Consider the following 124,525-nt stretch of genomic DNA (forward strand, 5'->3'; position numbering starts at 1 on the left):
CAATTTTTCTAACAAGAATACATAGCTAGATAACATTTTTAGGAAAAATAAATACAAGGAAAAATGTCTGGGTACAGTTTATCAGGCTCCTCATATGCAAGTTACTCCTCACAAAACTGGGTGGGGAAATCTGGTATTTATATAGGCTCTTTATTTTAAAACATTTTATTGTAGTTCAGATATACAGTTGATCCTTGGACAGCGCAGGGTTAGGGGCACTCACCCTCCACACAGTTGAAAGTTCGTGTACAGCTTTACAGTTGGCCCTCCCTATCTGTGTTTCTACATCCTGAGATTCAACCAACTGCAAATCTCACAGTACAGAACATATTTATTGCAAAAAAGTCATGTATAAGTGGACCCATGCAGTTCAAACTTGTGTTGTTCAAGAGTCAACTGTATACAAAATTAAGGAGAATAGTACAAATCACCTTACTTCAGTGGGTATCAACACACTGTCAATCTTATTCATGTACACTCCTATCTACTCCCCTCCCAAACTGGATAATTTTAACGTGAATTCCAGATTTCACCTATAGATGTATAGGAGATCAGAACATGTCACCCCAAAATATGCCACTCTGGCATAAGGATTATTTTGAGCTGAAGACTCAAATGAGCTCTCAGCCATCCTCCTATGTTCCTGAAAACAACATAAATTCTCCTTTTTGGAGGTGCCTTCCCCCACTTCTCATATGAGGAAGAAAATAACAACCTTATGATGGCGCTGAAAAAGAGTCTACGTAAGCAAATCTTACCAACTAGCCTTTATCTACCACTAGTTTCCTCATATATTTGCCTTCCTACAATTTGCCACCTCTTGAAGCTCAAAGTCCCTTTCCTTTGTCTTGTCACTTCTCTTTAAATGTAACCTCTTTTGGAGAATGGTATAAATGCTTACAAGCCTAGCTGTTTCTTTAGGGGTTTTCTCTTTTTATGAAGTCCCTTCATGCCACATAATACTTTTAGCATCAAATAAATGTGTATGACTTTTCTCCTGTTAATCTGTTGTCAGTTAATTTTGCAAAGCCTGCTGGAGAACCTATGAGAATAGAGGAACATTTTCCTCCACAACAGAAACCTGTTTGATGTTCTAAGATAGTCTCTCCCTTTCTCTTTCTTTTTCTCTTTCTCTCTCTCTCTCTCTTCTTCTTCTGCTTCTTCTCTCCATCTCTCTGTCTCTTCATTTTCTTGTCGATGTTGAACCCAAGTTGTTTGTATTTGCACAGAATTCCCCGTGTTCTGGATTTGGCCAGTTCCATCTCCATGTTTGTTCCCCTAACATGTTCTTCAATTCTCTGAATTTCCTGTAAACTGGTAGTTAGAGGTAGGGGCTTGATCAGATTCAAGTCTGATTTTATTCCTCAAAATAGTTTATTGGTCGTACTATACATTCTCTATTGCATTACATCAAGAGGCATATAATAATTAATGTTCTCTCTTTTTGTGATGTTAAGACTGATCTTTGGTTTCTGTTGATACTGGTCTAATCCATTCATTATAAGTTTCCCACCAACTTTCCACCTAATGGTTTTAGCAGCTATTGACAATCATTTCCTAGATCCATTACTTCATTAAGGGATGTGTGGTAATATCGTGATTTTATAAGTTCTTCTATATTTATAATCTAGAATTCTTCTATAAGGAAGATTTTCCCACATAATTTCCCTGAGGGGGGTGATAACTTTTTATTAGCTGTATAAAATATAAACTTATTATAATTAGGCATATTTCCAATATTTTAAAGAAGATGCAATTAAGAGAGTAGATGAATAAGAAGAGAGAAGCATTAGAGAAGTGATTAACAAAATCTGGAGATTAGTTACTAGATCTATTAGTTTGCCCAACACAATACTAAAGCTTTGACTTTTCCCCCTTTAGTCTTTTCTATTTATTTATTTATTTCCATTCATTTTAATAGACTTTCATTTTTAGAGCAGTTTTACATTCGCAGCAAAATTGAGCAGAAGGTACAAGAGTTCCCATATACCCCAAACTCCCCACACAGGTATAGCCTCTCCCGTTATTAACATCCTCTGATGAACCTGCATTGACACATCTTTATCTTCCAAAGTCCAGAGTTTACATTAGGGCTTGCTCTTGTTGCTTTGACATTTTATTTATTAAAATACGTTGCTTGAATTTTTAAAAGCTTGTTTTCGTCTAAAATCTTGGAAAAGCAGAAAAACACATATAAGAAAATAAAAATCACCTGCACCCTCACTCAGGAAAAGACCACAGAAATATTTTGATATACAGATTTCCAGGTCTTTCTGTTCTTCCTCCCTTCTCCCTTCTTTCCTTATTTCGACCTCTCTTTCTCCCGTTCTTTCTTTCTTTCTCCTTCCTTCCTTCCTTCCGTCTTTCTTTTTTCTTTCTTCCTTCCTTCCTTCTTTCTGTCTTTTGTAACACTTTTTCACCTATTTTCATTTTCCTATGTTGTTTTCTGACAGGAGTATTTTTAGTGGCTATATAGCATTTCATCACATAGATACAATGCAGTTTAGTTAAGCATACTCAGTACTGGTTTATGGGTTGTTTCTGCTTTTTTGGCTGTTATAACTATTGCTGTGACTTTTTAAAAACTGTACCTATGCAATCATTTAAGTTTGTGCATGCTTTTCTCTGTAGCATAAAGTCGTAAGAGTAGAATTTTGGGGTCAAATGTGTATAAATGTACATATTTCAAATTGAACTGATTTATACTTCCACCAGAGCACTCATACATGATAAGATTATGTTTTTAGGGCTTCCCTGGGGGCGCAGTGGTTGAGAGTCCGCCTGCCGTTGCAGGGGACGCGGGTTCGTGCCCCGGTCCGGGAGGATCCCACATGCCGTGGAGAGGCTGGGCCCGTGAGCCATGGCCGCTGAGCCTGCGCGTCCGGAGCCTGTGCTCCTCAACGGGAGAGGCCACAACAGTGAGAGGCCCACGTACCGCAAAAAAAAAGAAAAAGATTATGGTTTTATAAAAAGAAATAGGAAAAAGCAACTACCAGTCATGCAGCTGACGGCTTCTAGAGGAGCTAAATCGATATTGCTTTCCATTTCCAAGGAATGGATGGTCACCAGTGTAAGGGATAAACTGGAGTCATTCATTGTACAATTTAGAGAAAAAGGTATACTTGAAGCTCTAAGAAGTTCTGAAATCAAGTATTCCAATAGAAAGCGAGAGTCCGTACTGCAGTTTTTATTACCAAATCTCATCTGGAGTGATTCAATTCAAATATTTATGAGCAATGAATAATGAATCGAGTGTAATAAATAGTTATTTCTCTTAATGATTGATACTTACGTGAAAGAAGGCAAATATTCTCAGGGGATGAAGTGTGACTGGACCTCATGATTTCAACATGAATTTTTGTTTCCTATGCAGCAAATTACGGTTTTACAAGAACTTTTCCTTTTTTTTACTTTGAAGTAGGAATGGTGTTGGGGAGGGAGTCTGAAATACTGGAAAAGTTTTTAGAAAGATTTCCAAAGGTATAAGATTACTCAAGATGTAGAAACATTCAACACAGCGCTCTTCAGCACCTACCAGGTTCAAGGTCCTGTGCCGGCAATTGGGTGCAGCAAGACGATTAAGCTGAGCTTGTGACCCTCATACTCCAATGAGGAGACAATTAATCATGATACAAAATAAAAGACATTGGAGTTCTGGAAAGGAGAAAAAACTCTTCTTGGGAGGCAGGTACGAGGGGGGCAGGGCTGCTCAAGGAAGACCTCAGAACTTTCTAAGGCAACCAGTCATTCAAGTCTTAACATGTAACACATTACTATGATTATAACATTAAAAATACGACAGAGACGTTGTTCCCATGAGATTACTTTTCAGGGTGGAGAGTGGTTAGGAATACACGTAATCATAAAGCTATGAACTGATGTTGTCTTTTTAAAAATCAAAATAATGTAGAAGACTTTTCAGGATTGGTAATAATTTTTCGTCATAATTCTAAAGGCTCTTCTCCATTGTCTTTAAGCTTCCTGTGTGGCTGTTGAGAAGTCTGATTTTGTTTTTCTTTAGAAGTTTATAGGATGTCTCATCACCCGCATGTTCTAAGTAGACTCCCTCTCCCTTCTCTTTTGTTGTTTGATCCCAAGCATGGGCACTCACACTTCCTTCTGTCCCCAATGATGAGTGCCAAGACTTGGCTGGCGCATTTAACAAGACTTTACTAAATATTTCAAAGATTTCAGAAGGGAATTGCAGCACATCATTGCTATTGTTGTGTACAAGGCTAAATTTTTTGTAGTTATCATTCTTAACCCATAGTAACTCTTTAGTCTACAGCTTTTCACCACAATAGTCATAATGTCATTTTTTCTGACAACTCATTCTTCCAGTATACTGTTTTTTTCACTCAAAAACCTCCTAAAGAAATATTCTGTAAGCAGCAATACCTTGACATTACGATTTCAGACAAAGACCCACTCACCAATATTCTTGACACAACAGTTTCTAGCTAAAGAATATCATGTGGAACAAATCTGAATTGTGTGCTATGTTTGATTTTTGTATTGCAGATGATTTCATGTGCATTAGGGAGAGAGACTCTTCGGTCTGTTTTGAAGGGCTTTTCTGTTTAGCCTTAATTTTGTCCTAAAGGGTTTTTTTGTGTGTCATAACTTTATTTTTAAGAGCATCTCAAGTGCAAAGTAGTATAAGCCTCCAAATGGTTCATATACCAACCATTGAACAAAGAGGTGTGTGGTAAACAGAATGAAAAGGTAGAAAAAATAAAATGCTTAAAATGTTTTTAAGGGGAGCTCACCATATTGTGTGTAAGAATTTTCGTAAATGGTGAGAAGATGAAGAAAAATTCTGAATCAGTCGTACATGCTGGAAAGTTGACCAAGGAGCTGCTTCTAGCATCAGTCTCAAGAAAGAAGAGATAATTGTCAAGTGCATCTGACTCTGGTCTTGAATATCTGAACGTCCATTTGTATCCTCTTCACTACCTTCCCAGAAGGACTCCCCTGCTTCTTCCTCCACCATCTACCACCAGGTCTTTAATTCATCCTTTGGCAAGTACAATAAACTTTCATTACATTTCACTTTATATACAAATCATGTTTATATATTTTCAAATTGTTTATTGCTTATATACAATTATTTGTATTACTTATTACATTTTTCTGCCAAAATTATATGGGTTCTTGGGTTGAGATTTAAGGCATCATAATTTTTCCCATTAAAATTTCATTTCCCATTTTAATTTCATTAAAATTAATGAAATAAAGTTTTTGAAAATGAATTTTTAATTAACACCAGTGTTTGGAGGAATGAATTAAAGATGTTAAACAAAAAGGCTAATTGTAGATGGTGTTCCTCAAACTCCATAGGTCCAAGTCCCAGTTGGGGTCTTGAACTGGGAGTCCCTGAACCTGGCCTGCAGGGCCAGCCTACCGCTCCTTAAGGGAGTACCCTTGAGCTAGAATAACCAAATATTTACTGTCCAAACTAGATACTTTCAACAGTGAAAGGGGAGCTATTAATAATAACCTCAGGAAAATTGGTGTCCAGTGAGACTGCCCCAGGCAGATGAGGGATGTCTAGGATGTCACTGTACTGTGAGTCTGTCTCATTTACCTGGAGTCAGTGATGTGCTAGTATAGGTCTAACTGGCTTGGGGGTTGGGGGAATCGGGAGTGTATCCATTTATATGTTTATTGATTTCCATAGTGTAAATAGTCTGACCATGGCCGATTTTAAGCTACTAACAATTTAACCACCAGCTCACAAGATTCCTGAAAATTATAGTAATTGGTTCTTGCTAGCCAGTACAAGCCAGTTCTAACACGCTAGTGCCTACAGGCCAGACATCAAGTGCTTTGAAGCTCGGAGTAGACTTCAGTTTCCCTTCATCCATATCCTATATTCTTGTTTTCTCTCCCAGGATAGACTTCTTCCTAACAGACTATAGATTCCATGACCTTCAGAAGAATCCCCATCCTCAGCCATAGATGTGGTCTTGCTTTTTTATTTCTCCAAACATAGTTTATTTATTTATTTAATCTATTCAAGAAATATTCAAGTGTGTTTTCTATGTGCTAGGTATTGTAGTACATAAGAATACAGTAAAAGTTCTTGCAAAACCATAATTTGCTGCATAGGAAACAAAAATTCATGTTGAAATCATGAGGTCCAGTCACACTTCATCCCCTGAGAATATTTGCCTTCTTTCACGTAAGTATCAATCATTAAGAGAAATAACTATTTATTACACTCGATTCATTATTCATTGCTCATAAATATTTGAATTGAATCACTCCAGATGAGATTTGGTAATAAAAACTGCAGTACGGACTCTCGCTTTCTATTGGAATACTTGATTTCAGAACTTCTTAGAGCTTCAAGTATACCTTTTTCTCTAAATTGTACAATGAATGACTCCAGTTTATCCCTTACACTGGTGACCATCCATTCCTTGGAAATGGAAAGCAATATCGATTTAGCTCCTCTAGAAGCCGTCAGCTGCATGACTGGTAGTTGCTTTTTCCTATTTCTTTTTATAAAACCATAATCTTTTTCTTTTTTTTTGCGGTACGTGGGCCTCTCACTGTTGTGGCCTCTCCCGTTGAGGAGCACAGGCTCCGGACGCGCAGGCTCAGCGGCCATGGCTCACGGGCCCAGCCTCTCCACGGCATGTGGGATCCTCCCGGACCGGGGCACGAACCCGCGTCCCCTGCAACGGCAGGCGGACTCTCAACCACTGCGCCCCCAGGGAAGCCCTAAAAACATAATCTTATCATGTATGAGTGCTCTGGTGGAAGTATAAATCAGTTCAATTTGAAATATGTACATTTATACACATTTGACCCCAAAATTCTACTCTTACGACTTTATGCTACAGAGAAAAGCATGCACAAACTTAAATGATTGCATAGGTACAGTTTTTAAAAAGTCACAGCAATAGTTATAACAGCCAAAAAAGCAGAAACAACCCATAAACCAGTACTGAGTATGCTTAACTAAACTGCATTGTATCTATGTGATGAAATGCTATATAGCCACTAAAAATACTCCTGTCAGAAAACAACATAGGAAAATGAAAATAGGTGAAAAAGTGTTACAAAAGACAGAAAGAAGGAAGGAAGGAAGAAAGAAAAAAGAAAGACGGAAGGAAGGAAGGAAGGAGAAAGAAAGAAAGAACGGGAGAAAGAGAGGTCGAAATAAGGAAAGAAGGGAGAAGGGAGGAAGAACAGAAAGACCTGGAAATCTGTATATCAAAATATTTCTGTGGTCTTTTCCTGAGTGAGGGTGCAGGTGATTTTTATTTTCTTATATGTGTTTTTCTGCTTTTCCAAGATTTTAGACGAAAACAAGCTTTTAAAAATTCAAGCAACGTATTTTAATAAATAAAATGTCAAAGCAACAAGAGCAAGCCCTAATGTAAACTCTGGACTTTGGAAGATAAAGATGTGTCAATGCAGGTTCATCAGAGGATGTTAATAACGGGAGAGGCTATACCTGTGTGGGGAGTTTGGGGTATATGGGAACTCTTGTACCTTCTGCTCAATTTTGCTGCGAATGTAAAACTGCTCTAAAAATGAAAGTCTATTAAAATGAATGGAAATAAATAAATAAATAGAAAAGACTAAAGGGGGAAAAGTCAAAGCTTTAGTATTGTGTTGGGCAAACTAATAGATCTAGTAACTAATCTCCAGATTTTGTTAATCACTTCTCTAATGCTTCTCTCTTCTTATTCATCTACTCCCTAAATTGCATCTTTTTTAAAATATTAGTAGTGTTATCAAAGTCCAGAATATTCAGTCTTGAATAAAACCATGTCCTATCAACAGTCTAGTCTATGTCAAATAGCACCAAGATCAGTGTAGTTCCTTGGACAGTTTTCCCTGGCACATGAAGGGATGACCAGGCCTGCATATTGTTTCAGCAGTCTCTAGGGTTTCTGTGATTTCCTGTGGGCAAATAACAGCATAAATGAGATAACTACAGATATGGCCCAAGAATACGCAGAAGTGATTGCATGGGACAACTGGAATCTAGGAAACAAACATTTCTCTAAATGAGAATCTAAAGGAAACATAATACACAATTCTGCCCAGCCTTAAGACAAATGTTATAACATTATGAGGAGCATATTAGCTCCTAGACCACAGCTCCATTCCAAAAAGGTCTTTACTTTGCATTTGCACAAATAAAGCAAAATTAGAATGGTTTTCCTGGAACTCAGGGATGATCGACCTTAATGTAAATCAAGTCTCTCCCTCTAGGAGGCAGATGATTGTTTACATATTTTAAGTGACAATTGTTTTCAGTTTTCAGTGTCTACTCCGGCTGTTCCCTGTATTAATATAACTCACCTTCCTACATATCAAAACCAATTACTTTTCTCTTTCCTTAATGCCATCCCAAGGCTCTGGTCTATGTATTTGGCACTAGACTACAAAGAGAAGTCAACACAAATGCTGCCCCTGGGAAGCCCACACTTCTTTTGGGGAGAGAGAAACAACTATATATATAATTAACTATAATAAAAATAAGGTTGAGAAAAATAGAGGTACAAGCTAAAGACAGAATTAATGGTCATGACACAAACTAAGAACATAAGAGTTATAAATTAATTTTCTGCTAGCCATTAGCATCTACATGCCATCTGCTATGACTGCTTTCGAAAATCCACATATACACTTTGAATTTTCCATCAGGCCTATGTATTTCCTGTTCGAAACTAGATAATTTCATTTTTAAAATCACAATTAGATTTTTTATAGAACTTGATAAGCTGATTATAAAATGTATGTGGATAATGATGTGATACCTTTTAAAAACTGCTTCCTGATTGTTTAAAGTTTCTGTGATAGGTCTTGACTAGAATATACACGACTGTGCAAAAAAAAAATGTCTTTGTATTCTTATTCAAATTGCTTCTGAGAAGCAAAATTCCTTAAATAGATTATGGAAGATAATAAAGGTACTTCTTTTTCTTGTAAAAAATATGTATACGGAATAGTAAACATAGAATAGTCTAAACAAGGGGGGGATGGGAGTGAGGGCAAAACAGGTGAAGGGAATTAAGAGATATAACCCTCCAGTTATAAAATAAATAAGTCACAGGGATATAATATACAGCATAAGGAATATGATCAATAATATTGTAATAACTTAGTATGGGGATAGACGGTTGCTAGACTTATTGTGGTGATCATCTCACAATGTATGCAAATATCAAATCACTATGTAGTACACCTGAAACTAACATAATATTGTATATCAACTATATTTCCAAATTAAAAAAATGTTTAAATAAATAAAAACTATGATCATATATGAGAAAAAAAGAAACTATGAATACATCTACTCAATAAGTTATAGTCACATAAAAGAAAAAAAGCATAAACAATTTAAGAAGAGAAATAAAAGGGAGAGTGGGTATACCCTCTTAGATAGCAATATATATTATAAAGATACAGAAATTAAAATAGTACTCAGGGGCTTCCCTGGTGGCACAGTGGTTAAGAATCCGTCTGCCAATGCAGGGGACATGGGTTTGAGCCCTGGTCCGGGAAGATCCCACATGCCGCGGAGCAACTAAGCCCGTGTGCCACAACTACTGAGCCCGTGTTCTAGAGCCTGTGAGCCACAACTACTGAGCCCATGTGCCACAACTACTGAAGCCCGCACGCCTGGAGCCCATGCGCCACAGCAAGAGAAGCCACTGCAATGAGAAGCCCCTGCTCGCCGCAACCAGAGAAAGCCCACGCACAGCAACGAAGACCCAAGGCAGCCAAAAATAAAATAAATAAATTAATTAATTAATTATTTTTAAAAAATAGTATTCAGGAACAATCAACAAAATGGTATCTGAAGCACACCCATGCATATGTGGAAATCTGATATAAGCTACAGGTGGCATATCAAATGAGGAGGAAATGGATGAATCATTTAATGAACATGGTTAGTACCACCGGTAATCCACATGGAAACGAGAATGAATTTGGCTTTCCCTCCTCTCCTCCCCCCAACTAATAAAATGTTCATGTCACAGAGTTGTTACTATATTATGTGGTTGTTAAAAAGAATGAAGTACATTCGTATGTAAAACTATGAAAAGATCTACAGGCTGTAAAGTAAAAAGAGCAAGTTACAGAAAAAACATCTCTACAGCACAGTCCTATATACGTGTGCTCGGGTGCAGGGGAGGACAAACCTGAAGCCCCCAGTACACATCTGTATATGAATACACATTTGTAGAAAAAGGGTGTAGATGTATATACAACAAATTGCTACCTCTGTTACCATGAGGAGTCAAGTTAGTGCTGGCTTGGTTGTACATGGGAGCCATTACCCTTTATTCCAGACTTCCATAATTGCTTAATTTAAAAATATATAATACTATGAAACAGTCACTTGGAAAAGCTTGTAAAAATTATAAATTACTAAAGAAGTATGTAATTATTTAGTAAATTAATCTGTTCAGAGAGCTTTTATGAAAAGTCTTTTAGCTGCTAGTATCGGGCTGTCACGTGGTTCGCAAAATGTGGTCTGAGAACTCTGAAAGCTCTCTGATGCCCTTTCAAGGGAGCCATGAGGTCAAAACAATTTTTTAAATACACTGATATGTTACTTGCCTTTTTTGCTCTCATTCTCTCATGAGTTTACGGTGAATTTTCCAGAGGAAGAGGAGGGTCATGAGGTTAGTGAGACAGAAGAGGTTAGGTGTAATGGCAAGATTTTTTCACTATGTAGCTTTATTTTATTTTTATTTTTTAACTATATGAATATGTACCTCTTAAAATTATACCTTAGAAGGTAATATAGGTAAATACTTGCATAATCTTGAGATGGAAGGCATTTCTGAACATGTCACAAAATCCAAAGCCATAAAGAAAAGAAATGATAAATTTGACCATAAAGTCAACAATTCTGTCTAGAAGGAAAAAAAATCCACAAGATTAAAATACAAATGACGCATGGGAAAAAAATTTGCAACATATGGAGTGTGATAAACAGTGATTCTTTCAAAACAATAGAAAAAATTATGAGCACGCCATAGAAAAAATAGGCCAAGGCCATGATCAGGCAATCACAAATGAAAAAGATATAAATGCTCCCTAAATATATGAAGATATGTTCTGTCTCAGCACTAATCAAAGAAATGAAGATAAAATTAATAATAACTTACCTTTTTTAGACATTCAGATTGCAAAGATTAACTAGAATAATGGCAAAGACGCAGGGAAATTGGTATTCACATATAACATCAGTAGGAATGTAATAGAAATTATTTCTGAAGGGCAGTGTGGCGATCCATTTAAAGATATTAATTGTGCAACCCTTGATCTAAGAATTCCACTTCAAAAATTTAATCTAAGTCCACAGAGATAAATGAAATGCAGCAAAAAAATCATAAGTCAGATTACTAATTTCTGCCACATCCAACCTTCCTTTATCCTTTTACTAATAGAATCTCCACTTGCCTAAGTTTTAGGATACATGACTACTCCACTGAAGAGGACATTTCCCAGCTGACCTTGAAGTTTCCTGTGGCCCTGTAACAACATAATGGAAGTAAATGGTCGGTTTCTGTGTTACCTGATGAAAATTGCCGGTTCTTCTTTTTTTCCCAAGTGAAAACATGATGCTTGTGGGTCAGATCTAGCCGTGCAGACAAGGACAACATTTTAAGGGATGGCAGAATAACAAGCTAGAAGGAATCTGCTGTCTTGAATGAGCACAGAGCAGTGGTACATGTTATACGAAAGAGAAATAAACTTGCTATTGTTTGAGCCACAGAAATTTTCACAGCATAACTTAGCTAATATGAGTTTAAATGTCTGTCAGTATAGTTTTTTCCCATAAATTTTGTTATAATGGAGTCATAGGCAGTCATTAAAAGTGGCTTTATAAATCTATAGATGTCTACATGTATTGTTGGGTTTCTTAGTCTGCTTGAGTTGCTATAACAGAATACCATAGACTGGATGGCTTATACAACAAAAATTTATTTCTCACAGTTCAGGAGGCTGGAAAGTCCAAGATCAAGGTTCTGGCCAATTAAGTTTCCAGTGAGAGCTCTCTTCCTTGCTTGCAGACGGCCACCTTGCTAGGTCTTCACATGGCCTTTCCTTGGTGTACATGCTCCAGGAAAGAGCGAAGGAGAAAGCAGGGTGGCATGCACTGCACTCTGCTCTCTCTTCTTATAAGCCTGCCAATTATATCAGATTAGGGCTCTACCCTTATAATCTTATTTAACCTTAATTTACTCCTGAAGACCCTATGTCCAAATACAGTCACATCTGGGTATAAGTCATCAACATGTGAATTTGAAGGGAGACACAAATCAGTCCATAGCATTGCATTTAAAAAAATTACTAAAATCATGTATATTGTGATTTCGATTATGTAAAATTACATATGTGTGGGTGTGTACGTAGAGAGTATGTTTACCTAGATAGAGTCTGAAAAGATGCTCCCCAGTAGCAATGAAGTCTGTAGGTGGCAATGACAGGCATCTTTGGGCTGCATGAAGAACAAACTGTAGAACAGAAAAGCAGGCATAACTAAAAGTAGTGGTTAATTATATCACCACCATAAAAGCAAACAAAAGCTATGTAACAAATTAAGATTTGTTTCAAATAAATAGAGTTAAAGGTTTTTTCAAAATAACCCAAAAGAATGACACTTTTCAGAAGTAGAAATCTGTACAATGCATTATACTATCAAGTGAAATATTTCTTGAAAAGTAGAAATTTCCTGTGCTACTGCTGTGCTTTATGTTGAGTTGTGCCAGGATAAATGTTTTAGAAATTTTTTCTTAAGAATAAACCAGGGCTTCCCTGGTGGCGCAGTGGTTGAGAGTCCGCAGAGGACACGGGTTCGTGCCCTGGTCTGGGAAGATCCCACATGCCACGGAGCGGCTGGGCCCGTGAGCCATGGCCACTGAGCCTGCGCGTCCGGAGCCTGTGCTCCGCAACGGGAGAGGCCACAACAGTGAGAGGCCCGCGTACCGCAAAAAAAAAAAAAAAAGTTTGACAAAAAAAGAATAAACCATGTCATCTTCAGAGTCCTTTCCATCTCCTGCTTTGGTCCAATCACTCATCTTTCACAATTTGCCCCTTCTTCACAGAGGGTCACAGATCTCCTCATTCTCCTTATAGCTCCTAATTACTACACTTTTCCTTTCTTCTCTTCTTATGTCACCTGCAGCAGTTGTTGCTTTTTCCCTTTATTCTGTTTGTTTTCCTTCATTTGTTCCTTTATTATCTTCCTTGTTCTCACCTTCTTTTCTTTTTCTTTTTCTTGGTCCTCTTATTGATCTACTCTTGATCTATTGAGTTTTTCATTGCTTTTTTCTTCTTTTCCCCCTCTGCAATCCTTAACCTCATAATAAAACCCAATACAGAAAAACAGACACATAGATCAATAGAACAGAAATAAAACCATGCACTTATGGTCAATTAATCTACGACAAAGGAGGCAGAAATATACCATGGAGAAAAGACAGTCTCTTCAATAAGTGGTGCTGAGAAAACTGGACACCTACATGTAAAACATGAAATTAGAACATTCTCTAACTCCATATACAAAATAAACTCAAAATGGATTAAAGACCTAAATGTAAGACCAGATACTATAAAACTATAAAACTCCTAGAGGAAAACATAGGCAGAACACTCTTTGACATAAATTTCAGCAATATATTTTGGATCCATCTCCTAGAGTAATGGAAATAAAAGCAAAAATAAACAGATGGGACCTAACTAAACTTAAAAGCTTTTGCACAGCAAAGGAAGCCATAAACAAAATGAAAAGACAACCTATGGAGTGGAAGAAAATATTTGCAAACGATGCGACTGACAAGGGATTAATTTCCAAAATATGCAAACAGCTCATACAGCTCAACATCCAAAAAAAAACCCAGTCACAAAATGGGCAGAAGACCTAAATAGACATTTCTCCAAAGAAGACATAGAGATGGCCAACAGGCACATGAAAAGATACTCAACATTGCTAATTATCAGAGAAATGCAAATCAAAACCACCATGAGGAATCACCTCACACTGGTCAGAATGGCCATCATCAAAGAGTCTACAAATAATAAATGCTGCAGAGGGTGTGGAGAAAAGGGAACCCTCTTACACTGTTGGTGGGAATGTAAATTGGTGCAGCCACTATGGAGAACAGTATGGAGGTTCCTTAGAAAACTAAATATTTATTTATTTATTTATTATCCTATGATCCAGCAACCCCACCCCTGGGCATATATGATGTCATTTATATGTGGAATCTAAAAAAAATTATACAGATGAACTTATTTACAAAACAGAAATAGCCTCCCAGACATAGAAAACAAACTTATGGTTACCAAAGGGGAAAGGGGGATGGGGGGCAGGGATAAATTAGGTGTTTGGGATTAACAGATACTTACTACTATATATAAAATAGATAACCAACAACAGCCTACTGTATAGCACAGGGAACTATACTCAATATCTTGTAATAACATAATGGAAAAGAATCTGAAAAAGAATATATATACACATATGTCTGTGTATGTATATATATATATATATCTGAATTACTTTGCTGTACAGCTGAGACTAACACAACATTGTAAGTCAACTATATTTCAATTTTTTTTAAAAAAGTGCCTTCACAGAGCAGGCAGACTATTAAAATGTGGAGCTTCTGTCTTCCCCCGATAGTCCCAGAACAGTGTACTCAGGTATTGTTTCCAGTTCTTTTTTTAAAAAAAAATATTTATGTATTTATTTATTTGGCTGCACCAGGTCTTAGTGGCAGCACACAGGATCATCAATGCAGCATGCAAACTCTTAATTGCAGCATGTGGGATCTAGTTCCCTGACCAGGGATCAAACCCGGGCCCCCTGCATTGGGAGCACAGAGTCTTAGCTGGACCCCCAGGGAAGTCCCTGTTTCCAGTTCTTAAGCTGATTCACTCCAACTATTCAGAATGGTAGTAAGTTGACTAGAGCCTCATGAGTGAATATTCAGTTTACAGCTCTGTGTTACACATGTCCTTCAAACAAGGGGATGAATATACCCCTTCTCCTATTACTCTCTAGCCTGTACCCAACTTCTTTTCTTCTGCAGGTAACATTCTGAAAACATGATTTATCTGGAAGAAAAATACCATTGGGGAGGGGAGGTGTTCAGGAAAATGGAAAATCACCTGCAAATATCTGTCCTGGACTTAACTTACTCTTTTCAGATGGCTCACAAGAGCAAAACATTTGAGGAAAGGGACCATAATCAAGGCAAATAGTTGGAAAGGAGCAGAGGATGAGAGGACTAAAGCAGGACTAAAGCAAGCTCTAGATTTTTGGCCTCCATGAAATATGTGAGATATTAAAGGAATACAGAAGAGAAGAAATGGTTCTTAGCCTCGAGGAATTGTAATCTAGTAGGAGAAATAACATGCCTTTTGTGTTGGGTGTCCACAAGACCACCCTCCGTTTCAGTGATTTGCTGGAAGGACTCACAAGATTCAGAAAGTTTCTATACTCCCAGTTACAGTTTATTACAGCAAAAGGATACAGCTTAGAATCAGCAAAGGGGAAAGGTGCATCGGCAAAGTCCAGGAGAAACCAGGAACCAGATTCCAAATGTCCTCTCCCAGTGGCATCCCACAAATAGCCTTAATTCTCCAATCAACTACATAATAACACGTGCAAAATGTTGCTAACCAGGGAAATTCACTCAAGCCCTGATATCCAGGATTTTAATTGGGGGTAAGTTGTGAAGCCACACAGCACCTGTGTGATTGATCTTAACTACTTAGTCTCCAGCCCCTCAGAGGTCAAACTGACACAGCATGGCCCAGGGCCTCACGTATGCAAAAACCATTGTTAGCCTTGTTAGTATCAGATCAAACTGACAAGAGTGTGGCTCAAAACTTCAAGCTTACAAACACACTCTTATTAGGTAAGATAACAGTTCAGAGATCATCTCCCAGGAGTTATTCAAGGGTCAGTTCTTTCTGTGGAATATGTAGATGATTGTGTAACCCACCCTCACTGAGTTAACCCTTTACTGCATCACCAAGTAGTATGCAGACTATAAACTATTTTAATTAAAAAAATATTTATTTATTTTATTTTGGCCTCGCCTTGTGGCATCTTAGTTCTCCAACCAGGGATCGAACCCAGCCCTCAGCAGTGAGAGTGCAGAGTCCTAACCACTGGACTGCCAGGGAATTCCCTATAAACATTTTTAAAAAAATAACGGAATTTAACATTTTTCTGATAGCAGAAAACTTAATCTAGTCATATTCTCAGTTACTTTAGGTTTTGTTTCTATTTTGTTTTTGGTCATCATTTCAGATTTTAAGTCAGTCAATACAATATTCATTCTCCCTTCTATCTAGGGCCAATTTGAAGATCCGAGGCCGTAATAGGGCCATGGCATATGTGGGAGAGACACTGGGTCCTCGGGCATCCTTGGTTTACGGTGGCATACATAGAATGTGCCTTGCCTCCATTGGTTCTTGACTGCTGACATCTCTCCGGAAGCCACTGAGGTAATGCAGGACAGTCTTTGGTCCCTGCACACTGCATCCTCCTTGTCCTAGCAATGAAGCCTCAAGTCATCCAAGCCTTTGGACTACTACTGAAGGGACAAAAATCTTTACTTTGTTCCTTTAAAGCTATAGGAGATTGAGCGAAGGGGTAATCTCAAACTCTTCTTGTCCAGACCTGTGTCACAACCTCTGAGAGTTCTACTCAAAAATAATTTTGTTAAACTTCCTTGGAAGTTCAAGAATTTCCATCCATTGCTACCTTTTAAGGGGTGGGTGTGAGAAATCCTCACCAGCATCTAATGCTCTTGCTCTCCTTGCAGACTCCCTTCTCTTCCAGCACAGGCAACCTGTATCTCCTCTCTCAGAAATGGTGATAGAAGTAGTGCTGGTGAAGTTTAGAAAATGACAAGCCATCCAATTAGGCTGAAGATTAGAATGGGTATGGGAAAGCAGTGAGGATCAGGCAGGAAGATCGAATGAGGCTATCAGGCAGGGATGAAATTGTGGAGAGCCTTGGATGCAGTGGGGAGCCATAGAAATTATAGAAAAAGAGAGGGCAATAGAGCTATAATTAAGGAAGAATAAGAGTGTGGATCTCTGTGAAATATTTTTGCAATACATTTGGGAGGACAATATATAGATAAGATAATTGGGATTAAAAAAACCTAGGGCTTCCCTGGTGGCGCTAGTGGTAGGGGGTCCGCCTGCCGATGCAGGGGACACGGGTTCATGCCCCGGTCCGGGAAGATCCCACATGCCGCGGAGCGGCTAGGCCCGTGAGCCATGGCCGCTGAGCCTGCGCGTCCGGAGCCTGTGCTCCGCAACGGGAGAGGCCACATCAGTGAGAGGCCCGCGTACCAAAAAAAAAAAAAACCTAAAACAATAAATTAATTTTCTGGACTTAAAAAAACCCAGAAGCCGTATATATTTGAACAAAGTAAAACATGATTGTTTTAATTACATGAGACTAGGAAGTCTAAGAATATGGAAAATAGTTTTCTCTAAAACTAATTATCCATGATGATTTGAGAAACTGAACTAGAGGGTTGTATTAAATTGCATGGAATTCTCTCCAAACAAGCCTCCCCAATTTACCTCTTATTCTTTTCTTCTCCACTGCCATCATCTGAAGGAATACAAGGCACTTGTCTTTCAGTCTGCTTCAATCCTGTATACCACCTCTACAATGAATTATTAGCATATTAAGAGCATTACTTTTAATACAGAATTTGCTTTCCTACTATATGAAGATTTTCAAGGTACGGCTACAAAAACAGGGTACAGAGGGAAGGGCATTTCAAAACAAAGGGAAAAGCACGTGTAAAGCAGGGAAGAGTTAAAATTGCTGGAGCATAAAGTAGTGGGAGCTTCAGCTTGAGAGGTGTATGGGGATGAAATTTGGAGGGATAACGGGTGGGATAAGAAAATTGTTGCTCTAAAGCTGTTCCTGGACCATCCACATCACAATCAGGAGATGCTGCTAAAATTGAATATGGGGAGGGGTCCAAGGATCAGCGTCTAAGTAAATTTGCCAGGTGATTCTTATGCAAACTAAGGTTTAAGAAACTACTACTATACAAAATAAATAGCCCTTGAATGTCATTAAGAAGGAAAACTTCACTCTGGAGGCCTATGGAAATTGGATTTAAGGATCTGTTTGGGGAAAAGGCTGCTAGGAGAGGAATAATTTGGGAAAGGTAAGGTCTCGAGGGAGAGCTAGGATGCCTGGAGTTGGCCCTTTGGCCATTTTTTTTTTTTTTTTTTTTTTTTTCGGTACGTGGGCCTCTCACTGTTGTGGCCTCTCCCGTTGCGGAGCACAGGCTCCGGACGCGCAGGCCCAGCGGCCATGGCTCAGGGGCCCAGCCGCTCCGCGGCATGTGGGATCTTCCCAGACCGGGGCACGAACCCGTGTCCCCTACATCGGCAGGCGGACTCTCAACCACTGCGCCACCAGGGAAACCCCCTTTGGCCATTTTTAGAGTGAAAATATGTGTAACTTCTGATATAAGTGTGGGGTGGGGTTGGGGGGATGAAAAAGAATATTTTAGAATTATTTGGCTATCAGTATTGACATTTGTTTCTATTTCTTGTAATGATGCCATGTTTATGCAATAAAACACTTTCAAACAATCTTTATATATTAACTCCTTGGAAAATAAACCATTTTTATTCACTTAAAAAGCAAATCACTGACTTTAAAAATTAATTTCACCTTTTTCACTGGGGAAACCCTTTAAAAATTCCCGACTTGCAAGAGAACCTCCCCTCTTACTCTTCATGCTCGCAACTCATCATAGAGATGAGTAAATTCAGGTGGCAAAATCCATGCCTCCTCCACAACATCTTTTCTACACAACATTTTCCCGTTTTTCAAAATTCTTTCCTTTGCTTTTCACTCTCTCCACTTCGTCATCCTTCTACCCTCCCACCATATTTATTCCTCCTACAGGACCCCTGTCTGCAGTAGTAAAATGAGTTTTTCGTAGCAGTTACTTAATTTACAATGTCCGGCAGACACAGTGAAGCCCCGCCCCGTAGGAGGAGCTAACACAGGCGGACCGAATTAGGTGGTCGATCGTTAACAAATGAACCCTTAATCTTTTTAGAGGAGCTAAACACACACAAAGGCCCAATCAGAGGCCGCGGTTCCAGGAGCTCGGTGGGCGGGGCGGGGCAAGCTACCTCCCACCTCCCAGCCTCTCGCAACGGCCGTCCGAGCCTCGCGGGCTTCCGCAAGCCCCGCCCCCCGACCAGGCGCGGCGGCTATTGGGCGGCGCACTCCTTGCAGTCGCCTCGGTTGCTGGGAGAGGGAGGGAGGGGGCGGGGCCTGAGGTGGGTCCTGGGGCCCGAGAGAAAGGCCGGGAGGCGAGGGCGGGCTGGGCGGATTTGACGAGAGCCGCGGCGGTTGGCGAAGCGGACGGGGCGCAGCCTCTCCGGTGCGAAGAGCAGTCCCCACTGACAGATCCCCTTCTTCCGGCCGCGCCACCCGGGAGGCGGATCCCCGGGGCCTGAGGAGGCTTCCTTGGCCCTGGACTCCCTCCCTCTCCTACGAGTCACCCGGGCGGCCTGGGAGAAGGAGGAGAAGGAAGTCGTCGGGGGCGGCGGCGGGCAGAGAACCCGCTCGTCTTTTCCCGGCGGCGGCGGCGGCGGGGGCAGGACAATGGAGGTGGCTGTAGAGAAGGCGGCGACGGCGGCCGCGGCGGCTTCGGCGGCGGCCGCCGGGGGGCCCTCGGCTCCGCCGAGCGGGGAGAACGAGGCCGAGAGTCGGCAGGGCCCCGACTCGGAGCGCGGAGGCGAGGCGGCCCGGCTCAACCTGTTGGACACTTGCGCCGTGTGCCACCAGAACATCCAGAGCCGGGCGCCCAAGCTGCTGCCCTGCCTGCACTCCTTCTGCCAGCGCTGCCTGCCCGCGCCCCAGCGCTACCTCATGCTGCCCGCCCCCATGCTGGGCTCGGCCGAGACCCCGCCGCCCGTCCCCGCCCCCGGCTCGCCGGTCAGCGGCTCCTCGCCGTTCGCTACCCAAGGTGAGAGGCGGGTGCGGGCGCGGTAGGGGGTGGAGAGCCCGGGCAGGCCGGCGCCCTGGAGCGGCGCAGCGACCCGCTGTCATGTCGCCGCCGCCCGGGGTGCGCGGCGGGGGAGGGGCGAGGAGGGTCTGTGCTGCCGGCGGTGACATGGAGGGCCCGCGCGTTGTGCGGCGTACCGCGCGCCCCGCGAGCAACTTCCACCGGCGCTGTAGACTTGGCCGCGCTGCTGCTGCTGCTCCCCAGCATTCTCCCCCCGGGTGCATGGCCCATGCGACCCGCACTTATGAAAACCTCTGTTGGAGTCTGCTGTAGTATCTCGGGTCCTTTGACGACTGCATCTAGTTAACCGCTGCCCTCTGCCTCCCCAAAGCTTTGTCCAGGTCCATGTGATCCTAATCATCTCGTATGTACCCATGTTATTTGAGCTGGAGAGGGGGAGGGAGGGATAAAGATGAAGTGATGGTGACTTTCTTTGATGATTGATTACAGATCGGATGCCGTCTATGTTTTGTCTTGCATGTTTTGGGTTATTTACCTTAATGAGCCCCCAGTTCTCTCCTCTCCGATGGGGACAAAGGAACTAAGAGACGGTGTTTTGTTGTCCTTCTCTTTCGGAGATTTTATTTTGAGACAGTAAATGGTAAAGAGAAACAGAACAAAGTGATTTGGGGTGCCGCATTTTCTTGTATTTTGTGGACAGCAGCTGGAAATGTTGAAGTTACTGTTCTCTTTGTGGTGTTTGTTACTGTATAATGAGACTTTTGACAGGTAGTTCCCATTGCTAACGTTAACAGGTTTGAAACACTTAAAGTAAGCACAGTAAATTGTTTCTAGTAGAATAATTGAGGTTTTAAATGTTTATATTGCAAATATTTGAGCACCTCCGTTTAAAAAATACAAAGTGGAAATAATTCGTTTTTAATATATACTGCCTTTTTTAAAGGGACTAGTTGATTTAATTAGAGATAAAATGCAGATTAAACAGTTGAGCTAGGTCAAAGAACATATGAAATTGATGCTTTTAAATAGGTTGTAGTGTTAGATTCTTGATTTAATTATATGTTAGGAACAGTGTCTAGTTGAGAGAGACAGTTTTCCGTGGGTTTCTCTGTTTCTGCAGGTCTTACCAGGGGAGGTACTGACTGCCCTTTGTTTCTGTTTTTAAAGGATGTTTGTATAAGGAAGAGCCTTGGAAGGTAGAGATAGTGTCTTCCACCAGAGCAAAGAATAGCCATGCATGTGGTGCTGTATAATAAAGATAGATGTCACCTTCTGGAGTGAAAGGCAGGCATGCTTATTGCCCATCATAAAAGAAGAGGGTTCCCTAGGCTTAGGTTTCCTCTTCTGCAACACAACCCATTGCCTGTGCAAGCATCAGCTGCCCCTCTTCACCTTGCCAGGTGGGAACCGGGCCTCTGGAAACCAGTGCAAAAATGTTGACACTTTGGCTTATATTATTACTGGAAGTAACAAACTGCCCTTTGTATCTGACCCACAAGTCTCCTGTCTTCAACCAGCATCCGTGGAAGCTACTTTGTTACCTTACAAGTAGGGTAAAATCTCGAATCCTTCACGCTGATTTGCTCTGCCATGGCCCACCTGTTGGAAAGTTAGTACAGGTGAAACTTAAATTTTAGTTCTTAATTTTTAGACACATTTAAGGGTTTCTTTTATTTATATTTTAAATGATCAAATGGGCCAGTAGCTAATTAGGAACTAAATTCTGCATAATTCTAGAATTAAGATGTATTGTGTGCCAGGCCATGACATTTAGATCTGAATGAATGAGAACGTGGGTAATAAAAGCTCTGATCCTCAACTCTGAGGCAAGTTTGCAATTATATAGAGTTCTCAAAATGTTCCAGTCTCCAAATATTTTTTACCTTTGTGTTTGTATTGTAAGCAAGAGTTCAGGAAAGCATTTAAATTGGAAGATAATGTTTTTGTTTTTATACTAAGAAAGAAGAAGCCTTTGTTAAATGATACTTTCACATACACCTCTAAAAAATAGTTAGGGCTATCTTCAATAGATTAAAAATACTATCCTGAGTCTTAATAACTTGAATATTTTCTCCCTGCCTCTCTCCTTGCAAACTTATTTTAATACTAGCTGTAACAAAAGTTTAGGCAATATATTTCAGAACTACACTTGACCCTTGAACAACACAGTTTGAACTGCAAGGGTGCACTTATACACAGATTTTTTTCAATAGCAAATACTAGAGTAGTACAAGATTTGCGGTGGGTTGAATCCAAGGATGCGGAACTGGTGATAGGGAGGGCCGACTGTAAGTTATATTCGAAATTTCAGCGGCGGAAGGGTCAGCACTCCTAACCCCAAACTTGTTCAAGAATCAACTGTAAATAAATAGGGTTCATTTGATTATCTCTGTTCTTCATTCTCCTAATGAACTTGTGGGTACAGGCATCATAGGTCAAACTACCTTCAGGAGCTAAGCAAGTAATTGAGATGGAGAACTATGAGCCTGGGGTAAAATAATAGGGAATGGTGGGGAGTGAAAGGAAAGGGGAGCAAACTGTACTTAGCTGCAGCACATTGTCCTGTGACAGTGCAGGGCCAGGGTTGGAGGATATTTTATTTATTTATTTTTTAACGAGAAGTCTGGAGTCTGGATTTTATGTCATGTTTTTCTAGTATTAGATATTGGCAAGTAATTAAAAATGCACACGCACACGCGCGCACACACACAATGTAGACCCGTTCTGTAGGCCAAACAAAACAAGTTTTGTTGAAGCCACATGTGTTGCAATTATACTCTTAGATTTAGATAGGGGTTTTCAAATTTTAACTCTACTAGAATCACCTGGTATGCTTGTTGAGCATCTAGATTTCTAGGCCTCTCACCCCAGAGAGCCCAGTATGTCATAGTTTTAGAGTTCTAGAGTATAATCATAAACCCTAGTTTTTTGGGGGGTTTTTTGAGTTTTTTTTAGCTCAAGCTGTATTATATTCCACAGTACAGTTGATCAAAGAGGATTCTTTAGAAAATTAAAAATTCAAGGTGTAGTGTTCTCCACAGTATCAGACCTAGTTTCCCTTTCTATTAAGTACTTTTTGCTGCTCCCTTTGTTATATCCTAAATGAACTTTATAGAAAGCAAGTCTTTTCTAACACGTATTTTTTACAAAAATCAACATAATGGTTTGACTGTTTTAAAGAAGAAACAAAGCTAATTTATAGCAACAAACATATAATTTGTAAATGCTTAGACACAATTACACTAGCCACCAAGCCTCCATTGAGAACGTTGGTTCAAACTTTTGTAAGGCTACCAGTTGGAAGGAATGAGGGTGAGTGACCACAAGCTAAAGTTGGTTTACTACCTCAGTCCCGACTTTCATTTTCTTAGTATGCAGTAATGTCCAGGAAAGAGGGAAGAGCTTAGAAAACATTTTCTTTAGGTACATATTGGTACATGAAGTCAGGAGACAAACTGATCTTGGAGAAATGTTACAACATTGTGCAATATTTTGTAGTGTGGATGTACCGTTCAGCCAAAGAGTAGCAAGCTCTAAGAGCTATTTTTAAAGAATACTGAGAGCACACTTTTGAAAGGGGTCAAGGGAGAGTAAAATGTGAGTCCATCAGTCCTCTTTATTAACTGGCAGTCTGTAAGATACAGCTATCAATTCTGGGAGCTGATTTCTTTTGGTTCTTGGAGAAAGGTATTAATCACGTTTCAAGTACAATATATAATGACAAAGGATTTAAGATTTAAGATCTGTATACAATATTCACCTGTTGATGGAAGTTACTGTTGATTTCAGTTTGGGGTTGTTATGAATAAAACAGTTATAAATACTTGTAGACAAGTCGTTATGTCAATATGTTTTCATTTCCTTGGGTAAATACTTAGAATTGGAATTCCTTGTTTGTGTCATAAGTGTATGTTTACCCTGGTGTACCATTTTGCATTCCCTCCAGCAGTGTATGAGAGTTCAAGTTAACGTCCTCACTAATTTGGGTGGTGTTAGTCTTTAATTTTAGCCGTTCTAACATGTTTGAAGAGGTATCTCATGATTTTAATTTTCATTTCCCCAATGAATAATAATGGGCATCTTTTCCTGTGCTTATTGGCTATTCTTACTTATTTTTGGTAAAATTTCAGTTTAAGGCTTTTGTAGATTTTTAAAACTAGATGATTTGGCCTGTTACTGAAAAGTAAAAATTCTTTATATATGTCCAGTTTCCTGGCGCTTGTCTACATACACATATTGCAGGTATTTTCTTCCACTCCTTTTGCTTGCTTGTTCATCTTCTTTTTCTTTTTTGTTTTTTTGCTGCACCATGCGGCATGTGGGATCTTAGTTCCCCGACCAGGGATCATACCTGCACCCCCTGCATTGGAAGTGTGGAGTCTTAACCACTGGGCCATCAGGGAAGTCCCTCATTTTCTTTTTCTTTTTTATTTTAACTTTCTATTTTATTTTGGAGTATAGCCAATTAACAGTGTGATAGTTTCAGGTGCACAGCAAAGGGACTCAGCCATACATATGCACGTATCCATTCTCCCCCAAACTCCCCTCCCATCCAGGCCAAATAACATTGATAAGAATTCCCTGTGCTGTACAGTAGGTCCTTGTTGGTTATCCATTTTAAATATAGCAGTGTGTACATGTCCATCCTAAACTCCCTGACTATACCTTCTTATTGATGGTGTCTTTTGAAAAGCTGAAGTTTTAAATTTTATCTAGTTTATAATTTCTTTTTCTTTTATGGTTAGTGATTTTCGTGTTCTGACAATTCTGTGCCTACTCCAAGTTTACTTAGATTTTTCTCCTGTCTTTTCTTTCAGTACTTTTATAGCTTTAGCTTTTATATTTAGATCTGTAATATATTTTGGGTAATTTTTGTGCTAGTTAAAGGTTGAGTTTTATTTTTTTAACCGTATGTTAAAGCACCATTTTTTGAAAAGAATACTTTCCCCGTTATATTACTTTTGGCATTTTTGTAAAAAGTCAGTTGAACATATATGTATGGTTCTGTTTCTCTACTCTCTATTCTATTGATCTATTCGTTCAGTACTAATAATGTTTTTTTTATTTTTAATTTAGCTTTTTAAGCAGATTTTGAAATTGGACAATTTTGTTCTTTTTCAAAATTGTTTTGGCCCTTTAAAGTCATTGCATTTCTTTACAAGTTTTTAGAATCGAATTATCAATTTCTACACAAAAGTCTGCTATGATTTTGATTGGAATTGCATTGAATCTAGATAACAATTTGGGGAGAATGATCTTAATGATATTGACTGTTCCTATCCATGAACATGTTTTATTTCCCATTTATTTAGATCTTTAATTTCAGTACTCTTATAGTGGTCTTGGGCAATTTTTGTGAAGTTTATTCTAAAATATTTTATGATAATGTTCTTTAACAATATTGAAATTGGTGTTTTAAAATTTTTCATTTCCAATTACTTGTTGCTAATATATTGAAATACAATTGGCTTTTGTATATTGATTGTATGCTACTCTCTTGCTAAATTCAGTTATTAAATCTAGTAGTTTTTTGTAGATTCCTTAGGAATTTCTACATAGACTATCATGTTACTTGCAGGTAGTTGTTTCTTTTCATCCTTTATAATTTATGACATTTTCTTCCCTTATTGCACTAGCTAGGACTTCTGGTAGCATATTGAATAGAAGTTTAATTTCAATATTAAATGAGAGATGACATCCTTTTTCTTATTCCTGATCTTAGGGGTAAAACATTCAGTCATTCACCACTAGTATGTTAGCTTGTTTGTTTTTTATAAATGTCCATTATCAAAATTAAGAGGTTCCCTTCTATTCCAAGTGTACTGAAGGTTTTTTTTTAATCATGAATGAATGATAAATTTTGGTCAAATGCATTTTCTGTATCTATTAAAATGATCTATGGTTTTTCTCTTTTTTTTTCTTTTGCTGTGGTGAATTACATTGATTTTCAGATGTTAAACCAGTCTTGAATTCTTGGTGTATACCCCACTTGGTCATGATGTATTATCCTTTCTGTGTACTTCTGGATTTGAATTGCTAACACTTTAAGGGGTTTTGGGGTTTTTTTTTTTTTTCCTTCATGGGGAACATTGGTGGTATGGTTTTCTTGTGGGTTTTTTTTTTGTTTTGTTTTGTTTTGTTTTGTGGTACGCAGGCCTCTCACTGTTGTGGCCTCTCCCGTTGCGGAGCACAGGTTCCAGATGCGCAGGCTCAGCGGCCATGGCTCACGGGCCTAGCCGCTCCGCGGCATGTGGGATCTTCCTGGACCGGGGCACGAACCCGTATCCCCTGCATCGGCAGGCGGACTCTCAACCACTGCGCCACCAGGGAAGCCCTTTCCTTGTGTTTTTATCTGATTTTGGTATCAAGGTAATACCTCAAAGTGTGGTGTGAGGTGTTCCCTCCATCTCTATTTTCTGAAAGAGTTTTTGTAAAATTGCTATGAATGCTTCCTTAAATACTTGACAATTCACCAGTGAATCCACCTGGACTTGGAGTTTTCTTTACGGGGAACGTTTTGATTAGGAATTCAGTGTCTTTAATAGAGATAGGGCTCTCAGATTTTTTGTTTCTTCTCAAATCCATTTTGGTAAATTGTTTGAAGAAAATTATATGATTCAGCTAGTTTGTACATTTACTGGCATGAGTTTGTTCACAATATTCCCTTATCCTTTTAGTGTTTTCAGGAGTTGAATGATATCCCCTTTTGTTTCTATATGTAATTCATATTTATTCTTGGTTACTATTACTAAGGGTTTATCAACTAACTTTTGGCTTTGTTAATTTTATTTATTGTCTCTGCTTTAAAGGTACAGTTTTTTCTCTAAGCATGTGTTAGCCACCTCAGACAAATTTTGTGTTGTGTTTTTATTAACATTCCATTAAAAATTTTTTAAATTTCTCTTGTAATTTCTTCTATGACCAATGGGTTGCTTAGAAGTGTGTTAATTTATAGGCATATGGGGGATTTTCTAGATAGCTTATTTCATTGTAGTAAAAAAAATGCTCTGTAGGGTTTAAATCTTTTGAAGTTTATTGAGACATTTTATATTCTAGCATATCATCTATTTTGGTGAATGTGCACTTAAAGACTTTAAATTCTACAGTTGTTGGGAGTAGTGTTCTGTAAATGTCAATTAGGTCAAGTTGGTTGATAGGGTTGTAAAAAAAATTATATTTTTATTCTTTTTGTTGTTGCTAGGTTTGGTTTTTTGTTTGTTTTAAAGCTGTACATATTTTAAATTTATTTATTTATTTTAGGCAGCATTGGGTCTTTGTTGCTGCGTGCAGGCTTTCTCTAGTTGCAGCCAGCAGGGGCCACTCTTCATTGTGGTGCGTGGCTTCTCATTGCAGTGGCTTGTTGCAGAGCACGGGCTCTAGGCGCATGGGCTTCAGTAGCTGCGGCACACAGGCTCAGTAGTTGTGGTTCACGGGCTCTAGAGCGCAGGCTCAGTAGTTGTGGCGCATGGGCTTAATTGCTCTGCGGCATGTGGGATTTTCCCGGACCAGCACTTGAACCCATGTCCTCTGCATTGGCAGGCAGATTCTTAACCACTGCACCACCAGGGAAGTCCCTTTGTTGTTGTTTTTGTTTTTGTCTGCTTGTTCTATCAGTTATAGAAAGAAGAATGTTTAAGTCTTCAATCATGATTGTTGATTTCTCTCTTTATTCCTTTAATCCAGTTAGTTTCTGCTATAAGTATTTTGAAGCTTTGTCTTACTGATGAATTGCCTGCCCTTTTTAACAGTACGAAATGTTCTTCTCTATCATTCATACTACTGTTTCATGACCTATGCATTGTCTTATATTAATTAGCTATCAGTTTTCTTATCTTTGTGTTTAAATTGTTTATTTTTCCATCCTTTTATTTTTAACCTTTATATTTAAAGTGTATCTCTTGTAGATAGTGTATGGTTGTGTCTTGCTTTTTTATCCAAGTTGTAAAATTTTGCTTTTAATTGTTTAATTCATTTACATTTTAAGTAATTTATTAGTATGGTCCAATTTAAGATTACCATCTTTTTATTTATTTTCTTTTTGTTCCTGCTGGGCCTCTAGTATCTTTGCTCCTCTCTCAATCCCTTAGCAGCTGCTCTCTGGTAGACTTCTGGTAAGTCTCACTCTGCACATGAGTGGTAGCCTTCAGCCAAGAATTTGGAGAAACCCTACATAGACTACTGGCACCCTTCCTCTGTGCAGTTCCCTTCTCTCCAGTGCTTATCTGTTTCACAGCCCCAAATTTCCCCTGGCTCCTAAGCTGTGTTCTCCTGAGCCTCTAGTTCCCTGTACCATGGTCAGGATATAGTTCCCAGGCAGACAATCAAGATATTATAGGGGCTCACTTCCTGAGTTTATTCTTCCCAGTTACATATAGTTATTCATGTCAGGCAAGCTTGTCTTGGTACTAGTTACTCTGTCCTGGTGAAAAGTTGATGTCCGAAGACCATTTTTTAATCACATTGCACTTTTTTCATATACTCAAATGTGGGTAATCAGCAAACTTTGGTTCTTAGATTCTTAGATTTGTCCCTTTAATTTTTCTTAGAGACCGCACCAATTTAAACTATCACCTAGATGCACACATCTCTCGTGTCTTCCTGTTACCTTGACCCCTTTCTCAAATTTTATGTGCATTTTCAAGTATGCACTAGACCAGTAGTCTCTAAAATGGGATGTGTGCTGCATTATGAAATAAAATTCTAGTGAGGTGAGGGAAAACATTAGAACTTATTTGCATAAATTAAGCTGGAAAGTACTTGATGTGTAGATTGTTGTGGTCACATGAATAAGCATGTTAACTGGCTACATTGCACATATTGTACACAAAGTATCCTGAGGGAGGAGTCAGGGCTGCTGCAAGTCCAAAAGTTACCTTTGTGTGAGTTAGAAATAAGTGTGGCATATGTAGCCCCAGGGAATACATGGTTTAGCAGATGGAACAAGAATAATCCTCATTTGCCCTCTAAAATTAGGCAGTCCCTTGTGCTGTATCTGAATGGGTCTCCCCTCACCTACCCACCAAGTTTAATTGTGCTTAGAGCCCTGGAAGATTGGGACCTAGAACTAGGAATAAATCTTCTCATAAAAGAAAAAAACAAAAACAATACTATACACAGCTGCCCTGGAGGTGATGGGATTTCTCTACTGCAGACCCCGTTGTGTTTTTTTTTTCTCCCACAAATTGTAACACAATTTGGATAAGTAAGTTTATGGATTTTCACATCTATTTTTAACTAAAATGACAGTCAAAAAACTGAAGATCATGGTAGGCCATTACCAGGACCCTAGTGAAGTTAGGGTCTAATCTCCATTCCTAGAGAAGTTCCATATGGATGCCACTCAAAAAAGCCCCTCGGTTTCAACAGTCTGGAAAGTCCCTAAATTATAAGATGTAGGGCACATGTGCAATAGCCATAAAAAATGATCCCCCCCACATATCTATGGTCAATTAATATTCCACAAAAGAGTCAAGAATATACAGTGGAGAAAAAGTCTCTTCAATAATTGGTGCTGGGAAAACTGTACAGCTACATGTAAAAAAAATGAAATTAGAACATTCTCTAATGTCATATACAAAAATAAACTCAAAATGGATTAAAGACCTAAACATAAGACTGGATACTATAAAACTCCTAGAGGAAAACATAGGCAGAACACTCTGACATAAATCGTAGCAGTATTTTTTGGATCTATCTGCTAGAGTAATGGAAAAAAAGCAAAAATAAACAAATGGGATCTAATTAAACTTAAAAGCTTTTGCACAGCAAACGAAACCATAAACAAAATGAAAAGACGACCTACAGAATGGGAGAAAATATTTGCAAATGATGTGACCAACAAGGGATTAATTTCCAGAATACACGAACAGCTCATACAGCTCAATATCAAAAAAACAAACAACCTGATCAAAAAATAGGCAGAAGACCTAAATAGACATTTCTCCAAAGAAGACATACAGATGGCCAACAGGCACACGAAAAGATGCTCAACATCACTAATTGTCAGAGGAATGCAAATCAAAACCACCATGAGGAATCACCTCACACTGGTCAGAATGGCCATCATCAAAGAGTCTACAAATAATAAATGCTGCAGAGGGTGTGGAGAAAAGGGAATGCTCTTACACTGTTGGTGGGAATGTAAATTGGTACAGCCACTATAGAGAACAGTATGGAGGTTCTTTAGAAAACTAAAAAGAGTTTTACCATATGATCCAGCAATCCCACTCCTGGGCATATATCTGGAAAAGACGAAAACTCTTAATTTGAAAAGATACATGCACCCCAATGTTCATAGCAGCACTATTTACAATAGCCAAGACATGGAAGCAACCTAAGTGTCCATTGACAGATGACTGGATGAAGAAGATGTGGTACGTATATACAACCATGAAAAAGAATGAAATAATGCCATTTGCAGCAACATGGATGGACCTAGAGATTATCATACTAAGTAAGTCAGAGAAAGACAAATACCATATATCACTGATATGTGGAATCTAAAAAATGATACAAATGAACTTATTTACAAAACAGAAATAGACTCACAGACATAGAAAACAAACTTATGGTTACCAAAGGGGGAAAAGGTGGGGGGATAAATTAAGAGTTTGGGATTAACACATACACACTACTGTATGTAAACTAGATAAACAACAGTGTCCTACTGTATAGCACAAGGAACTATACTCAGTATCGTGTAATAACCTATAATGGAAAAGAATCTGAAAAAGAATATATATATATTTTATATACATGTATAAAACACTGAATCACTTTGGTGTATACCTGAAACTAACACAACATTGTAAATCAACTATACTTCATTCATTTAAAAAAATTATAAATTCTTTAAAAAAAAAGTGATCCCAATTCTAATTAAAAGTGTAGAGATAGGGCTTCCCTGGTGGCGCAGTGGTTGAGAGTCCGCCTGCCGATGCAGGGGACACGGGTTCGTGCCCCGGTCCGGGAAGATCCCACATGCCGCGGAGCGGCTGGGCCCGTGAGCCATGGCCGCTGAGCCTGCGCGTCCAGAGCCTGTGCTCCGCAACGGGAGAGGCCACAACAGTGAGAGGCCCGCGTACAGCAAAAAAAAAAAAAAAAAAGTGTAGAGATAGTTCCATTTAAGTCTGTAATCAAGGTTGGGTACTGTTGGCTTGGTTCTTACCCAGTTTAGGAAAATACAGAAAACTGAGCCCAGAGAAATCAGGGCTGCTCATATTTAATGACTTTTTCAGTGTTTTGTAGGGGGATAGATACTTGCATTCTTGATACCTGAATATGCAGTCAATGGTGGGTTAGCAGGCAAGGAGATCCATGTTCTGTAGAAAGCTTGTAACCGTTGCTGCCTCATTTTGTGTTTAATTTTATCAGGTGTATGGAGTTGATGGAGTTGTGATTTTTCCCACCAGGCTTAAATTACTTGAATCTTTGAAGTCTCATAATTCAGCTGTGATAAAGATAATGCTAATTTTGCAAGCATAGCAGCATAAAATGGCAGAACTGATCCTTTATAGGCTCTTCATCAGTCTTGTTGTGAAGTTGACAGCAATGATTAACTAGGTCTAACAAGAATTGGGCCTAAAAGTTTCAAAATTAATAAGAAGACTCTTTGAAATTGATTGACATCCTCTATGTTAATGAACTGTGCCATAAGTGTATATGACATCTTGGACCATTAGCCAGTAACGGTATGAAGCTTTCATGATTAGCAATACATTTAAAAGCATTTATTTCATTCTTTAAAAATATATTTATGTGATTTACTAGGTACAAGATACACTAGTACTTTAGCATATGTACATAATAAATATATATGTAGGGTGCATGTTCAAATATTTGTGTTTAAAACAACACGTGAACATATAAATATCAGCTGAATTGCCTCAGTGTTTTTGCATGTTTATCTAGTCTTTAAAAACATTTTTCAAATTCTCTTCTTTGAAGTTGCAAAACAACCCTATTCCTCAAAGAAATACCAGAAGATCTTTGATTATGGATAAATAGTCTCCCTGGGATCTCTTGACTATATATATCAGCATCAAGCATAACCAGGAAGAGAGCCTAAAGCACATGAGATTCTTAGTGTCTGTCTGTCTCTGTACTGGTATATGTTGATTTACGTTTCTTCCTGTCCTCATCAATCTTTTAGACTTGCTCTTCAAGTTCTCCCACTTCTCTGACCCTTCCTTTTTGGTCTCCTTGTTGTCTTCCCTCTGTTTCCTTCCCTTCTACTCTTGGAAAGTAGAGTGTAGAGATCACCTAGGACAAACCTTTAGGAATTTTTTTTTTTTTTGGCTGCGTTGGGTCTTCGTTGCTGTGTGCAGGCATTCTCTAGTTGCGGCTAGTGGGGGCTACTCTTCGTTGCTGTGCACGGGCTTCTCATTGCAGTGGCTTCTCTTGTTGAGGAGCACGGGCTCTAGGCACGCGGGCTCAGTAGTTGTGGCTTGCAGGCCACAACTATTTTGGTAGAGAAATAGAAGGGAAAACCATATTGGGGTGGGTGGGAGGTAAAGAGATATAGATGGAAAAGTTTACCAACTCTGTTAAAAAACAAAACAAAACAAAAAAGTTTACTTCTGAAGGGAGGGAGGAAAGGGATAAGGCAGTACCTGGGGAGAAAAAAATAGGAGTTGAGGAATATTTCTTGTTTATTTTTTTGTGAATAGGAAAGGCTTAAGCATGTTTATATATATATATATTTGGTACGCGGGCCCCTTACCGCTGCGGCCCCTCCCGCCGCGGAGCACAGGCTCCGGACACGCAGGCCCAGCGGCCACGGCCCACGGGCCCAGCCGCTCCGCGGCACGCAAGATCCTGCCGGACCGGGGCACAAACCCGTGTCCCCCGCATCGGCAGGCGGACTCCCAACCACTGCGCCACCAGGGAAGCCCTATTTATACAATTTTTAAAGGTCACTCTCCATTTACAGTTATTACAAAATATTGGCTATATTCCCTGTATTGTACAATACATCCTTTTAATACTATCTTACACCCAGTAGTTTGTACCTCCCACTTCCCTATCCCTATATTGTCCCCCACCCCAAGTGGTAACCACTAGTTTGTTCTCTGTATCTGTGAGTCTGCTTCTTTTTTGTTTTTTCACTAGTTTGTTGTATTTTTTTAGATTCCACATATAGGTGTTATCATACAGTATTTGTCTTTCTTTGTCTGACTTATTTCACTTAGAATAATGCCTTCCAAGTCCATCCATGATGCTGCCAGTGGCAAAATTTTGTCCTTTTTTATGGCTGACTAGTATTCCAGTGTGTGTGTGTGTGTGTGTGTGTGTGTGTGTGTGTGTGCGCGTGCACACACACACACATCTTCTTTATCCACTCATCTGTTGAAGGGCACTTAGGTTGTTTCTGTATCCTGGCGATTATAAATAATGCTGCTATAAACATTGGGGTGCATATATCTTTTTGAATTAGTGTTTTTGTTTTTTTCAGATATATACCCAGGAGTGGAATTGCTGGATCATATAGTAGATCTATTTTGGGATCCAGTCAAGTGAGCTATTGAATATACAGAAGAAGAGATTTGTGAGTTTGTGAGCTTCTGAGAAGACAGGGTAGGATTGATCCAAGGCATGGTGGAGAGATTAGTGACTGGATAGGAGAAGAAATGTTTTCTTTATTGTGAACAGGACAGAAGGCAAGAAAAGGCATAAATATAGAAGGTTTCTCTGTGTGTCCTCAAAGTGGGTGGCATTTCCCAGTAAAACGTAGTATGATTATAGATCATGTTTGCTGCTAGAGATCAGAATTTATAGTGATACCTGTATGCCTTCTCTGAAGCAGCAGAGTGTTTCAGGGTAGTGCTACTCAACGTGTGGTCCACAAACTGTTAACATGAGTCTGAAATGAAGCAAAGAGTTTGCCACAGGAAAGTCTGGGGGAGCTAGGACAGCCTGGTACCTGAGGTTCTTGGAAATATTCAGTGAAAAGAACAGAGCGCCATGCTGAGAAGAAACTGCTGCAAATAAACACAAGTTGACTAGGATAGGAATTTAGGGGTTAAGAAGAGAGAAGGTTCAGATACATGTGGGAAGGGGGACCAGAGGAGGCAGATTTCAGAAAATATTAGAGAAGTGGTTACACTAAGGTACCATAGGTTTGAATACTTTGTGGTAAAAATGTAAGAGGAAACCTTAGAACTCTGAATCTAGGAAACAACCTCTACATAGGAAACTTCTCTTATAAATACAGGAAAGTCCCTTGTTATGAATTATGGAATCTACTGTGGTTTTACACCATTCAAAGATATTACATAAGAAAAAAGGACAATAGCCCTCAATAATAGATCTAAAGAAATTGAGATAGCATTGTACCTAGGTCTTAAAGTAGGGATATAATGAAACCTATTTCTACAAATAAAACAGTATGTTATGTAAAAACAACATAAACCATAATTACAAAAGTTTAGAAATGAGTTGGCTGTGCTATAGGATGTCATGAAAAGAAAAACTGACAGTTAAGGAATAAAATTAGAAGTGTTTCAGAAATGAAAATAAACCAGAAAGTTCTTGAATGAATAGACACTCTAGAAACTACCATAAAAGAAGTAAAGGATGGGGGCTTCCTTGGTGGCGCAGTGGTTAAGAACTGCCAAAGCAGGGGACATGGGTTCAAGTCCTGGTCCGGGAAGATCCCACATGCCGTGGAGCAACTAAGCCTGTGCGCCACAACTACTGAGCCTGCGCTCTAGAGCTCGTGTGCCACGACTACTGAGCCTGCGTGCCGCAACTACTGAAGCCTGTGTGCCTAGAGCCCGTGCTCCGCAACAAGAGAAGCCACCGCAATGAGAAGCCCAGCACCGCAACAAAAAGTAGCCCCCGCTCACCTCAACCAGAGAAAGCCCGCACACAGCAACAAACACCCAACACAGCCAGAAATAAAAAGTAAAAGTAAATAAATTTTTTTTAAGAAGAAGGATGGAGGGCTTCCCTGGTGGCGCAGTGGTTGAGAGTCTGCCTGCCGATGCAGGGGACACGGGGTCGTGCCCCGGTCTGGGAAGATCCCACATGCCACGGAGTGGCTGGGCCCGTGAGCCATGGCCGCTGAGCCTGTGCATACGGAGCCTCTGCTCCGCAATGGCAGAGGACACAACAGTGAGAGGCCCGCGTACCGCAAAAAAAAAAAAAAGTAAAGGATGGAAAAAGACAGATGAAAACAAATCAAACAAGTAGAGAAGGAGATCAAAGAAATTCATAGAGAAAGTGACAAGATCTTATATTCACATACCCATAAATAAATGGATGTTTATAATATGAAGAGTACTAAAACAACAGAACAGAAAAAAATTACAATCTGAGAAAATGTTGAAAGGATGATCAACATCTGTATTAAAAGGTCTTACCATGTGCCTAGGAAAATTGAAACAGAACAGGCACCACTGAAACGTGTTCTAGGGCTTTAAAGAAAAAGAAAACACTTTGGACAGCTATACAAAAAGACTACATCACTTATAATGGAAAGAATGTCAGATTATCATTAGACTCCAACATCAGCATTAGAGTCCAGAAGACCGTGGAGTAAAGATTTTAAGATTTTCACAGAAAGAAAATGTGAGTTGAGACTGTATCCAACCAACTGATTTTCAAGCATAAAGACCACGTTTAAGAACTTAGCTAGTATTGTTCTTATGTACCCTTACTAAGGATACCAGATTTTGCTATATTTTCTTTAAATTTCTCGTGTTAGTATACTTAGTTGTTTTTTTCTGACCCATATGAGTAAATTGTAAATATCATGACCCTTCAGCCCTGAACATGTCAATGTGTCTCTGAAGAATAGAGATTCTCTTCTTAAAAGTGTTTTTAAGCTTTATTGAGATAAGATTAAACATACAGTAAGCCTCACGTATTTAAAATATACAAGTTGATGAGTTTTGACATATGCAAAGATAATCGTGTATGTAAGCACAGTATAGTTACCAAATTTAGGAAATTTGACAATGATACAACACTGTTATCTAATACGTAATACATATTCAGATTTTGCCAATAGTCCCAATATTGCCTTTCAACAACAACAACAAAAAACCCAGTTGTGGGGTTTTTTGGTTTGTTTTTGTTTTTGGATGGAGGGGATGTTGTGAGGATCCAAGATACAGATTGCCAGCACGTTCCATAGAATACATTTGTGGACGAGTTCCAAAGACTGGATCTCCAACAAATCCCTCTGGTGCAGCACCAAAGTGCAAGCCTCCGCTGTGCCTTCTCCACCAAAGTCTAATATCAGCCCTGGAGGGAAAATACTTCCTTGGGCATTCTGTCTCAGCCTTAGAGGCAGTGGCTATTATGCCATATTGTATCACATCATGTCTGATATTATACCTGTATTCTTTAGAGTTCTCTCTGCGTCTTACTGACCAGTTTTGTTAACCCAGTTCCTTCATGTGGTTAACAAATATTTATATTAAACTTCTTTTTTAAAACTTAATGTATGGTTTCTCTCTCCTTATTGTAACCAGACTGAAGCAGCATTTTGCGCATAAATGATGTGTCCTTTTCAGTGCTTTACATTAGGAAACCATGATCTCATTCTGTCCCATTATTATTGGTGTTGGCTTTGATCACTTGTTTAAGGAGGTGAATGCCAGATTTCTCCACCCTAAAGATGTCTTTTCTCCCCTCTGTAATTAATACGTAACATCCTGTGAGGTACTTTGGGGTCTGTGTGAATATTCTGTTCCCAAAAACTTTTTTGATGGGTATCCACTGCTGATTCATGCTTTCATCAGTTATTACTCTGATGTTGCAAAATGGTGATTTTTATATCATTCCATGCTTATCGGTTGATAATTTACTGTTTCAGTGACATTTTCCTTTTCCATTTATTTATCATTATGGGCTTATGAAATTTTTTATTTAATATGTAATAATCCATTTCTTTAATTTTTTGTTTTGGTAATCAAATTGTTCCCATTTGGGTAGTACAAATCCTTCAAGTTGACATCTTGTCCTTTGACACACCCCTGTTGATTTTTGAACACTTCTTACTTTCTGGCAAAACAAAGAGTTTCTAGATTCATCTCATGTTGTTTGTATACCAGCCTTAGTTGTTTCTTCAAGTATCCCCAATTCCTTATTTTGATAAAGTCCAATTTATCTTACTTTAATTTTCCTTTTGTGCTGTATCTAAGAAATCTTTACCTAACACAAATGTTTTCTCCCTGAAGTTTCATAATTTTAAGTTTTACTTTTAGATCAATGATCTATTTTCAGTTAATTTTTATATGTGGTATAAAGCATGGATCCAAGTTCATTTTACATGTGGATATTTTAATTTTTCCACCACTGCTGCTGAGAAAGCTATTCTTTTTGTACCGCACTGCCTTTGTCAAGTGTCAGTTTAATTGTCCATGTATGTCTGGATTTCTGGCCTCTCTGTTCTGTTCCATTGATCTATTTGTCTTTATGCCAATACCATGCTGTTGAGTCTGTATATTAATGTCTTATGCCAAGAAAACGACAGGGAAGATGTTCTGCAGGGAATTCTTATGTCTAACTGTAGAACTGAATTTAATAAGTGGGAGAAAGGGTGAGAAAGTAGTATGTACTTGTTATATGCTCTGACAATGTAGATATATTACAGTTATTCAAGAACTTAAGGAATATAGTTCACATAAATCTTTCCTGAGAAAGCTATTAGAGAATAAATTTCAGACAACCAAGAAATGATTTAATAGACTCATTGATTGCCTTATAGAAATTCACCAGGGCATCAAAGAATATTATTACTTTAAATAGATGCTGGGGGTTGCAGTGCAGAGATGGTATGAGAGGAAGAAAAGAGCTAATTCCTATATTGTTTATACTAGGGAATCAATAGTCAGTATTTAAGAGAGAACTAAGGTTATATAAAGGTATTCACATAAAAAGGGACCATTAGGACAAAAACCAAAACCTTTCTAGATACCAAAAGAAATATGGAAGGGGAAAAAAAAGAACAAAGGAAATAAACACAGTGAGATCATTTATATATTCTCTCTGACAGAATTGAGACCATATCAGGCATATCATTAAATGAGCTTAACTGGCTTCTTAAGAGAAAAAAAGTATTTTCAGGTTAATTAACATAGCGAAAGCCACCTCTGTGCTCTATACAAAAGATGTAACCACAAAACTGAAAGACTCAGAAAAGTTAAGAATAAGAGGTTAGGCAAAGATATGCCAGACAAATCAAATAAAAGGAAAACAGAGGTCACTATTTTGATGTTGCACAAGGTAGAACTCAGGCTAGAAATCATTAAAGAGGTAACATTTTAAGGTTACAAACTGCAAGTCTGAATGAAGATGTATTATTGGATACATGGATATTAATGACAACTTTGATTTTTTTAAAACAGTTTCAGGAGAGTCAATAAGAATTAGTAAAAGAAGACTTAAAATCTCAGTTGAAGATAGGTCAAGTGGACAGAAATTTTATAAGGCTATTTAAGACCTAAATAACACAACCAAAAGGAGGATCTCGTGGCTGTATATTGCATATGGGAGAATACAACATCTTTGAAAAAGCATGTGGAGCATTGATGAAAAAATGATTTTTTGTTGACATATAAAGAAAACTCTCCAAAATTTTCCCCCCAAATAGATATAGCATTTTTGGACTAGAAATCAGTACAAAAAATTGAAAAAAAGGCCCTTCCACCTGGAAACTAACAAACATACTGCCAAACAACTCTTGGCTTAAAGTGAAAATTCAAGTAGAATTTTTCGGTTACTTGACATGACACATCAGAATCTGTACATTATAGCAGGGGTCAGTAAACTTTTTTTTTTCTCTTTTTACAGAAGGATGGATAGTAAACACTTTAAAGTTTGCAGATCATATGATCTCTTGCAGCTTTCAAACTCTTCCGTTGTAGTGTGAAAGCGGTCGGTCGTAGACAATGTATAAACAAGTTTATCTGGCTGTTCCAACAAAACTTTATAAAAACAGGTGGCAGACTGGATATGCCACATGAACATCTGTGTTATAGCCAAAGCTTTTATCATAAGAAAATTCTTAGCATCAAATGTTTACATCAATGAAAATGAAAATAAGTGAATACTCAAAAAGGTAGAAAGAACAAAAGAAAAGAATGCAGAAGGAAAGATTTAATAATGATAAAGAGTAGGTTTTAGATAACAGAAAAGGAGTAGAAGTAATACATTAAACATGACAATATGCTTATAATAGTAGAAGTACAAATTAAAACTGTACTGAAACACCATGTTTTCACTTAATAGAATGCCAAAAAAACCCCTCAAAATTTGGCATTATACTTTTTGGGTGAAACTGTGGAGAAAGTAAGACACTCAGCGGTATTGCTGGTGGGAATGAAAAATGGTAAAACTCCTAAAGAATGGAATTTGTCAACATCCAGCAAAATGGGAAATGCATTTCCTCACTGACCCAGCAATATTCACTTTTAGGAATACATCACAACGGTAGAATTGCAAAAGTATAAAATTATGTATGTGCAGGGTTGTAGCAGCCATGCTTGCAAAAATGAAAAATTGGAGTGACTAGCAGTAGGTAACTGGTGGAATACACTCTGATGTATTACTGTGCAGACGTAAAAGAGGAGGGGGGAAGATCTCCATAGGCTGCTATGGAGTGAATTCCAGGATGTATGGTTGAGTGAAAAATGGCAAGATGGGGCTTCCCTGGTGGCGCAGTGGTTGAGAGTCCGCCTGCCGATGCAGGGGACATGGGTTCGTGCCCCGGTCCGGGAAGATCCCACATGCCGCGGAGCGGCTGGGCCCGTGAGCCATGGCCGCTGAGCCTGCACATCCGGAGCCTGTGCTCCGCAACGGGAGAGGCCACAACAGTGAGAGGCCCGCGTAACGCAAAAAAACAAAAAACAAACAAACAAACAAAAAAATGGCAAGATGCAGAAGACTGTAATGCTGACTTTGAGGAAGCGGAGTTAAGTTGTGTCAGTGTGCGTTTCTTACCCCTGTCCACTAAAATGGCCTAAAAGCAATATCTCAGTAACAATGAGAAATAAGAGGAAGGGAGAAAGAGAAAATATTGCACTGGTCAGAAAGTTCGTTTGGGTTTTTCCATAATGAACTTTTTGGCCAACCCAATACATGCTTATATTTTTTTAAAAAATAATAAAAATCTGAAAAATGACTACCAGTGGAGGCAAGAGGGAATGGAGAAGGGATAGGCATGAAAGCAGACCCATTTATGTAACTTGCATTGCAGTATTGATTTTTGGAACAGTGTAAGAGTGTCATATAATAAAAACTAAAGTATTAGCCCCCTCCGCCCCAAAAAACCATCCTGAAGCAAATGAACACATGAATATAATCAACCGGGTACTTTTACTAACATAATAAAGGATTTTTCTTCAACTGATTTTAAATTACAACATTAACTGTGCATCTCTAGTATGCGATTTCCCTAAGCAGAAAAATAAATTTTATATTTCATTTTGTGGCTTGTTTTTAGTTATTATCCTGGTATAGTTACTTGGAAACTTTCTATTTCATTGGTATTAAAGCAAACAGATAATTATGTTAATGTCATCAGACAAAGGAATTTGCAGGATAATGGTGAAGGAAAGTCCAGGATAGCAGCTTGCAGCAGGCTTGAGGAAGACTGGAGCTGGAGTAAGGACTTCTCAGAGAAGGACACATCTTGAGTAAACGAAAGTAAAGTTCAAAGACCACTTGATACACTTGAACATATTGAAAGGGATTTGTTGGAAAGTGTGGGGTGATTTAGTGATGAATACCTAAAAACTAAGCGAATTGTAAAATGTAGGAACTGTTAATTACTATGAACAAAATTGTTTGAGAAAGGAAATATAAATGTAATATGTTCTGTGGCTCAGTTGTGAATATTAGTAAAGGCTCATAATGGTTTGATTTAATGGAAAACTAATAGAAATAAATGTTAGGATGATAAAGAGGGAGTTTTGGATGGGGGCTTATCCATCATCTTCCATTGTACAGTTGGACAGGGGACTCCTGTTTTTTATAATAACTCTTATACAGTAATTTAAAAAGTACTTGGTGTCATGTATTAGTAGAATTAAAGAAAAAACTGGAAAGCATGATGATAAGTCAGGGCAAATTAAATTATTTTAAAAGTAGAAAAAATTCTCTTAAAATCATACCTGTGGCAGTAGTTAGTAAAAGTCAACTTGTTTAAATAATATTTAATTTGATTGTGGAAGTGTTCATTATTTATATGTTCTTTTCCTATATATTCAGTGTGTTTAAAAGTACTAAGCTAAAAGTTAAAACTTCTTCCTTGACTTTTTAAAGCTACCCTCCCAGACAGATTCTGTCAACTTTCCTTTTTACATCTGTCAAAAATCTTGTTCCCTTCTTTTTATCCTCTTAGTTCAGGCCTTCTCTGTTTCTTAGGGTCATTTCAGCTACTTCCTAACTGTTCTTGCTGCCTTCTCAGTTTTGTTGAATAGGTTCCACCCCTGCCCAAATTAGGACTTTTAAACTTTTTAAAGTTGTGAAGAAAACACATGTGCAGTTAACAGTTTAAGTGAACACTCATGTAACTACCACCCAGATCAAGAAATGAACATTGCCAGTACCCCAGAAGTTCCTTGTGTGTCCCTTTTTCATCACCCCTTCCCGTCCCGTAGATGGAGTCGATTTGCCCGTTTATGTTAATCACTTCCTTCATTTACTTTATGGGAAATATAATTTAGCCTGTTGAGGACTTTGTGTAAAAAGAACAATATTGTTATATTTCATTTCATTTCTTGCTATTTTCATTAAGCATTGAAGGGGTCATACATGTTATTGCATATAGCTATAGCTCATTCATTTTTAATGTTGTGTAATAATACATTATACAAATATACCACAACTTTTCTGTTGTTGCTGGGCATTTGAAATGTTGCCCATTTTGGACTTTTTAAAGCAATGCAGCTATTAACATTCTTGTTAATGTATCCTGCTGTTCATATATAGGAGTCCTGAGTTTTGTTTTGTTTTGTTTTACTGAAAAGCAGAATTCTGGGTCATGGGGTGTGCAAATAGTCAATTTAACTTTTAGCAACTTTCAAATACCCACCAGCAGCTAACCTGTGTTCCTGTTGGCTGAGATGTGGATGCTCACCAGCGTTTGGTGTTATCCTTCTTTTTATTTTTTGGCAATCTGATGGATGTTTCTTGTTAACTTCTCTGGGTCTGATACACATATTGACCATTTGGATTTCAGCTATCGTGAAGTGCTTGTTCAAGTCTCTGTCCCATCTTTATATTGAGTTGTTTATTTTAATTTTAATAGGAGTTCTTTAACATTCTAGATACCTTCTCCCATTCTGTTTGTCTTTTTTGTAGGGTCTTTTAACCAAGACCTTGATTGATTGATTGATTGATTGACTGGACCCTCAGCAGTGAAAGCATGGAGTCTTAACCACTGGACCGCCAGGGAATTCCCAACCAAACTTAATGAATCCTCCTTTGTGGTTGTTGTTTTAAGAATCTTTCCATATCCCAAAGTAACGAAATTATTTTCCTGTTTTCTTTTAAAAGTTCTATAGTTTTGCCCTTCACATTTAGGTTTCTGGTTCATCTGCAGTTGATTTGTACATATGACAAGTGGGTGGAGTCTAGTTTCATTTTTTTACCAACTGCCCCAGCACCATTGCTGAAAATACCATCCTTTCCCTAATGCACTGCCATCCCTATCAGTTATTAGGTATTTATATATGCATGAGTCTGTTTCTCAGTACTTGTTTCTCAGCCAATTCTGATCTTTTTGTCTACTTGTCACTCCCCCAAGCATTGCCACACTTTCTGAATCACTGTCTTTACAATAGGTTTTTAAAAACCTGTGTGTTTTTTGTTTGTTTTTTTGGCTGCGTTGGGTCTTCGTGCTGTGTGCAGGCTTTCTCTAGTTGCGGAGAGCGGGGGCTACTCTTCATTGTGGTGTGCAGGCTTCTCATTGCAGTGACTTCTCTTGATGCGGAGCACGGGCCCTAAGTGCGCAGGCTTCAGAAGTTGTGGCTCGCGGGCTCTAGAGCGCAGGCTCAGTAGTTGTGGCTCGCGGGCTTAGTTGCTCCGTGGCATGTGGGATCTTCCCGGACCAGAGCTCGAACCCATGTTCCCTGCATTGGCAGGCAGATTCTTAACCACTGCGCCACCAGGGAAGCCCCTTTACAATAGGTTTTGATAGCAGGTAAAACAGATCCTTGTGTAAACCTCCCCTCCCACCGTTTGTTGTTATTCTTCAGAAACATCTTTTGAATATTTTTAGCTGTTTGAATTATCATATGAATTTTACAATCCAGTTTCAAGTTCCACAAAAAACTTGATAGGATATTGATTGTGGAAAATTGTTTCAGTTTGGGGAGAATTTATATGTTTGTAATGTTGAGTTTTCTAATCCACAGCTGTGCTATATCTCTTATATATTTTTTAGTGGCTCATTAACCACTTATAATTGTTCCTGTAGGGATTTTGCACACATATTCTTAGGATTTTTCCTAGGTATTTGATAGTTTTTGATGCTGTTGTAAATGGTGTCCTATTTTAACTTCATTTTTACCTTTTTGTTCCTGGTAAATATAAATACAAATGTGTTTTAAATGTGGATTTCTTTTCAGTAACTTTGTTGAATCTTACTAAATCTAGTAATTTCTCTATAACTTTGTGTGGCTTTTCTACGTATATAGTCATATCATCTGTGAATAACAGCACTTTTTATTTCATCATTTCCAATCCTTAAACCTTTTCTTTTTCTTGCTTAACTGTGCTGTCTAAAATCTCCAGTACACTGTTGGATTAAAGTGGTATCAGTGGTACCATTGTCTTATTCCTGATCTCACAGAGAAAACTTTTAAATATAAGGTTTGCTATAGAGATTTTATAGATATCTTTTATAAGATTATAGGTGTTATTTTAACTTATTAAACATATAATATATGGTTTTAATAGCCTATTCTTTATTCCATTGGTGAGGGAAGGACTCCCATCATAAGAATGGCCCTAACCCTAGACGAATGAGATGGACAGTAGTGTATTAGTCACATATACTCACAGCCCTAGGGAGGAGGCCACTGCATGCCATGCAAGGCCACACAGGGACAGAGTGAACAACCAGGTACTGTGGGAGGCAGGCTTTGTATGCACTATTATGAAAGTAGGGTGCCCCCTGGTTCCCACAGGAGGATGTGGTTGGCTTGTTTGAATAATTCTGTAAGCTGGCCAGGAACTGAAACCCACTATTTAAGGGTAAGCAGAAACTGTCTGGTCCCTTTGATAAAGGAGTAATTGTTTGTTAGGGGATCTTATCTGTGGTAGTAGAATGGGGAGGGATACTTGCAGTTAGGCTATCCCAATTCTTCCAGAATTGAGACAGCACAATATATAGGCCTTACACCACGTCATTTATTCCTAATATCCACAAAAGGTTTTTGTTTTTTGTTTTTTTCCTTAATTGTGAATAAATTTTTTTTAATCAAACACTTCATCTAGTGAGGATAATTTTTTTCTTTAATCTATTATGTGGTGAATTCTAAGATTTAATTTTCTAATAATAGAATAATTGCATTCCCAGGCAGAAGGCTACTTAGTGATGTTATATTATCCTTTTTTGCATTGCAGAACTTGGTTAGCTAATATGTTATGATTTTTGCTTCTACGTTTATGAGAGAGGTGGCCTATGATTTTCCTTTTTTATATTACTTGTATGAAGTTTTCTTTAGAGTTACGTGCACTTCTCTAGGTGTCAATTCCTCCACTGAAACAATTTTAAAAAATACTGGAAAAAATTACCAGAATGAACTATTTCAGACTCTAGACCTTGATCAAACACTTGAAAGAACCAGGGGAGTGCTTGATGAAGGGAGAGGCTGCTGCTCTTTGATAAGAGGGCTCCAAAAATTGGGGGTTGTTTGTTTTGGTCAGTCTCACAGATCCTTTAGGGCTAGAGGGCTGGACTCTGTCATTTGCTGAGATATAGAGATGGTAACTCTCTCCCCTTTTGGATCCAGACATTTAAGGACATCTTTGTCAGGTTACTGGCTGGCTACCAGATAGTATGGAACAGAAACTTCAATGACCACACTCACTAGGAATTCATACACACTTTGCAAAATAGTTTGGAAAAGTCACAAATGGACTGCTCTGGCAATCAATGAGCAAAACTCAGCAATCCCTGAGGAGTGGAAAAATTAGAGTTCTAGAGTTACCATAATAAACAAGATCTTTTTGAGTTTATCTTGCTCGGAGTTTGTTGAGTCTCTTAGACATGTATATTCATGTCTTTCATCAAATTTAGGAAGTTTTTAGTCATTATTTCTTCAAATATTTTTTTCCTTGCCCTTTTCTCTCTCTCTTCTTCTGGGACTGCCATGATTTGTATGTTGGTATGTTTGACGGTATCTCACAGGTCCCTCAAGTTCTGTTCATTTTTCTTTGAAACTACTTTTGCAAAGCCTTCCTTCTTATGTGTGTTACTGACCTGTTATCTCAGCCTACGACCTCTTAGAGGTTTCTTTAAATGTGTAGATTTATTTATTTATTTATTTATCTTTGGCTGCGTTGGGTCTTCATTGCTGCATGCGGGCTTTCTCTAGTTGTGGCAAGTGAGGGCTACTCTTTGTTGCGGTGCGCTGGCTTCTCATTGCGGTGGCTTCTCTTGTTGCAGAACACAGGCTCTAGGTGCGTGGGCTTCAGTAGTTGTGGCACGTGGGCTCAGTAGTTGTGGCTCATGGGCCCTAGAGTGCAGGCTCAGTAGTTGTGGTGCATGGGCTTAGTTGTTCCACGGCATGTGGGATCTTCCCGGACCAGGGCTCAAACCCGTGTCCCCTGCATTGGCAGGCAGATTCTTAACCACTGCGCCACCAGGGAAGCCCCAAATGTGTAGATTTAAAAGTGTGTATACCTCTTTAAATGTTCTGATATGTGCTGCCAGGGAAACAACTGCAGCCCAGGGGAGCTGAATAAAGCCAAGCATCTCAGCTGACCCTCAGGGAACCCCCATGCTAACTAAATCACATAATCCCCTAATTTTTGAGTTCAAGGTCCTGTGCACCTGGCACTAGCCAGCCACTTCAGGGATGTGGGCTGCTGTCCCCACTTTGCAGCAGAATTAAGGAATTGGGCATGGTAGCTGGTTCAAGCAAGCAGCCCTCTTACCAAAGTACAGCAGCCCCTTCCTTCATTAAGCTCTTCCCTGATTGCTGTAAATGTCTGAACCAGTTTCAAAGTTCTGGAATAGTTGATTCTGATAGTTTTTTCCAGCTTAATGGCTGTTTTGGTAGAGAGACCAACCCCCAAGCTGCCATTTTTTTAACGACATCCTTTGCTGCCATTTTTGCTACTTTAAAGTAAATCACAGATTTGGCATCTCATCCTTAAATAGTTTAACTTGCATCTCCAAAAAATAAGGAAAGTAACCTTGATACTCCCAATATCATTATTAGCATGGATGGACAACTAAAATAGCTATTATTTCCTAGTGTTCTAGTACAAGTCCATCTTCACATTTACCCCCCAAAAATGTCCTTTAAGCTGTTTTGTTCAAACCAGAATCCAGTCAAGGATTAGCTATACAGCATGATATTTGGATATCATGTTTCTTAAGTCTTTCTTAATCTAGAATAGTTCCCTCTTCTATCTTCATTTCTATAATTTGTACTTGGTGGAGAGAACCAGTCAGTTAGATTATAAAATATTCTGCATTCTGGATTTGTGTGGTGTTCCCTCATAGGCTTTTTAAGTCATTCCTCTCCACTAGTAGTGTAGTTGATTAAATTCATGTTAAACCTTGTTAGGTAAGCATACTCCATAGAAGATGCTATATACTTTGTATATTTTTGCAAAAAGAACTTTTATGGACAGAAAAATAAAGTTAACTTAGAAGGATAAACCACAAACATGGTTTAATAAAAATGCTTACCTATAGGAAGTGGGGTAGATGGAATGAAATGGATAAGAGGGATAGGGATGGGAGTGAAATCTGGTATACTTTCTAATATAGTTTTTGACTTTTGAACCATGTAAATATTTTACATATTCAAAAATAATTATATTCCAAAATAAAAAATAAACTTTTAAAACTGAAAATATTATTCCTTTATCTAAAGACACTAAACACTTGGAATAGAAGTTGTGAGAGTGGATACCCTTGCCTTCTTCCAAATCACACCAGAAAGCATTTCATCATTTAAATATGTTAGGTGTAGGATTTTCATACATGGTCTTTATCAGGTTGAGGAAGTTTCATTCTATTTCTAGGTTGCTGAGAGGTTTTTTTCTAAATCTTCCATGAGTGTTGAAATTTTCAAAGATGATCATATGGCTTTTCTCCTTTATTTTGTTAATATAGTGAATTACTTCAATTGATTTGAATGCTCAACCAACCCTTCACTTCTGTAATAAACCCTACTTAACTGATGTATTATCAATTTTATGTATTCTGAATTTGATTTTCTGATATTTCATTAATGAGATATTGGTCTGTACTTTTCTTTCCTTGATTTTAATATCAGGGTAATACTGGCCTTATAAAACAAGATGGGAGGTGTCCCTCCTCTATTTTCTAAAAGAATTGTTTAGAGTTAGTATTATCTTTAAATGTTTGATGGGATCCAGTGGTCCCTTTTAGGTCTAGACTTTTCTTTATGGGACAGGTTTTAAGTACGAATTCAATTGCTTTAATTGATATATTCAAGTTTTCTGTTTCTTCTTGAGAAGATTCTGATAATTGTTTCTTTTAAAGTATCAACACATTTAGTCAAGTTGACAATATTCCCATACTTTTTTAAGCTCCATGGAATCTGTAGAAATGGCCTCTTTTACTTTTGGTTTTGGTTGTGTTTTTTCTTTTTCCTTGATCAGTTTAGCTAGAGGTTTATTAATTTTTCCCCCACCCCCAAGAACTGGCTTTGGTTTCATTGATTTTTTTTTTCTTTATTGCCATTTTCTTTCTTCTTCATTGTATTCTGCTCCTTATAATTTCCTTCCTTCTACTTTTTTTGGTGGATTGATTTGCTCTTCTGGCTTCTGGAGGAGAATGCTTAGACCATTGGTTTTTAGACCTTTCTTCATTAACACACAGGTTGGTTGGAAGTAAGTTGTTCAGTTTCCAAATATTCGGGGGTTTTCCAGTTCTCTCTGTTACTGATTTCTAAGTTTATCTCATTGTACTCATGGAACATATTTTGTGTGTTTTTAGTTCTTTTAACCCATACTTGGATTATTGCCCAGCGTATGTTATATCTTGGTGAGTATTCCATTCACACTTTAAGAATATGTATTCTGCTAACATTAGGTGTTCTTTAAACGTCAATTGGATCAAGTTATTTGATTCTTTTGTTCAAGTCTTTTATGTCTTTACTGATTTTCTGTCTATCGCTCTATTGATTACTGAGAGGAGACTTGAAATCTCCAACTATCATGTGGATCTGTCTGTTTCTCTTTAGAGCTGTATCTGTTTTTACATGATGTGTTCTGACATGTTAATTAGGTACTTGAGCATTTAGGATTATATGTCTTGGTGAGGAATCAAGCTGTTTATCATTATACACTGTCCTCACTTTATATCTGGTAATAGTTCTAGTTCCGTAGTCTGCTCTGTCTGATACTATTATAAAGTCCTCAGGGTTTCATATGCTTATTATTTGAATGTGTATCTATTTCCATCCTTTCATTTTTTTAAACCTGTGTGTGTATTTAAATTGGGTTTCTTGTAGGTAGCATCTAATTGGGTCTTTTGTTATATTCACACCCATATGCTTAAGTAGCAAGCCATCAATGGTATTGACAGGACCATGGACAGAGCACTATTTTGCATTATATAGATCCTCTCCTTTTTCTCCCATGGATGTTGAAATATAGTTGCTTGACTGGTGGTGCTCCATCTCATGGTCCTATCCTTCAACTCACTTATGTCTGTGATCCACAGTGTGTAATAAGAGGCTTTGAAGCCACATACGTCTCTTTTATAGAGATGGGCAAAGAGTTGCCAGCCATTCCTAGTACTTAATTTCAAAGCATAAGCCCTGCATTGAGCTTAGGTTTAGACACTAAAACTTCACAAAGGAGATAGCAAATCATATTTACATCTCAAAGCCCCAAAACTGTAAATATTTAATTCGTAGAATAAAAAGAATAAAACCAGATCCTAGTGAGTTTAAGTCCAGCTACTTTTATAAATGTGTAATTTATGATCTATTATTAATCTCTTATATCAGTCATGTTTTTATGACCTTATAATTAAACATCTTTCATGATTTCTTTTGGCAAGCACAGAAACTTACATATAACTTCAACAGTCCTTTTCCTTTAAAATACAGATAAATATAATACTGAATTGTTAGCTCTTTCAGCTTGATTAATAAATAGTTGATTTCCTTGTTTAGCTTGTTACCAGCACATATTCTGGCAACAGCAAAGAGAAGAAATTTGTAGCATTTGTACTAGTCTGTTTGCTTTGCTATTTCTCTTGAATTAAAGTTGACTCCCTGCTTGCCTTTCTGATTTCAAATTTTCCCTTTTCAAAAATGGGAACTTTATTATGTTTCTGCAGTATCCCCACCCTTTCCAGGATAGTGTGTCAAAGAATCACTTTCTTCATATAGGCATTCAGGTATTTACTGTATAATATGCAGTGCCTTATTTTTTCTTCTACTGACAAGGTACATCTTGAGCTTGGGAATGAAGTATGGGTAAAGATGCAAATTTGAGATTTACCAACGTTTGGCCTCATTGTTCCTTGTTAGGCTGAGGTACCTCTATGACTCAGAGTTCATTTGTGTAAGTCTTAGTAGATGATTTGAGGGAATGAGATAGGTGAGGTTGTGCTGGTCCTTTCAGAAGGAGTCACCTGTTACCTGATTTTAATTGGGGGCATAGAGTATGATGTACAGGTTTACCAGGTACCAGCCCAACATCGTTAGGCCCTTTTTATACATTTATTAATATAATCCTTATAACAGTTCTGCCTCAAATTTGTTCTGTTGAGCATGGAATACTTAGCACTATAACCGGAGCACAATAAGTTCTCAATATGGTAACCATTATCATGATTATCACGTACTGTTACTTTACAGAAGAGGAAATAGAGGCTCAGAAAGATTGTTTAGGGGATATAGAACAGTCAATAAAGAGGAATAATATAGGTCTATATAGCTTTAAAGTCCATGCTATATTCTTTTTATTTAAATAGTTTCCATGTAGAATGTACATAAGATGTGTATGCAGAATTCAAATTCCAGAGTTGCCAGTTAGTAGTTGAATGACCACAGGCAAGTCATGGTGCTCAGTTTCCTGATCTGTAAAATGGGGATAATACTTAATGCACTAGAGCTGAGTAGCTGCTTACTAGACCTCAGGCTCTCTTTTAACCCTAGACTGGGCATGAGGTTTCATTTGCTTGCAACCTGTTTATCTCCATGTGCTCTTAGGCCTTCGAAATGGTTTGGTTCAGGAAAGATAGATGGGCTTGAAATTAGTATTGGAGGGGAGCTGCTTATTCTTTCCTCCATCCTAGGCATAGCCTAGCCACTATCCAGAATTTTGTGTTAATCATTCCCTTGTTTTTCTTTATAGTTTATCAGCTATATATGCTTTCTTATATATTATTTTTGAACTTTGATAGAGTATAATACATATTCTTCTGGGACTTTCTTCACTTAACATTTTTGAGGATTCAGCCATCTGTAATTTACATGCATTGATTTTATTGCTGTATAGTGTTCTATTATTTGAATATACCACAGTACTTTTGTTCTGTTGATGGACATTTGGATTGTTTCTAGTTGTAGACTTTTCTGAAAAATGGTGCTATGAACATTGTTGAGCATGTTTCCTGATGCTGAAGAGTTTCTCCATGGTGAAACTGTGGATCACAAGGTGTGTGCATCACTAAGGGAGTTCATTCACTCATTCACCAAATATTTATTGAGTACTGCTATGTGCCAGGTACATGTTTAGGTGCTTTGGAATATCTGTGAACTAACCAGACAATTTACATTTTACTTGGGATAGTCAGACAATAAACAATAAATATAAATAAATGGAACTGAAGGATAACTGCCAGAGAGAAAAGAATTAGAGCAGGATTAGGGGAATCTGTGGTGCAGGAAGGTGGATGGGGGTGCAGGCATCATCAAAGGTAACATTTGAAAACAGACTTAAAGGAGGCTATGCACCATTTAAAATTTTTTCAACCCACTAAATAACAGAAAAAAACAACCATGGCCATTAAGTACACAGTGATGAATGATTGAAGAAAATATCTACACACTTCCCACAGAATTATTTTTCTTTAGTTAATCAGATTTTAATCACTCTAATTTCTAGAAGGATATATTCCAGATGCTGATCTCCACCAGTCTGTATAGAGGAACTTTAAATGTGCTCAGACTGGAACAGAAATTACATTTTCCCACTAACTTTTTCTGGTAACAAAGTATTGTTGAGCTAGCATTTATTTGGGTTTAAATTCATTTAGGTCAAACTCACCACCATACATAAATGGGATTCTTTCTTTTTTTTTAAATGTCTTTATTAGAGTATAATTGCTTTACAATGTTGTGTTAGTTTCTGCTGTACAACAAAGTGAATCAGCTATATGTATACATATATCCCCATATCCCCTCCCTCTTGAGCCTCCCTCCCACCCTCCCTATCCCACCCCTCTAGGCTTCACAAAGCATCCAGCTGATCTCCCTGTGCTATGCAGCAGCTTCCCACTAGCCATCCATTTTACAACAAATGGGATCCTTAATTTGTGGACTAATATCCTATCTGTCAAAATGATGCAATCTGTGAACCCATGGCTTTCTAAGACATTTTTGTAAAGTGTGGTAGTACACTGCACTCTGGGGTCAGTCAGATCACAGCTGTGATTTGAACAATCACAGCTCCACTACTGTGTGACGTTGGTCAAGTTAATCAGATTTTCTGATCTCCATTTCCTCATTTGTATGAGGATAAAGCAGGACATATAAGGAGAGCACTAAATAAATGTTCTTTTTAGTTTTTTTTTAACTTTTTATTTTGAAATAATAATAGATTCATGGGAAGTTACAGAGAGATCCTTTGTACCCAGTTTTTTCCATTGATTACTTCTTATATAATTACAGTGCAATATCAAAACCAGGAAATTAACATTGTTACAATAGTGAGTATAGTGTTTTTGTGTGTGTGCGGGTTTTTTTGGTTTTTTTTTTGCGGTACACGGGCCTCTCACTGTTGTGGCCTCTTCCGTTGCGGAGCACAGGCTCCAGACGTGCAGACTCAGCGGCCATGGCTCACGGGCCCAGCCGCTCCGTGGCATGTGGGATCTTCCCGGACCGGGCCACGAACCTGTGTCCCCTGCATCGGCAGGCGGACTCTCAGCCACTGCGCCACCAGGGAAGCCCAGTGAGTATAGTTGTAATGCAACTTTATCACATGTGTAGATTCATATAACGTCACAATCAAGATGCAGAACTATTCCATCACCAAAGCTCTTCCTCTTGTTACCCCTTTATAGTCAAACCTACCCTCTCTCCCCACACCCCATTGTCCCTAATTTCAGGGAAAGTAGTAGTCTGTTTCCCATCTCTATAATCTTGTCATTTTGAGAGTGTTATGTAAGTGGATCATTCATAAGACCTTTGGAAATTGGCTTTTTAAAAAACGCTAATGCCCTTAAGATCCATCCAGTTTGTTGCATATATCAATAATTAGTTCCCTTTGATTGGTGACTGTTATCCCATGGTATGGATGTACCACAGTTTATTTAACCATTAACTTATTTACAGAGATTTAGGTTGTTTCAAGTTTTGGGCTAATATGAATAACACTGAATTACGATATTTGTGTTCAGATTTTTGTGTGAACCTCAATTTATTTCTGCCCAGGAATGAGATTGCTGATTCATATGATAAATGTTATGTTTAGCTTTTTGAAGAAACTGCCCAACTGTTTTCCACAGTGGCTCTATTATTTTACATTCCCAGTGGGAACATATAAGAGATCTAATACCTCCACATTTTTTGTCAGCATTTGGCATTGTCACTACTATTTATTTTAGCTGTTTTAATAGCTTTGTGCTGGTATCCCATCATGATCTTAATTTGCATTTATTTACCTGATGGCTAGTGATGTGGAACATCTTATCATGTGCTTGTTTGCCATGTGCATATCCTTATTGATGAAATGTCTCTTCATGTCTTTTGCCCATTTTCTAATTGGGTTTTTGTTTTTTTGAGTTTTGAGAGTCCTTTATGTATTGTAGATATGAATCCTTCGTCAGATCTGTGGTTTGCAAGTATTTTCTCCCAGTGTGTAGCTTGTTTTTTCATCTTCTTTATAGGTCTTTTGCAGAGCAAAAGTCTTAAATTTTGATGAAATCAAATTCATCCGTATTTTTCTTTTATGGATTGTCTTTGATATGTCTAAGACCTTCAGCAAGTCCTACGTCCTTAAGATTTTCTCCTGTTTTCTTTCAAAGATTTTATAGTTTTATGTTTTATATTTAAATCTGATCCACTTTGAGTTAATTTTTATATAAAATGTGAATGTTAGTTTGAAGTCCAGTTTTTGCCTATGAATATCCTGTTGTTTCAACAATTTGTTGAAAAGTCTTTCCTTCTTCCAATGAATCATTCTCATACATTTTGTCCAAAATCAGCTGGGCTTACTTGTGTGGGTGTATTTCTGGGTGCTGTATTCTGTTCCATTCATCTGTGCATGTATACTGCCAATACTACCCTGTCTAACTCACTATATGTAAGTCTTGAGATTGGATAGTGAGTCTTCTCACGATATTTTTCTTTTTCCGGACTTGCTTTAGCTATGCTAGTTCCTTTCCTTTTCCACATAAATCTTGGAATAATCTTGTCTGTATTTACAAAGAGATCTAGCTAGGATTTTGATAGGAATACACTAGCCTATAGATCAATTTGGGGAGAATTGACATCTTTACTGTGATGAGTCTTCCAATCCATGAACACAGTATATCTCTCATCAGCATTTTGGACTTAATCAGTATAAAGATGCTTTTGCACCTCTGTCAGAAATCAGTTGGCCCTACTTGTATAGGTCTGTTTCAGGTCTCTATTCTATTTCATTCATCTGTGTGTCTATTCTTTGGTCAATAACAGGCATTCCTGATTACTGTTGCTATATAAGCCTTGAAATTGGATAGAGTGATTCCTCCACTTTATTCTTCTTTCCATTATCGATTCAGCTATTATAATGCATTTGCTATTTATTTATTTATGGCTGCGTTGGGTCTTTGTTGCTGCGCATGGGCTTTCTCTAGTTACAGCGAGCAGGTGCTACTCTTCATTGTGGTGTGCGGGCTTCTCATTACGGTGGCTTCTCTTGTTGTGGAGCACGTGCTCTAGGCATGCAGGCTCAGTAGTTGCGGCATGAGGGCCTAGAGCGCGCAGGCTTCAGTAGTTGTGACCTGTGGGCTTAGCAGTTGTGGCACATAGGCTTAGTTGCTCCGCAGACCAAGGATCGAACCCGTGTCCCCTGCATTGGCAGGCAGATTCTTAACCACTGTGCCACAGGGAAGTCCTTCATTTGCCTTTTAATATAAATATTAAAACAATATTGTCTATATCTACAAAAAAATTTTGTTGGGTTTGTATTAGGAATTCTGTTAAACTGGTAGATCACATTAAGAATTGACCTCTTTACTACATTAGTTATCTCTATCCATGAACGTTGTCTCTCCATATATTTAGATCTTTTTTGATTTCTTAATTTTGTAGTTTTCAGCATACAAGTAATATACATGTTTGTTAGTATTTCATTTTGTTTAGAGCCGATTTCCATGTAGTTAAAAGGCTGTTCAAATTATTTCATATTTGTTTGTGCCTTTTGAGGAATTGGTCCATTTTACTTATATTGTCATTTTGTGTGAGTAGTGTTAATATTTCTCTGTCATTCTTTTGCTGTCTATATGGTCTATAGTGGTATCCCCATTTTTATTCTTTATGTTTGGTAAGTTGTGTCTTCTCCTTTGTCTTTGTCAGTCTTGCTGGAGGTTTGTTAATTTTATTGACCTTTTTGAATAACGAGCTTTTTGTTGAATTGACCTTTCAGTTTTCAATTTCATTCACTTCTGCTCGTATATTTATTATTTCCTGCCTCCTGTGAGGTAAAGGTTGAAGTCTGAGTTCCCCTTGCTGCATCCTTTGATATCCTGAGAGAGAGGCCCTCCTCCTTACTGGTCAATGGTGTGGAAGTTGATGCTCCCACCAGGCCTCTGTTGATACCTCCCTGGCTAGTAGGGGTATGGGTGCCTACTTACTGCTTCCCATGTGTTCTTCATTGACACATCTAAGGAGTGGGGATATAGGGGCGAGGGAGGTTACTGGTAAATAGCGATAAAAGTCCAGACTTTCCACTACCCTTCAGCATGGAGGTGGAGGGGTACCTCATTACTGTCCTGGAGTTACAAGCTCAGGCTCCTCACATAGTCTCCACTGACACTGCTGGGGCCTCATTACCACCCAGTGAGGACCAAAGCCCTAACTCCCCACCAGGCTTCTCTGACAGCCAGCAGGAGATGGTTGGGGCACCTGGTTTCTGCTTGGCCAGGGTAGAAGTCTAGGCTTCCCCTTGGGTCTTTGTTGGTGGGAGAGGAAGCACATTTTTTTCTGTGGTGTTTTGCTGGAGTAGTTTTCTTTCTTGCCAGGCTGCCCTTTTCCTGTCCTCTGGATAGAGGGAACAGGCTTTTGTGGACTTTTCTTTGTTTACACCTGTTGATATTTCTGAGATGGTAGCTTCATGAGCACCTACTTTGGCATATATGAGGCTAAAAAAAAAAAAAAAAACCCAGTGAACTCACCGTTGTCATTCCTTGGGTCCTGAGGTCTCTAGACAGTCTGCCTCCTGTCTACCTTTCTCAGTTTTATGTAGGCTGTCTAGAATCTTTAGCTGTACTTATCTGGAATAAGGAAAAACATGTTTACTCAATCTTTCTATTTTGTGAAATGCATTGTCACATTTTTACAGATTTTAATTACTAATTTCTTGTCAGTGCTGTGTGTCAGGTATATCTTCTCCCAATCAGGGGCTTATCTTCTCACTTTCTTCATGGTAATCTTTTGTGCAACTGTAGTTCTTAACTTTACTGAACTTACTCATCTTTCTCTTATGCCCTTGCTCTTTGTTTCTTTGTTTCTTTCTTTTTTTTCTTTTGCGGTACACTGGGCCTCTCACTGTTGTGGCCTCTCCCTTTGCGGAGCACAGGCTCCTGACATGCAGCCTCAGCGGCCATGGCTCACGGGCCCAGCCGCTCCGTGGCATGTGGGATCTTCCCGGACCAGGGCACGAACCTGTGTCCCCTGCATCAGCAGGCGGACTCTCAACCACTGCGCCACCAGGGACGCCCATTGCTCTTTGTTTCTTGATTGAGAAATTTATTCCAACTCTAAGGTTACACAGATACTCTCCTGTATTTCCTCTTGAAAGTTTTAAAGTTCTTAATCTATCCTATCCAAAAGAATTTTTTTTAATTTAATTTTATTTTTTTATACAACAGTTTCTTACCAGTTATCTATTTTACACATATTAGTGTATGTATGTCCATCCCAATCTCCCGGTTCATCCCACCACCCCACCCACCCTGCTTTCCCCACTTGGAGAATTATTGTTTGAATTAAGGAGAGATCTGATTTCATCCTTCTCCCACTGTAGCAAACTATAGCACCCCTTTTCCACCAATTTCTAGTGCCACATCTGTCTTGTGTTTCTGGTATGTATATTCTGTTCCATTTTTGTTTATCCTTTCATAAATATCACACCATCTTAATGACCATAGCTTTATATGTTTACTGTCTTATTTGTTAGACATGTTCCCCCAGCTTGTCAAAACTCTACTGCAATCCCTGTTGGTATTATTATTAAAAACTGCATTGAATGTATAGACATGTCTGGGGAGAACTGGCATCTTTACCATCAAGAACATGGTGTTTTCATTACTTAGATTTTTTTTTTAATGATTCGAAATATAGCTTAACATTTTTCTACACAATGGCCTTATACATTTAAAAAAATTTACTACTAAGTACTTTTCTTTGTTGCTATTGTAAAATAGTTTTTTTAATTAAAATGTTTGTTTATTGCTTGTATATACAAATGAAATTGACCTTTGGATTACTTTGTGTTCATTCTTATGCATTTCATTTTGAAAAAAATGTATCTGGGGACCTTACTGCAGTCTCCTTGGTACAAATTACTGCATCAAGTTTATATTAATTTTTTAATTTAATCAAAAATTTAGATTTTAATTCATTCACAATTATTAATTATTTATTGTTTTACCAATCACTATGAAAGAGTCACGCCCCCCCACCCAAAAGGAACGCTATTTGCACCTGTTAAAGGAAGCAGATTGGTGTTTCTGAATCGAGATTCAAAACAAAAACAAACATAAACAAAATGGGTATGTCTGTGTTCCACTTTCAGAAATCCTGATTCCATAGGTCCAGAGAGAACCAGAACTCTCATTCTTTTAAAGTCTCCATATGATTCTGCACATCTCTATTTGAAAAACACTGTGAGAGAAGTTGCTAAACAATAAAAAGAATAGTCAAAAGGATATTTATTTGGAAGGTTATCTCATTTAAAATTATGAGCATTCATTCATCATTTAATATACTAGTGTGGGACATATACACATACACACCACATGTATACACACGTGTGGGTGCACACACGCATCTAAAACCCCTATATATACATAAATTGAATTGCTTTGTGTTAAGTAATAGGTATGAATTTGAAGAGAGTGGACATTCCATTCACAGTTTGGATGAGATGTGTTGGGTTAGGACTCAGTATGTTTGTATTAAAACTTAGAATGTGAGCTCATGGATATAAAGAACAGAATTGGTGGTTGCCTGAAGTGGGGGTGGGGGTGGGGCGAAATGGGTGAAAAGGGGCAAAAGGTAGAAATTTCCAGTTATAAAATGGGGATGTAATGTACAGCATGGTGACTATAGTTAGGAATACTGTATTGTATATTTGAAAGTAGCTAGAGGAGTGGATCTTAAAAGTTCTCACCACCAGAAAAAAAAAGTTGTAATTGTTCATGGTGACAGATGTTAACTGAATTTTTGTGGTGATCATTTTGTGATATATACAAATATCAAATCATTACATTGTACACCTTAAACTAATTTTAATGTTATGTCAGTTATACTTGAATTTAACCAAAAACAACTTAGAACACAATTTTGTCTTTCCTAGTGGGAGTCATTCGATGTCCAGTTTGCAGCCAAGAATGTGCCGAGAGACACATCATAGATAATTTTTTTGTGAAGGACACTACTGAGGTTCCCAGCAGTACAGTAGAAAAGTCTAATCAGGTAAGTGTATTAAGTCTTGAATCTTTTGCCTCCTCTTAATGAAGCAGCCTGAAATGCTGGAGAACTTACCATGCATTTGGTAGGTTTGTCTCAAACATATCTTTTAATTAATTTCAGATGCCCCCTTCACCTTGCTTGGCTTTCTTTTTCCTTCCTTTTAACATATTTGCTGGATAAACTGGGTTGTTGGTCCAGTAGAGTTAACCTTATTGTGAATTCTGCTGACCTCTCCTTAAGTCATTTAACATGCTTCCCTGTCTCCTGTATTTTGTGTAAACTGGTGATAAAAATGTAGAGGCTGTTTCATAAGAATACTTCCATCCATATGTCTGTGTGTATTTCAAGCAGGAAGCTTATGATGTCTGGTTGTCTTTTTCCTGATGTTAATGGCGTTAATGAGCACTGCCAAAATTCCATATTTCATTAGGACTTTGAAAAATGGTGACATTTTCATTCTGTCATTCCTCTTTATTTCTCAACTGGAAGAGAAAAAAAAGCTTCCTTCTTCTATTCTTAGGTTATACAGGAAAGGTGGTTAAATGCTTGATTCTTTCCCTTTAGTTGCCAATTATTAGAGTAGTGACTTAGTTTCTTAGCATTCTTCAGAGGTGACTAATGAATGGTGTGTATGTGTGTTTATTGTTATGAACTCATGGATTTTTAACATAAAATGTGTTGTAGTTATCCTTATTGGTGCTCAATTTGTGCCATCTTGGCAGTGAGGATTCCCGAACCCTTCTGATACAATCGCAGTGTCACTGTTATCTCCCTTGCTTTCTGTTTTGACAAGATATTGTTCATTTTCTGTTCTACACCTGGAACCAGCAGGTGGTTGGTTCGCCTAGGAGCCTTGGTTCCTTTTAGTCTGAAATGGTATTTAGAGAGCACAATATGGATACTAGGGGTGCTCATCACCATTGAGTTGGTCATTTTTCTAGGACTTTCAGGAGAATGATTTAACAGATACTTTCTATTTTAAAAAGAGAGGAAGGGAAAATATAACAAGTATATATTGACATTTTGAAGTTGAATCTAGCATTGTAGATGTTCACAGAAAACTCAAGCAAATAGGAAGCCAACTAAGATGATCAAGTCCCTTTTTCCTCTGGCATTGCAGTCTTCCTCCAGCACCACCTATTGCTAGAATCTAATGTGGAGCCAGCTCATTAAGCATAATTGAGCCTTGCAGAGTAAGAGTATAGAAGAATAGAATTGGTACTGAAAATGGAGATTATAGCATTATCTCTGTCAAAACAAAACAAGAAGACAATAATTACTATATGTATGTACTGGAGATATTCAGTCAAATCATCATGTTTTAAAGTTACTTGAAATAAGTAATTCTTCTCTGTATGGTTAAGCCACCCACTTGATAGGCAGGTGCATTAGTTTCATTTTGCTTTTGTTTAGGGTTTTGTTTAGGGCTTTAGTTTTTTTTTTAATTTGAAATTTGTTTAACTACATATAGAACATTCATATACTGGTTCCAAAATAAAATCTATGAAACAGAGTATATTCAGAGAACTCAAACTTCTATCTCCATCTCACCTACCCCTCTACCTTATTTTTTCTCTACCTTATGGCTAACCATTTAATTTCTTTTATGTTTTATCCTTACACTTTTAATATTATTTTATAATCTAAGTGATTTTATGTTATTTTTAAGATTTAAGCAAATAAGTCATCCCATCCCATCCTCATCTTTCCTAGATAAGCAGTGGTATGATATGCTTTAACACTTTGCTTTTTTACTTTTACTTTTTATACTAGAGGTCCTTCCTTAACATTATGTATAGAAATCCCATAGTCCTTTTGCCGCATAATGTGGAGATTAAGTTTTAGGTGACATACTTATAGAGGTGATAGTTGAAGCCGAGGGAGTAGGTGAGACCAATCCCTAGACCTAACAAAAATCTACAGAATCAGAGGAGAAAGAGTAGTGGTGGGATCCAGAGAGGCAATCTGGGAGATAAGAGAATCTGGAAGGGTTAAGGAATCCAGATGACTTCTAGGAAGTAAGAGTCAGTGGCATCAAAAGATGTTAGACAGGTAGAAGACAAGAACTGAGAAAGGGCAGGTTTTGGTTTATGGAAATATTATCCAGGTATTTGGAATTTGGCTAATGTAAACCACTGACTGAGGGGAAAAATTTTTTTCCCATCCACAAATGATATCATGAGGACTGCTTATGTGTTGTGTAACCTTAATACCTGTTCTCAGAGAATAGTGCCACCATCTACACAGTTATATAAGCTGGAAAAAAAGGTGCTATCTCTTCTTCATTTCATAGCCAGTGCGTCCTCCAAACCAGTCAGTTTTACTTCCCAAATCTCCTTCATTCATCTCCACTTCTACCACTGCAAAGGGCTCCTACCTATCTCTGTGCAGAAGCACTTGCCATTTTTCTAATCTCTTCTCTACATTGCAGGGACAGTGATTTTAAAAATGCACATCTGGCCATGTCACTTACTTACTTAAAAGCTTTTAGGAGACTTCTGAGACAAAGACCAAAATTGTCACATGATCCTTCTTGATCTGGCCCCTGCCTTGCCACCAGCTCCTTCTGTTGCCAGTTTTCCCCTTGATCTCTCCACTTGAGTCCTACTGGCTTTCTGTCACTTCTTTGAACCTGCCATGTTCTTGCTGGAGGCTTTGGTACATGCTGTTCTCTCTGCCTAGAAAGCTTTCATCAGTAATTGATGACTCAACTTTCTTATCTTGGTGCAAATATGATCTCTTTAGAGAAAGCTTTGCCTGGGAAATCTCTCCTCTCATTTTCCCCAACCATTCAACCCCACTAAAAACAGATTACTTTCCCCCATCATATGTTCTTCTAGCTTCTCATACTTTTTCCTTTATGGCACTTCTCAATTTGTAGTTATGTATTAGTATTATTGTTTCAGTAATGTTTGACTTCCTCACAACCACTCAGTAAAATTCATCTTTACAACCACTCAGTAAAATTTATGTTATTACCCTTATTTTAAAGATGAGCATTCTAAGTAACCTGTCCAAGACTACTTACCCAGTAAGTAGGGGAACTGGGATTTGAACCTACATTTCATCTAGGAGACTGGATGTCATAAGGGCAAGGATTGTGTTTGCTTTTTCTGATGGTTATATCCTCAGCAGTTAGCATAGTGCCTAGAATATTTGATATATTGAACTAAGGGCAATGTCCTTATATTTCCATTTCATATGTTTATAATTTAAAACATAGTGTCAGTTTAAATTTATGAACACTGTTAAGAAGATAACTGATAGAGTCAAGTATAGTTGGTATATCATTTATGTATGATTAGTCATGTGACCACCTTTTCTTTATTCTCAAAAATTGACGTGACGTTTCTTTTATTAGGTATGTACAAGCTGTGAGGACAATGCAGAAGCTAATGGGTTTTGTGTAGAGTGTGTTGAATGGCTCTGCAAGACATGCATCAGAGCTCATCAAAGGGTGAAATTCACAAAAGACCACACTGTGAGACAGAAAGAGGAAGTATCTCCAGGTAATAAATTAATTTTTAAATTTCATTTTTTCTCTGTCCCTCCCAAGTCATTCTTTCTTTCCCATGCTAACTTGTTTTTTTTTTTCTTGCGGTACGCGGGCCTCTCACTATTTTGGCCTCTCCCGTTGCGGAGCACAGGCTCCGGACGCTCAGGCTCAGCTGCCATGGCTCACGGGCCCAGCCACTCTGCGGCATGTGGGATCTTCCCGGACCGGGGCACGAACCCATGTCCCCTGCATCAGCAGGCGGACTCTCAACCACTGCGCCACCAGGGAAGCCCTACTAACTTGTTTTGATACACTCATAAGCATTAAATATACTCTTGTCTTTTACTACAAGGAAGTCTGTATTATGGCTGAATTTGAATACTTGTCAATGTTGGTCAGTATGAATAGATACAGAATTCTGCTTTATACTCACAACCCTCCTTCTCCTATAAATGCCTTAATTTGGTATGAATGTACAACATGTGAAAAAGTTGCCTTTAACACTTATTTTCGGGGCTTCCCTGGTGGCACAGTGGTTGAGAGTCTGCCTGCTGATGCAGGGGACGCAGGTTCGTGCCCCGGTCTGGGAAGATCCCACATGCCGCGGAGCGGCTAGGCCCGTGAGCCATGGCCGCTGAGGGTGCACGTCTGGAGCCTGTGCTCCGCAAAGGGAGAGGCCACAACAGTGGGAGGCCAGCGTACTGCAAAAAAAACACAAAAACTTATTTTCTATATACACTATTGATACTATGTATAAAATAGGCAACCAACGAGAACATACTGTATAGCACAGGGAACTCTACTTAATGTACTATAGTGACCTAAATGGGAAGGAAATCCAAACAAGAGGGGATATATGTATACATGACACATTTTGCTGTACAGTAGAAACGAACACAACATTGTAAAGCAACTATATTCCAATAAAAATTAAAAAATTTTTAAAAACTTACATTCTCTCTTGTCTCTTATTTTTAAGATGATAAGGGGTGGGCTTAAAAAAGTTTTACAACTCTTTTCTCTCTGATATTCTTATAGTAAACCTGTTTCATGATATTTGTTGTACAGATAACCAAAGAAGTTTTGCTTTTTATGTATTTAATTGTGGTTTCTGGGTTCTTATTGTGTTGCTTATGCTTATAATGTAAAGTTCACTAATAACATTTTTTTTTTACAGTAAAATATGTGTAACTTAAAATCTGACATTCTAACCATTTTTAAGTGTACAAATCATTGGCACTAATTGTATTCAAAGTATTAGGCAACCATCACCACCATTTCCAAAACTTTTTTAGCCCTTCCAAAAGAAACTGTACCCAATACATAATAATTGCCCATTCCCCTCTCCTCACCATTCCCTGCTGACCTCTAATCTACTATCTGTCTCAATGAATTTGCTTATTCTAGATATTTCATACAAGTGGAGTCATAGGGTATTTGTCCCTCAATGTCTGGCTTATTTCACTTACCACAGTAGTGTTTTCAGGTTTTATCCATGTTGTAATATTTATCAGCATTTTGTTGATTTTTATGGCTCATTAGTATATTTCTGTTTAAAAATTAATCCACTGCTTTTTATTTATTGAGTCAACCAGTGTTTGTATGCCTGTTCTATATTCCAGGAACTTTGCTAGATTAAAGAGATGAAAAAGTGAATAAGATAGGTACTTCCTACCCTCCAGGAGTTATTAGTATGATGAAGACTGTGGACAAATTAGCAATCATAGTTTAGCCTCATAAGTTCTGTAGGAGCACATGAAAGGAGTATCAAATTCAGATTTGGGGATTTACATTGAAGGCCACATCTGGGGCTTCAAGGATGAATGGAAGTTCATCACATAAATGAGAAGGGTGGGGAAAACTGAAGCACATGCACAAATTTCCAGAGGGGGAACATTGAGTGTAGCTGGAGAGTAAGATGCAAGAAGAGGAGAAGTAAGAGATGAGGCTAGGAGTCTTGAGACACAGGAAAAGGGGGATATAATTTCTGAGAACACTGATGAAGAAGAGACACAAAAGAGAAAAGGCCAGGTATATACTCAGGTAAATTTAATAGATTAGTTCTAGAAAGACTTCTGTTTTCTGTAAAGTCAGCCATCTATTGAAAAAGAGAGCAGAGGAAATAGGACTGAAAGGTAAGAAATATGGAAGATATTTGAAATAACTCCAGTTGAAAGAGAGCTCTAGCTTTGGAAATAGGATTGCTTGGTAGCATCAAGGTTACATTTGGTATAGTCCTTAAAACTTCCTCTATCAGTCCTCGGCAGTCTGATATAGTTATAGAGAAGAATTGAACTATTTAGGGTTGGGGTTTAGCCGGACCAACATTCTAGAAGTTCCACAGGATAAGAGATGCGGATATAGGCATGTGTTGACATGAAGAATTTGGGGATTTTAACTGTATAAAGAAAGTGAAGTTGACAGTGTCAGTTGATAGGGCGAAATAAATGGTTAGGGACTAGAAATATCAGTGAGGTACAGTGAGAGTAGTTTAACTAAGAATTGGGAAGTTAGAAAGTAGAAGTTATTAGAGTGGGATATTTGAATTTATGATTATAGAAATGGAATAGTAATGGACAATAAATCTAGGGTGGGACCATGGTGTGTATGAAATGGAATAAGTAGCTAAAATGAAGTACAAGTCTCTAGAGATGAAAAAGTCTGAGAGGCTTGTCTTTATGTGGTACTCTCTGTGGACTTCCAAATCATCCAGGATGATGATGAGACTAAGGGCTAGGAGGATGACTATGAGTCAGGATTGAAATTCTTCATAAATAAAGGAAGTCTATAAAGGGATGACATGATGTCATAATTATCTAAATCAGAAGCTCTATAAATAATTATTCCTGAAGAGCAGGTACAAACCAGGATGTCCCAAGCCAACTAAGGATGTATGGTCACCCATCATCTACTGTGATGCCCAGATGATATGAACCTCAAGGAGAAGGGTGCAGGGAGCTATGACAATAGTAATGTTGAACCATTTTTGCTTTGCTGGAATTAATTCCATTTGGTCTTGATGTGTTGTGCTTTTAGTATTCTTTTAATACATTGCTAATTTTCTCTATCTGGTTGTTTTCCTTTTTTTGTTCAGAATTTTATATATTTTTCCCTTTTTGATATGACTAAATAGTAGTTTACCTTTTTGTTTTTATCCCTAAATTTATCTAATTACCCTCAATATATTTTTTAGTTCATTAATTTTATTTTCAATTCCTCTCAGCTTACCTTGGTATTGTTTAATCAGTCATTGTATTTATTTGTATTCTAATTTTTCTATTTAACATTGTAGCATAAGCATTGCCCAGTTTTATCTCCACTCTAGATAACTATTAAGAAGTTATGTGGATAACTACAGTGTAATAGTGTAAACTTTATGATTATCTCTGTGTTAATGGGTATCCTCTGTTAGGAATTTTGCAAAAGTGGAGAAATAATTTTTCCACCACCTCTTTTATACATTTTTATTAGATTTTTCTGTTTTGCATTAAAAAAAAAAACTCCCACATTTGGAATACAAAACATTCCAGTTGGTTCCGTTTGCTTAACTGGGCTATTAAGATTTTTTAATTTCATAAAACATCTTTTTAGCTACACACTTCCTTTTTCTCCTGAATTAATTTTAATTTTTACACTGAAAAGTGGAAAGCTCATTTATCTTTTCCTCCAGAAATGCAAAAAATACTTAATATTTTATTATCTGTAAAACCTGCTGGTAATGGTGGTGTCAGTGAAACTGTAGCTCCTTTATATCTCAATGGACTTTAATTTAAATGAACAATCTAATAATTATTTACTATTCAGTTATGTTAATTTTCTTCTTTTGCCTCCCATTGTCTCTACAGAGGCAGTTGGTGTGACCAGTCAGCGACCAGTGTTTTGTCCTTTTCATAAGAAGGAACAGCTGAAACTTTACTGTGAAACATGTGACAAACTGACATGTCGGGACTGCCAGTTATTAGAACATAAAGAGCACAGGTACCTGCATCTTTCCTACATACATAGATTTATAATACAGCTTTATTAGGACTAGACGACTGCTGGCACCCCAGCCAAATGGCCGTCTGCAAATAATGTTTTGTTTGGCCATCAGTATGTTGGCCTAGTTCAAGATTTTTCAACTTTGGTGCTGCTGCCTTTGTTGTGGGGGCTATCTGGTACATTGTATGGTGTTTAACTGCACCTTTGACCTCCGTTTACTAGATTCCAGTAGGATTCTCCCAGTTGTGACAATCAAAAAATGTCTCTAGACGTTGCCAAGTGCCCTAGGCAGCAAAATCACCCTAGCTGAGAACCACTGGCTGACGCGCTTTTTTAAACTATATGGAATTAGTTGCCAGCGTTGTAAATAAGATTTTACGTTTTAAAAAAACATTTAGATCTCTGGCTTTGGTTTTGTTTTTTGTTTTCTGGGTTTTTTTGTTTTGTTTTTTAAGAAAATTGAATCTGTTTTAGCCCTAGGTCCCATATATTCAATACTTCCATGTCAGTATTTGACTGGAATTGACTTTAGTCGTCTTTAGGATGGGCATGCTCTTCTAATTCATCATAGTTCCTACCAAAGCTTACTTTTAAACCTGTCCTCCATAGGCATTTGAATTAGCAACAACTGAATTAAACAGTAAGATTCTGATAAGCTGATACAGATATAATTGGTTGAAAAAGGTCTTCCAATAATGGCAGACTAGGTAGTTTGGACCAGCCATACCAGTGAGGGTAACTAGAAAACATGGACAAAATACAGAAATCATTGATAAGATATTTTTAGAGCTTGATAATAAAGAATTATTGGACCAGGATTGGGTTGGAGTGGGGACAGAGAATGGTACAGGCTTTTTTCCCCTTGGAAGCATTTGCCTAGAGGTTGAGGGGTGCTTTTAATATGCTCACAGGGCTGAAAGACAGGGATTGGAGTTCAGGGTCACAGGGGTTAAAGGCTTCTTCTTGCCTTGAGTTGGGGTTCTGAAAGTCTACTCTATTATGGTAAAGATGAATGAGCTAGTAAATATTACAGTTCCTCACTGGAACTAAAGTGCAGAATCAGATCTTCTCAGTACCCAAAGTTGGATTAAATTGAAATCTTATTGCTTGTGCCCCAAGGTACCTGTTAGAATAAAATGTAAATCCTCCCTGGAGGAAGAAAACATCATCCTAGACCTCAGATTTATTTAATAATGAGTTTTACAAAATGGTTCAGCACACAATTAGAAATAACCAAATATGCTAGGAGATAAGACAATGTGAACAATGTCTAGAACTTACATTACAGTAACTGAAATTAACTCAATAGAGGGTTTAAGAGCAGATCTGACATGCCAGGAAATGAGAATTAATGAACTGGGAGAAAATTAAGAAAACATCAAAATGAAGCATAATAAACAGGAAGATGGAAAATGGAAGAGGGATCGAGAAGATGTAACACAAGGTGTAATTGAGGTCCAAGAAAGAGAGAGAAGAATGGGAAGGAAGCAACATTTGAGGGCAGAATATAATGGCTTAGAACTTTGTAATACTGAAGAAAGACATCTAGCCCATATTCAAGAAGCCCCATAACTCCCCAGCAGGATCATTAAAAAATAAAGTAATATTTTTGAAGTGCAAAAAGAAAATACTATAACACTAAAATTCTATACCCAGTGAACATATTCTTCAGAAGTGAAGGTTTATAAGAAAGATGTTTTCAGACAAAATAAACTGGGAGAAGTTATCCCCAGTAAACACTCACAAAAGCATACATTAGGCAGAAGAAAAACGGTAGGTGATGCATGATGGAAAGAACGGCTGAAATGATAAGTATGAGTAAATCTAAATAAATGTTGACTTACACAGTAATGTCTTGGTGTGTCATGTGTGTGTTAAATATCACACAGATATGTTAGGAGGATATGGAGTTCATGTTCTAAGGTTCATGCATTGCTTAGGAAGAAGGTACTAAACTACAACTTATTCTTAGATGATAAGATCTGCATTTCTTAATGCATAGAGTAGTCACTAAACGAATAGTAAAAGTCAATATGATTATCAAGATAACAGAGGGAGGAAGTAGAAAAATTAACAATTAGTCTAAACACAGGCCAAAAAAGAGAATAGGAACAAAGAACAAATGGGATTTAATAAGACTTGATAAGTTGGTATATCTCTAAATATATTTGTAATTATAATAAACGTGAATGGATAAAATGTTCCAAATTAAAAGATTCTAGGCTGGATAAGAAAGCAAATAGAGAATCTGCTACTTGCTTTTTGTGAGAGAAACATCTAAAACCTAAGTATATAAAAAGAATGATGAGAAAAGCTATGCCATACAAACACTAATCAAAGGTAAGCTGGTATATCAAAGTACATTATTTGAGATAAAGAGAGAAACTTTATAACAATAAAAGGCTCTTTTTGTCTAAAAGATATAATAGTTCTAAATTTATATTCCTCATAGCCTTACAAAATATAAAGAAAAAAGGCAGAGACAAATCCACATAGTGGGAAATTTAACATATTTCTCTCAGTAATTGGCAAAACAAGCAGACTAAAACTCAGTAAGGATATTTCAGTAAGAGTCAAAAAACACAATTAGCAAATGACCTCATGGACATTAAGGACACTGCACCCAATGATAAACATTATTTCCAAACATAAAAAAGGAAAAAATCAATTAACCATATGCCAGGGCAGTTTTATATTTGAGAAGATCGAAATCATATAAATTCTTGTGTAAACTCAATGCAGTCAATCTAGAAAATAATAATAAATGAGAAAAATCTCCATATATTTGAAAATGAAGAAATGTAATTCATATCAAAACACAATGATGTATGATCCTGGACTGTATCCTGGACTAGAGAGGGGAAATGATATAGAGGACATTATTGAGACAAATCACATAATTGGAGAATGGTCTGTAGATTAGATGAAAGTATTATCTCAATGTCAGTTTTCCTGTATTTAGTAATTTTACTGGGGTTACGTAATAGAATGTCCTTGTTTTTAGGAAATGCATACTAATTATTAAGGAGTTAAAGGACTTTGCTGAGGAAATATTTGAAAATCTTTGTAAAGGTATATGTGAGATCTCTGTGCTATTGCAAATCTAACTTTGAAATTATTTCAAAGATAAGCAGGTAAAAATAAATTTAAAGCATCAAAGAAGAAATTCCAATGAATATTAGAAAATATTTTTATCTGAATGATAGTGAAAATACAATCCTTGACGTATCCTGCTAAAGCCATGATTAGAGGAAAATACAGATCGCTAATGCATATATTAGATATTAAGGATAAAAAGTAAATGTCCTAAACATTTATCTCAAGTTAGAAAAAGCAGCAAATTAAACCCAAAGTAAGTAGCAAAAAGGATGCAATAAATACAATGCAGAATCAAAGCCAAAAATTGGATCTTTCAAAAGATTAACAAGTCTCTTTATGAATGATTAAGAAGAAAACAGACTCAAAAAACCAATGCCAGGAGTGAAAAGGGGGGGGCATCACCACATTTTCTACAGGCATTTAAAAATATAAAAAGGTTTTTTGTCAATAGATTTGAAAATTTTTACATGAAGTGGGATAATTCTTAGAAAATACACTTACCAAAACTAGCACAATATAAAATAGAGAATCAGAACAGTCCTTTATTTTAGTGTAAATCCCACAAAGAAAACTACAGACCCAAATGATTTCACTGATGAATCTACAAAATAGGTAAGGTTAAAATAATGCTTTTCCTATACAGTCTTGTCCATAGAACAGTAAAGAATGAATTCTCTCCAACTTGTTTTATGAGAAATCAAAATCGAAAATTACAAACCAGTCTTACCCATGAAATGAACTTAAAATTTCTAAGAAATACATTAGGAAACCAAGTCCAGGAGCATTGTGATTTTTGGATAATAGAATCACAACTAAGTTAGCCTTATTATAGGAATACAAAGTTCATTTTACCTTTGAAAATCATTAATGTAATTCGTCCTGTTAAAAGACTAAAGGAAAAATTATATGACCATCTCCACAGAGGCAGAAGAAACAGTCAAGAAAAAATGTATATCCATGATATACAATCATAGCAAACTAGGAATAAAAGAAAATTTCTCAAACCTGATAAAGATTATCTATGAAAAGAGCTAGAAAACATCATAATGGAATATTATAAATTTTTTGTATTGAGTTTAGGATAAACCTAAATAAAGACGACCAGTTTGATCATTTCATTTAATAATTACATTGTATTAGGGTCCCAAAGAGTGTATAACAAAAAAAAGTTTACTAAGATAAAAAAACTTGCACCTAAGAAAGAATTTTAAATGTCAGTATTTACAAACGATATGATTATGTACAAAAGAAATCTAATAGAAATATTATTAACTGTGTGTTCCCCCTTCTTTCTAACTCTGGCAACCCTACTTATAATACTTACTGATTTAATTACACTCACACTTTTAAATCACATTATGTGAAATAATGTATTTTGTGCATTTTATGAAAAACTTTTAATAAAACTCTTTTTATGTATCTTACACATCATCTGTTTCTCTAGAGCTCCTTTAGAGTCATCTTACCTAGTTTGTCAGAGGTTGTTATCTTAACTTTCAAGTCAATTTTTTTTTAATTTAGGTATTTTATGATATTGTTGCTTGAAGCTTTGTCACACGCAAGGCATAACATCAGGAGTTTTACCCCCATCGCCTCACTTCCCCCCATTTATTAAAAGCATGCAATATTTGTTATTTGTGACCTGTAGCACAATGAATATTGAAAAGTATATTTAAACCTGTTATTTAAAAGTGATCTTCAAAATATTTGTTTACAAAGCATCAAACTTTCATAATTATGAAATTGCAAAATAGTTAATAAATCTACATAGATACTTATCTATGATTACTTTTTGCCGGGTCCACCAAGGGAGCCTGTTAAGCTTGTAAAACTGAATGATTGAATGTGTTTTTCTCAGATTTTAAAAATTATTTAAAGAGTGTCCATGGACTTACCTGGTGGCGCAGTGGTTAAGAATCCGCCTACCAGTGCAGGGGACATGGGTTCGAGCCCTGGTACGGGAAGATCCCACATGCTGCGGAGCAAATAAGCCTGTGCGCCACAACTGTTGAGCCTGCACGCCATAAGTACCAAAGCCCACACGCCTAGATGCAACAAGAGAAGCCACAATGAGAAGCCCGCACACCGCAACGAAGAGTGGCCCCCCGCTCGCCACAACTAGAGAAAGCCCGCACACAGCAATGAAGACCCAACACAGCCAAAAATAAATAAATAAATAAATTTATTTTAAAAATAGAAATTAAAAAAATAGAGTGTCCATGATTAATATCTGTAAAGACTCCTTCCTTTTTAAGAGAGAATTTGTGGTGGGGGGGGACCTGCCTTCTGTGGATATATTTGGTATTTTAAAAAGATTATTATTTATATCCTTTATACTCATAAATAGTTTCCTATTAGTTATTTGTTTGCTTTGGGGCTTTTCCTCATTTTAGACAGACATTTGTGTGAAATAAGTTGCTTATTATTTTTTCAGATATCAATTTATAGAAGAAGCTTTTCAGAATCAGAAAGTGATCATAGATACACTAATCACCAAACTGATGGAAAAAACAAAATACATAAAATTCACAGGAAATCAGATCCAAAACAGGTAAATTTATATTTATGGTATTACTTAAATCATCTATATATAATGTGTTAAGTATATTAACTTTAAGAACAGACATTTTACTTAACTCATGGTGAAGTACATCCAAGTAAGCTGTCGGATGGGTCTAATAACACATAGTTGATAAGACTTTTCCAGAAACTTTGGATTTCTGGGAAGTTTGGAAAGTATTCTTTTCAGCCATGAAATTTCAAAACTATTATGGTAATAAGCTACATTTAGTAACAGCTCATTTATCAGGTAAGTATTAATAATTTTTAATTATTTTGTGTTTTCCAATTATCCAAGAAATGCCAGGATTTAAAAACAAAACTATTTTTATAGTACTGTAATATATTTTAACACTTAATTAGATACATAATTGCTATTTTAAGGATTGCTAGACTTAGAGATGCCTCCCCTGAGCTGTCAGCTTTTAACTGCAATGAGGCAGAGATCATAGAACACCAGGAGACAGGGCTTGTTAAACTGTTCACATACCTTTTACTCCTTGTCAGATACAGTACTTAAACAGCTTCTACATATTGCTTGTTATACTGTTTGTCCTCCAAGGGAGTAAATCATCAACTGTCCAAAGGCTCATGTCCTAAAATTCAGTGATTGGAGAGCAAGCCATTGACCTCTGTGGGGAGGAGGGAGTTTGCCTAGTACCCCCCTTTGCATCCCATTTGAGGCACATGCTGACATTTTACAACACCTGTGAAATCCCATGTTCCCTTTCTTTTGTTGTTTTGCACATGAAAGTAACATTTCACTGCTTAAATAGATAAAGAAATGCTTATTAGAAAGAGCCTGAATAAGAGAGGCCTTGCAGGGGCTTTGAATGTTGTTCATAGGGAAAAGTATATCAGCCTTTTTGTGGTTCATCTTCCTTAAGATCAGTTGTCACAATCTGTTACTCATCATTTTTCAACATGGCTAGGGTGGGGCATTTGGTACTTTTTTCCAAGGAATTCCTTGGCTTACCTGCTTTCCTTAATGGAGATTTTAAACATAATTTAACCTTTTCTTGACTCCCTGGTGTTATTATTACATCTATTATACATTGTGATAATAAAAGTTCTGTTGTGCGTCTTTTAGTTTCTGTTATTCTTTTGTTATCAGCTCTCATTTCATTTTACCTTTCTCTTTCACATGAGAACTGTAGTTGACCAAATACTATTTCCTTTGTCGTATTCTAATAACAGTACTGTATTTTTGCCAAATTGATGTAATTGGTGGGTTTAAAATTTTGTATCTGAGTAATTGAAAATATATAATGAATATTTATGGAATGATAAGGGTAGATAATCTCTACCATCTAGTGGCAAACAGTAGTAATTGTAAAATAACTAATTTTATGTAAACGATCCACCATTGATGAAATTCACCCTTTGGACTTCTTTCTTACTCTTTCACTATGTATATGGTATGACCTATGGGCCAGAGTTTACTCTTCTTTTTTTTTTTTTTAACATATGGATATTCATTTGTTCCAACACTTGTTCTGTTTGTTGAAAAGATTATCCTGTTGCTATTAAACTGCCTTGGTACCTTTGTTGAAAATCAGTTGACCATATATGTGTGAGATTATTTTGGACTCTCTTTCCATTGTGCTTTTGTTTCTTGCTAATACCCCACTTTCTTCATGACTAGAGCTTTTTATAGTAAGTCTTAAAATCACATAGTGTGAATTTTCCAAATTTTTTTTACCTTTTTTTTTTTTTTTAGTAGTAGTAGTTTATGCTCTTTTTACAAAATAATACATTATGGTGTGGAAGGATTTTAGTTTTTGAATTGTGGTAAAAATTAAAGACTCTTTGGATTAGGTGCTAATTCTTTGTATCTTTATAGCTACCTGATTATAGAAGGATTAAATTTACTGGACTGACTTTGCTATTAATTCATCTTTATGCATGTGCAAACATGGCATTACTTGTCCCTTTTTCATCCTGTTCTACCATCATGAGGATTTAAATTAGTTGGGTTTTTTGTTTTGTTGGGTTTTTTTTTTTTTTTTTTTTTTTTGAGGTTGTTTGCTTCCTAGACCTATCTGGTTTCCTTGATCCTCTAGCCAATATAGATATCAAATAATTATCTTGAAGAATTTCCAACGTTGGTGGGGGGGTGATAAATTAAGAGTTTAGGATTAACATATACACACTACTATATATAAAATAGGTAACCAACAAGGACCTACTGTATAGCACAGGGAAATTATACGCAATATTTTGTAATAACGTATAAGGGAAAATAATCTGAAAAAGAATATATATATGTATGTATAACTGAATCACTTTGCTGTCCACCTGAAACTAATACAATGTTGTAAATCAACTATAATTAAAAAAAAAAAAAATTTCCAACAGAGAATAAAATCCCTGCCCTTTTCATCTTAAGTTTTGGCAGATAAGCAGGCATAAGCAGGCAGAAGAAATAAAGCTTTTTTTTTTTTTTAACATCTTTATTGGGGTATAATTGTTTTACAATGGTGTGTTAGTTTCTGCTTTATAACAAAGTGAATCAGTTATACATATACATATGTTCCCATATCTCTTCCCTCTTGCATCTCCCTCCCTCCCACCCTCCCTATCCCACCCCTCCAGGCGGGCACAAAGCACTGAGCCGATATCCCTGTGCCATGCGGCTGCTTCCCACTAGCTATCTACCTTAGAAATAAAGCTTTTTGTTTATCTCAGAATGTTTGATGGTGGATGCCTCATTATTCTATTTCTGCTTTTATAAGATATTCTGGTATAATGCTATGTATTTTTTTTCCTATCCATCTTGATCTCTATGAAAATAGCATTCCCATTTTCTCTAATCAAAGGAAGAAATGTATATGCTGGTTGATAAAAACATATAGTTATTTGGCTGCTTATTTCAAGACAAATGTGCTATTAAAAGTAGCAAACTACTATTATTGTCTTTCTGCTTTTATTCAGATATAATGAATAGGTAACAGTTCAGATGACTAAGATAATAGGGACACATTTAAGCTTTTCTACTTCTTAGTTGCAGTGAATACAGTAGAACTCATTCAGTCCTGGTTTTCCTTATCTTGTTTATAAATCATTTTTTTTGTCCAACCTTTTAGGCTGAGAATTTTTCCAGGTGTCATAATCTTTCCAAATAATGTTTTCTTAAGATGTGTTCATTCTCTTACAGTTTTATACATTTTGATTTTAAGATTGAATTGACTATGTCTTTTGGAAGAATTAATATTTCTGCTATCTCATTTTCAAGAAAGTCTATTTAAACTGAAGGACCCTTAGAAAAAGCTGAGCTTTTAAGAGCTGAAAACTTTTTGGTCTAACTTAGGGATTAGAAAATCAATATTACATACTGTAAAACAAATATTCTGCCTTAGATTTTAGACTTCCCCCTTTTGTTTAATTTTCAGGATAATTGAAGTAAATCAAAATCAGAAGCAGGTGGAACAGGATATTAAAGTTGCCATATTTACATTGATGGTAGAAATAAATAAAAAAGGAAAAGCTCTACTGCATCAGCTTGAGGTAAGTTACTGTTAATGGGACAGTATGTTGTAGTGATTTACCGTAGTATTTTCTCGTGTATTTGTGAATTTGAAATCACAGCCTTTTTTGTATAATTGTTTACATTTGATTCAGTAATATTTTTCTCCATTCTCAGGCTCTACCTTGTATCTGACAGTTTACGGCTTTATGATACAGTAGGAATGTCTTAATCCTTATTGTTTACTTCAGAGCACAAAGTATAATGCCTTGCTTGAAGGAGGAGCTTAGTAAATATTAAAGAGATGTAAAGAGATGAATCTTTTTAGAGGTCCATTGAATTGACAGCTTTGGGTCACCAGAGGAGTGCAATTGAGCAAAGTTCTTCAGAAAGTTACATTAAGTTAGTTATATTTAGTTCTCAAATATATACATTTAACCTTACGAGAAATTAGGTAAAAGGATGTGCCTCCTGCCCTCAGCAGTCCTAACTGTGAAAGCAGTACTCAGGGAGAGATGCTCAAGGCACTTAAGATAGTTGTTTGTCACTGCAGGTAAGAAAAATATTACTAACTTCATCAGCTTTCTTATATTCATGAAGGTCAAGATCCAGAGTCAGTGTTTGACTCAAATAACAGGAGGTTACAACTTCTACATGGTATCTTAACATAATATTAATTGCATGATATTTTGGTATCCATTTAATGTATTGGTGCAAAAAGAATTTAACAGTAGAGAAGCAAATTAAGAAGAGAATAAAAGAATCCTGATGTTCGGAGATTTTAAAAAAAGCGTCATAGAAAAAATTTAGTTCAACATCTTTATTTTATAGTTGACAAAATTATAAGGTCTTTGTCAGAAGGTTCTCTTCCTCCTGGGAAAGCATGGTCATTCCCATGGTTTATCAATCATACAGGAAACAAAGACCAAAATAATTCTCTCTCCTCTTGGAAACAAATACTTAGTGAAAAAGTATTCGGCTAGGAGGAATACATTTACAGTAACTGTGTTTTCAAGGTTCTGGGGGGCGGGCGGTGGTGTGTTTTTTTTGTTTGGTTGGGTTTTTTTTTTAGATAGAAGCATTTAAACTATTTTAAAAGATTTCAAAGCTCTGCTTAAAATCAAATGTCACATAGATTTGCTTCTCAGAGATGAATAGTGCACACATTGCTGTGGCTGTTTCCAAACTTCACTGTAAATCAGAATCACTTGAGGAGTTCTTTAAAAATCAAGATAAGGAACAAAAGATGACCACATCCCCAAATCTCTAGGGATGAACCTCGTCATCAGTATTATTTTAAATCAACTTTATTGACTTACAATTTTTTTTTTTTTTTGCGGTACGCGGGCCTCTCACTGCTGTGGCCTCTCCCGTTGCGCAGCACAGGCTCCGGATGTGCAGGCTCAGCGGCCATGGCTCACGGGCCCAGCCGCTCTGTGGCATGTGGGATCCTCCCAGGTCGGGGCACGAACCCGCGTCCCCTGCATCAGCAGGCGGACTCTCAACCACTGCGCCACCAGGGAAACCCTTAACTTATAATTTTTGCAGCACCTTTTAAAAATGCTTTTCAGTCTTCATACCCAGTCTCCTGGTTCACAGAATCCTTCTTTAAGGCGAATAAATGTAGTCAGTATTTACTAAGACTCCAGACCCAAATAGTTTGTTACTATAGAAGACCAAGAAACTTGGGCTTCTGATTCTCAATTTGCAACATCCCTAAAAGTCAACAGAATTTCTGTTCTTTCTAGAATGTGTCCAAAGTAACGCTTAGTTTTTACAGAGGTCAGAAATAGCCTAATAAGTAAATTATCTCTGGACTTAAAATTAGATACGACAAAGCCACTGATAGTCACTGCAATGACTTAATTCAGTTTAGCATATGTGTATTTTCCAAATTTGAAACCAACTAGGGCCAGGATCTAGGTTCATTTTCTCTATTGAGAATATAATTCCATATTGGAGTGTAGCAATTTTACTTTTAAACTTTTTTTTAGAGCTAGTAGAAAGTCCTGTTCTCTCCTCCTTTCCTTGCCAGGTAAAGGAGATTTGAGGTTAGAGACCTTTAAAATAGCACAGGTTCAGTGGGTTTTTCTTCCACTTTTGACTAACCTATGTTCTTGCTTGTATACTTCCCTTAGAGAAATTCTATAGTCTGCTTTTCTGTAGTTTTTTTTGAGAGTGCATTGGTACCATTAGTCACTATATCAATTGGTTCCCATGGTAATTTTCAATAGACAAAAATTATATGCTTCCTTTTTTTTTTTTTTTTTTGCGGTACGCGGGCCTCTTACTGTTGTGGCCTCTCCTGTTGCGGAGCAGAGGCTCCGGACGCGCAGGCTCAGCGGCCATGGCTCACGGGCCCAGCCGCTCCGCGGCGTGTGGGATCTTCCCGGACCGGGGCACGAACCCGTGTCCCCTGCATCGGCAGGCGGACTCTCAACCACTGCGCCACCAGGGAAGCCTGCTTCCTTTTTTTTTCTTTTTTTTTTTTTTACTACACACAAAGCATAAATGTTGTCTACCACGTGGCATGACTTGGCACAAACTAGTTGCAATCAGGATAAGAATGCCTAAAAGGTGAAATCATGTGCTTGAGTAAATCATGTGATCTGGTAACTTTACTTGATTGCTGGATGGTACATCTATTTTATTTGTGAGTATTGAATTTAATGGGCATTTACTGTATTATAGCTAATCCACGGTTTTGTACCTCTTTGGATACTGGAAGATGCATGAACAGAAACCTGCATCCCAAAATATGTACAACCAGACCAAGGGCCTTGGAGAGAAGGGGCAGGCAGCAGAGGCAGGGTGGCGTCGGTGGTGACTACGGCACTGGGGGCACGGTTTTTACTTCAGTGAGAATGAGCCTTTGTACCAAGGGATAGGTTGCTATCACCTGGGTTCTTAGAGGTGGTGGTTATTCTAATTGGGTAATCTGATGATGACCATTAAAATATATGTTACATGCAGAACTAATTTTGAAACTTTTTTTTTTCAGAGTCTTGCAAAAGATCATCGAATGAAACTTATGCAACAGCAGCAGGAAGTGGCTGGACTTTCTAAACAGTTGGAACATGTCATGCATTTTTCTAAATGGGCAGTTTCCAGTGGCAGCAGTACAGCATTACTTTATAGCAAGCGACTGGTAAGATAAACTAAGTATGGCATTTAACATACTATCAAAATACAGAGAGAAACAATGGAGTTATTAGAATGCTTAAAATTTAGAAATGTTCATTAGTCTGTATTTAAATGCTTTTTACCTTTTTCTAATTTTTATCAATCAAAATATTTTGGTTTTAAAAAATCTTATATTGCCATGATTGAGGCGTATCTTCAATTTTAATCTACCATCATCCCTCCTGTTTTGTTCTTTTCCAAGTTTTCTCTGTCTTAGTGGCAGCTGAACTTAATACTAACAATAAAGATAAGAGTAAATATTTCCTGATCACCTGTAGTGTGCCAGGCACTAATCCTAAGCATTTCCATGTAATATTTTATTTAAACATTTACATCATTTTTATGAGATAGGTATACCTATCCATCCATTGTATGGGTGATGAAACCAAAGCACAGAGTTAAGTAACATGCCTAAGGCCACTCAGCTTGGACACCTGAACCCAAAGGCTGTGTTCCTTTTGTCTGTACTGCGTTGTTTACTCTGTCAGTGATATATGGTGCTGGGTATTTTAACCCCATTGCTAGAGAAAAGTGGCTCTCATTTGTTCAGCTGTTTTCAGAATAGTCTAGAACCTTGCTACTGAAAATATGGTCACTGCATACTAATCAGGTGGTTCAGTAGATGTGGGGTGAGGCCAAATTCTGTGGTTCTGACGAGCTCCCAGGTGATGCTGCTGTGCTGCTCCGTAGACCACCTTTAGTAGCAAAGGATCTAGAAGACATTCAGCCGTGGAAGTCACACCACATAAGCATTCTTAAAATCTCCTGCTTTACTCTTATTTTATTAAAGATTCCACAGAGATTTACACTTTGAAATCAAATTATGACATCCAAATCTGTTTTCTGTACACCCACTCAGTTTTGTGGAAGGAATTTTCTACGACCATTTTGAAATAAGGAAATGCACTTCAGGGTAAACTTCTGTAAGCTAGATTCAAATATTGAGTAACTTATTAGAAAACTGATTTATATAAGTATTCCTAATCATGAATTGTATTCAACTCTTAAGATTATTTTCTTTCATAATTATCAATGATGTGGTCAATCTTGAGTCTTTTTTTTCTTTTTCTTCCTTTTTACTGCTTCATTGGTCTAATGAAAAACAGCTTCTATACAGTACATACCTTCTCTGTTACTTATGTTTTCCTGTAAGTCAAACAAAACGGATAAAAGGAGAAAATGAGAGAATTGTCTTTTTTTCAACTAGACCCATTATGAATATTTTTATTTGTATGTGTGTAAGAAAGCATGTTATTCACACAATCAGATATTCAATCTCCTTATCAGTTTAAGAATTTGTTTCTCTGATTTTATTCTATGATTTTGTTTGTGATTATAAGACAAAGAAAACAGTACAAACTCGAAGATGGGATTACTTAATCTGCACAATGATCTCTTGAAATAGGAGAGAGGAAGATTGGTCTCTATATTATACGCAGGAGAAAATAAACACAGTGACGCATAAGCAACCAGTATTACCAGCTTCCTGATTTACTAAATTGTGTTTTTTAATTTTTAAAAGTCTGTGGAACCCAATCACATCACTAGCAGCAGATATAGCTAGTAAAATAATTTACCTATAGTGAATGCAGAGCTAAGGCTTGTGATTACTTTTAAACATTTAGAAGGATTTTTAACCTCAGAAAATTTGAAAGTCACTATATTATGCAACTCTGTCCTTTAGAGCTTCTATGCTTCATAAATATAGCCATGTTTACTAAGGTTATTTTTTTAATGATGGCTTTTATATGCTTAAAAATTAAAAAGAAACGTCTTGCTGGCCTGAAATTTCAAGCTTAGCTTGTAATTCTTAGTTCATTTTTTTTTGCTATAGGAATTATAATCAGTAAAAGACCAAACCCATTGGAATAGCAGGATCCTTTCAGAAGTCCAGTTTTAAATATATTTTAAAACATTTTCACAGTATTTCCTTAGGATTCTTCTGTCATCTGTTAAACATTGAGTTTATCCTTATATTATTTAGAAGGAAGGCAAGAAATACCGACAGAAGAGACCAGGAGAGTAAAACACAGTATTCTTTTTACTAGCAATAGATATTTCTATAATACTAGTGATTAGGAAGCTGTTAAGGTATAGGTAGTAAAAGGGAAATCCACAATCTTTTTTACTCCCTTTCCCCCGTCCTCCCATATAATTAATCTTCAAAGACTTATGTTTCCTGAATATCTCATCGACAATACCTTGCTTTTAGTCCTCAGGGTTCAGAATGTCATGGTCTTTTGCCTGGGTACTGTTAGCCTTTCTTAGAATGCTTTTTCTTTCTCCTGAGTAAATCCTCATCTTTGTAGAGACTACCAGGTTCAGCTTAGATGTGTCTTCCTTTCCTTTTGGCAGCCTTCCATGACCAAGACTGGGTTGGATTACCCTTCTCTGTGTTTACAAAGCCCTTATGCATATATCCATCAATACTACTACTGATTTTTATCTACTATTATTACATTTGCATCTTTTTCTGTGAATTTCATTAGACTTTTTACTTCTTAAAGGGTAAAAATTTTGTGTTACCCAGTGCTTGATATATAGGAACTCAATGAAAGATTGATGGTAAATAAATAAGGTAGCAGATAACATCTCTTGTCAGAAGCTATAAATAAGTGTAGACAAAACCTTATGTTATATTTTACAGGATTGGAAACTCGAATACTAAATTTCTTTTTTAAGTTTATTTTAACTTCAATAGAAAGGAGACAGTATACAGTATTGCCATCTGAAAAGCTGTTTTGACATCTTCCATAGTTTTAAAAATAATTTTGTCCTTTGCTTTTTGAACAGTAGCTAAGTTTTCAGTGTGAAACCTGAGTTTAAGTTCAGATACATCTGAAGGGATCAACAAGTATATTTAATTAATCCTTATTTATCTTTTACAGTAGCCAGGGTTTATGACTCCTCATAGGAAAGTTTTTGCCATAATTCTTTTGCTTAGCATATTATGAGCATGTTTTATAATGAGAATTATTAGAAGATGCAAAAAAAATTAAGAAAGGTAGAAAAACTTAGGCAAAAGAACATTGTGTTGAGTGCTGTTTGCTAAACACTGTGCCATGTATTCTACATAGTCCCAAAATAAATACGTTTTTTTACACAGAATTTATTGTAGCTATTTAAGATAATTTAGCAATCGAATGAAGCAAACTTATTTATTCAAAAATTATTTATTGAATACCTGTTATGTATCAGGTGGCATTCTGAGTACTAAGGGAACAGAAAACAAAGCAAAATCTCTGCCCTCAAGAAGTTGCATTTTTAGGGACTTCCCTGGTAGTGCAGTGGTTAAGACTCTGCACTCCCAATGTAGGGGGCCTGGGTTCGATCCCTGGTCAGGGAACTAGATCCCACCTGCCTGCCGCAACTAAGAGTTCACATGCCACAACTAAGGAGCCTGCCTGCCACAACCAAGGAGCCCATGTGCCGCAACTAAGGAACCCGTGAGCCGCAACTAAGACCCAGCACAACCAAATAAATAAATAAATATTTTTTTAAGTTGCATTTTAATGAAGAGAGATACACAATACCAAAATAAGTAAAATGTATAGACCATTGCATGGTATTGAGTGCTCTAGAGAAAAGTAAATTAAGGGAAGAGTCGAGGAGCATTGGGGTAGGATTGTGATTTTAGTTATGGAATTCTATCTAAAGAGGGTGATATTTGAGCAGATTCCTGAAGCAAGTGAGGAAGCAAGCCATGCAGATACTCGGGGAGAGTATTCATGCAGAGCACAAGTACAGACAGCAAGTGCAAAGACTGAGGTGGGAGTTATTTGTGATATGGACAGCAAGTAGGCCTAAGAGGGTGGAACACAGTGAATGAGCAGACACTAGGATGAGTAAGGTCAGAAGTACTGGAAAGCCAAATAGTATATGAGCCTTGTAGTTGATTATGAGGACTTTGGTTTTTAATCTAAGTGAGATGAGAAACCATTGGAGGGACTTGAGGAGAGGAATGACAGAATATGATTTACAGTTTAACACAATTACTCTGGCCGCTGAAAAAAAACTGTAGGTGGTTGAAGGCAAGGGAGAAATAAGGGAGACTATTTATAACCTTACTGCAATGAGGTGGCTTTTCCAGGGTAGTAACAGTAGAGTTGATAATGGGAGAATTGGTAGGATTGTCCATATCTTTTAATGATAGAGCCAACAGGATTTGCTGACAAGTGGAACATAAGGCATGAGGAAAAGAAAGGAACCAAGGACTAAGCAGTAGGAAAAATAGTGTTGCCAATAATTGAGGTGGGGAAGATCATAGGACAAGTAGACTTGAAGAGAAGGATCAAGAGTTCCCTTCTAGGCATATTAAATTTGAGGTACCTGTTAGAGAATCAGGTAGAGATATTGAGCAAGCCATTGGAAGTGCAAGTTCATAGAGGGGTCCAGGCTTGAGATATAAATTTCAGAGTCAGATAAACGGTGAGACTGGATGAGATCACTTAAAGTATGTGGGTGCAGGAGAAAAGAGAGCAGTTGCAAGACTGGGCCCTGGGACATTCCTGGTGTGGGAGATGTGAAAGAACCAACAATGGAAACTGAGATGGTACATTGGGACACAAACCTATTCTCAGCGGCCTTAAAATATAGCAGCTGGTGAAATAAGGGGAAAACCATGAGATCATAGTTTGTTCAAAGCCAAGAGAAGAAAATGCTTCCCTGAGGGCCAAGTGACCACCTATGTGAAAAGCTACTAAGCCTGAATGGTTTCAGGGAAGAGTGGGAGGAGAGGAACGGGGGACATGATAGATGAGTCTTTTGAAGAGTTTTGCCAGAAAAGAGAGCAGGAAAAGTGGGAGTTTTGCCAGAAAAGAGAGCAGTTGATGGCGGGAGAAAAGGAGCCAAGAGTTCTGTTTTTAGCTGGGAAAAGTTAAACATGTTTATGTGTTAATGGGACTGATGCAGTAAAATGGAAAGCTTGATGGATACAGGAGAGGGGAGAGAATTGCTGGGCAGTGTCTTTGTGTCGGCAAGAGGGTGTTGGGCACTATTGCACAAGTGCAAGGATTGGCTTTAGCTAGAAGCATGGCCAGTTAATCCATTGTGATAGGAGGGAACGTTAATACTGGTAGGTGGTGGAAGTTTGTGGAAGTTCCCTGATTGTTCCTGTTTTTTCAGTGAACAGTAATCAGGACCATCAGCTGAGATGGAGAATGGGGGAGGAGATGCTGGAGATTTGAAAAGAGAAAGGAGGTTTGAAATAGTCATTTAGGAGAGTAGGGACATGAAGGACCAGAGGCCCGTCAACCTTAGGGCCCTACCTAAAGTAAGCAGGCTGTGTTTGAAGTTTGGTCAGTCCCTTTATCAGTCCAATTATAGTGAGTCAAAAGTTAGATTAAACCAGTGTTGTTTGTTGGTTGTTGTTTGGGGAAAAGGTTGAGGAGAGGGAAGGGAGTATGTGTAGTTTGACATGTGAGAGAAAGAGGGGTTGAGGGTATATACCAGGAAATGATTATGAGGATTAACCCTGGGATTTGAGCCGGATAAGGAGAAACTGAGGGCTAGGGTAAGGGTATTGGTAACATGAGGTCGAAGGACAGGGAAAATTTTAAGAGCAAAGGTTTATAGGACCTTTAGGGTTTGTAGGATTATTGGTATCTGGGCACTAGAAGGGAGTAAGCTGGAAAGAAAGATCATCTAGTTGGATATAAAATCATCAAGAATTAAGACAGGAGTAATGTTGGCGTTGGTGGTGGTGAGCCAGGAGCTAAACTCTTCAAGACTGAGGGAGAGTGACTGAGTATTCACTGAGGACTGCAGTGTGGAGGAGATGGGGGGTGTGGTGTGATGACCCGAGATTCACAGCATGGGAGCAAGGAGAGCCATCCCACTCGTAGGCCTAGTTATGAGCTGTACTTATGTTTCCGGAGCAGAGAGTATTTTGTATTTTCTGTAATTCATTAGCCGCCTAATCTCAATTCTGCATCCTTCTTTGAAAGAGTAAGTAAAATAAATAAAAGAGCAGAATTTGTGAAAATTTCTTATTTTACAAATACTTGGTTGGTGCTTCTGTGAAGTTTAAATAATTCAAAAAACTAACTTTAAGATAGTTAAAGTTAGTTTTTTGTATTCAACAGTATAGCTGAGTTGTACCTCAAAACTAATAACATGTTTTGGAAGGAAAACTGCGTTGTATGTCCACTTTTTTATAACTTTTATATATATATATATATATATATATGATTGCTTATTTTGTGTTAGCATACATATGATACAGAGACCACTTTTTGTGTATTTATTGGGAACTTAATAAATTACTTGCCTAATAAAGTTTTTTTTGTGTTTTTTTGTGTTTGTTTTTTTTTTTGCGGTACACGGGCCTCTCACTGTTGTGGCCTCTCCCGTTGCGGAGCGCAGGCTCAGCGGCCACGGCTCACGGGCCCAGCCGCTCCGCGGCATATGAGATCTTCCCGGACCGCGGCACGAGCCTGTGTCTCCTGCAATCGGCCGGCGGACTCTCAACAACTGCGCTACCAGGCAAGCCCGCTAATAAAGATTTTGATGTTTAGTTGTCTCTCTGCTTTCTTCTAGATTACATACCGGTTACGGCACCTCCTTCGAGCAAGGTGTGATGCTTCCCCAGTGACCAACAATACCATCCAATTTCACTGTGATCCTAGTTTCTGGGCTCAAAATATTATCAATCTAGGTAGGCTGTTATGTACATTTTCTCAAAGTGCCATTTGTTTCTGGAACTCTTAATGATTATGAGATTATTGAAAATGTATTCCCTTCCACCCCCAAAGTGTGTTTATCATCTTGTTTTAAGTACATGGAATTTTCACTAGTATTTCATTAGCGTGTGTATATGCGTGACACATGCATGAATATAAACACACATGTAAATATGTGGATGATATGAAACATCCTTTATATTGACTCAGGGTGTCTAGATTTCTGGATTTAGGAGGTTTTTTTTTTCTTTCCCATAGAATCTTGCTTGTACTGTTAATTACATACTTATCAGAATGGTTGATAAAACTCTTGACTGCCATTAATATAGGATTTTTTATATTTAGAATGTTTTCTGTTAAAACAGGACTTCTCATACAATTATTGGCTTACTTACTCTTGAGAGCCAGTCATCAGGCTGCTTTATCTAGCTAGGGAAGACTTCTCTTTTCTTCTTTTGCCTTTTATGTAATTATTATATAATTTTTAACCTCCTAACTGAAGTGTACTATACGTACAGATAAGTGCCCAAATTTTAAGTACTAGAGCGCACTGAGTTATCACAAAGGGAGACTATCATTATGGTATCATTTGGTAACATCAAATATCCTTGCAGGCAGTACCTGCTACATTATGTGCTAGTAGAAAAAGTCTTCAGTTTTTGCCTCCTTTCTTAATTTCTCACAGGGAGACTATAGAAACAAAAATTTAAGAATTCCATATACATTCTTCATCAACCACCAGTATTCCCTTTGATGACAGTTTTTGGGCTCATTGACTTTGTTTCAAAATCTTGAAAGATGGTTGCTCTCTCATTCCCTAAGCTAGATTCTGGGTAAGAAAGGAAGAAACGGCTGGAGAGAGAGCCAGTGCTCTCAGAACACCAGGAAAGGAAGAAATAGGCTTACACAAACCTCATTCATACACGGGAAGAACAGAAGGAATGGTAATAAGGTGACCCTTTGAAGGAAAGGTCATAAGTTGACTCCTGCAGCTCAGTCTAGAAGCACATATTTATTGATTGATTGATACGTAGCAAGCAACTGGAATCATACACACTCTCACCTATGTAACTAAAAAGAAACATCTTAATACAAAGCGTGTATATAAGTTAACTATCTCCTACCCTCCACCATACATGCGGCTATATAGAGAACCTGTCACAGTTATATATCCACACAAATAGTCATATGTAGAATTGTATGTACTTGTAAGCATATCATTTAAAATATAGACCACATGATGTAAACATAAATAAAATTAAGAATATGTGTAACTGTATACACATAAATGGATATAGTTTTAGATAAGTCTACAGCGAAAACAAAAACATCTATTTGTGAGGAGTTTGTAAAACAATATCCTTTACTGTAGGACTTCTCAGAGCTGTCCTATACAGCTCTGTAAATTGCCATTTACAATGAGATTTACATTTTAAATCTTCTAAGGAGACAAGTGTCCCAAACTTGGTTATTTACGGCTTCTGAGAAATATGTTATAGAAGACTACAAGGGAAAAATGTTGAGTTGGATGAATATTCAGTTAGTGTCTTTGTGACTTTGGGTAAGTTGTTCAATCTCTCTGAACCTTAAATCCCTTATCTGTACAGAGGACTTTAACAATATACATAGACCTACTGTCGCAGTATCTAATACAGAGTAAGTATTTAATGAATGATAACTGTATTTTTTAGGATGCATATGTTTATTAAATCAGAAACATTTAACTGAGTCTCTGCTGTTGAAGAAATCAAGCTTTGCCTTATGCTTGGACCACACCTGTTAGAGGTACCTTTAAACTCTAACAGTATAGTTATAAGGCAGAGTATTCTCTATCAGAGAACTAACAGTGTACTCTGAAGGTGTAAAGAACTTGAGAGATAACTAAATCAGAAATACTGTGGTATTGTTTTTAGATCCAATGTCAGGTTTGCTTGTTGTGTTTTGATATGCAACAGCAGTCCTCAAAGTAGGGTCTGAGGCTCCTTCAGGTGATGACAGGCCTCCTGTTTCCAAGTACATATCCATGTATGGCTGGATTTTCTTCATATATTTAAACAATATATTAGATATTGCAGAAACAGGTATGAGAGTTCAGCTATTAAGCCAGACATTTAAAGAGATGTTTGAAAATGTAAAATAGTGCCACTCTTCACTACATTTTTTTGAAAATAAGTATTTTTTCATAAAAATGTGTTATTATGGGTTGTCACTTTTAAATGAATTAGTGAGGAAAAATGTTTTTAATTCTCATTTTTAGTTTCGAATATGGTAAATTTTGATTGATAGAACCTACATAAACAGAAGCTCTTTGGGGTTTCTATTTTTAAGAGTATAAAGGGTTCCTGAGAGAAAAAGAAGCTCCTTGGCAATTCTGAAGATCAGTAAAAATAGCCCTACAAAATACGGTATTTCACTACCAGAAAATCTTTAGAACTTAACCTTTTCTCTTTAATTAGGTTCTTTAGTAATCGAAGATAAAGAGAGTCAACCACAAATGCCTAAGCAGAATCCTGTCATGGAACAGAATTCACAGCCACCAGGTGGTTTATCTTCAAACCAGTTATCCAAGTTTCCAACACAGATCAGCCTAGCTCAATTACGACTCCAGCATATGCAGCAACAGGTAATGGCTCAGAGGCAACAGGTGCAACGGAGGCCAGCACCTGTGGGTTTACCAAACCCTAGAATGCAGGGGCCCATCCAGCAACCTTCCATCTCTCATCAGGTAAATTTGGAAGCAGGCCTGTCCTAACTTAGATAATTATAGTACAGTTGTATTCAGCAGCTCCTAAAATAACCAAGGCATCTTTCATCCATGACTTAAATATATGAATTTATAAAAATTTATCACATTAAGGATCCCTGATTTAACTCTAGATTTTAGCCCTTCTCAAAAAGAAATTAATGGTTTATTTAATTGGGACATCTATTCTCATCTGCTCTCTTTCATCTTCAGATTATAAGAGGATAAATGATTCCATTCCTAAATAACCAATGCATATGATTGATGGGAAAAGTTGTGTACCTGTAATTCATAATTTTTATATTAGTGCTTCAGGATGACTAATACTTTAGATTATCTCTTCTCTGTAAGGATGCAGTGTTTAGAAAATCACATTGCATCTTAGAAACTAGGACAAAATGAAATAGAAAAGGGCAAGGATTTGATTCGTTAGAAGTCTACCTTTTTCAAACTTTATTTCTGAGCAAATGTTCCATGAACCATTCTTATTTTAATCCATACAAATTGTTATTTTCAGTTACTTTTATTTATTAATTTATACTCCCTATTTCTCAGAAGAATTTGAACTGATTTACAGTAAATGACAAATGAAATGGCAGAGGGATTAATAAGTGTTAAGAATACTCAAAGCATGCAGAGCTAGGCTAAGGGTTCTCATCATGCTTGAGAGCAAAACTTAGCTCAACTTTTTGTCAGCCAAACAAAAAAGAAACAGGAATAATATCTATATTATTTGATTAAAAGGAACATGCCATTAGGAGAAATTTTTTACTAGTATTTTTCTAGCACTAAGAGGAATATATAATGTGGTTCTTTATGAAAAAGCAATTAAATGGCATAATAGCATTTTTTGGTAGCAGTTTTACAAAACATGATTTTCATAGGACTTATTTCAACCCTGAATAAAAGTTGTGGGCATATGTAGATACTGATTTTGTTAAATTGCTTCTGTGAAGGCCTGAGGTGTGATGTATTTTAAGTTTGTGGCTGTCTAGTAATTTGATTAAGAAGGCATGTCAAATCCAGGAGAATATTAGCATGACCAGTTGATTATTCCTCTTGAACTTTGTTGTAACCCAGGTTTTAAAAGGAAGTAAATAACAAGCAATTTAAGTGGTCTTTGTTTGGTGAGTGTTCAATGGGAAAAGACATGTACGCTTTCGATATCAGGAGTGCAACTGGCAGAGTTGAGATTTTGTTAAGAAAATTGAGGAATAATTTTGTCACTACCTCTGCAGGCTGCAGGGTGACATATTGCAGGTAGACTGCAGAGCACCCAAATTGTTCTGAAGATAAATGTGAAGAGGAAAAGAGAGAGAAAATAATTACTTGTTAAGTGACTAGTGCTAAGCATTTGCATGATTATTTATCTTAAGTGTCCGAGAGATGTTAAAGTGATTTTTTATTTAATACTTAACCTGAAATAAGATAAATCCGTCATTTGTATTAATTCCCTTTTCACTAAGGAGTGAAGAACTGAGGCATTTTAATAGATACTCCGTGACTTGGTCACATTCTCAAACAGTTTTTTATATAAGCAGTGACAAACCAGAAGTGACCTTGATCAAGCCTTTAGCCTGCTTATCTCAGAAATTTTCTTTTGATCTTATTATTTCTCTCTAGGATTTACTGCTATATGATATATATAATGTACAATCTTTATTATGCAGCCTAATTTTCCCACTTACCAATACATTTGACCCTTGAACAATGCAGGGGTTAGAAGCGCTAACCCTCCACATAGTTGAAAATCCATGTATAACTTACAGTTGGCCCTCTCTCTCTGTGGTTCCTCCGTATCCACTGTTCTGCATCTGAGGATTCAGCCAACCACGGATTGTGTGGTACTGAAGTATTCACTATTGAAAAAAATCCATGTCTAGGTGAACCTGCACAGTTCAAACCCATGTTGTGTTGTTCAAAGATCAACTGTAAAGTCATTTTCTCATCTTTTGGTCATTACCTCACACACCTCTCTTTTTGTCCTCTCTCAATGACTCCCGAACTTCCTTCCAGTACTCTCCATCTCTCATTTTATCTCTTCTGTACCAAATACCCACTCCTACATTTTTCACTCATCAGTTTTCCCTCATCTGTAAACTTTCACACTGCTCTACCCACCTGCTTTCTTAGTTTTCTAACAGTTTATTTGCATATATATGTGGGAAAATATCTGTCTGTAAGCAGGGTGTGTGTGTGCCTCTTTGTGGGTGTGTTCAAATCATACTCTACATCTGTCCAATAGGACCCAGGTCAATTTAAAGGCCTCCTTCTAAAAATCACTTATACAGTAGTTTCCTATTTCTTCCTCTGAAGATTAGCCGTGTAATCTGAATGATTAAAGAGTTGTGTGATACAGAGCTAGAATACATAGTTATATGACTGAGTGGTACAAACTTGATAAACATTATGCATCTCTGTTTATTGAGCGGTGTACAGTATACTCTATCATACTCTAATGGACAGGGCTAAGTTTGTTAGATCTAAGTATGTTATTTTATACATAATGGTTGTCACTCCCGGGCTAGATTTACTGCTCTGGAGATAACTCTCATTCATATGTATACATTAATTTCCTAAACAGTGGGTGGATGTTAGAAGGACATCTGCTATGCTTCATGGTTATACTGACCTAGAATAAAATGAAAACCTGTAATAATAAAAGTATTTAGAGTGAAGGTGAGGATAGTGATGATTATATGTCAGTTTGCTTAAGCTCTCAATTATATTTCTCTATTCTCTCCCTTTTTTCCTTCTTGCAAATTAATTGATTCCATTTAATTAAAATAGCACTGGTTTTGCTATTTCTTTTATGCTCATAACTAGCTGCTAGTCTTATTCTTTCAAGTTGCTTTTCCTGTCACAGGTTTCTTAGAAATTAACTCAATCAACTGTAACAGTTTGGGAGAGGAAAGAAAAATCACCTTACATCTTACCACACTGGGATTCCTTGATGGGAGAGTTGACACCCAGTCCCACACTGGTTTTTCACACAGTACAGTACTCTGGCATCAAGTGTCATTTCTTGACTGAATCAATATATAAATCTCAGGGCAGGGGGAGGCAGAAGACTTCTGTAACTACTTTTGTTCTCCCTTAAGGATCATTTTGGGTGCTTTTCCACTTTTTAAAAAATTGTCTCTTTGATTAACTTAGAAGTTTTCCACTATGATTCCCCAGTTCTCCGTTTGTGTTTCTATGATATAAAACCCTTCAAGTCACAAAACTTTAATAGAAGAATCGAAGAGAATTGCTATGGCTTCAGGCTTACGCTTCTATAAGATTTTTTCATTTTCTCGTTTTCTCTAATATTTTTCTGTTCTTCACCCAGAAGAACAGAATTTCAAGAATTTCCCTTGATCTTGAAATAGTGTCTAAATCTACTTTTCATTGGGTCTGTAATTGCTGGTCACTCTTGAAAGTTATTGACGGTGAACCCAGTGCCAACTAATTTGCAAGAGAGGGGAAAGAGAAATAATTTACCCAGGAAAGGAGATGAATTCCAAAAATGGGAGAAGGAAAAGAACAAAAAGAGGGCAGAGCTACACCTTATGGCTGTCTGCCTTCACAGTGTCAAAGTTTAAGATGTTGCTATTTCAGCCTTTATAAATTTCACATTTATTTTTCCCACCTTGAATGTGGGAGTTAATAGTTCCCTTTCTGAGAAGTTCTTATTCATATGCAGTTAAGATAGCCTGAAAATAAGTATTTACTTTGCAATAAGTTGCCAACCTTAGAGAGAATTGGGTAGTCAAGGTGAGATTGGCATATACGGTTACCTTTTTCTAGAACACTGGTCTCAATTTCTAGGGCTAGCATTTATTGAGCAAACTAGGCTTGCCTTCCCAGCCCCTACCCTGCCCTATAATCAACCAGTGTTGTCCTTGAAGGGTGTCCTTTCAAAATCTGTTTTCTTTTAGAGAGACTCATCCTCTAAGCCGTAATTAGTACCTTAACCCCCAGCTAAACACCAAAACCTGTTTGGGTAATGAAATGGCAGACTAGTTTTGGATTAAAGCCTTAGTGCTGCCTTTAACGAGCTGTGTGACTTTTTTCAATTTATCCCAGCTTTTTAATGTTTAGTGTCCTAATTTGTAAAATGAGGGGAGGGTAATAATGAGATAACATGTAAAATGCCAGTCACAATGCCTGGCACATAGTTTGATCGCAATAAGATCCGATTCCTTAATTTTTAAATGTTATTAATATTCATCTGTTCATTATTTATGTTTTACTGCTTGGAGCCAGAGGACTTGAGTTCAAATCTCAGCTCCATTCCTCCTGTCTTTGTTACTCTTGGACAAGTTATTTAAATTCTCTATATCTCAGTTCCCTTTTGTGTAAAACAGAGGTAATCCCTACCTTAGTGGATCATTGTGAAGATTAAATGGGTTAACACATGTAAAGCACTTAAAGTAGTACCTGACATGTAATAACTACTCAGTAAATGTTAGTAATTATTCTACCATCACATTGTTTTAGGAAGATTGAAGAGGGCAGTTCTTTACAGAATATAATCATCAGGGACTTAGAAGAATACCAACGACAAATTTTCCCTACTTCCCAGTGTGGCCTAGATCTAATCCTAGTTTAACCTACTTGCAGCTGGAAAATCCTCTCCCAAGGGTCTTTCCTAATAAAACTTCTTTTCTTTAAATTGCTTATACACATTCTGGAAGGCTGTCCCCTTCCCCCGTACCCTTACTGTAATTTTAATAAATGATTCATCTGTGACAGAATTGCTGTCGTTCTGTAAAAGTTATAAAATGGAGTTCTTCATACTTTGTCTTTCAGGAGATGATTGTCACTGAGTTGGTTGAATTTCTTTTTTTCTAGCAACCTCCTCCACGTTTGATAAATTTTCAGAATCACAGCCCCAAACCCAATGGACCAGTTCTTCCTCCTCATCCTCAACAGCTAAGATATCCACCAAACCAGAGTACGCCACGACAAGCAATAAAGCCCAACCCCCTGCAGATGGCTTTCCTGGCTCAACAAGCCATAAAACAGGTATATATATTTACTTCTCCACAGTTGCTTGTTCTGCTTCTCTCTACTTCCAAATCACATTGAATTTATGGATAGAGCAATGGCGATAAAGAGCAAGAGTAAGCTTTTTCCTTTTTTAAATAAATGTGGATTACAAAGTTTATTACAGACTGCCCTATAGAGAGAGACAAAGCTAAGAGAGGATCGTGATGCTTTGTAATTAACAAGAGAAATCAAGCCACTATACAGAAGTGAAGGAGGGTGAGTCATAGGTATGAATTTTTCAGTGTTAATGTGTGTAGCGTTTAGGTGAGTGCATTAAATTTCCTAAGACAGAATTATTCTAACAAATACAGATTGCATACTTAAAGAGAGACCAATAAACAAATCTTCAAAGTGTTTCAGGGAGACTTCTTGGGCACAAACTTAGTATCACACAGTTTTAATATGTAGTACGTATACATCTGATAAAGTTTAATATTTAAGGTTATATATTAACTCTTAGAAGGTTTAATGTGTATCTAAGTTATAATTTATATTTGTATTATATAAATTTATAATATATATTATATATATATTCTTAGTGTTTTCAGGTAAAAATATTTTTTAGGTATTACACTTTTTTTATTTTTTTTATAAATTTTATTTATTTATTTTTGGTTGCATTGGGTCCTCGTTGCTGCACGCGGGCTTTCTCCAGCTGTGGCGAGCGGGGGCTACTCTTCGCTGAGGTGCATGGGCTTCTCATCGCAGTGGCTTCTCCTGTTGCGGAGCACGGGCTCTAGGCGCGTGGGCTTGGTAGTTGTGGCTCGCGGGCTCTAGAGTGCAGGCTCAGTAGTTGTGGCACACGGGCTTAGTTGCTCCACAGCATGTGGGATCTTCCCAGACCAGGACTCAAACCCGCGTCCCCTGCATTGGCAGGCGGATTCCCAACCACTGCGCCACCAGGGAAGCCCTATTACACTGTTTCAAAAAGTTCTCCCAGTGCTTTGTCTTCTCCAAGTACTTGTGTCAAGCCTTTCCAGCTTAGGACTAGTAGATTGATTTCAGTTTAATTTTTTCGCCAAGACCAAAATAAAGAATATGATGCTATTCCCATAATTCTGTGACATTCATTTTAATCAAATGATTTGAAAGTAGTATTCTAAAAGTACGTATACTAAGTGTGTGTATATGTTTATAATTAGTTTGGTTTCGATAAAATATTAATACTTTCTAAAATAATATTTTAATTATTTTCAATAAAATTTATACCTATCTCTGTTTCATCATTAGAGGTGAGGTGAAAAGGGACCAGACTGCAGTTTGGTCTTAAATTCGTTTATTTTCCTAATACTTTTGTGGCCTTGTACAAGTGTACTCTTTAAAATCTCCTTTGCCCCCACTATAGAGTGAGTGAGTACCTTGCAGAGTTTTGCTGAGACTTAGTGTTAGTGTATATAAAAGCACCTGGAACATTCTGGGTACTCAAATATTTCCTCACCTATTCCCTATGTATTATTTTTAATGGGTAGACATGCACTCTAAGAAGGTTTTTAAAAATGTTTCCTGGTCAGAAGTCTAAACATGAATGAATAAATGAACAAGCTAGGATAAAAGATAATGGGGAATTTGTTTTAATTGATAGAGTAGCTTAACAAATTATAATATACTTGTACAGTGGAAATGCTTTTTGGCTATTAAGAAAAGGCAGTAATCTATATATCATCTGCAAAGTATATTACACGGCAAAAAACTTTGTCGGATTTTTTTGTGAGTTATTTTCAATTTTGTGGTTTTGTTTTTGTTTTTTAAATCTCACTTGTATATATATAGAAAAAACCTGGAAAGATACACATCAACTGTAACTGCTCATTCTGGGGAGGGAAGGAGGAAGAGAGAGAGACACAGACAGGTGGATGGATACGAGGGGTGGGTATGTGGTAAAGATGACATTCATATTCACAGGGTTTTTTACTTAGTTTTTTCAGTGGAGCATGTAAATTAGATTTTTCAAAGTTAGAATATTTCCATCACTGTCACTCTATATTGTGTAGTCCATATATAAATGAAACTGAGTTTGGGAGTTTTTTCCCCTGCATAGTCTTAAGATACCTCTTAGTGGCTTTTTTCCCCCCAATATTTTATTATAAAAATTTTCAAACATAGTAAGTTGAAAGAGTTGTATAGGGGATAGGTTGCTCTATTTGCCTTCTCACTTATTATCCATATACCCATTTATCCATCCATCTGTCAATCAAACCTTCTCGTTTTTTGATAGGTTTCAAAGTAAAGTATAGATAGCAGCATGGTTCATCTCTGTATACCCTGTAGCGTTCCTTTATTAATGTGTTTATTTCAGCCTCTAACATTAAATGACAAAGAGTTTCCTCAGATGTTTATTGATGCTTAAGTACCTGTTTGTATATGAGAAATGGGTGTTTAGGAAAAAAAAAACCTGAAAGCCAGGGTGGGGGGCTAACGTTTGATGGCTGAATTCCACTCTTACGTGAGGTTTGCTAGGCATGTTTATTAGGAGAGTTACTAAGGTCACTGTCCATAGGTAGTGGTCCAATTCCCAAAAGATCTTTCTGTTTCATGCCTGAAATGCAGGGCCTGGCTGCTCATTGAAGCCAGCTGGGGGAAGAAGATTATTAGCGGGCCGGAGGCAGAGTGGGCAGGAAGCTCGGCATTCAGTGTCTGTATGGTTTCTTACTCGTCATTTTCAGTGCAATGCTTCTTTTTTTTCTTAATTAATTAATTTATTTATTTTTGGTCTTTGTTGCTGCACGCGGGCTTTCTCTAGCCGTGGCGAGCGGGGGCTACTCTTCCTTGCGGTGCACCAGCTTCTCATTTCGGTGGCTTCTCTTGTTGCGGAGCACAGGCTCTAGGCTCGTGGGCTTCAGTAGTTGTGGCACGTGGGCTCAGTAGTTGTGGCTCACGGGCTCTAGAGCGCAGGTTCAGTAGTTGTGGCGCATGGGCTTAGTTGCTCCGCGGCATGTGGGATCTTCCCAGACCAGGGCTCAAACCCGTGTCCCCTGCATTGGCAGGCAGATTCTTAACCACTGTGCCACTGGGGAAGCCCAAGTGCAATATTCTGCCTTCAGCTGAGCCTGATGCTCGTCAGCCCAAAGACTATTTTACCTATTCTAGAAAATTAATTTCCAGCCTTCTTTTGCAGAGGTGGAGGTGGTCCTTATTATCTTGGGGTAGCTACAGATAAAGTAGGAAACGAACGTGAGATTTAATCCTTCTTAAACAGACTCTCAACAGATCATCCTGTTTTTAGTCCCAGTTTCACCTCTTATGCTTCTAATTCTCAGGCTCTTAGGGGTTCTACAGTATATACTGATTTGCTTCTCTGTTTTTCCCACTGCCAGCTTAGATTTCAGCTTTATCCAATTGGCTACGACTAATTCATTTGCTTTTTGTCCATTTGCCTTCCAGCTTCCAAAATGTGATTTCTGTCTTCTCCCCTGTTTTCTTTGTCTTTATGGGTCAGTGCCTTTTTCAAAAAAAAATTCCCTTAACTGTCATTTTACTTTCAGGTGTATCAGGTAGGGACAGAAGAAAACGTATGTTTTCAGCCCTCCATCTTTACCTTGAAGTTGCTTTGTACATGTTTATATTTCTTTTCCAGTATGTGTAAGCTTTCCAAGATTGGGTGCTGTGGTTTTCTTGTGAATACTAACTGTTGTCTTCTGGTACAAATCAGTTCTTTTTATTTTTTACGTTTGGACAGGATTAATGAAAATTATATACACTTGTGTCCTGTCCCCTTTCCATTAAAGTTACAGTCGAATTCAAATAGCAGACTGTGTCTTTTACTTTGTTTTGTGTCTGGAACAGGGATTAGATGGACATTTTACGTTACAGGCCTGCTGATAGACCACCTTTCTTCTTTCCTTCTTGCTACCACAGTGGCAGGTCAGCAGTGGGCAGGCCACCCCATCAGCTGCCAACAGCACGTCCTCTACTCCTTCCAGTCCCACCATTACTAGTGCAGCAGGATATGATGGAAAGGCTTTTGGGTCACCTATGATTGATTTGAGCTCACCCGTGGGAGGTCCCTATAATCTTCCTTCTCTTCCAGATGTAAGTATACATAAAATTTATTCTAAGAATCTGTTTCAAACATTTTAAGTGAACTTGGATCTGGTAAAATGCATGGGTTTGTTGGATTATAGGCTGTGCGTTTGTGTTTAGAAGTTGTTTTTATCCTTTAGAAATATGGTAACAGCAGGAATAATAAAAAGATTAATATTAACACTTGAACATACTACAGAATGTCTTTCAGGGCACTGGAGTTAAAGTGTTTGTAAATGAATGATTATGGTGATGGATTATGGAATCTAAGCTGGGAAGGAAGGGGTGAGGACATGGGGGGAGGTACTGGAAGGCTGAATTGCTGGAATGTGATATATTACAATAGAATAAGGTTAGAGAAGGAGTCTAACATTTAAGACACCAGAAGAGATGGAGACAAGTTTAATAATAGAAATGTACCCTGAGAAAACCATAATTCAAAAAGAGTCATGTATACCACAATGTTCATTGCAGCACTATTTACAATAGCCAGGACATGGAAGCAACCTAAGTGTCCATCGACAGATGAATGGATAAAGAAGATGTGGCCCATATATACAATGGAATATTACTCAGCCATAAAGAGAAATGAAATTGAGTTATTTGTAGTGAGGTGGATGGACCTAGAGTCTGTCATACAGAGTGAAGTAAGTCAGGAAGAGAAAAACAAATACCGTATGCTAACACGTAAATGTGGAATCAAAAAAAGAAATTAGTTTTGAAGGGCAGAACCTAAGGGCAGGACAGGAATAAAGACACAGACGTAGAGAATGGACTTGAGGACACGAGGAGGGGGAAGGGTAAGCTGGGATGATGTGAGAGAGTTGCATGGACATAGATACACTACCAAATGTAAAATAGATAACTAGAGGGAAGCAGCTGCATAGCACAGGGAGATCAGCTTGGTGCTTTGTGACCACCTAGAGGGGTGGGATAGGAAGGGTGGGAGGAAGACGCAAGAGGGAGGAGATAAGGGGATATATGTATATGTATAGCTGATTCACTTTGTTATAAAGCAGAAACTAACACACACTGTAAAGCAATTACACTCCAATAAAGATGTTAAAAAAAAAAAAAAGACTCAATGAACTAATGCAAGTAAAGCCCAGTGCCTGGCACAGGAAAAGCTCCCCTCAAATAAAAATCATAATAATAATAAGAGAAATGATAACATTTACTAACCAGTGCAAAATTACCTCTGATTTCATTTTTATTTAAATTAAACACATTTACCCTCTAAGCTCTTTGTCAGTATGACTTTTTAAAAAATATTTTTCAAAGACAGAAAATATAACATTGAATAAACAAATCTTTATACATAAGTTGATACTTGTTTTACCTTTTCTCATCTTATAAGCTTAAGGTAATCACTCATACAGACATTAAAAACTTTTAAGAAATCTTGTAGGATGTGAAGGAATCTAAAATTTTGTATTATTTAGTTTGTTTTTCAAGTTACTGAGATCAATTAGTATTTCCTAAAAGTTGCATCATTAACCTTACCAGAGTTATTTCATTTTTAAAATAATTGTTTATACTTTAAATGGGTAGAGTACGTGTATTTTTCATGCATAGGCAATCGATAGGGAAACTTTTTTTGTCATTCCTATAATTTTATTTTAGCTTTTAGGATTATTCCACAATGTAAATAACTTTTTTTACATTAAGATCTAACAAATTTAGTCATTCCAGTACTTTTTGCACTCTCTGAAAAGTATTGGCCAAGGTAGTGCCCAAAGAATATTAAACATAAATAACCCTGTGTACTTCCTCCTTCCCCTACTGAAAGAGGACCCACAGAAAGTAAATTTTCCTCTGCAGTCCTCAGATACAGATGACCCTTTGTCCACCAGCTTTCTCAACTGAAATTCCTCATCTGAACCACAGAATAAAGAAACTGATTTGAGTGACTATTTCCTCAGTCCTCCCAAGGATGGTTCATAACTAGTACCATTCTAGATGCAGAGGCGAGAAGTAAATTCATTATATACAGTCTATGCCCTCGGACTGTAGAACTTAATTCTCTTGGAGAATCTTGATTGAGAAAGGCTGGAACTATTAAATTGGATTTTAATCACAAAAACGTTCTTGAGGAATAAATGGTATATTTAAGCATTAAAAATACTTGCATCTAAAGGGGGGTGGGTGAGGGTTGGATTGGGAGTTTGGGATTAGCAGATGCAAACTGGTATATATAGAAATGGATAAGCAACAAAGTTCTGCATAGCACAGAGAACTATATTCAGTATCCTGTGATAAACCATAATGGAAAAGAATATGAAAAACAATATATATATGAATAACTGAATCACTTTTCTGTACAGCAGAAATTAACACAACATTGTAATTCAACTATTCATCAATGAAAAAATTAAAAAAATATTTGCATCTAAAGTATTAAAGTCTTATTCAGTAGAAATTTATCGATATTTTAGCTTAGCAGTCAATTAGGAAAGCAGTCAATTATTTGTATACCTGTTGCATTAAAGCAGGAATCTCTAAGGGATCAATTTTTTCCTACCAAACATTAAGAATGTATTTAAGTGAGGTTAGTGTTCTGAAAATGTGTTATGCGTAGACTTGTCTCATCAATCTAGTGCATACCAGAGCATCGGTTCTCAAAGTGTGGGCCAAGGACATGGGGGTCCGTACAACCTTTTTAGAGGCTCTACAAGGTCCTCTCTGTGTAAGACCAGATTTTCTTCTTATTCTTCAGCCAAAACCACACATCTCAGCAGACTGAGTAAAAGATACAAGTTTCCAGTTGGCTGTTATTAAGCCAGACAATAAAGAAATTTGCAAAATGTGAAACTGTGCTACTCTTCTCACCAAGTTTGCTTTTTTTTTAAATTGGTACCTTTTATTATTTTTAAATAAATTAAGAAACATTATTAGAATTTCTTTTTATAATTTTGTTTTAATTTTTAAGGGTGTAGCACACAATACTCTTTTCTCCTGGCTCATGACTTCTGAAATAGTGTGACTCAGTGTATTTACTAAGGTGAAATATTAAGAAGTGTGAAAGCTTTTTTTCAAGGTTGTTTATGGGGAAAGTATGGATCAGAACTTCTCAAATATGATATTTACATGTTTTATTATCTGATAATAATTAAACTATTAAAGTTTTCTTATAAATTTAAAGTAGCTTTTAACTTGCAAAGTCACAATGCCGTGAAATAATTTCTCATCAGATTGACTGCTCAAGTACTATTATGCTGGACAATATTGTGAGGAAAGATACTAGTACAGATCATGGCCAGCCAAGACCACCCTCAAACAGAACCGTCCAGTCACCGAATTCATCAGTGCCATCTCCAGGCCTTACAGGTAAAGTGGGCTTTTTAAAATTTTTATTAGTGTTTTTTTTTCAGTTTTTATTCTATTTATAATAATTTTTAAAAAAATCACCCTATGCCTCCTCCCTTTTTCTGTTGGATGATTAAAATGGGTCTGTGTTTTGGGTACTCTTTAAAATTAATGTACTTTCGAAGTGGGAAGCAAAAGTTAAACCTCTGTACATTTTCAATTTGAATAGAACTTATGGGCATTATAGTGCTCCCAGGAGGAAATTAGTATTGTACTTTCTCTTTTTGATTATTTGCCTGTAGTATCATCTCTTTTTGCATGGAATTTTCCTAGTATCAAAATTTATCAGTGACAATCACTCTTTTTGGTGTTTTTTTTCGCTATTTAATTGTGTTCAAGAATTTTGGACACAACTACTTATTTCCTTCAAGAGAGAGGCACTCTGACTAATGCTACTCGCGGAGAACCTTGTCAAATTAGATGACTTAGACCAAAATAAGGAAAGAGGAGAATTTCTTATGCCATTCACCAGTCATACAAGCACAATTAAGCAGTTGTCGAATTTTAAAGGAGGTACTTATTTAAAACATAAACAAACTGAAAGGAAATTGTTGACAAAATGTGGTAGAGAAACTGTTTAATTATGTAACAAGTTCATACAGATTAATAAGGAAAGTACACAGTATTGCAAAAGGACATGAGTAGATTATTCCCTAAAGAGGAAATACATTTAGTTAGTAAAACAGGGGAGAGGAAGAAAGATGGGTGGTTCCATCTCACCAGTAGTCATTATAAAATCAAAAAGACATAATTTCTAACTATTGAATAAGCAAAGATTTAAATAGTGAAAATACTCATTGATGAGGATGTGATGGGACAAATGCTCTGATATATAGCTGGTGGGAGTATAACTTGACAAAACATTTCTGGAAACCATTTTGGCACTATTACTAAAGCTAACGTTTATCCAGTACTAACTCAGTGTCAGGCAAGGGACAAAGTATCTTCTATACATTGCTTCAGTGTCTTCTGTTCATTAGCCTCTGTGGGGCTTTCTCTCTTGGACTGCTTTTATACCAGCCCTACCAACTTTTTATTGTCCTCTGTAGCTTTTGCTGGCACTAGTGTCCTCACTAAGCTCCTACCCTGGTTACTCTAACATGGGACATTCGACAGTGTTTGCAGACATTTCTGATTGTCACACCCCTGGATGCTGAGTATGTAGAGGTGCCATGGCATCTAATAACTGTAGGGGCCGAGGGTGCTGCTCAACATCCCTACGATGCACATACAGCCCCCACATCAAAGAATTATCTGTCCCCAAATGTCAGTACTGCTAAGGTTGAACAGCCCTGCCAGTTTAGGGGGACTTTAGACTGTGCTGGGAGTTCAACAGCTACTCTTGTTTTATATAGTTTCATTATGTGTTTCCAGTTTCAATGTAGTACTAAGTGAGAACATTGAGTAGGAATTAAATACAGTTATTAATTCATTTTACGAATGTGTATGATCTCAGGACCTGTTACTATGACAAGTGTACACCCACCAATACGTTCACCTAGTGCCTCCAGCGTTGGGAGCCGAGGAAGGTAAACTGACTTAACTTATTCTCTAGCCTATAAAATCTGTAACTAGATTTCTCTCGCCAGTGTTCAGCATGCTTTGGTACTCAATACATTTTAAGCAATTTCCCTTATTTTTAACTTTTAAGTTAAATGTTTAATAATTATTATATATTATATGTTAATGTAATAAATCAATGGGTTTAGTAGAGTACAATTTTATCTTTAAAGATACAAAAATGTTTATTTGTTGAAAATAAGAAAATACATTTGACTTTAGTATAATAGCAAGGAAAAAACAAAAATGAAGTCTGTGTAACACACTGCACTATATAGGAACATGCACAAATAAAAACTTAGGGAAAACAAATAATAATTTTATACTAAAATTGGTGTTCTGACATTTCTAATAACCAAACATTGATTCTGTTTTACAGTTGTTGAAACTGTATTTTATGTGTTACACACCCACTCATAATGCTTGCATATTTCTCCTAGATAGTGAACTCAATTCTTACTTTCCTAATTGTATGGAAGTAGCATACTCTGAAGGGGAAAAGTTTGCCTTTAATCCTATGAGAACAGAGTAGCTATCTGTAAGTGGCTTTTTTGTTGCACTACATTTTTTAAAATAGCAGAACACCAGTAAATTATGAACCTAGTTAATTATCTTCACACTTTGTGACAGTAAATCGTTAATGTGAGCCTAGACTTCTCTTTGTCACTGACTAGAGAACGAAAGGAAAATCCTAAAAAAAAGATGCTAATTCTAAGGTAGTTCTAAGATCTGGCTGCCCAATTTTAGAGCCTCAGGATGTTGAAGTCAGTTTTAATTCAGGTTTTATTTAAATTTATTTAAATACCTTTCCAGGTATGTAATGTAACCATTTTGATAGGTTAATATGTGGAACATTTTTTCTACATAAGTGAAACTGTTTTGCGTACAGCAGATGCATTTCAGTTATGTATCATTTATTGCTGAGGTAACATAGTTACCATTGCTGTGAAGATACAGCATTACTCCGAAAAGCTATTATTATACCTTGTTTTAAGATACTTACGGTAGCTTTCTTAGATTTTTTCTTTCTTTCTTTCTTTCTTTTTTTCTTACACTTATAGCTCTGGCTCTTCCAGCAAACCAGCAGGAGCTGATTCTACACACAAAGTCCCAGTGGTCATGTTGGAGCCAATCCGAATAAAACAAGAAAACAGTGGACCACCTGAAAATTATGATTTTCCTGTTGTTATAGTGAAACAAGAATCAGATGAAGAATCTAGGGCTCAAAATGTAATTATATTATGATTGCAATACTACTCCTACTTGAGGGATAGGATGAGAGAAACTTTTAAATAGCTCGTAGGAGATAAAAACTATTATATTTAAATCTTTCAGTAGATCAGAACAAAAAGATGGATGGCAAACAGGGAGAAGAGTTTGAAAAGTCAGAGGTTAAATGAGGAGGTTGGGCATTTGAAAGAGAGAACAGAGTAAAACACATGGAAGGTAATTGCCAAAGCAATAATACAAGGAAACTTCCTGTAACTGAAGGGCATGAGCATCTGAATTGAAAGGGCCTACCAAGTACCAGAACAATTAAATGAAAAAAAGACTCAAGTCATATCCTCATCGATTTCAGAATACCAGTATTCTAAACAGGTTCTAAAAGCTTCCAGAGGAAAAAAACACCTTACATAATGGATCAGACATCATAGTGTCACCAAGTCCTCAACACAGACTCTCAAAGCTGGAAGCCAATAGAGAAAATAACAAAATTGTGAGGAAAGGTATTTTGTAGCCAGGATACTGTACCCAGGCAAATTATCAATTATGTGTAAAGATTAAATAAACATTTTTAGACATGCATGCAGATTCTCAAAAACTTAATTCCATGCACTCATTTGAGAAGATATTTGAGAATATGCTTCATCAAAAATGAATTAAACCAGAAAGAGAAAGATATAAGATCCCATTTCTGGGATCTAACACAGAAGAAAGGCAAAGAAAAGGGTAGTTAGTCCCCAATACAACAGCTCCTCCAGTACACCCTGTAGGAGGAGGACAGAAGACTCCATTAGGAATGTATGTAGTGGGAGAAAAATGCTTTGACAGTATTGAAACATTTTATAACCCTGTTGGGGATTGTGAGAATGACTTAGATATCTAGAAAAATAAGCAACTGGATTAAATTTTAAAATATGGTAATTATTGACTCACAGGAAAAACAAAAAGTTAGACAAAAAGGAAGTGTAGTCATAGTACATTCTGTGGTTATGCAATGAACAGTATATAGTCATAATGATTTAAACAAACACCTGAATACAAATTTAAATAAAAACTAGATATAATCAGGATATAACGTGAATATGCATTTGACCAAAAATTGATTTTTCAGGATACTTAACCAGTACAGCAATGATACTGACCAGCTGGAATAGATGCTGGCTATAAACAGTTATACTGGCACCTCCCAACTAAAAAGAAAACAGTGCTTAATAAAACTATGTTCAGAGGATGGTATGAATGGTGTGTGTAAGTATAAGGAGGGTGTGGAGAATCAGGAAGGAAAAATCTGATCTTCCATAGAAGGGAAAATATATACATTTAAAACTGAAGGGCTTCCCTGGTGGCGCAGTGGTTGAGAGTCCGCCTGCCGATGCAGGGGACACGGCTTCGTGCCCTGGTCCGGGAGGATCCCATATGCCACGGAGCAGCTGTGCCCATGAGCCATGGCCGCTGAGCCTGTGCGTCCGGAGCCTGTGCTCCGCAACGGGAGAGGCCACAACAGTGAGAGGCCTACGTACCGCAAAAAAAAAAAAAACTGAAAATATGTTTAAATTTGAAAATCTGAAAAATTATAGTATAAGCATACTGTTTAGAAGTATGGAAGTAAATAGCAGAGGGAAAAGCTAAATAATTTGAAAATAATTGGCTCCAAGGAATGATATTATATACCTGTGCTTTTAACTAAATCTACGTTTATTACTTCAAGATGTTTAAAAATGTTTAAAGGAGATAATAGATTTTGTTATTAATTTGAAATTTTCACCATTCTAGGCTCAAACATAACATTTAGGTTCATTTTAAAGTTATTAATGGCACTTGCAGAGGTGAAATTACTTCTAAGAATTAAAGCAGTATGCCTTTTTATGAATGATAAAAAATCTGTAGTAGGCCTGTTTTGTGTTTAGATATACTTTGAATTAACAGCTCCAGTAAAATGTATTTATAGTTCACATGGTTGACTTCTACAGTACCCACCCACTGCTATAGCCATCAGCAGAGTCAAAGATTTTCCCTGGGTTATCCACACCCTGTTACAGCTGCTGATCTTCTGTTTTGAAGATATTTTTCAGTAGAGGTCCATGTCTTTTTTACCATTAGGGACAGTTAGCAGTAAACGTATTCTGGTCTCATGCAGATTCACAGACTCCTTTGAAATAACCAGGTGCTCATGAGTGGGCAGACTGCAGTCCAGAATTGCAGTAGTGCTAATAAAGAATGGCAGTTTAAGATACCCATATGCATATGTTAACTCTTTCCACTGCAGACCAACTATCCAAGAAGCATACTCACCTCCCTGCTCTTAAATAGCAGTCAGAGCTCTGCATCTGAAGAGTCTGTGTTAAGATCAGATGCCCCTGATAGCACAGGAGATCAACCTGGACTTAACCAGGAAAATTCCTCAAATGGAAAGTCTGAGTGGCTAGATGCCTCACAGAAGTCACCCCTTCACGTTGGAGAGACAAGGAAAGAGGATGACCCCAATGAGGACTGGTGTGCAGTTTGTCAGAACGGAGGGGAACTCCTATGCTGTGAGAAATGTCCCAAAGTATTCCATCTCTCTTGTCATGTGCCCACATTGGCAAATTTTCCAAGGTAAGACGGTACTTGCTTCCCTTCCTTACGTTCTTTCATTATAAATAATAACAGCAATAAACTTTTGATGATCACTGTAACATAAGACCTTTGTAAAAACTTAAACAGAAGTCCACTTGGCATAAATGCATACGCCAAAATTTTCAACACAGGGTTTCCCATACCCTGCCTCCCATTCCCAGTGCTTCTCTCAAAAACCTAGTCTGTTATGAGGAGAAAAAAAAATAACTGGCCCTTTAAATTATTACAAGGGAAGTACCATAAAGTGTTATCCTTATGCACAACACTGCCATAACTTAGTGCATCTTATTTGCCAGCCATTGAGCTGTATTGTTCACAAATACCTTGAGTAAATTCTCAAACCCTATGAGATGATCATGGTCATAGAGAAGAGCCATTGGGTTGATATCTTAGTTCTTCAAAGGCTGTAGGTTTTGTTTGTTTGTTTAAGTGAGCCTTGTCCCCAAGACTTTTTTTTTTTTAAATATTTATTTATGTATTTGGCTGTGCCGGGTCTTAGTTGCAGCATGAGGGATCTTTTAGTTGCGGCATGCGGGCTCTTAATTTCAGGATGCAGGATCTAGTTCCCTGACCAGGGATCGAACCCAGGCCCCCTGCATTGGGAGCATGGAGTCTTAACCACTGGACCACCAGGAAGTCCCTTCCAAGGCTGTACTTTTAAATATTTATAATTTTAGGGCTTCCCTGGTGGCGCAGTGGTTGAGAGTCTGCCTGCCGATGCAGGGGACATGGGTTCGTGCCCCGGTCCGGGAAGATCCCACATGCCGCGGAGCGGCTGGGCCCGTGAGCCATGGCCGCTGAGCCTGTGCGTCCGCAGCCTGTGCTCCGCAACGGGAGAGGCCACAACAGTGAGAGGCCCATGTACCGAAAAAATAAATAAATATAAATAAATAAATATTTATAATTTTAAAGTTATAAGAACAGTACCAAGAGTGCTTATTTTTCTTAAATCATTTGGGGGGAAAGGTCAATTGTGCCTCACATCAGCCATAGATTAATGTGTGTGTTTATTTTTTTATTTTGTGTATATTTCATGCCTCCTTAACTAGGCTAACGTTTACCACTTAGGCCTGTGAACTCTATTTCTGCTTGCAAGCTCACTCAGCATGGTGCCACGTACAAAGCAGATGTGTGCTAAATCCTCAGTGATTAACACTGATGCCAAATAAGTAATTCTGCATAATAGATGGCATGGAGGGAGGTGGGAAAGGGAGGTGGTGAAGAGAGCAATGATGCATTAGGAACTCAGCCAGATACTTTATTCCCCAACAGTGGAGAGTGGATTTGCACTTTCTGCCGAGACTTATCTAAACCAGAGGTTGAATATGATTGTGATGCTCCCATTCACAACTCAGAAAAAAAGAAAACTGAAGGCCTTATCAAACTAACACCAATAGATAAAAGGGTAAGTTTCCAACCTAGACTGTTAAACAGTTGTTTTGGTTAGATGCATTACTATAATGCAGATGTATCTTCATCAAAGAAGTGTATATTCAGTCCAATTTTATACTGCTTTTTTCTTTAGTACTCTTTTTCCACAAAAAAATAACAGTCTTAAATAATGGCAAATTTAGTCTACCTTTAGTCAGTTTCAGGTTTGATTCAGATATGTTTTCTTCCTCAGAATTTGTTAAGAATTGGCACCAAAGAGATGGGTTTTTCTGTTTACTCTTCCTGGAAATAATTACATCCTTTCACCAAATGGCACTAGATTTATACCTCAAAGCTAGCTAATATATTTAACTGTAATTAACATTTAAAGCTACTAAGTCAACACTTCTTTATCACTAAAGAAGCTCCTTTGCTAAATTATTAAGTAGAACAGTCAGTATGAAAGTTGTCGTGCAAGAGAGAGCTGAAACATGCACTGCCACTGCTACACAGTGTTTACTGGGGTAAACTTGTAAGCAGAGAAGTAGCAGAGTACATGATGGAACCATCTGCATTCAGAGAGGGGTCCTTAGGACCCAACACCCCATGGCAGGGGCTCTACCTCTGGATCTCAACATATGGATGTTCTTCTATTAATTTGTGTACTATTAATAATTCAGTACACAAATTGGAGAGGGAAGTGGAAATACATTTTTAAAGAACTTCAGATAGGTTTCTAGTGATACTGCTTTTGTTCCTGTAATTATAACGACTGCTCTCACATATGACATACACCCCAAAATGTCAAACAGTACACTGTAGTAAATGATTGAAATGGACAGCAAAGCTCCAAGTATCAGTATTTTTCTTGTATTCATCTGGTTTTAACTTTTATTCTGATACTTTGAGACCTGTAACGTTGTTGCTAAAAATTAGCCGTGACTTCATTATATTTTCATTTTATTTATTTATTGCTTAGAAGTGTGAACGCCTACTTTTATTTCTTTACTGCCATGAAATGAGCCTGGCTTTTCAAGACCCAGTTCCTCTAACTGTAAGTATGGATGTTATTTTGTGCTTTTTTTGTACAGTGGGATGATTTTTCTGAAACTCGATTTATGACAATCTAGTTTCTGTACCATTTTTCAATAGTAAGTTTCTTACATTAATCCAAATCTTAAAGCTTATTAATACATACTGCATGCTTTAATCTTAAGCACATTTTAAGGTTAACAAACTGGCCCAAAACTTCTTTTCTCATATATTCTTTCTTCTCATCTCATGTATTTTACCTACTATTCCCTGGGATGATTTCTATCAATTGTTTCTCTCTCAGGAATTTTAGGTATATATCCTAAAGCTGTTGGGAAAAAAACTTGCCATTTGAGATAAAGACCTCTCCAAATCTCTGTGCACATTTTGATTTATAGGTCCAAACTTCAAGTAATAAGTAGACTTTAACAGTAGAGGAAGAGGTGTGTGTTTGTGTGTGTTTACCATTGACTTCAAAAAACTTCATATTTAAAATTTGATGTGACTTCAGTGCATAATTTTAGAGTGCTGGAAATGGCCTGCTACTCAAAATGTGTTCTTCTCTGAGGTCTGAAATTCCTTTAAAAAGCTAATAGATTTGTTGAACAGTTCAATAAATTTAGAAAATTTAATGCAACATTAGAAAAGAAAACAAGCTTAGCAAATACATTGAGCTGATAAACAGTGAACTTCTGTCCTGAAAACAAGTTTTGAGAAGTTGAGATAGGAAAAAGGAATACAGTTGACTCTTAGAACAAGGCAGAGGTTAGGGGCACCGACTCTCTGCACAGTTGAAAGTCTGCGTCTAACTTTACAGTCAGCCCTCTGTATCTGCAACTTCAACCAACCACAGATCCTGTAGTAATATAGTATGAATTCAGTGAAGAAAATTCGTGTATAAGTGTACCTGCACAGTTCAAGGATCCACTGTAAATAGTTTTTAGGGGGAAGGGTCCTTTGTACCCAAAAGAGCCAGGGCAAAAATATGCCAGTAAAAACTTTATTCATTTAAAAAGTTAACCTAGAATTTGGCACTTTTTATGATGTTGGCTTATAGTTACATTTGGCATTAATAGCAGCAGCAAAATAGCCCCCTTTTTCTTAATATATATCATCTCATTTAGTCTTCACAAAATCCTATGAGATTGGTAGAATTATTTCTATTTGAAATATGAAGAAACAGGTTCAGTGAAATGACTGAACCCAGTAACTTACCCAGGAGAATGCTAGTGAGTAGCAGAGCTGGGGTTCAAACCCAGATTCAAAGCCCACTTGCTATAACACATGAAGCAAAAGCATGTCAAATCTTACTAGAAGTAATACTTTTTCTAGTGATTGCTTTTTGTTTAATAATGAAGGAGAATAGTAAGAGGGAAAATGTGGTAAGTTTTTTTCATTAAAAATAACTGGTGAAGATTTTTGATAAAAGTGACACTAAACATTTACCAATGTGTGGAAGCATTCAGGCACTTGTAAATTTTGCTGAATAAATTTCCTTATCAGTGACAAAATAGAAGAGAGAAAAGCAATGAGAACAATCTGAATTTTATACTACTACTTATAGGATTTATATAGGACCAGGTAGAATTTATTTATTATAGCATCTCATATCTTTTGAAAGGTGCCAGATTATTACAAAATAATTAAAAATCCAATGGACTTGTCAACCATCAAGAAAAGACTACAAGAAGATTATTCCATGTATACAAAGCCTGAAGATTTTGTAGCTGATTTTAGATTGATCTTTCAAAACTGTGCTGAATTCAATGAGGTGAGAAGAAAAAAAAATAATAGCAATGTGAAAGTAATGTTAAACCAAACACCTTACCGACAAACGAGGAGATCAAGATATCTATCTGTGGTAGCATAAATAACCAAAAGTTCAAGTCTGTCAGGGAATGAAAGAGGTAGTTAGGAAGACTTTATCCACCTGTATATTCAAAGATTTATTATATGGTGACAACTTGAAAACAATTTAGAAAATATTTTTATCTTTACATTTTAACCCAGAAGCACCTTTATTTCTTGAAATATGGCACTTCACCAGAGTTCAGTCTTTGTGATGTTGATATTAAAACATTAAGAATGTGGTTTAGATAGTTCTTAATTAAGAATTTTCTCAAAAACTTTATCATCTGTTAGTTTATCTAAACATCTATCAGACTTATATAGCCTTTTGTTGATAGTTTGTCCTTTGTATTGGCTACTCATTCCAGAGTTCCACGTTTCATTTAATTTGTTCTAAAAATACCTGTTAGATGATTCTCTGATTATGGCATCTCTGTGATATCTCTTTGGTAATCCAGATGAGTCAAAGCCTTTTATTTACTTCTTATCTGATCTTCTCTAGATTTTGTCTAGCCCCAGACTTTTGTTTACTTTATATCAAAGCTATACATAAACATTTTCTCCAAAACAATCCACTGATATTCATAATCTTCAGTTAGAAGGGAACAAAAATGTGAGAAATCCACGACTTTATTGACTATCTAAAAATTTTTTTTAATTCTTATTTTTATTCAACAGCCTGATTCAGAAGTAGCCAATGCTGGTATAAAACTTGAAAGCTATTTTGAAGAACTTCTGAAGAACCTTTATCCAGAAAAACGGTTTCCTAAAGTAGAATTCAGGAATGAATCAGAAGATAATAAATTTAGTGATGACTCAGATGATGACTTTGTACAGCCCCGGAAGAAACGCCTCAAAAGCATAGAGGAACGCCAGTTGCTTAAATAAGCAACACCACTGGCGTGTGCTGGTTTTTAGATTTTTTTTTTTGTTTTCAAAAAACATTTTTGTCAGTAATTTAACATCATTACCAAGAAGAGCTTGTGACCACTTTTAAGTTTTCAATGTTTACTAGACTCTGATTTCCTTAATAACCCATTTCTTTTAACCTTATTAAGAAAGAAAAAGAGGGAGGAAGGAAGGAGAAAGGAAGAAAGAAAGAAGCATCAACAACAAAATAAAAAGACATTCTCCCCACTTATTGGATTTCAAACTGCAGTCTGGAGTGATAGCAACTATAGAAAGGAAATAGACTTTGTTTGAACTCTAAGTTGAAAATTTAATGTGGTTTGGATGTGTGCGTTAATCCATTTTTAGAAAATACCACTAATTAACTATGGACCAACCATGAGTTAGGTGTACTGTACGTAAGAGCAGTACTCCAATGAATATGAGTGGTAATAAGAGTTCTATCCTAGGATGCCCACTGGTGCAACGAAAAAGTAGATTAGATGCTATTAAGAAGGCACCTAATAGTATATCATGTAAGATGGCAATTGTATTAAAGAAAAAGGAAAACAGATGTTTGATTTTTGTTTTTGTTTTTTTCCTGTCTATAGAGGTGTGTTTGGTATAGCAGGTACATTTCTAAACCTACCTTCTTCCACTGAGGAAGTAAGTGTACTCGTTTGGTTTTGCTGTGTGTCTGTGTGTGGTTTGTTGTTTGCTTTTTAACTGTGCAGGTTGATCCTTTTATAACAAGACTCATTGTTTTCAGTATGGCTTTTAGTGGAGCTGTCCAGAATACGCAATACAGCAGTGTGTGCCGTATTTGATGTAAGGATTCTTCAACTTATACCCTATTGGGCATTAAATATAAATTCCCCTGAAAGGGACCAGTTTTTGTGGTTTTCATCTGTCTTCATAAATTGGAATGAAGTGTGTTGTGGAATTTGGGAGCAGGCAACTGGAGGAAATTAGAGTGAAATTTACATTTTTTTCTGAAGCATCTATTTCCCATTCTTCAGAGTCAGAACCTCAAACTGAATCTTTCATCTGACTTAATTCTGGACTTCATGTTCAGTCTCCTGATAGAGATACAAAAGACGGCAAGCATATTCTTAATGGGTCAGACCTAGCTAGTTTACTGACTTTCATTTATTCCTTGTACTTGTTGTTCAGTATCAAAGAAGGAAACTAGGTTAAGATAGAAGAAAATTATTGTGCCATTTGCTAATCTAACATTTGACAGTATATTTATATGCGAACTTTTTTAGTTTGCCAAAGTAAACCTTTATTTATAAAACATTAATTGGCTGAGGAAATTTTCCTCTCTAGGCTGATAGAATGAAAATATAGCTGACTCGAAAGAATTTTATCCTTTGGATAGTGTCATCTCCCATGAATTAAACCTAGAGGATTTGCTTGTATCCACATGGCATTAGTTCTTAAAATGGACAGTTTGAAAATATCCTGTGGCTAAGTCATTGGGTTTTCAGATACTGCTAAAGATAAAATGAGAAAAGAACTTACTGGCAAGAGCATCTTTTCTGTGTACACTTAGGTTTAGTCCATAATATGTCAGTTATGTACTAAAGGTTAAAAAGTCTTAATCACTTTTCCAAATATGTGTTTTAGGGTGGTAGTTGTTGTTGTTGTATTGTTTTGAATATGTGTTTGACAGTTATTCTCCAAAGACTTGAACAAATTTTGATAATAGTGCATATACCACCAATTGTCTTCTTTTGCTCCAGCATTTTTAGCACAGCAGCCGTGGAGCTTTTCCTAAGAAGTTTATTGTTTTTATTTTAGAATACTATTCTTATGATAGTTTTTTCTTCGATACTTGTCTCCTGAGTTAAAGCAGGGCACCACAGGTAAATTTTGAGGATGATCACAAAGGGAAGTAGCACTTAAGAGAGAAAAATTATAATTTTGTAAATGCATCTGAGCCAGAATTTCTACTGATATACCCAAAACTTTCACTGTTATTATTCAGTGCCGTATTAATCTTTTCAAACAATATTTTTCTTTCACCTTTATCATTTTTTTGCAGAATGAAAGGCACTTGAAAACCATCTTTCCTGTAATCATACATAATATATACTAAAAGTATTTCTCCAAATAACATTTTCTTAATGATCTGAAAATTAAAGTCCTACGACCTTATTAACAGGTGCCTGTGTGTCCAGGTGGATCCCAGCAAAGTAGTCCTTAAATTATAATAGTAGTAAGCTATAAGATGAGCCTAAGTAAACCTCATGCCCATTTGGAAAGCATTCCTTTCAAAAGGTCAGTGCAACTCAAGCAACCTTGACCTAAACTTAAAAAACTCCAGTGTTTACCTCTGATCAAACACTCCAGGAGATTACCCTCTGGATTTAGAACCAGTAGCCTTCTGTCATATCTGCAAGACCCCCCAATGCTGAATGGGATCACATGATGAGCAGGCCATGTGGCAGCTAGAATATACTCAATCCTGGGAAACTCATCGAAAGCTTTCCCAGGTGCCAAGCATCTGATCTTTCCAGCAAAAAGGAAACCCAGTACACAGTTAGTGACTTACATGGCTTTGGTAGAAGTATAAATGGATAATGTATACCATATTAAATTCAAAATACTATTGTACTTCAGCACCTGGCAATGCAGTTATTTTGTCCTTTAAATTAACAGGCCCTGCTTATCTTTTCTGAGTGGAAGTGTAGGAAATTGGAAGGTCCTGAGAGGAAAATGTCCTCTTCCCTTGGTAGCTTTACTTTCTTTTCCAAGCTAAAGAATAGGCTCCACATTTTACTACTACACAGTAGTGTAGATGTAATACAACTTAGGGATGCTTTCAAAAAAGATTCACTCCACAGTCAAAAGGGTGAGTATATAGCCGATTGCTCCACTTATGAATTTGTGTTTCAATTTTCTATTCTGTTACAGTGTTTAAACTTTTAAATTGGGGTGCCGTGGAGAGACTAGTTAGACAATGAAAGGAGGAACTCCCCCTTTTGTTGAGGCCTGATCTACAAGTGAACGTGAATCCCAACAGTAGGTTGCTGCACTGAAGCAAAAGGTTTTTAGGTTTAAATAGAAGGTATATTTATTTTCTGTTTATCTGTATCTGTTATGAATGAGAGAAATTGAGTGATCTGATTGACCATTAAAATTATGGACATAACCATGAGTTCAACCATCTAATTATTGAAATAGAGGCCCTCATTTAAAATAACCATGCATATACATATTTTTTGAAGTATTATATAACCTCATGTAAGTTAAGAGTTCATGTCTTTTTATTTATATTGCCCCTTCATCTTTGGTGTGAATTTACTAAAATTCACAGGTTGGTGGCTCATGCTCTTGAGTGAGAATAATGCTAGCCAATCAGATCACAGATTTCTCTGCCCATGAAGGTTTCACTTATTGTGAAGGATATCTGAGACCGTAGTCTTCGTTGTTGTTTTCAATTTGCGGGAGTCAACTGGTGCTTTGATTTTAATAAAAATCAGCTTTGATGAATTTTTACTGTGAATATTTTACCACAACAAGGTATTTTTAATGGAAAAATTACTGTATGTCATGCAGTAGAATATTAACTAGTTCGGGTCTCCATTAACTGCCTTTGTATGTTCCTCTATAAAATCAATACATATAGGGATGATCTACTAGTCCATAAAATAATAGGAAAACTTTTTTAAAAAACTCTAACACATGGATTTCACCAGCTTTAACTAAGCAGAAAGTTAATTTAGCAAACAGGAAGGAAGAGGGTGATAGATAATATTCAATCGAGGAGTCCCACCCCCCTGAAAGGAGAACGAAAGATGCCATGAAAAATTCTACTTGTCTGAAACCTATTGGAAGAGGCGGGGCTTGGGGGGGTGGGGGGTGGGGACACAAAAAGTGGGGAATTTACAAGTCACTTTGAAAGTTTGCCTATGTTAATTTCACCTATAAAGTTTGGAAAGTTCTGATTCTCAGATATTACAAGTATTTTTAAAACTCCGTTTTGAATATTTTCTAGATGTTACATTGATGGGGGTGGGAAAAGCCTTCTCTTTGATTCTTAAATGTGTTTTTAACTAGAATAATAGTCCTAATTTGAGTCCTAGAAAAAAAAATCCTTCCTTAGAAGTTAAACATTTAGCAAAATTCTATCTTTCCCACATTTTCAAATGTGGTGTGGAAGAAAGCCTATTTTAATATCGTCTGCCATATATGAGCATACTTGTGAATGTGAATTCTTTACCCATGTCCTCTACTGCCTTTAATCCAAGACAAGTGAGCCAGAAAATTCAGTCAGAAAACAGTGGCTGAAGTCTAGTTCTCACTGAGGGGAGGGGATGGAATATAAGGATCAACCAGGGTTAAACAAATGTCTCAGCCTTGGAAGGGGAAGGTACTTATTTGAGAAGTGACATTTTCCCAAAGAAAATCAGGGCATTCTTAATAGGAGAGACAACAAGCTCAGTGAGCCACCAGGTCCCATGCTTTGGCAATGATGCTGGTTCTCTAATCTGATTGTTTAAGGCATTTACTGATGAGGGTGTATGTTAGAAAAGCCCAAAATACAAAAAGTCCAGAATAAAGGTTTTGACGTTCATCTTACAGGAGGATTTTTTTCTTTTTGCCACTATAGACTGTGCTCTGAAGAGACTTACAGAAATCAAATTTCCTTCTATACATAAAACTATGGATTCAGACAAATTCCACCTCTGTCCTATTGCAGAAAGCAAAATATGCTTTACAGAGATTCCAGTTGTTACTGTTTTTAATACCTCAACCAGTATTGTCTTTTTTTTTTTAACATCTTTATTGGAGTATAATTGCTTTACAATGTGTTAGATTCTCCTGTATAACAAAGTGAATCAGCTATACATATACATGTGTCCCCATATCTCCTCCCTCTTGCGTCTCCCTCCCACCCTCCATATCCCACCCCTCTAGGTGGTTGCAAAGCACCCAGCTGATCTCCCTGTGCTATGCAGCTGCTTCCCACTAGCTATCTATTTTACATTTGGTAGTGTATGTATGTCAATGCTACTCTCTCACTTCATCCCAGCTTACCCTTCCCCCTCCCCGTGTCCTCAAGTCCATTCTCTACATCTGTGTCTTTATTTCTGTCCTGCCCTTAGGTTCATCAGAACCATTTTTTTTTTAAGATTCCATATATGTGTGTTAGCATACGGTATTTGTTTTTCTTTTTCTGCCTGACTTCACTCTGTATGACAGACTCTAGGTCCATCCACCTCACTACAAATAACTCAATTTCGTTTCTTTTTAATGTCTGAGTAATGCTCCATTGTATGTATATGCCACATCTTCTTTATCCATTCATCTGTTGATGGACGCTTAGGTTGCTTCCATGTCCTGGCTATTGTAAATAGTGCTGCAATGAACATTGCGGTACATGACTGTTTTTGAATTATGGTTTTCTCAGGGTATATGCCCAGTAGTGGGATTGCTGGGTTTTATGTCAACCAGTATTGTCTTTTAGTGGGCTGTGAAACCAATCCAAAAAAGTTCTTACAAGTCAATGACTTAAAATTTGTTGACTTCCATTTCTACTAGTGCCTGATACTATTAAGGTAAGCAATATATATGAGTTTATAGAGGATTTCTGAAATTGAGTGTTTGAATTAAATTATGTTGATAAAATTTGCTATAGACTAATGTAATGTCTTCTAGGAAGCCTGGGTACTAGACAGTACTGGACAACATTGTAAAGTATCTTAAGCCTGGATACCTCCACAGGTATTGAAAGTTCCTAAAATCCTTGGGAAGGTGCTTAAGCATCAGTTTTATCAGTGGTTGACTGTGGTTTTCAATCACTGCTATCCTTTGGTTTTAATTATAAATTGCTGCTAACGTCAGCTTTGGTGTTTTGAATTACAGTTTGTCATGGGTTGTTTAGCTAACCCTACATGTGTAGCCTAGACATCTTTGCATCAAAAATATTTTAGCCTAAGACTTTCTAATAACTAGACTAAGACAGGTCTGCAAACTATTTAAAATGATTAAAGATGACAATTTAGGTAATCCAAACAAACTTCATTTAACATTTCATGAAGAGGGCAGTCTCCATTTGCAGGGGTTCAGAGAACAGCAAAACGGGGTGGAAGCCAGGAAGTTTTTATGAGGTAAAGAATAAGGAACAAGGAAGTAAGTACAGAGACCAGAGTTTGCTTGTTATTTGGTGATTGGCTGACTGGATATACAGCGTTTCTGGTCAAGCAGAGCATTTATTGGACATGAAAGTTATTAAGTTTTGGTTTGCCTAGGTGGCACCCCCAGCAGGAGTGGCTTTGTCTTGGGCCTAGAATGTGCCTAGTACCACCTTTTGATCATCCTCTTGACCATCTACTTTATCTTCAGTTTGCTTCTTTATATCAGGGAGAAGATCTTCAACTAAGATAAAAATTAAAAGATTCCTATGTTCTAGATTTAGAGTTGTCTGGAGTATTTTTTTCTCCCCTCTGGGTACATAGTTTTATTTTTAGCTTGGGGGTGGGGGAGGGGAGAAAGCCTAAAAAGTTTCTGTCTGGCTCTGAATATCAGCTTCTAGTTCAGCCAACTTCTAACCATAAAGTTACTTTAAAAAAAAAAATTCTTTCAAATACCTTATCAAGTTTCAAACTGGACAAACAGTAACTATTCCTGGCAGTACTGAACACCACCAAAATATACTCCCAAGATCTAGAGCCACTCCCAAAGATAGCCAAAAGAATGAAGTACTTGGACAGTTCCTCTGAGAGCTGGCAACAGTTGGTAGGCTGCAAATGGGACACAACCCACATTTCTGTCCAACGATATTCTGGGGCCTGATGGTTGAGCTGCCTCCATACATAAGAACCAACAACCTGCATGTGCCAGCAGGCAGAAAGCCAAGCTCTCAGGACACAAGAAGGCAATAGCTATCCCTGGGACAGAAAGGATCAATAACCAATGAGTTCCCAAAATCAAATTCCCAAGGGTCTGAATTTGGAAAAGGAAGGACGTGAAATTTCTCTCTTGACCAGCAACTACAGGGTTCAGGAAGAGGTGACATTGGTAGGAATTCTCACTTCTGGCTGTGGCTTCTGCCAGTTTCCCCAGAACCCCATTCTGCAGACCCCGCAGAGTGGAGTTTATAGTGAAGAGTGTAAGTTCTGGTATCTGCCAGAATTTGACAAGGTTTTCCATGAGTTTTAATTTTAGTTTCCACTTGGCTGTTTCAGGGAATAACTGATAGAAGTTTATCAGAATCCTTCAGAGTCCCATCAACCCTGGGAGGGACCCACATGAGGGCCCTCCTTTGAGAATAGATACGGGGGTATTCAAGTTCAGGGGAGGGGGTGGGTATTATTATCTTAGGTTTCTGGCCTTGGAGCTGCTGCAATTTGAAAACCAACTTGAATTTTTGTTTTTGGTCTTGTCTCTTCAGAATGGAAAGGCAATTCAGGTAAGAGGATTAGTAGACAGTGAGTACTTGGGTAAAGGAAAATAGAGGGGAGTTTTAGGAGTCACGTTGGTCTTATTGTCTTGTTTCGTTCTTTAATGAAAAATTAGCCTTTTGCGTTGAATCTTTCAATGAAGTTGATTTGGAATTTTGAAGCCTTTTGGAATCTAATGCATACCAATTAAAATAGGTGTCCCATTCTGGTTGATTTGGAAACACTTACTTTCAAGTGTGGTTCTTAAACAATATGTCTAATTGGAATGTTCCCCATGATAGCCATTGTAATGCTAGGTTGTCTTAGTGAGACTTGCCATTTTTGTAGATGTCTACAGCTTCCAGGACCACAATTATTAGACAAAATAAGCAGGTGTGCCGGAAGGTGGAGTGCTCAATTCTTTGAAACTCGAGGATCCCGATTCTTAGGTAAGCATTGGATGTTTGAGAACCAAATTAATACCTAAGAGAGGTGTACACTAGGTTGGGGATTTTGTGGTATTTTAAGTGTACCTTGTTGCACAGAACTTTTCTTGAGGTTGTCAGGTGGCGCAGTGTCAATGTAACCCGTTGCATGACCAACTTAGCACAGGAGCCTTAGATTTAGGTGGCGAGTGCTTTAACATCTTTTAAGTGTTTGATCCATGCCCACCAATTTTGCAGCTTTGGCTCAAGATTCGCATTAGCAATTGATCTATTTAATCCTTAAATGATAAGATTTCTTTTTTTTTTTTTTTTTTTTGCGGTACGCGGGCCTCTCACTGTTGTGGCCTCTCCCGTTGTGGAGCACGGGTTCCGGACGCGCAGGCTCAGCGGCCATGGCTCACGGGCCCAGCCGCTCCACGGCATGTGGGATCTTCCCGGACCGGGGCACAAACCCGTGTCCCCTGCATCGGCAGGCGGACTCTCAACCACTGCGCCACCAGGGAAGCCCGAGAAGATTTCTTTATGAAAGTGGCAGTCACCCTAATGACTTTAATAGTATGACTTGTGCTACTTAGATTTTGTTGTGCCATTAGTTCAAATAGTACTAATTTCTTGTTTTAGTCTTCTAAGTCTCCCCGTGCTTTATGCTGTGGACTTATCTTTATGCATCCCCTAACTGCTGCCACCCATTGTAGGCTCCTATTATAGCTGTCCTAGAACTTTTCTGGGAAATATATATGTGTGTGTGTGTGTGTGTGTGTGTGTGTGTGTGTGTGTGTGTGTGTGTGTGAATACACTTTGCTTTTCCTCACATAAAGTTGGTTTGGATCAGAGCTGTGTGCGGGGGATCAGAGGCTCAAATCCAAACGTGGCTTGCCCTCGGTTTTGATGAGAAAACAATGAATGTGAAGGGTTCAGTGGGTCGTTCGCCTGTGCATCTTGTCCCACAGGCCATAAGCAGTCAGCTTTGGATTCCATCTTCATCACCAGAGGCTGTTAAAGATGATCAAAGAGGACAATTTAGGCAGAGTCCAAACAAACTGACACTTGATGAAGCAGGCACTCGCCATTTGCAAGGGCTCAAAGAACTGCACAGTGGGGCTGAAGGCGGGAGGATGAAGAATAAGGAACAGAGAGGTGAGTAGAGAGCCCAAAGTTGGCTTGGTGTTTGGCCAACTGGGTATACTGTGTTTCTGGTCAAGCGGAGCATTTACAGGGACATGAAGGTTATTTAAACTTTGGTTTGCTGAGGCCGCACCCAGGCAGGAGTGGCTCCGTCTTGGGCCTACAACTTGTTTCAACAAAACTATGGCCTGTTAGACAAATTCAACCTATGGCCTGCTTTTATACAGCCTAAAAGCTAATAATGTTTACATTTCTAAAGGCTGGCAGGGGCTGTTGACAGAGACCATATGTAGCTCAAAGTCTGTAGTGTTTACTCCGGCCCTTTATACAAAAGGTTTCCTGACTTTAAGCCATTTGTGCCTGTAGTTCAAATAGGAATGATCTGCACCGCTATTGAAGCAGGGTATAAACCTGTCATACACTTAGTTTGCTAGTCCAGGGACACTTCATCATGGTAGCAGCAAATTCTTTTTCTTTCCACTGCAAAATGGGAGTGGAAGGAGTTAGGGGAAGAAGTAGGTGAGTCAAGTCTTTGGGGATCCCAATTTCAGAAGTCTCTACAATAAGCCTGAACAGCAGTAAAAGACTAAATCTAAATGTAAAACCTTGGGTATTTTTCTTCCACAGCATACCTGTGTGAACAGGTATGATACCATGCATGCAAGTGGTTGCTCAGCAAAGGGCATATGATTACACGAGGTAGAAAAGTTTGATGTACTCTAACGTTTTTTTTATTCCATCTTGGGAATCAGATTCCCCCTATAACATTAATGAAATATACAGTAGAAACACAGACGTTCTCTGGGAAAATATTAATTTATTCCCAGCTGCTTTGGTTATTATATACAAAACTGCAATGAATTTAAGCATATTATTTTATGAATAAGCAATTTCATTATAAAGTATGGAGGTCACAATTTACGTATTCTAATTTTAATTGTGAATTTGATGACTTCTGTTTTTTTGGGGTTTTTTTAAACATCTTTATCGGATTATAATTGCTTTACAGTGTTGTGTAAATTTCTGCTGTGTAACAAAGTGAATCAGCTATACGTATATATACGTATAATCCCATATCCCCTCTCTCTTGCGTCACCCTCCCTATCCCACCCCTCTAGGTGGTCACAAAGCACCAAGCTGATCTCCCTGTGCTATGCAGCTGCTTCCCACTAGCTATCTATTTTACATTTGGTAGTGTATATATTCTCAGTGCCACTCTCTCACTTTGTCCCAGCTTACCCTTCCCCCTCCCCGTGTCCTCAAGTCCAGTCTCTATGTCTGTGTCTTTATTCCTGTCCTGCCCCTAGGTTCTTCAGAACTTTTTTTTTTTACGTTCCATATATATGCATTAGCATAAGGTATTTGTTTTCCTCTTTTTGGCTTACTTCACACTGTATGACAGACTCTAGGTCCATCCACCTCACTACAAATAACTCAATTTCCTTTCCTTTTATGGCTGAGTAATATTCCATTGTATATATAGGCCACATCTTCTTTATCCATTCATCTGTCGATGGACACTTAGGTTGCTTCCATGTCCTGGCTATTGTAAATAGTGCTGCAATGAACATTGTGGTACATGTCTCTTTTTGAATTATGGTTTTCTCAGGGTATATGCCCAGAAGTGGGATTGCTGGATCATATGGTAATTCTATTTTTAGTTTTTTTAAGGAACCTCCATACTGTTCTTCATAGTGGCTGTATCAATTTACATTCCCACCAACAGTGCAAGAGGGTTCCCTTTTCTCCATACCCTCTCCAGCATTTATTGTTTGTAGATTTGATAATGGCCATTCTGAGGTGATACCTCATTGTAGTTTTGATTTGCATTTCTCTAATGATCAGTGATGTTGAGCATCCTTTCATGTGTTTGTTGGCAATCTGTATATATTCTTTGGAGAAATGTCTATTTAGATCTTCTGCCCATTTTTGGATTGGGTTCTTTGTTTTTTTGATATTGAACTGCATGAGGTGCTTGTATATCTTGGAGATTAATCCTTTGTCAGTTGCTTCATTTGCAAATATTTTCTCCCATTCTGAGGGTTGTCTTTTCATCTTGTTTATGGTTTCCTTTGCTGTGCAAAAGCTTTTAAGTTTCATTAGGTCCCATTTGTTTATTTTTGTTTTTATTACCATTACTCTAGGAGGTGGTTCAAAAAGGATCTTGCTGTGACTTATGTCATAGAGTGTTCTGCCTATGTTTTCCTCTAAGAGTTTCATAGTGTCTGGCCTTACATTTAGGTCTTTAATCCATTTGGAGTTTATTTTTGTGTATGGTGTTAGGAAGTGTTCTAATTTCATTCTTTTACATGTAGCTGCCCAGTTTTCCCAGCACCACTTACTGAAGAGGCTGCCTTTTCTCCATTGTATATTCTTGCTTGCTTTATCAAAGATAAGGTAACCATATGTGCATGGCTTTATCTCTGGGTTTTCTATCCTGTTCCATTGATCTATATTTGTGTTTTTTTGTGCCAGTACCGTACTGTCGTGATTACTGTAGCTTTGTAGTATAGTCAGAAGTCAGGGAGCCTGATTCCTCCAGCTCCATTTTTCTTAAGATTGCTTTGGCTATTTGGGGTCTTTTGTGCTTCCATACAAATTGTGCAATTTTTTGTTCTAGTTCTGTGAAAAATGCCACTGGTAGTTTGATAGGGATTGCACTGAATCTGTAGATTGCTTTGGGTAGTATGGTCATTTTCACAATGTTGATTCTTCCAATCCAAGAACATGGTATCTCTCTCCATCTGTTTGTATCATCTTTAATTTCTTTCATCAGGGTCTTATAGTTTTCTGCGTACAGGTCTTTTGTCTCCTTAGGTAGGTTTATTCCTAGGTATTTTATTCTTTTTGTTGCAATGGCAAATGGGAGGGTCTCCTTAATTTCTCTTTCAGATATCTCATCATCTGTGTGTGTAGGAATGCAAGAGATTTCTGTGCATTGATTTTGTATCCTGCTACTTTACCAAATTCGTTGATTAGCTCTAGTAGTTTTCTGGTAGCATCTTTAGGATCCTCTGTGTATAGTATCATGTCATCTGCAAACAGTGACAGTTTTACTTCTTTTCCGATTTGGATTCCTTTTATTTATTTTTCTTCTCTGATTGCTAAAACTTCCAAAACTATGTTGAATAATAGTGGTGAGGGTGGGCAACCTTGTCTTGTTCCTGATCTTAGTGGAAATGGTTTCAGTTTTTCACCATTGAGAACGATGATGGCTCTGAGTTTGTCATATATGGGCTTTATTATGTTAAGTTCTGTCTATGCCTACTTTCTGGAGGGTTTTTATCATAAATGGGTGTTGAATTTTGTCAAAAGCCTTTTCTGCGTCTATTGAGATGATCATATGGTTTTTCTCCTTCAATTTGTTAATATGGTGTATCACATTGATTGATTTGCATATATTGAAGAATCCTTGCGTTCCTGGGATAAACCCCACTTGATTATGTTGTATGATCCTTTTAATGTGCTGTTGGATTCTGTTTGCTAGTATTTTGTTGAGGATTTTTGCATCTATGTTCATCAGTGATATTGGCCTGTAGTTTTTTTTGTGACACCTTTGTCTGGTTTTGGTATCAGGGTGATGGTGGCCTCATAGAATGAGTTTGGGAGTGTTTCTTCCTCTGCAATTTTTCCGAAGAGTTTAAGAAGCATGAGTGTCAGCTCTTCTTGAAATGTTTGATAGAATTCACCTGTGAAGCCATCTGGTCCTGGGCTTTTGTTTGTTGGAAGATTTTTAATCAATCAGTTTCAATTTCAGTGCTTGTGATTGGTCTGTTTATATTTTCTATTTCTTCCTGGTTCAGTCTTGGAAGGTTGTGCTTTTCTAAGAATATGTCCATTTCTTCCAGGTTGAATGACTTCTATTTGTTTTGAAACGCTTAATGATACCACCTCAAATTCAAGTCTTAGATACAAAATTTCAGTCCAGTTTTTGCTATAAACTTCATGGGAGAATATCAAGTATATGTTTTGTCTGATATTTATTACATATTCTTATATACCTGAACAGACTTGATGCCAAGGAAGAAAGCCACCTTCCCCCTACCCATCTCTCCTAGATACACTTTGCCAACTTTAATGAATATTTTATAAAAGTCCTCTATTGATCTCTTCCCTGAGACAATATATACAGCTAACCTACTGCATTCTCATGTGTCTTAGTTTTCAAAAATACATAATCAATATTTCTTAACTACCAAGTAGTGTACTGAAATTAAACCAGGTGTTTTTATTTTTTTATACATTTTATTTATTTATTTTTGGCTGCGTTGGGTCTTCATTGCTGTGCACGGGCTTTCTCTAGCTGCGGCGAGCAGGGACTACTCTTCGTTGCAGTGCATGGGCTTCTCATTGCGGTGACTTCTCGTTGTGGAGCACGGGCTGTAGGTGCACAGGCTTCAGTAGTTGTGGCTCACAGGCTCTAGAGCGCAGGCTCAGTAGTTGTGGTGCAGGGGCTTAGTTGCTCCACAGCATGTGGGATCTTCCCCGACCAGGGCTTGAATCCGTGTCCCCTGCATTGGCAGGCAGATTCTTACCACTGTTCCACCAGGAAGGCCCAAGCCAGGTGTATTTTAAATGTGCCACAGCTCTTTGTGAAGATAAAAATATATTTTTATCCTTTGGTAGACATAGTTTTGCAGGTCTTTAAGTTGCTGGCAAATGAGTAATTTATTAGATAATACATTTAATTTTTTATAACGTCTTCTCCATATTCAACTATCTGGCACTACAAACTAGTAATAGAAAGTTCTTTAATAAGCTTATAAGGAATTAAGGGTCTAACATTTACCTTTGTGTACCTGACAGTGCAAATAGTACCTTTATAATTCAGTTATTCTAGTGCAATACAGACATCATTCAGGAAAAAACGTCACATTATAAATACTTCTTTCAAGAGTTTTTTGATTACTTACCAGGTTCATCAAAATAAGAGCTTTTTAGAGTCATTCTAAAGTGGAATTACTACTATTAAACTATTGACCAGGTTGGTTCATCCAAATTATTAGGGCTGCTGTCTGTGCTGTAGAAAGTTAAATTTTTTGGCATGTTTTAAATATTTCTAGGAGT

General features: G+C 37.4%; 1 protein-coding gene across 3 annotated transcripts; it reads left to right on the forward strand.

The window, feature by feature from the left end:
- Positions 1-19,566: 19,566 nt before the first annotated feature.
- TRIM24 (tripartite motif containing 24) lies at positions 19,567-111,070 on the forward strand. 3 transcript variants are annotated; one of them, XM_067747136.1, is made up of 19 exons: positions 19,567-20,030; positions 58,215-58,333; positions 61,692-61,839; positions 65,672-65,804; positions 71,341-71,457; positions 74,858-74,972; positions 77,933-78,079; positions 84,652-84,769; positions 87,251-87,519; positions 92,374-92,547; positions 96,427-96,600; positions 99,783-99,918; positions 101,414-101,486; positions 102,579-102,747; positions 105,008-105,336; positions 106,630-106,762; positions 107,708-107,782; positions 109,382-109,531; positions 110,287-111,070. In XM_067747136.1, exons 1-19 carry the CDS (start codon positions 19,667-19,669, stop codon positions 110,494-110,496), a joined length of 3,153 nt encoding a protein of 1,050 aa, XP_067603237.1. In that variant the 5' UTR covers positions 19,567-19,666; the 3' UTR covers positions 110,497-111,070. The 3 variants fall into 3 exon arrangements, with proteins under 3 accessions (XP_067603237.1, XP_067603238.1, XP_067603239.1); XM_067747137.1 differs by having other exon boundaries at positions 87,251-87,417; XM_067747138.1 differs by lacking the exon at positions 109,382-109,531.
- The last annotated feature ends 13,455 nt before the right edge of the window (positions 111,071-124,525 follow it).

This window comes from Pseudorca crassidens, chromosome 8 (genome assembly GCF_039906515.1).
Source record: "Pseudorca crassidens isolate mPseCra1 chromosome 8, mPseCra1.hap1, whole genome shotgun sequence".
NCBI classification, from domain to species: Eukaryota; Metazoa; Chordata; class Mammalia; order Artiodactyla; family Delphinidae; genus Pseudorca; species Pseudorca crassidens.

What these genes read in the sequence shown, in the direction of transcription:
- TRIM24 (XM_067747136.1), top strand. Translation starts at nt 19,667, where the DNA reads ATGGAGGTGGCTGTAGAGAAGGCGGCGACGGCGGCCGCGGCGGCTTCG. An exon ending in GGAAATCAGATCCAAAACAG is followed by an intron (nt 71,458 to 74,857) that starts GTAAATTTATAT and finishes TTTAATTTTCAG; the next exon opens with GATAATTGAAGTAAATCAAA. An exon ending in ATCTTCCTTCTCTTCCAGAT is followed by an intron (nt 96,601 to 99,782) that starts GTAAGTATACAT and finishes ATTTCTCATCAG; the next exon opens with ATTGACTGCTCAAGTACTAT.